Below are 127,632 nucleotides of genomic sequence, written 5' to 3' on the forward strand. Positions count from 1 at the left end.
AACTTTAATCATATATATTGTCAACAGCACACTTATCAGTTATGATTTGCTATACATATTACTTTAAGCATAGTTAATATTACGTATACATGATTGACAGGGCCATGAATAATATTCATGGGTAGACATAAAGATTTCACTATTATTGTTATTTTCTATGATAGTCATCTTCACATGTTGAATTCTGCTGCTATTTCAATTTCTCATTCTCAACACTTCAGCCATCCAGAAATGTATTTACAATTGAGACATACACCATCATGGCAGAAAATGTGGTGTTGGTATAGCCGCTCGTTATAAACCTACACCAAACAGTGTGCAGTGAAGCTTATTGATTTGCTGAATGAGATTATGTACAATAATTGAAAGTGTGATCTCCAATAGAGACTAAAACCAGTCTGGCAAGTTTTGTTGACAATAAGGGTTTATTTGACTCTACATGGAACATATTGCTGCAGGCAGTGCTGTAATAAAGGATCTCACACTTGACCTGTTGTCTCGTACACACTGCAGTCCAGGGTTGCACCTTGTTAAGGATGCAGCTTTTATAGCATTGATAGGATTGAATGAACAAAATATTTCATCTCCACGCTCATGTTGTGTGACGAGTCACACACTAGAGTGGGCAGGAATATCTGCTGAGAGACGGAGTGAATAGAATCTCCTGTGGCTGTTTGTAACATTGAGAGGTATATTTGTGTGAAAGTTGTAGTGCTTTTGAAATTCAGATGAGGAGTTGGGAAAATGTCTAGGTCAGCGTGCACCTGTAACTCAGTACGCAATGAATACATGTGTTGAGTGAACACCAAGTCGCCTCATATAATCGTAGGCTGCTCTTACTTTTCTAACCTGGAGTCCACAAGGGGAATAAACAAATGTTCATAATGATTTTTTTTAAAGCAATCCATGATTTAGGATGTTGTTTCATCAGACGATACTAAACCCAAAGTGAACTTTTACACAAATTATCCTTTGATATCAGTTGATCTCTTTTCTAATCTGTGTTCCAATGGATCTGGGACTAAAATAATTCAAGTTCTTATATCACCATGACAGTGTGTGTGTTAAGCATTGTGTACGGTTACAACTGTAGACGATTATGAGGATGACAATTGTTTTGCACAAACTTGAATGCATTTAGTCACATTTGAAATAGACATCAAGTTTTAGATGTGCCTATATGCAATCTTGCCAAACCCTGCAGTTTGTCCAGGGAACAGGCTCATGATTCTACCTCCCATCAAGGGGACAAGAATGTTGTACTGCTTTGGACAAAGTTAGTCTTGCCACAAAGTCATGCGATTATACCCACCCATGTGGTATTAAAAGATTACGGTTGCTTAAATTTATTGAAATGTTAAAAAGTCTGGTTCAGGTTGTCAGGGAAGTTTGAGGTATTTTAGAGACACTTCAAACACTTCCCTAAGACAAAGTAGTACAGAGGCGAGCTGACTTGTCTACTGGAATCGGTCTACAACACTGGGCCAGTAGGATAGTGATATAAGAACTGGCTTCATTCTTGTTCAGTGGTTAAATAATGTGTCAACCTGGAGATTTTTTTGAGTAAACAAGTTCCCTTGCATTCCATACTCACAGTACAAGTCTGATAGCAGACAGCAGAAGCAAGGCTAGGTCTAGGTGTGTTTGAGTTGTGCCTTGATGTAACCATATGTCGTCACGATTATATCATCTTTGTTCTGTTCCTGCTGCAGATGTTGTGTTATTTTCCCACAATAATACTCGTAATACGTACAACTAAGTGAGTCATTATTACTCATCCCTGTCATTGTTGATTTCAGCCTGCCAGTAATGCAAACATTTCCTTTTCGTATAAGTTGGACGATTGGAAGTTGAAGGCTTATATTGTTGATTGATGTTTCATACACAATCTGAATTTAGCATAATAGCATCGAACATGTTCAAATTGTTGTTTTGTATTGCAGGTGTCGTGTAGAGTGCGTGATGTGACGTTCAAGATGCTGCTGCGATGTCGTCGTCGACCATGTTGAGACAGCCAGCGACGTTGGTGGTGTTCTTCCTCTCCCTCGGCCTCCACCTCGCCACCAGCACCGCTTTCCTCTTCGACAGCAGAGGAAGTAAGCTTGTACCCTTGCGCATTCCTCACATTATCCATGAAATAACAATCATGTCTATAAGGGTTGGAAAGAATTAGCATGCATTTGACATTAATGGGGATACAACATTAGGATGTGCTGGCTTGGAGTCGGTATACTGTCTGTGTGGGGTGTCCATGTTCAACTGCAGCAGGGCACCTCAGTGGGCTAGCACTATAAAACAACATAAGTGGAGACTAGTACAAACGGACACACATGTTTGTCACTATGTGTGAAATTATAATACAATGTTAAACATCTTCAAGTCCAGACTGAAAACCTATCTCTGACCTCTTTACTTTTCACCGCCTCAACTAGACATTGTCCAGTCTTGTTGATTGGTGTATATATATTTTTGTAAGCAGTATGGGGATGAGTGAGAACCACAAGAACCAGTATTGTAAGTCATCAAGTATACCTTGGGTTTTCGGGCGCCTTAGAAACATTCATAGTTTTTTCTCTAATCACATGAATAACTGTAAAACATCTCATTCGCTTATAAAACACAACTTTCTCTTAAAAACAAGCCATCATTTACAATGTCTGTGTGATGCTACACTCCCCGTTAAAATGTGGGTAATCATGATAAACGGGGCCGTCCGAAAACCTATGACCCAACGATATAGCGATATTATTATTATTATTATTATTGTTGTTGTTGTTGTTGTTGTTGTTTCACCCCATTTCACCTCACCTAAATAATAGAGTAAGTAAATGCTTTAGGCCGCAGTCAGCAAAGTTCAAGTTCCGTTACAACTGTGTGTGAATGACCTTGACCCTAGACTGACCGGGCAGTCAGGACTCATGTCATCCACACCTGGCCAGCAATCAAACATGGGACAGTGTTACTCAAGATACCATTAAATGAGAGGATGTCCATTGACTGTTGCAACAATGTTAATTTTCCTTCCTTTTGTTATGTAACCAAGCAAGGATATTATAACATTAACTGAATCATTATTTTCATCAATTCTTCACACGTTTTTTCTCACTCTGCTGCAGTAAACACTTATATTTAGTGCTCTAATATTTTGTAAAGTTTACATACGTGATTGTTGTTCCCAGTTGTGCGACCGAAGAACCCGTATGGCTACATCGGCGACGTGCTGAACCTGATCTGCAACGTGACGGACCACAAGATCAACGGCAATGTGTCGGGGTTCATGTACTTCACAAAGCAGTTCTATGATGGGGAGCGAGCCCTGCCGCTGCGTCACATCCAGATACTCAGCACGCGCAGCATCCGGCTGCAGTATCACGTGACATCCGGGGAGCAGCAGGGGACATACGTCTGCCACCTCAACAACACCGCCGACGGAACCAGCATGGTGCTGGGCAGTCAGTACGTCACCGTGGACTGTAAGTAGCATCTATAAGCAGGTCACTATCTACACCTCTCTTGGGCAGTGGGGCAGCCGTCACATGGAAGACCCCTGTTAGATTCCCAACATTGGTACAATGCATGAAGCCCATTTTCTGGTGTCTCCTGCTGTGATATAGCCGGAATATTACTAAAGGCGCATAAAATCATACTCACTCCAGCTATAGGGGCATGTGGACCAACCGATCTTGCAATTCTCTGTGAAGAGTCATGTCCCTTAGGCATGCCAGAATCTGCTAATTGCAGGTTCAGATAACTGAAATACTGTTCACAGTAGCAATCCAGTTATTATATGTTGTAAGTTTGTAGGTTTTAAGTCCATGGTGTTGTTGTCCAAGCTGATCTTAGTGCTAAGATGATCGTAACTCCCATACTTAACATAGACTTACGACAGTCGTAGCACTAGGGTTGTTTTGTACAATGGCACCCAGATTTGCTCCTTGAATCAATTTTGTTTGTCGGCACCTTGTATGCATGCTACTGGGTTTCACTGAAGCTTTCAGACATTAAGCTGATGTACTTAAATACTGTTCAACATCAAACATGTCACTAACACAGACGAAATGTGTTTCGTGGACTCATTATGACTTCGTTTTTTGCAGACCGAGCCCACCCAGTGAGTGCCATCAACTGCTCGGTGTATAACTGGGAGAACATGACTTGCATGTGGGATCTGGAGAGGAAGTATGTGAACAACAACTTCAATGTTCAGCTTGTGTGGGCGATAATGTAAGTATATCCTTCGTGCTCTTATTCGTGCATGATGCATGGATTGTGTGGGGCATGGGTGTAGGGTCCAGCGTTTGAAATTATGTCTGCTTGTCTGAGACTAGTAAAAGTCAGGAAGGACTAGTACCATTTCCTTGCTGACCACCACCAGTTTTACTGTTAGGTTGATGGAAACCCTGCAGAAAATTATTTTTGTGAAAAATGAAGATACAGGCTAATTTCTAACCCTGTGGCACTGGGTGGGGACCGTGTGGTGGACATTTGGCAGGTGGTATAGGGTATAGGGTGGAACTGGGTGGTATTGGGTGGGAGTGTGACGGGTTGGTATAGCATGGGATGGGGTGGTATAGGGTGTGACAGGTTGGTATGGGGTGGTATAGGGTGAAACTGGGTGGTATAGGGTGTGACGGGTTGGTATAGCGTGGGATGGGGTTTTATAGGGTGTGATGGGTTGGTATAGCGTGGGATGGGGTTGTATAGGGTGTGACGGGTTGGTATAGCGTGGGATGGGGTGGTTAGGTTGGTATAGGATGGGATGGGGTGGTGTAGCATGTGACAGGTGGTTAGGTTGGTATAGGGTGTGACGGGTTGGTATAGCGTGGGATGGGGTGGTTAGGTTGGTATAGGATGGGATGGGGTGATGTAGCATGTGACAGGTGGTTAGGTTAGTATAGGGTGTGACGGGTTGGTATAGCGTGGGATGGGGTGGTTAGGTTGGTATAGGATGGGATGGGGTGGTGTAGCATGTGACAGGTGGTTAGGTTGGTATAGGGTGTGACGGGTTGGTAAAGCATGTGACAGGTGGTTAGGGTGGGATGGGGTGGTGTAGCCAGTCATATGTTTCATTCAATTAAAATGGATGGGTATATATATGCACAAATAATCATCCCAGCTGCAAAATTAACCAGGCAGACAGGCAGACTTTATTTAGCCATATGACAATGGTTGTCTTGATATCAGAGCCTAACTAATCAGACACTGTCGGGGGGTAAGTATCATGGTGAAGGGTCAGGTGAAGGTTGTTGCTGGGAAGCCATGGCATGGGTTATCACATGACCCTGTAACTTCAACAAGCTCGATGTCGTGTTGTTGGTTTAAGTGAAACTTTATTTGCCTGAAGTATATGGTGCTTTTATACTATTTAGTGGTTATGAGTAGCATAAAATATATAGTGTGGTGTAATTATTTTCTTTTACGTTAGATTTTCCTGTATTTTGTTTAAAGCATGAACAGTTTCTGTTCACAAATGTTCATCAGATGACAAGTACAGAGCTTGACAATGATCAGTGGTAGCAGATGTCCAGATAAGCTGCGTAATTGTGTAAAATGCACAAAGTAATTCACCGTTACCCATTTAAATTTACGTTATTGCCTTCAACTGCACATGGGGTTGGTCGGGTAGTCTAGTGGTTAAAGCGTTCGCTCGTCATACTGAAGCCCCGGGTTCGATTCCCGACATGGGTGCAATGTGTGAAGCCCATTTCTGGTGTCCCCTGCCGTGATATTGCTGGAATATTGCTAAAAGCGGCGTTAAACCATACTCACTCACCCACTTCTATACAGAAAATATCTTCTGGATGCATAAACACTACTGCTGTTATATTGCACAAATTGTCACCAAGACAACCTTTTAATCAGAACTAGTTTTGAAAGTTGGTTTAATTGGTTTAAGAGAATCCAGCAGACTTGGCCCAACTGTAAAATGTGTGTAATATGTTTACCCCCCCCCAAAATATCAATATCCAGTGTGAATGGTAATATATGAGTAGGTACTAATCAGTATCTAGGAAACTTATTAGAAGCCTTTTGTAGACTGTAACAGGATCTGCTGTAACAGGATCTGCTGACCCCAAATACTGGTGCAGGCTTCATGTGGTTCCTCCATTTTGCATGTCTAAGGGGTAGTTTAATACACTTTTACAGACTGTTTAAAGGCAGGTATGTATTTGGTACTGTTTAGCTGCTTGTAATTTGCGTCTTCAAAACGCTTGACCCTTGTGCCAGAGTTGAAAACTAACAAATGTACAGTCAGTACATCTTTCTTATTCCTGCTTTTCACAGCTTGTGTGTTGATTTTCTGAACAAACCCATTCCTACCTTGCTTGTGTAGAGACTGACAACAGGCAGTATAGAGTTCTGTTAAGTTTGGTGTCAAGCTGTAAGTAATGTGTTATATGGCTAGTTGGAGAACTGTACAGCCTTCACTTCCTCCACGTAGTACCCTTGTGTAGAGACTGACGACAGGAAGTATAGAGTTCTGTTAAGTTTGGTGTCAAGCTGTAAGTAATGTGTTATATGGCTAGTTGGAGAACTGTACTGCCTTCACTTCCTCCACACACAGTACCCTTGTGTAGAGACTGACATCAGGCAGTATAGAGTTCTGTTAAGTTTGGTGTCAAGCTGTAAGTAATGTGTCATATGGCTAGTTGGAGAACTGTACAGCCTTCACTTCCTCCACACACAGTACCCTGCGTGGCCCACAGGTTGGGGTGTTGTCATCAGGTTTGAATCTCCAGTACCATGTTGGAACCAGGTTGGCTAAGGCCACCTATGCATGTCATTAGAGGCAACTAAATGGATCGTTTGTTTGTTGTTTAACACCACACTCAGCAATATTCACGCTGTATGACGGCGGTCTGTAAATAATCGAATGTGGACTAGACAATCCAGTGATTGATATCCTAAACATCGATCTACACAATTGGGATACGATGACATCCGTCAACCAAGTCAGCAAGCCTGACCACCCAATTCTGTTAGTCGCCTCTTACGACAAGCATGGGTTGCTGAAGGCCAATTCTAACTCAGATCTTTACAGGTCACTCAATGGATCAAGTGGTCAGAATCGATCATGAACATATGAACATCAAAAATACTAAATATTTCCAAGTTATAGCTATCATATTGCTGAGAGATAAAATGGGTGGATGTCCATGATCATTATTGTAAGGGAGGAGTAGGTTGTTGCAGCAGAGAGGTAATACAGCACTGGACATTGGAACTCATCACCCAGCTAAGACTCTGAAGAACATGATCTTACAGCCAGTGAACTAAACATAACACTCAATGTATTTACAAGCTTAACACAGTTGCCCCTGATGTGTACTGTAACTTAATTGTCCGTGTTTTCTCTGATTAAGGTTCAGTGTGCTCCAACTTTTAAACCCAAATATAGTTGCTGAATCTGCATTAATTAGTGTAATAATGTTTTAAACTTTCAGTTGAGCAAATTTCGGCTCAGTAATATTATACTGTCCTCATTACCTACCGTATGTACATCTATGATTATTATTATCTTCTGTAATATTTTTGAATCAGAATTGTCTTGAGTCACTTGGTGCACTTTTCTTTCCAATATCCCCCTACACTTCTATTGGTGGAAGGTAGCTTGTGCCTGTCTGAGCCTTGAGACTTGCTCCAGACATCCGTGACGCACAGTTGATAGTTTTTATTGTTACCTTGTTTCTTGTGTTGCAGTTGGACAATTTGAACATGCTAATTCTTATACTTACTGGTCTGGACCTTCTGTTTAACGTAATCATGAGCATTATTTGTGTGTAATAATGTCATCATGTAGCTTGAATAAGTGAATAAGTAATCATGTCATGTATAACATTTAATTCACCATCTGCACATTGGCTGGCTATCATTCATTCTTTTGTCCACCCACACAGCCATCACCCACTCATAATCTATCCAACCACCCATAATTCACCAACATCTATCCATCCATCAATTCAACCACCTGCCCGCAGCCATCACCCACCCATCATCCATCCAACCACCCATCATTCACCATCATCCATCCATCAATTCAACCACATACCCGCAGCCATCACCCACCCATCATCCATCCAACCACCCATCATTCACCATCATCCATCCATCAATTCAACCACATACCCGCAGCCATCACCCACCCATCATCCATCCAACCACCCATCATTCACCATCATCCATCCATCAATTCAACCACATACCCGCAGCCATCACCCACCCATCATCCATCCAACCACCCATCATTCACCATCATCCATCCATCAATTATACCACCTGATCGCAGCCATCACCCACCCATTATCCATCCAACCACCCATCATTCACCATCACCCACCCATCATCCATCCAACCACCCATCATTCACCATCACCCACCCATCATCTATCCAACCACCAATCATTCACCATCACCCACCCATTATCCATCCAACCACCCATCATTCACCATCACCCACCCATCATCCATCCAACCACCAATCATTCACCATCATCCATCCATCCATCAATTCAACCACCTACCCGCAGCCATCACCCACCCATCCAACCACCAATCATTCACCATAATCCATCCATCCATCAATTTAACCACCTACCCACAGCCATCACCCACCCACCCACATATCCACCCACATATCCACCCACATACCCACCCACATACCCACCCATCATCCATCTAACCATCCATCTGCCACTCATCCATCCCCTCTGTGGTTTGGTTGTTGACCACCAGTTGTTTCTGTGTTACAGGGAGGGCCAGTTTGACTGCCCCCACCCCACAAAGACCTCCTGCATCTGGAGGCCAATGGACGGGCGTGACTCCTTCCAGGCCGGCAAGACATACTACATGACGGTGATCGTCACCACCAAGGACAAGGCCAACGTTACAATGAGTGAAGCCCAGTCTGATGTGTTCACGGTAGAGACCAAGATGCTTGGTAAGTGTTCCTCTGACCTTCTTGTGAGAATCTGGCACGATGTCAGCTTTGCGGTGTCAGCTTTGCGGTGTCAGCATTGCGGTGTCAGCTTCGCGTGGGAGGAAGTCACTTGTGATGATGGTTAGATGTTTACAACCCACAAACATTTGTTTGGTGTTGACAAACCTAGAAACAGCATCAGGTAAAAATGGGGTTCAAACCTAGGTACATGGGGACGCAGCTCAATAGCAAATTTCAGTGGCTTAATGACTGGGCCACCTGAGCCCCCGATGGCGTGAGAAGTTTCTTTCATGCGTGGAGAAAATCATGTGTGGCCAAAGTCAACACATTCTTTCTTTGGAGACTTAACATAAATATCCATTTGAAAAGAAGCCACAATACACAGGGAGAAGTAATGATATGATATCGTGAATCTGGAATTGAAACACACATTCACAGTTTTCTGACACACCTGCACACCTCACTGCAGCTTAGACCACCAGGCCACCGATGCCCCCCCCCAGAATCCCTGACTGCCTCCATGGTCTAGTGGTTGAGCGTCCGCCCGGAGAGTGGGAATCTGGGGTGCTATCCCTGACTGTGTCATACCAAAAGACATTTAAAGATGGCACTTGTTGTTACCCTGACTGGCGATCACCATTTACTATGTCTGACTGAGTAGGGTATCCATGATAAACTGTGGCATGTTATCTCAGTGGGCTAGCACTATAAATGTGAACTATAACAAGCAGCCACACACACACATGCATGTACCTCCTGCAATAATCTTGGACGCGATGTTAAACCCCATTTCACCTCCCCCATACAAGAATCCCCTGAAATTGTGTTGATCTTGAGTTGATCTTGGGTTGATGTTGGGTTGATCTTGAGTTGATCTTGGGTTGATCTTGAGTTGATGTTGGGTCCATGTTGGGTTCATGTTGGGTTCATGTTGAAGTGATGTTGGGTTCATGTTGAGTTGATGTTGCAGTGAAGCCGGCGGCGGTGTCCAGTCTGACGCTGCTGGACAAGAACAGCACGTGCCTGTCCCTGAAGTGGCACCACAGCAAGTCCTTCAGGAACATGATGTATCGGCTGCACGTGTGGCAGGGGGAGCAGGAACAGGTACTGCCCATCATGTCAGGGCTTACACAATGGTTCACCTTCAGCTTGGCTTGCTTGATAAGAAAACAATAAATTGTGTAGCTAATGTTTACCAGTTAGTGCAATTGGTTTTGTGGGACAGAAAACAAAACAAAGTGCTGGAGGTTTAGTATTTGCACAGCACCATCCATATGTGTTCTTCAGAGAAGACTTTGCTCTCTTTATAAGGGTTTGGCAGTGACAGGAGACTATAGTTACAAGTCATTTGATCAATATTATCTACAAAGTTAATAGTTACTTGAATGTTGTTTGATTTGGTAGTCGTGTCTTCAGTTTTCTCGTCCATCCAAGATAGGGTGGCCTCCATTCCAGGTTTATGTTATTTGGACTACACCGTTTCTGGAACATCTGTCAGAAGATTATCTACCTGTGATTTCAGACCTTCTACCAGACCCAGGAGAGGAGGAAGGTTATTTGTGACCTTCACCCGGCCAAGGACTACGTGCTGCAGGTGTCCTGCATCCCTATCCCTGAAGGCCTGCGGGAGCCTCACGGCACATACAGTGAATGGACCTCCATCGTAGAGAGGACGCTGGAGGATGGTGAGAGATATGCACATTGTATAACACACCTTGTCACACCATACATTAAAATACTAGCTTCTGATTGGCTAAGGAGCTAATTATTTTCCATGTAGCCTGCTCATACCCTGATGAGAAATCAATCGGAACACACTTTGTGTAATTTGCTTATCTCACATAAGTATCAATGAGCTGAAATGAACTGACGTTTATCCAAATGTAGTTTGGTTTGGGTTGTCTCTGGAAGCTGTAAAAATGGCTCAATCAAAGTGTTTTACTCGGTGAAACTTCGGACATATATTCTGGGTCTGTTTGAAAGAACTGATCCCTTGGGGCATAGGGTGTGATGCCTGATGGGTACATGGGATCACACAAAGGGTACATCACACCATATAGAAATCCTCGAAATCTGTTGACAACATGTAATATCACAGGGCTGTCAACACCAGTGACAGAAAGCATGAGGAACACTGATCCTTGCCACTGGTGCAGCAACTCCCAATTGGTTGTTCCTTCACCAAGCATGGGCTACCCGGGACCTGTTGTAACCTGGACTAGCCACAGGACTCTACAGACTGAGGAATCAATGGTGCAGTAACTCCCAATTGGTTGGTTCTTACACCAAGCATGGGCTACCCGGGACCTGTTGTAACCTGGACTAGCCACAGGACTCTACAGACTGAGGAATTATAGAGTATCCAATCTAAATAGCATGCCAGAGTATGGCAGAGCCTGACTAAAAGTCTACTTTATTCAACTCTTACTTGACAGACCTCCTCCATGGTCTTGTGGTAGAGCGTCCGCCCGGAGAGCGGAAGGTCATACCAAAAGACATAAAAAGATGGTACTTGTTGTTATTCTGTCTGGCGCTCAGCATGAAGCGGCTGAAACAAGGACTGGTCGGCTTGGAGTCAGTATACTGTGTCTGAGTGGGGTATTCATGTTAAACTGCGGCATGGTATCTGAGTGAGCTAGCACTATAAATCGGCATCAGTCCGGACTAGTACAAGCAGCCACACACACACTTGCATGCACGTCACTATATAAGTGCAATAATCTTGGACGCGGCGTCAGACCCCATTTCACCTCACCTCACCTCTTACTACACATAGGGGCAGCGTTATTCATAGACGCACAGTGACCAGGACGCAGTATGTCCAGTGTTTACTGTTCCTGTTCATGATATTGCCGAAGATGTCTTACCTGCTCAGTTTTTCATCTTTGCCTTGTAGAATCATATTCACTCACCATCGGTATTGTTATGGGCCAAATGCTAAGAGTTCTATTTGTCCTTCAGTGCCGAGTGGGGTTCCTGGTATTGAGATCAGCAGTTTCAGATATCACAAGTGCAGCTCTCAGACCTCGGACTGTGAGGTCACCATCTACTGGCAGGTATGTAGGATATGGTTTGTTTGCTTATTCAGTGCCACAATATTCCAGCCATATGATGTCAGTCTTCTTACAAGTTTGGACCCAACTCTTTTGAGGTCTGATGACAGTCAGTCAACCAAGTTACCGAACCTCAGACCACCTCATCTCAATACTGATTCAATTTTCATTTTACCCAACAGCCAGTTGCAGACGTGGAGTGTAATGGGGAGATAACTCAGTACCAGGTGACACAGATCGACACGGAGACAGGACAGATGCAGGAGTTTGAGGTGGAGGGATCGGACACATCGATCAACCTCGGGATCAAGAAGGTCAGACAGTACTTGATCAGATTAAAAGCCAGAACTCGGGTCGGATATTCGGAGCATTCCGCATCCATGGTGATACCAGCATATCAGTACAGTAAGTTTATGATTTATATGTGGGAAATATTTTTATTGGCTGCAAGAATATTATCAGCACAGTGGTATCTGTAAATAATTAAGGATAAAATACAATGGAAAAATAAAAAAATCATTAAACAAAATTAACTGAAAAGTGTTAGTAGTTGTCAGGATGTTTATTTATGATTTTAGAATTGTTATTCTCATTTGTACCACAAAGTTGTTCATGTTGTCCAATGACCTTTTGCAGAGTTGCCTCCCCCTTCTGACGTCTTGGTGGAGGCCGAGGGTTCTGTTCTGCACATCAGCTGGGGCCCCCCTAAACACTCCCAGGACTCCCCCGAGGGCCACACCCTAGGGTACACACTGTACTACTGTACTGGGTCCAAGTTCACTTTCAAATGCGTGGTAAGATTTCCATTATATATTTCGAGAGTGAAAACATTGTTATTATCTGGTAGAGAAATTTGAGTGATCTTGTTGTTCGAGACTTACCTTTTTTGGGTCATCAAGTTTTGCCTATGGAGACCCACAGACCAATGAGTGAGTTATTTAGGTTTAATCCCAAAGGAGGAAATCCCTAAGTGATGCAGGCTTAATAGATGCTGACATTCCAAAAGGATGTATAAGATCAGAACCAACAGTCCGTGGATCCTGGCTTTGACAAAGCAACATAGCTATGCACAGCCACTTGCAGCTGAACTTGAAGGGTTTTTAGGAGGGTTGTGTACAGATGATGGCAATGAATCACCATCTCAGTGAGAGTCTTGTTTGTTCCAGGATAACATTCAATGGCTGCCCTTCACCACTGACCAAATGGCATTTGACTGGGCAGTGCCTGATGGTAACCTTGACAACAAGATGATTGGCATCTCAGCAGAGAGGGAGGTAGCCAATGAGGATTTGAGCAGTGGCATTATGTGGAACACATGTGTATACCAGAAGCGAAGGAGTGAGTACAAGCCAGAAACTGGTAGGAATTAACGTGTAGATTTTAAGGGTGACAAGTAAGAATTCCAAATCTTTAACATAAAAGTAGGGAATTCCCCACAAGGTTGTCAGCTAAGAATAGATTTATAAAAAAATATTGCAAAAGTAATTTTGTTATAAGGCAATGAGGCAATGCTAAGAACCAGTCTGTTGCTCCTTGTGTGCAAAGAGAACATAACAATTCTGGTGTCAAGTTGAAATAAACCAAAAACAACATTAATGTCGAATAAAGTAGTTTCGGACGAAATGTCCACACAACCTGCGATTGTATTCATCTTGCCCTTGTTTTTCAGAACCCTCCACTCCCAAAAATGTGCAATTTTCACCCGACCAGCCTGACAACGGCCTCCGTGTTGTGTGGGAGCGGTCAGACTGTACCCAGGACCCAGCATACACCACACACTTCCTGCTGTCTTACTGCACCACCAATAGTCAGGGAGGATGTGCAGGTAACCATGGAAACAAGTTGATTATGTGATAGTGCCAGGCTTCAGTTGATACATAGTCAGTTAGTTTGAAAAGTCATGGTTACACGATTGTCTTGAAAAGGCCTGAGCAAAAGCCTGGAAAATGACAAATTGTAGTTTTAACATCGTGCTTCCTTCTTGTGGTGACTTTGTAATATAGTATTAAATATCAGTTTAGAGTTATCTCCCTTCCTCCCTGTCATAAGCAAAGAGGCAAGGTCTTTTTCCTGTTATCTGTTGTTGTGTCTAAAATATGCATGCAATGGCAGAAGATTGTTCTTTCGGTTTCTTTATCATTAAGAAACCACCATACATCCATCCATCTTCCCGAGGCAAGGGAGTTAACTGACTGTAAAAATCCAGTTTCCACCCTTGCCCAACTAGGCTAGATTTCCTTGGCTCGATCATAGCACCTCCACTGGATATTATTAGTTATGTCCCTTCTATGTCCCTCCTATTGACCAATCAGATTCCACCTCTCATATCCCTTGCATTTGTTTGAAACAAAATGGTGGCACCCAGTGAAGACGCTCTGCATCAAAACACATGATCACCTTGATCAAAATATTGAAAAGATTTGGAAAATATCTATTGATGCTAAGTTGACATTACACATGCTTTGCAAATCCTGCAATCGACCAAAACCTGTTTGGCAGTTTACTAACCGGATGTCAATTTCGTTACTCAATTTTGATTGGACTGCAGACTCGTTAGTCCAGCCAAAATATGACTTCATAATTCCAGGGTGGAAACTGGACTCTACAGACAGTTAACTCCCTTGCCTCGAGAAGATGGCATCCGTCAGAAACTGATAAACAGTCTCCTTATTCAGTGGTCTCATTACTCTGCCACTATTGGACATTTTCAAGACCCCAGATTTTGTTCAACCATCTGTATGTATGTTACAGGCCCCACAGTGAACCAGACTGTGTCAAACAGAGAAGTGAGTTATCTCCTCAAGGATCTGTCAGCAGGAGTGAAGTACAGGGTGACACTGCGAGCTGTGTCCAGGTCAGGAGAGGGGCCAGAGAGTGAACCCATCTTCCATACGGTGGTTAATAGTGGTAAGGAATAGCTTACAAGTCTGATATATTCAAGTTAGCTCTGCTGTTCTGTGTTATTGTCTCAAGGCTTTGAGAGTTCCATAGAGGGCAGTGTTTTGAGTTGAGGCAGGTTGGCCATGATATACAGCTGTGCGTGGCCTTTGTAGAACAAACTGCAGTTTAGCTAAGTTTGAAAAGATAGTGGCTGGATGGGTGACTTCACTTGGCGAACCTTCTTTCCAGGATTCTTGCTGACAAAATCAGCCTCTGCGTCATCTGGTCCAGATAAACAGTTGTGTCTGCTGTGATTAAGTCTCATTATTGTGCAATCTATACTCACTAGTTGCAGAGTCTCCTTTTATTGTTTATTTCTTCCTTGTGAATTAAATATGTTTTCCGTTTTCTAGACCTGAACCCTGGTGAGATGGTCGGGGTGCTGTTTGGCTGTCTGTTTGTCCTGCTGCTGATCATCATCATCTTCATCCTCTGCATCAAGTGAGTTGTAGACACCTGTCGACACCTGTAGGTCTGCGACGTAGACACCTGTAGACACCTGTAGGGCTGATTTAAACAACTGCTTCACTGGCAATAATAATGTGTGGTACTAGTTGGTCATAATTTCCATATTTAGCCTAAAAGCAAAAGAACTGTTGGGTTGTTTGTTTAACCAAATGTGTTTCTGCTTTCAGGAAAGTACACAAAATGAAGAAAGGTTTCTACATGCATGTCAACATTCCGAGTTTGGCGACATTACCTCCGCTCAGAGAAGGCGTAAGTGGCACTCCTTGTTTGTTGTTTGTTGTCAGACTCAGCAATATTCCAGCTATCAGACGGCAGACTATAAATATGTGCCAACTGATAATCATAAATTTAAAAATATAGAAATGTCTTACAGTGAGTTATGCTAGTTTGTAGGAGGTGATTCTAATGTTGATCAGGTGGTCACAATAGAGCTGTGGCTGTAAGGGGAGACAACTCTCCGCATGTATAAAACAGAGCATGCTACATTGATCATATTGTTAACATCATTGAAATTGTGAAAGGAAAGTTTTGAAAACAAATTTTATGAAGTAAATGATATACTGGAACCGTGGTTGGATGTAGAATGCAAATGTAAGTTGTGCCTGGTGTTGTGCAGGACCCCCTCCATGACGTGTCACACCACTACCCCGGGCGCCCCCTCCCGCAGGTGCCTCCCACCACCTCCCACACAGGCCCTGATGATGGATACTCAAGTGCTGATGTAAGTATATACTGTTATACTAATAATTAGGGTCCAAGAGGAATATTTTTATCTTTATGATAAGCATTCAATCAAATACGGCAAAATATTGTTGAAATCTACAGAGCCTACTTTTAATTCACGGAATTTGAGTAATCACTTGAACAATGATCCTTTGCAGTGGTGCAGATAAAGTTTGACAGTGTAATCATCTGTCATTTCTTTTTTACAACAAATCCATTTTGGAAGACTTAGCGTCTGTATTTTAATCTGGTCAGCATTTTAGCTTTTGTATTTGTAGTTATTAAATCATATTTCATGTCTTTTAACAGACTGATCCCAGTTTTGACCCACATCGATATGAGCCAATATCCAACCCAGGAAAAAACAACAACAACAACAACAACAACAACTCCACCAAGAGAAACGTGAGCGTCTCTTCTGAAACAGCGCTTCTGTCCAACATGGAACACAACAATGAGGATGAGGGCAAGTGTCAGCCGTACCAGGTCACACAGCTCAGTAAGATCAATGGGCCTGGTACCTCCTCCCCAGGGGGAAGGTCAGGTGTGAAACGGACCAGAAAACCCTATATTAAGAAAACAAGCTTGTCGGACCGGAGTGGAATTTCTGAAAGGGGAGATAACTCTGTGGAGAGTTACTTACAGGCGGACATGACTGGGGAGTCAACAGGTTCAAGATGTCCGCCGGACGCCAGGTGCAATCAGGGTCTTCCATTCAGTGAACAGAACAATGCCCCTCTTCATATTCCTCTACAGGAGGCTCGTGTTGGGTTTGTGTTGACCCCACCCCCTCAGACAGGGCCCCCTCCTCCCCCCGCCCCCCTCCCAGGGTTTGTAGGCCTTGTGGTGAATATCCCCTCACCACCCCCTAGTGACAATGCATCCTACATCACGGATGTGACTGCGTTAATGCGACCGTTTGACAATAGTTTAGAAAAAACTGCAGACACTGCCCTGTACAGTAAGATCGGGAGTGATGGTAGCTCATCCCCACCCCCCAATACAGGGTATGTGTCATATGATCAGGCTGAGGCGGTGGGCCGCACTCCCTTTCCAACGATGACCAGCACCCCCCAGGGGGATGCGCCCGTGGCGGTCAGGCCACTGAGTGAGTACATGAAGCATCTTCCCCTTAGCTACTACGAGGAGCCACAGCCAGATCAGGAGAATGGGCCGACTACAGAACTGTGATGCCAGATGGCATAGTGTTGGTTATATCAGTTGCTGGAGATGATCTGACCCCAGGACAAGGAGAGCCAATCAGAATCAAAAGTAGAGACATGTAGTAGCCAATCAGAGGATACAGAGTGAGAGAGCCAATCAAAAGAAGGCAAAGTGCTGGCAATTAGAAAGAAGTATTCTGAGACCAATGACAGAGCACTGATGATGAACAATGAGAAGAAATGAGAAGTGCTATGAGAATTATTATTATTATCATTATGATTATGATTATGAAAAGTTATTTATTTCCAGAAGGATGGATTCAGCATGTGGAGAGAATGTGGTTTGCTCCATGTTAGTAATAATCCTTCCACAGGATCAAAGCACAGGGTGATAGGATGTCATTCCTGCATTGGCTTATTGACCAACTCCATCATGTGTTTCTGTAAGAACCATTTTATGACACTGAATATGAGTAAAAAACAGAACAGCTGTCATTTCATTGAGAATTTTGTTTCTTTCTCTCACAAATATTAAAAATGAATGTAATTGTGATAATTTTGACATTCCATTATCACTATATCAAGCGTCATCATTGCATGCACTGTTGCTGCACAGTGAGGTGCATCTTGAAGGAGTAGTTCTTGTGTATGAAATCTTGATTTCTGCATTTATATGTGGAGGTGCATGCATATGCATGTGTGCACATTTGACAGTCTGTGATTTCATGGTGTAATGCTCCCAGTAGCAGACAGGGTAATGTATACCAGAAGTTGAATAAAATGGTATGTTCTTAAGAAGACACAATAGGGGCATTTCTGTTCCAACTCCTTGGGTATCTGAAGAGAACAGTTTAGGTGGCATGACTTCTGAGATCAGGTGAAAGGGAGGGGTATTTCAGGTTTGACTTCTGTACATCAACTTGAGTTGATCATTGGGAGGCACAGAAGGTCTTACACTCCACAGCAATATGGCACTCTGACACACGTCTTTGTTGAAATACGGGACGTCAATCGCAGCTCTGCAGTACCTGTAGTTTAAAGGACCAGGGCCCTGGTGGTGTGGGTGCTTCCTGCCTGGCTTGCCTGGTCTTGGGTTTGAAGCTTGGATTCACCCCCAAACTGTTGGGCTGTCTGCACCTGACCTAAAAAGTGTTTGCTAAAGTAGTAAAAGTCTGGGAAATGCAGACGTTCTGAGCCATCTCACAGCCCCCTTATAAGTACAGCATGTGGGGGTCTACTGCAGTAAACAGCAGGAAGTTTGTTTGGCGGTATTATTTATTTAGGGTGTTGAGTAATTACGGTTGTTGCTGTGCATGTCATCTGAGGGAAGAGGTTCTTGGTTATGTTTTAATAGTTGAGAACATTTCAAGAAATGATGTGTTCCATTTTTGCAAATACTTTCTCTTCCAAAACATTATACCTCAGTGAGCAGTTATTGAGATCAGTTTGTCTGTGCAAAAATAGTGTATTGTCAAGTTAGGAATTTTTTTGTCTCAAGGTAGGGATATTCTTTGGGCCATCAATTCCAAAAATTATATTATTCAATGTATAAGAGGAATATAAATATGTAATGTGGGGGTTAATCTACAGATAAGCTTTATTTAGGGGTTATAATTAAATTAATAATTAAAACAATGGGTTTAAAAAGAATTTGTGTCTTGTGCGGTACTTGTATAAGTGTATGATTATGAAGCTGTCAGATGAAGTGTTGAAGTATTCAACGTCTACATGACCAAATAATTCTACTTCCTCGTGTTATTGTTGTCCAAATGTCAGCAAGTATGTTTCATTCCTGTTTTAGATGTTTTTTAAGATATCTTGCCTCAAAGTATATATATTTTTTTTAATATATATTTTTTTGATATTTTATGTTTTAAGAATGGAAGATCTCCATACAGGTTGAGTATGCTTTCCACTTCATTCAGTCTGAGTTTCCTTGTCTTTGTAAAGATTTGTACATACATACCTGTACATAATGCATTGCTCTTGCTGATCAATGTTTCGGATCAAACAGATGACTCCACTCTTGTATATATGTAGCAATGTAATAGTGTACATTATGATAATTCATTTGTCAAAGAAGTGCTTTCGCTCAAGAATTTAATTCTTGAAGTTGGTATGTCTGTATATACAGTCCAAGGTGTATTTAATCTGTGTAAATGAAACTATATTGTAACACACTTCTTTTGTGTTATACACATGCAGTATTGCATTGACTTATGAAATGTAGAAATATTGTGTGGCTTTTAGGCTTAAAAAATAAAAGAATTGGTTCTTGGGCAGTGACTTTTGAAAAGATAGTGCGTGCAGGCAGTGGGGTTTTTTTTGTGGTTTTTTTTATTGTTCAAACTAGTATGTAGCCAAATAAACAGTTGTGTACCATCAACCTGGGAAAGGGCTCCCTACATAAATAAGCATACAAACTCCTATTGCTACCATTACCATCACACAAGATGTGCGTTAAAGCAGTGCGCATGTAAGGGAAGTACATTGCATGCTATGTTGGATAGCATTGTTTTTAAGTATTAGGATTTTTACTCTCTTTTTGTAAAATGGAAATAAAAATTTAACGTGCAGCAGACATTATGATGCGGGTGGTGCCTGAGAACCAAGACTATTATTCTTTTTAGCCTTAGTAGGGTCATTTTCCCTTTTACAATACCAGCAGACCAGTCGTCTAAGGCACTGGTGTCTGCTGTGCTGAGTTGCATCCCTTAGATGTGTCCTGGTTATGATCATGGGTTTGAATCCCACATTCACGATGAATTTTGGTGTGTCGGCACCATTCTGTGACTGTCAGTTTCACCTAAATGGTAAACATTTTCAGCCGGGATCGCTTCATGCTTTCATCCCATGTTAAACTGACACGACGTGATATAACTGCAATTCTGTTCAAGGATTGACACAACTCACTGTTAAGCCTGGACCAGGGGAAGATGGTCCCCTTGTTATAAGACTAGGTCTCCAAAGGGCATTGGCATGGTCTATGGAAGGTTCCTGGAACAGTGATGTCCGAGTGATTGATGGGGAAGTTAATCTCACAGCTGTCCCCTGAGTGAAGTGTGTCATTGTTTCGCATCCTATCATCCACTTTGTCTATAACAACTCTTAGTGACTGTGATATTCCTGTCCATGACATGAAACTGTACACTCACTTACATATTTCTAAGCTCACCTGCAAGTCGCAAGGCCTCTCATGTTACAAACGTCAACATGTCCAGGCATCGATCAGTCTAAGTTTAAGACTTGGAGCCTGGTCCTCCCTTCTTCCTTGAACTTCTATGAATAGTTGCCCAGTCCTTGGTGCGAAATTTGCAGTGCAGAGTTGCTTCCCTTGGCCGTATCAGAAACTTATCATGGATTGGATCACTAATTCTCTGTGATAATGTTTCTAGGTTTGTCAGCACCTGGCTAATGCTAGTGGGTTTTAACCAATGTGGTCAATGTTCAAGGTCTGTATTAGGGCGGAGGGGTAGCCTAGTGGTTAAAGCATTTGTCACGCCGAAGACCCAGGTTTGATTCCCCACCTGGGTACAATGTGTGAAGCCCATTTCTGGTGTCCCCCACCATAATATTGCAGGAATATTGCTAAAAGTGGCGTAAAACCGAAGTCACTCACTCATTTTCTTAAAGTCTGCATCACTTCAAGCTTTCGTCCCACAGTAAGCTGGCACGCCGTGCTATAACTGGAACACTGTTGAAGGCGGCATTAAACCCAACACAGTCAGTCCTGTAGTAGTTTTATCACCTCCATCTCCTGACCCCAAATATCTTGCCAGGCTTCATGCTGTCACTCTGTGCCAGGTGTTTCTGATCTGCTTCTGACATCCATGACCTGCAGAACATGACACAGCTCCATGTGATCATCATTCCAGTGCAATAGTTCTGAATGTGGGACATGCTGTCAGTACTAGGTATCTCCACGCGCAGATCATGCACTGTTTGTCATGTTGCAATGCCTGTTGATCCATCCCTTTATCAAGTGTTCAAATTGCTGCAGAATTCTTATAGTATTAAGTGTGAAATGCTTAGGCATGAAAATCAAATGTTGACAAAACATCATATATGGCAAAAGTGTTTCTTTGCAACGATACATATTTTTTAAAATGTCAATGCTAATGCTTGGAGTAGAGCGAAGGAATTGTTTTAAATCAATGAATGCTTTGGTGGCTTGATTGAAGGGGAGGTAACTTTCCCTGTAGAGTTGTCTCCCTTGACATGCTCTTGCCCAAGCTCCTCACAGTGATAGCTGATTCGGGGTGCTCTCTATACTATCGTTGCCACCAGTCAAAGGTCCCCACTGTGATAGGCGGCCACAACCATTCTTGGAGTTGTACTCACAACCGACTGACCGTTATGTTTACAAACAAGTAATGACTGCCATTATGCCGAATACTCTTACCCCAGCTCAATTATTTTCTTTGTCAGTTTGAATTTCTGTTTCATTGCAACTCTCATGTAACTGGTATTTCAATTTAAAGGAGAATTTCATTGATTTTCCATTTGTCTGCAAGCTCAAACCAATCTGATTAAACAAACAAAAAGGTAAATTCACCTTGCAAATCTGAACAGTCATAAACCTTTTCAAAATTCGCTATGATGTCAATCCCAGAGACATTAACAAAAATTGGGGTTAGAGGGCAAATTTCAAGATTCTTGTAATGGCCGTGCCCACACTGGTGGCGGCAATGTTTCCGAGAGTGTAACGAAGGTGTCACACGCTGGGAAGGAGCTTGGCTCATGCCATTCGTCCAGTGACACAACGGCCATGGTTGTCTAAACCAGAACTAAGCTTATGGTACTGAAGCAGTGACGACTTGTCCTCAGTTGCTTCAGATTATTCTACCATTGGCCGCTGGCAGGAATCCTTTTCAGATTTTGTTTACAACAATTTTAACTTTTTCTTTATTTAATTAAATTTTGACTATTCTTTTAAGCATGAAGAAGGATAGCAGGTTTAAGTTTACACATTATATGTATCCTGTGTTCTAATCCATGACAATTGGCTAGTGTAGACAATTACTGACTGGATTGTGTTAAATGGCAAAATAGTGCATGTTCATGTCAATCTGTGTTAGGGGCGCTGGGGTAGCCTAGTGGTTAAAGCATTTGCTCGTCACACCAAAGACCTGCGTTTGATTCCCCACATAGGTAGAATGTGTGAAGCTAATTTATGCTATCCACCGCCATCATATTGCTGAAATATTGCTAAAAGAGGCTTAAAACCATGCACACTCACTCCCTGAGTCTGTGCTAAAGCATGGACATTGAGATTGTTTACTTTTATGTTCATTTCAACATTCCCAGACCAATGCCCTACAATTCTGATTCTCAAGTTGAAATGAAGAAAATGTAGTCTTTTTATATTTTTCTTTTAGTTTGTTAACAAATCAAACTTTATGCTTGATGTTTGTCATCCCAAACTGCCAACTTACTACTTTATTCATGCTTTTGATAAGATTTCTTAACACAAGTTTCACATTTTCATATTTTTCTATGCTGATAATGAGGTTGAATCTAATTGAAGAAACTGGTTCCCGAAACTACTCATTTTCTCCTACATTTTCAGCGTTAATTTTTTCTTCAGCTGGTATTTCAGCCTTTTCTTGCTTTCCTCTGGTTGTGATCTGTACATAAAAAGGTTGTGAACATTAAACTCTGTTGCGATCATGACAATGAATTCCTGTTGTCTGTCTGTCTGTCTGTCTGTCTGCTGGTTGTGATGATGCTCATGTTTGTGTGGTCCCATCACTTTTATATATCATTGTTGAATAAACCTTCAAGACAATCTCCACTTGTGTTGTTTGTCTGATGACCTGTGCTGTATAAACACAAACACACATCATTGGTCCGACTGAAAGAGGCAACTTAGCAAGGTTATAACACACATGTACGTCAAGTGCAGGGTTGATTGAAAAGTTTAAGCCTCACTTAGAAGGAACTGTGTAATAGTGAAATCTTTCTGTTGTGGATGTTCCATAGAGGTTGCCCACACTGACTTGAGTCAGTTGAGCAAATTCTTGAGCAAGTCAGTAATCTAAGCCAGGGTCTGTGACCTTTGAAAAACTTCAGGAACATGCAGTGATCAAGTCAGGAACAAGCATTTCCTTCTATCTGGTTCTATGTGAGGTCAGAACTTACCAATAAACCCTCATATTCGGTTTTAACTCACCTGGTCCATAGTGTGGCATCCATCCGTCCGTCAACAATTTTTTCAAACGACTTCTTCTTTTGAACCACTAATTGGAAATTAACGAAATTTTACTACGCATCCTTAGGTGGTGGGGATTAAATTTTTTACAAATGGTGGCGCTGACCCCCCAGGGAACTGAGGGCTGGGGCCAAGTAGGGGTTAATTTGGCTATATTGCTTTAAACGACTCCTTCTCTGGAACTAAGAGATAACTATCAACCATATTTGGTTGGAAGAATTCTTCAGTGGTGAGGATTCAAAATTGTACAGGGGTCTGAGGGGCGGTCCTAGATGTGGTCCTACATGGGGTTTATCACAGGGGGTGCACACCAGGAGACTGCCAGTGTGTTGTTGATGACAGTTTGTGATGTGGTCCTAGATGGGGTTTATCTTAGGGGTTTCACAGCAGGAGACAGTGTGTTGTTGATGACAGTTTGTGATGTGGTCCTAGATGGGGTTTATCTTAGGGGTTTCACAGCAGGAGACAGTGTGTTGTTGATGACAGTTTGTGATGTGGTCCTAGATGGGGTTTATCATAGGGGTTTCACAGCAGGAGACATTGTGTTGTTGATGACAGTTTGTGACGTGGTCCTAGATGGGGTTTATCATAGGGGTTTCACAGCAGGGGGCAGTGTGTTGTTGATGACAGTTTGTGACGTGGTCCTAGATGGGGTTTATCATAGGGGATTCACAGCAGGAGACAATGTGTTGTTGATGACAGTTTGTGATGTGGTCCTAGATGGGGTTTATCATAGGGGTTTCACAGCAGGAGACAATGTGTTGTTGATGACAGTTTGTGATGTGGTCCTAGATGGGGTTTAACACAGTGGGAGGCTGCCAGTGTGTTGTTGATGACAGTTTGTGACGTGGTCTCAGATGGGGTTTATCACAGGGGTTTCACAGCAGGAGACAGTGTGTTGTTGATTACAGTTTGTGGCATGGTCCTAGATGGGATTTAACACAGTGGGAGACTGCCAGTGTGTTGTTGAGACAGTTTGTGGCGTGGTCTCAGATGGGGTTTAACACAGTGGGAGACTGCCAGTGTGTTGTTGATGACAGTTTGTGACGTGGTCTCAGATGGGGTTTATCACAGGGGTTTCACAGCAGGAGACAGTGTGTTATTGATGACAGTTTGTGATGTGGTCCTAGATGGGGTTTTTAACAGTGACCTGGTGGTGCTGTACCCCTGGACAATGTTCTCAAAGCGATTTTTAGTGCTAGGATTTCTGTAGCTTTTTTTAAGCTAAGGGAGTTAGTCATCTTAGCATCTGGTGCCAGTGCTGGGAATTTGTAAAACAATAATAATCTGTTCTTGCAAAAATCATTTGTCATCAGGTTGTACCCCGAAATAAATGAGTCACTGGACAAACTGGATGTTCTGCAAGTTAATGGGATGTGGGCACCAAAACACTGTCTCCTTTCAGAGATTAATATTGTATATTTTTAACCGACTGAAGAAATATTCTATCGCAAACAAACTCCCCAGACCCTCAGAGAATATTACACGGTTGGTCCCTTAGAGCTGAAATTTAAAAACGGACACAGTCATAAAAACAAGGAAATCATGTACAGTTTCAAATGTACAGGTGTGTAACAACAGAGCTGTCTGCACTGACCATAACGGTATGTTTGTATGTCAAAGGGGCACACAGCACTATACATAGGGATCTCACTGGGGAAGTACCGGCCCACGGCAACACCATGGAGCTATTGATCTGGACAGTGTCATTGTGCTTCTATGAAAGGAATGTTGAGACAGGAACACATAGAGTTATACAGCTCGTCATGACGTGACGTTACATGACAACTTTCCTGGAAGTTGATAATCATGTACTGACTACAAACAGAGGAGTATTGCATTCACCTCATGGTAAATGACATTTCTTGATAAATCACAGCATGTACTGATATTAACCAAATCATATTAACATAATCATTATTAAGTTGACAATTATTGTTTGTGTCATTCATATATACTTGAGAGGGATAGAACTAAAAGATCACATGCTTATATTAACCAAAGTTTGTCCTTGTCTCAATACATTTGAGTGTTAAAACTAAATTCAGCCAACATTCTGAACGGTAAGTTTATCAGTTGTTAGGTTTTATGATTTATTTATAAGGTAGCGACACTAACCTTCATTGGTTCGAACTCATTCAGTTCGATACACTGGTTGCCTTACAACAAATAATGAAATCTGTTTCTGTTATTCAATCTTTTATGTTATGTTATCTTTGAACAACTGCATGTTGTGAATGTGCTTTCTTTGTTGTGTTTTTCATCAATAGTATCCGCTGTGGACAGGAGACAAGAGAATTCAATATGGGAACAAGTTTGTGCGGACATTCAGCAGTTGTGTGTGTAGCGTGCAACACTGGAGGGTAGTTTCACAGACAAGGTATGTTGAAAGTAGCGTAGACTAACATGTAGTCTCAGAAAATATATAATTTTGATTGGAACAAGCTACGCCATTTAAATTGAACTGAACCTGTTCAAAATCCAGACTTGCTTCAATTAGAACTTTAATAGTGTTATATTAAGGGCAAGGCTGAAAGTAAAAGTATTTTTGAGTCAGAGTGAGTTTTGGTATGTTGGGGTCAGAGTGAGTCCTGGTATTTTGGGGTCAGAGTGAGTCCTGGTATTTTGGGGTCAGAGTGAGTCCTGGTATGTTGGGGTCAGAGTGAGTCCTGGTATGTTGGGGTCAGAGTGAGTCCTGGTATTTTGGGGTCAGAGTGAGTCCTGGTAATTGTTGGTGAGAGTGAGTCCTGGTATGTTGGGGTCAGAGTGATTCCTGGTATGTTGGGGTCAGAGTGAGTCCTGGTATTTTGGGGTCAGAGTGAGTCCTGGTATGTTGGGGTCAGAGTGAGTCCTGGTATGTTGGGGTCAGAGTGAGTTTGAAGGCCTGGTATGTTGGGGTCAGAGTGAGTTTGAGGGCCTGGTATGTTGGGGTCAGAGTGAGTTTGAGGGCCTGGTATGTTGGGGTCAGAGTGAGTTTGAGGGCCTGGTATATTGGGGTCAGATTGAGTTTGAGGGCCTGGTATGTTGGGGTCAGAGTGAGTCCTGGTACGTTGGGGTCAGAGTGAGTCCTGGTATTTTTGGGAAAGAGCGAGTCCTGGTATGTTGGGGTAAGAGTGAGTCCTGGTATGTTGGGGTAAAACTGAGTGTTGGTATGTTGGGGTCAGAGTGAGTCCTGGTATGTTGGGGTCAGAGTGAGTCCTGGTATTTTGGGGTCAGAGTGAGTCCTGGTATTTTGGGGTCAGAGTGAGTCCTTTGTATGTTGGATTTTTGGACTTTTCTTTGAGACCTTTTCTCAGTCAAAGCTTAAAAAAATATTTTTCAGAACATCGAGCATGCCAAGCATACAGTTCTATTTTATTACAACCTGATGACAAATTATTCATTTTGAAACTTTTAGGAAACATGCTATTATTATCACCCGCCGAACGAAGTTGGCGGGGGATATAGAAACAGGCTCCGTCCGTCCGTCCAATACTTCCGTCCGTCCGTCCCGTTTCGTTTCCGGAGCATAACTCATAAACCGTTCAATATTTTTTCATCAAACTTTGCAGGTCTGTCAGGTACATGCTGAACTGGTGCCTTTTGCTATTGAGCAATTTTAGAAATTTTTATTTTTTACGTTTCCATGGCAACAAGATGGACTTAGGTTCTGTGAGGGTAGCGTTCGTTTCCGGAGCATAACTCATAAACCGTTCAATATTTTTTCATCAAGCTTTGCAGGTCTGTCAGGTACATGCTGAACTGGTGCCTTTTGCTATTTAGAAATTTCAGAAATTTTTATTTTTTACGTTTCCATGGCAACAAGATGGACTTAGGTTCCAAACTCACCTTTTTTTTACAATTTCCATGACAAGTTCCACCTCGGTTAAAAAAGGTTAGGGTTTGTTTAGATTCAATTATGTCATAAATTCTGCAACAGGGGAGGGGGATATAGCCATGTTAGTGGCAAACTCTTGTTTTAATAATTCCAGGCCCCGCTGAATATCAAATGGTTGGGCCCAAAGCAATACCGCTAATTATTAATCAATACCATCCAGTGGTAGTTTTCAACGTCTTGGAAAAAGCAACACATGTAGAAGGGCTGCTTTGTAGGATGGAGTTTGCAATTTTAATCACTTGAAGAACATCATTAAGAGAGGGGAGACTATGCTTGTCTGTTGCCTAGTTTCAGTATTTGTCTGGATGCGGAAATGAACGCTTTGTGTAAAACTTTGTTTAATTAATTAGGGTAATCATCAAACTTTAGATTGGTATACCGCATAAAATGTCAGTTTGCAAATGAATGATTTTCGTCAGGAGTTGAGTTCCCTTTCAGTTAGTCAATGTTGTTTTATGTTAGAGCTAGATCGCAGCAGCCTGTGTCTGGGCCAGGAAAATCAGTGGTTGATTGAGCGATGATCCACATCATCAGGGCATGACAACAAACATTCTGCCAGGTCAAACATTGTCGCCATCCTTGATAGTCTGCCAGGTCAAACATTGTAGCCATCCTTGATAGTCTGCAAGGTCAAACATTGTATCCATCCTTCATAGTCTGCCAGGTCAAACATTGTAGCCATCCTTGAGAGTCTGCCAGGTCAAACATTGTCGCCATCCTTGATAGTCTGCCAGGTCAAACATTGTAGCCATCCTTGATAGTCTGCCAGGTCAAACATTGTAGCCATCCTTGAGAGTCTGCCAGGTCAAACATTGTATCCATCCTTGATAGTCTGCCAGGTCAAACATTGTAGACATCCTTGATAGTCTGAGTGGGGTATCCATGTTAAACTGCAGTATTGTATCTCATTGGACTTGCACAATTAGACACAGACACACATGCATGCACGTATCTATATAAGTGCAATAATCTTGAATGTAATGTAAAACTGCATTTCACCTCACCCTTGTCTATAGTGCTGCCTGTCTCTGCTGTTGTAGCCTCACCTGTATTGGGCTGGGACCCCTGTCTGCTGTTGTAGCCTCACCTGTATTGTGCGGAGACCCCTGTCTGCTGTTGTAGCCTCACCTGTATTGTGTGGAGACCCCTGTCTGCTGTTGTAGCCTCACCTGTATTGTGCGGAGACCCCTGTCTGCTGTTGTAGCCTCACCTGTATTGTGCTGGGACCACTGTCTGCTGTTTTAGCCTCACCTGTATTATCCAGAGACCCCTGTCTGCTGTTGTAGCCTCACCTGTATTGGGCTGGGACCCCTGTCTGCTGTTGTAGCCTCACCTGTATTGGGCTGGGACCCCTGTCTGCTGTTGTAGCCTCACCTGTATTGTGCGGAGACCCCTGTCTGCTGTTGTAGCCTCACCTGTATTGGGCTGGGACCACTGTCTGCTGTTTTAGTCTCACCTGTATTGTGCGGAGACCCCTGTCTGCTGTTGTAGCCTCACCTGTATTGTGCAGAGACCCCTGTCTGCTGTTGTAGCCTCACCTGTATTGTGCGGAGACCCCTGTCTGCTGTTGTAGCCTCACCTGAATTGTGCGGAGACCCCTGTCTGCTGTTGTAGCCTCACCTGAATTGTGAGGAGACCCCTGTCTGCTGTTGGAGCCTCACCTGTATTATGCAGAGACCCCTGTCTGCTGTTGTAGCCTCACCTGTATTGGGCTGGGACTACTGTCTGCTGTTGTAGCCTCACCTGTATTGGGCTGGGACCACTGTCTGCTGTTGTAGTCTCACCTGTAATGGGCTGGTACCCCTGTCTGCTGTTGTAGCCTCACCTGTATTGGGCTGGGACCGCTGTCTGCTGTTGTAGCCTCACCTGTATTGTGCAGAGACCCCTGTCTGCTGTTGTAGCCTCACCTGTATTGGGCTGGGACCACTGTCTGCTGTTGTAGCCTCACCTGTATTGGGCTGGGACCCCTGTCTGCTGTTGTAGCCTCACCTGTATTGTGCGGAGACCCCTGTCTGCTGTTGTAGCCTCACCTGAATTGTGCGGAGACCCCTGTCTGCTGTTGTAGCCTCACCTGAATTGTGCGGAGACCCCTGTCTGCTGTTGTAGCCTCACCTGTATTGTGCAGAGACCCCTGTCTGCTGTTGTAGCCTCACCTGTATTGGGCTGGGACCACTGTCTGCTGTTGTAGCCTCACCTGTATTGGGCTGGGACCACTGTCTTCTGTTGTAGCCTCACATGTATTGTGCAGAGACTCCTGCCTGCTGTTGTAGCCTCACCTGTATTGTGCTGGGACCACTGTCTGCTGTTGTAGACTCACCTGTATTGTGCTGGGACCACTGTCTGCTGTTGTAGCCTCACATGTATTGGGCTGGGACCCTGTCTGCTGTTGTAGCCTCACCTGTATTGTGCTGGGACCACTGTCTTCTGTTGTAGACTCACCTGTATTGGGCTGGGACCCCTGTCTGCTGTTGTAGCCTCACCTGTATTGTGCTGGGACCACTGTCTTCTGTTGTAGCCTCACCTATATTGTGCTGGGACCACTGTCTGCTGTTGTAGCCTCACCTGTACAGTTCTGGGTCCTGGATACACCATCTACAATGAGGGTTCTGGTGCTGCTGCTTCTCTGTGTCTGGTGCAGCTACAGTCAGCAGGGTACAGATGGGTCCACCTCCAGCCAAGGGGAGACTGGATCAGGTGAGTGTGGTGTCGTGTGACATGGCCCAGTACACAAGTATATATTATGATATTGTCATTGTGTGTACTTTTTAGATATAATGCATACAGTTGTTTATGTGTTGTTTAATGCCACACTCAAATTCTGACCCGCGATCTTTACAGAGCTAGAAGCTCAAGTACAACTACTTGGATCTACCTAATGTATGTACCCATGTCATTGGGTAATAATTGTGACAATGTCAGCCAGTTAAAATATACAGAGGTAAAAAGAATTACTCATAAATAAATTTTACAGCCTGAAGTTTAAAGCTGTGTTCAACAAAGACATGTACATGGGCATTTTGTGAGTATCTGGTGTGTCCTTAACTGCACAGCCAAATAATCCCTGGATTACTTCATAAAATATCTCATTTCACATGCAAACTTTCCCTTCTATCTGGGAGGCATGGGTCGTCATTGGTTATAATCCCAAATTTGCCCTGATGTTTCTAGGTTTGTCAGCACCATTCCCTTGCTCGTGGGTTTCACCAAAATGGTAACCGTGTAACACCTACATCCCTTTGGGCTTTAACCATTAAGCTAGAACACCATGATATGACTGGAATACTGTTCAGATAAAAGCAACAAAATAAATTCCGTAATCATAGAAAATCTCAGCTGAAAACAGAGCAATGATAGGTTGTACAGCGTTTGATTATTGCATAATTCGCATTCCCTGGTTGCCTGTGAAGATCCAGGTTAGAATAAATCTTCAGCAACCCATGCTTGTCCCAAGAGGTGACTTACTGGATCGATTGGTCCGGCTCGCTGACTTGGTCAATTCGTGTCATCGTATCCTAATTAAGTAGATTCATGCTCTTGTCAATCCCTTGATTGTCTGGTCCAGACTCGATTATTTTCACACCGCCATCATAGAGCTGGAACATTGCTGAGTGCGGCATTAAATAACAAAAATGATATCAAATCCTTCCCAGGAAAACCCAAGCTTGTGGATGCATTCAGCTGCTGTGTGGACAACTGGGAGAGCATGCTATGTACCTGGGAGCTTGGTCAGAACCTCATCTCCAATGATTCAGTCACAGTTCGGCTCAAGTGGGCAATAATGTAAGTACAGCTTCATTTCAGCTTTCTGTGACTGATCATAGGCAACAAAGGGCAAAAGGAAGGAACACACTAATTGTTTATTTACCCGATCTCCTGAACTTTAGACTCGGTCACCTCTCAGAGATCATGTATCTGGTTTCTGATCTCCTGAAGTGAAGACTTGGTTGCCTCTCAGTGATCATGTATCTGGTTTCTGATATCCTGAGCCCACTTGCACAAAGCGATCTTAGCGCTACGACTATTGTAAGCCTATGTTAAAGTATGTATATCATCTTAGCACTAAGATCGCTTTGTGCAAGTGGCCCCTGGAGTGAAGACTCAGTCACCTCTCAGAGATCATGTATCTGGTTTCTGATCTCTTGGTTACCTCTCAGAGATCATGTATGTCATTGGATTCTGATCTCTTGAAGTGAAGACTCGGTCACCTCTCAGAGATCATGTATGTCAGTGGATTCTGATCTCTTGAAGTGAAGACTCGGTCACCTCTAAGAGATCATGTATGGCTGTGGATTCTGATTTCCTGAAGTGAAGACTTGGTCACCTCTCAGAGGTCATGTATCTGGTTTCTGACTCCTGAAGTGAAGACTTGGTTGCCTCTCAGAGATCATGTATGTCTGTGGATTCTGATCTCTTGAAGTGAAGACTCGGTCACCTCTAAGAGATCATGTATGTCTGTGGATTCTGATTTCCTGAAGTGAAGACTTGGTCACCTCTCAGAGATCATGTATGGCTGTGGATTCTGATCTCCTGAAGTGAAGACTTGGTCACCTCTCAGAGATCATAAATGTCTCTGGGTTCTGATCTCCTAAAGTGAAGACTTGGTCACCCTTCAGAGATCATATATGTCTGTGGGTTCTGACCTCCTAAAGGGAAGACTTGGTCACCTCTCAGAGATCATGTATGGCCGTGGATTTTGATCTCCTGAAATGAAGACTTGGTTGCCTCTTAGAGATCATGTATGCATCTGGCTTCTTATCATACGAAGTGCATACTCAGACTTTTCTCAGAGATTATGCAATGCTGAAAATAGCACTCACTACAATCATCATTGATGCTATTCTATTTGTATAAAATTTCATAAAGTTTATAGTCATATTTATATTTCATGTTGTATTTTCCATAATACATGTACTGGTATTCTAATTCTCTTTTGTAACGATTTTGAATTCAAATTTCATATTCTAATTCTGTTTATAGGTACATGTACTACCAGATTTCACATCTAATCATCTTTTATAGGTTCTACTAGATTCCACATTTAATCATTCTAACTAGATTTGACATTTGATCATTCCAACTAGTTTCCACATTTGATCATTCTGTTTATAGGTTCCACAAGATTCCACTTTTGATTTATTCTGTTTTTAGGTTCTACTAGATTCCACATTTGATCATTCTAACTGTTTATAGGTTCTACTAGATTCTACATTTGATCATTCTAACTGTTTATATGTTCTACAAGATTCCACATTATTTTATATTTGATCATCCTTAACTGCAGGGATTTATCCAGGAGTTTCAGCAAGTTTCATGTGGTAGGCAAATTGGTAATAATATTATTGTGAACAAACATGTTTTACAAGTCATTAAATTCTTACGAATCCTGTACCTCTATTACATCATTGCCGAATTCCTGTATTTTGGCTGCAATCACACTAAACTAACAGAGAAGACAAGAGAAAGTTGGTGATATAATGTCTCAACCTGATATGTCATCTACACCACCGCATGATCAACCGACATTCTTATCAGTCTGTTGAGTGAGTGAGTTGGGTTTGACGCCGCTTTTAACAGTATTACAGTTATATCACAGCGTGTCAGCTTAATGTGGAAGAAAGCCTGAAGTTATGCAGGTCTGAGATGTTTACCACTTCGGTGAAACCCACGAGCATGGGTACGTTGCTGACAAACCTAGAAACAAAATTGGGACAAACCTTGATTCGAACCCACGATCATAGGTTTCTGGAGTGCTCAAGGGACGCAACTCTGCACAGTGAATTGCGGAGCCTTAGACGACTGGGCCCCGAGATGGCCTTATTCTAACCAGGCTCAGAAGAATCTTCTGGCCCAGAGGAGGCATGGTGGCATGTTCCTGTCAGAGCTACGTCCGTCTTCTTCTGCCAGCGCTACGGACACATGGCCACCAGACGGGGTTATATAACCCTAGCATCTGTCCAATTTACCCCACAGGATACTCGCCCATGACGGTCACCAGGGGTCTCCCATGTCTCTTGAAGATGGCTATTATCAGGTTGAAAATTTCCCACTGACGGAAAAAGAGTGGGGTGGGGCCATATGAACCTCAAAGGCTTCCTAGGGCAGAAATGATGCCATTTAGACCGGAAGTGACGTCAAAACCAGTAGTTAAAGTTCGAATTAAACATAATGATATCCAAGAGAGTACAAAGATAATCATTAATAGGTATATCAGCAATATAACGGTTGTTTTAGAGAGAGTATCACATATTGACTGATTATTCCACTTCACGATTGTCAAGTCCTCTCGAAGTGATTCAATGGATGTCAACTCTTGGGGATTTGAAGCAGATTTATATGATTGAAGCAGATTTATTTAAATGTCTTCCCTCTGGCATATTCTGGCAATGATGTAATAGAGGTAGAGGATTCGTAAGAATTATGAAACAATAGTTATCATTTTTAATAATTCAAAGAATACCTCTATTACATCAGAAGTACTCCCTCCCACCTCCGCAATCATCTGTCTCTAGTTGATTAATGTTTGGAAAGAGGACTTCTGTTGAAATTCTGGAAGTTTAGTTCAGCGTGATTGCAGCCAAAATACAGGAATTTGGTAATGATGTGATAACAGAGGTAGCAATCTTAGAATTATTAACAATGATAATCATTGTTTGATTTTCCCTAACTCCGGTGGTATTATCACATTGCACTTAATGATGTAAAACTAAATACGAAAGCCTTTTCCATGTTTGGTCCTTTTAAGTGAATTATATTTTACATTTATATATCATTTAAAACTATTCTAACCTCAAATGGTCAATGTATTCCCACTTTGAAATATTTCCTTTGACCTTGGTTCAATTATCAGCCTCTAACAATACCCTGAAATGTTGATAAGTTACACTAGAACTTACAGCAGTTGGTAGTTAACACATTAAGTTAAACCCACACAGTATTATCACTCATCACTAGTTTAGTCCTCAGTGTTCTATGATTAACTCCTGTGCTTGAGGTAGATATAACAGATGTCTGATGAGTAGTGTTGATGCTCTAGGCACAGGTCTGGGAAACCAAGGTATGTTCTACTTACCATGTACCTCTTCATCTGCTTACATCTGGTGTATGGCTTCATCTTTTGCTTGGTGGTGCACAAGAAATAAACATTCGCATATTTTCTTTCACATTTTACGCAATGCATCTCGGGGCATGAGTGGTCCAGTCATCTAAAGTGCCTCAATTCGCTGTGCAGATTTGCGCCCCTTGAGTGTGTCAGAAACACAGGACTGTGGGTTCGAATCCTGCTTCACACTCTTTATGCTTTTTGGTTTGTCAGCACCATACCCGTACTAAAGTATCAAATGTCTTAAGACCTTCATAAAATCCCACATCAAGCTGATACAATAAAAGCATTCAAAGCTGCATTAAACCCAACTCGCTCATGCATCTGGTTTTGATCAACTGGCAACACCTCTTAGTGTTTGGTGTTCATTTTCTAAAAGTCATCAGGAGGGATGAGGGTGAGAGAGAGGGAGAGAGGGAGAGGGAGAGGGAGAGGAGGCTATTGAAAGATGGTAGGGTTAAGAACTATTGAGGGGGAGGAGGCTATTGAAAGATGGTAGGGTTAAGAGCTATTGAGGGAGAGGAGGCTATTGAAAGATGGTAGGGTTAAGAGCTATTTGCGTCATTTTCACTATTGAAAACAGTTTAACACCAACATCGAAAACAGTTGCAATATCAACAAACCTTCTCTCCATCGAGCGGCCATTTCACAAACAGCTTCAGTGTAATATGCCTTGTGTAACAAAAACGCAGGTCACGATACAGTCTTGTCTTTCAGTATGACTCCATGACTACCTTGCATGATCCCAAGCACTACAAACTTTCACAGCATAAATTTCATTAAACACCTCCTCTTCAGCTTCGTCACAGCTTTTTCATCTTCATTCCAAAGACATCACTCATTTCTAGGAAGGTTGGATGCCTAGGTATGGTAGATGTTTGGTATCCGACATCCCATAATATGGCCATTACCTAAAATTCTTAACTCCTGGCAAGGATATATTTGGTATATTTTTACTGTGTGGGATCTTGTATTTGTTTAATCAGTTTTGCATCAATACCACCAAGGGATAACAATACATGGTCTCACAAGGTCTGTGAGAAATCAAAGATGGGGTACCTGCCAGGTTCTCTGCAGTGAAACCATTCCTGCTTTTAATATCATCGGTTAAACATTTCCAAAGCAAATCTAACAGCTCTAGGCTACTTCCTCATGTTGAATCCTTTAATTATTTTCGACTCCGTGGGGATTCCGGGTCATTCTGATCACTAATACCTCATGCTTGTCATCAGAGACATGTCATCAATCCCAAATGTGTGGATCAATGCTCATGATATTTATAACTGGATTGTCTGGTCCAGACTCAATTATTTACAGACCGCTGTCATATAGCTGGAATATTGCTGAGTGCGGCGTTAAACAACAAACCAACCAACCAACCAATCATCAGAGACAACAACAGTGAAGAGGAGTTGGTCGTGCTCTTTAAATAGAGTGTGTGTCATCATGCCCTAAAGCCATAGATTGTGGCTCTTGCTAAGCTTTCAGTCACTGGTTTACCATATCCTGCCTTGATCAGTTACAGGCCACTGTAATATAGTGGGAATATTAAAGAGGTATTAAACAACATTCGCCCACCCATGTATAAACAAAATATGTCCCTTCTGGATCCCTGGATAGATTGGTAGAACAAGCGTCCTGGTTGTGTGAGGCAACTGAATGGATCGGAGGGTCTTGGTTGTATGAGGCAACTGAATGGATCGGATGGTCAGACTCGGTGTCTTGGTTGTATGAGGCAACTGAATGGATCGGATGGTTAGACTCGTTGTCTTGGTTGTATGAGGCAAGTGAATGGATCGAATGGTCAGACTCGTTGTCTTGGTTGTATGAGGCAACTGAATGGATCGGATGGTCAGACTCAGTGTCCTGGTTGTATGAGGCAAATGACTGGATCAGATTGTCAGACTCAGTGTCCTGGTTGTATGAGGCAACTGACTAGATCGGATGGTCAGACTCAGTGTCCTGGTTGTATGAGGCAAATGACTGGATCAGATTGTCAGACTCAGTGTCCTGGTTGTATGAGGCAACTGACTAGATCGGATGGTCAGACTCAGTGTCCTGGTTGTATGAGGCAACTGACTGGATCGGATGGTCACACTCGGTGTCCTGGAAGATTGCATGTTATTCTATCATGAAGTCATGGAACATTGTTCATGATATCAATCAGTGGTGTACCTGGTACAGACTTGATTATGTATATGACGCTGTCATAGCTGTCATAACAAGTGTAACAAAAACAAACAACATATGTATTTTTGGTGTGTTTAATAATCAGCAGGCATCAGCTATGGGGGAAATATTGACGAGGGGGAGAGTTTTTCTCGGGGTATCACTGTTTGCCCTGTTTAGTTTCCTTGCAGCAAAAGATTAAACATGAAGCACTGGGTCATACTCAACTATAAGACGACACAGTTAATAACCAATCCACAAAATAGGAAAACTTTCCTGAATCACGACACTTGTGTTTCATATCGTGTTCCCCCCTGTGGATTATTTGGTTTCTTCTGTTCCATGCTGCTAACCCCACACCTTGAGGATGTCTGCTGGGCCGTGTTAAGATAATCAACTTGTTGCAGATTCAGTATTTCTGCAAAAGCTTAATTTTACTTTTTATATGAAAGATATTTTTGTCTATTGGCATTTTATTTGCTAGGTACACTTATTTACCAGTATGCAAATCACTCACCTTGACAACATTTATGCAACAATGTATCATCACTATATGTCAGTAATAGCATACATGTGAATACAACTACAGGAAAAATATATTTAACATGATAATGTGCTATACTTTGTGCAACTGAAAAACAATCTTCTGCTCAAGTTCCAGTGTGCTGAATCTGAAACCAATAAACAGCCTATCATTTAAAGAATTTACTTCTATTGACTTTAAACTCATTAGATTTGACTTTTAGCCCACAATTCCCAGCTTATTTCAGCCATAGACTTGCAGGCATCTTGGCTGTGTCAGCAACCTTCCTTATTTGTTCAAGTCTCACAAGGTTTTAAAGCAATGAAATCGTAATTGGCCATTTTGCTTGACTCTAAGATGAAAGCTTTACTAACACCTTTATTTCACTGCAAAGAGTTTTTTTAAAATATATGGTGTGCTTAATAATGAAATATCATGCATACAGTTCAATCATTCTACATTCATCTGCTTCAAATTAAGAATAATAATAAATGTGTCTGCCTAATTCAATATTCATTGTAGTGTTTGTCATCATAAACTGAATATCTAATAATATTTTCTTAAACTGTATTTTGCTTTATAGTTGAAAAAATAAATCATTTGTAACTATCCTCTGCATATTGTTATTAATCAATCCTTTCACAGATGGCCACAGTTCTTGCCATCGTTCATTCATTCACTCACAATTAGTTCTAACAACCATCTACAATCTTCAAATAAACTCACCTCTTTTCATTCATCCCTCCCCTTTCCCATCCATCACTCCATTCCCTCACTCCCCTTTCCTATCCCTCCCTCCCCTATCCCTCCCCTTTCCTATCCACCTTTCCTATCCCTCCCTCCCCTATCCCTCATCCATCGCTTTCCTATCCATCCATCTCCCTCGCTTTCCTATCCCTCCCTCTCCTCGCCCTCCCTCCCCTATCCCTCATCCATCGCTTTCCTATCCATCCATCTCCCTCCTTTCCTATCCCTCCCTCCCCTATCCCTCATCCATCGCTTTCCTATCCATCCATCTCCCTCCTTTCCTATCCCTCCCTCCCTCATCCCTCGCTTTCCTATCCCTCATCCCTCCCTCCCCTATCCCTCCCCTTTCCTATCCCTCCCTCCAGTATCCCTCATCCCTCGCTTTCCTATCCATCCATCTCCCTCCTTTCCTATCCCTCCCTCCCCTTTCCTATCCCTCCCTCCCCTATCCCTCATCCCTCGCTTTCCTATCCATCCATCTCCTTCCTTTCCTATACCTACCTCCCCTATCCCTCGCTTTCCTATCCATCTTTCCCTTTCCTTTCCTATCCCTCCCTCCCCTATCCCTCATCCCTCGCTTTCCTATCCATCCATCTCCCTCCTTTCCTATCCCTCCCTCCCCTATCCCTCCCCTTTCCTATCCCTCCCTCCAGTATCCCTCATCCCTCGCTTTCCTATCCATCCATCTCCCTCCTTTCCTATCCCTCCCTCCCCTTTCCTATCCCTCCCTCCCCTATCCCTCATCCCTCGCTTTCCTTTCCATCCATCTCCTTCCTTTCCTATCCTTCCCTCCCCAACTTTCCGGTCAATCCCTCTCTCCCCTTTCCTATCCCTCCCCCACCTTTCCTATCCCTCCATCCTCTCCATCCCTTGTTTCCCATCTATCCATCTATCCAGTCATCCAGCTGGTCACCTCCTGAGGTGTGTGTGTTTCAGGGATGCGTTGTCTAGCTGCAGTCACCAGACTAAGACTTCTTGTCGCTGGAAGTCCAACGATGGTAGGGACACCTACAAGTCTGGGATGATCTACTACATGGAGGTTGTCGTGGCAACTGTAGGCAAGGCCGATGAAGCTCTGCTGGAAACTCAGAACTTTACTATTGACACTAACATGCTTGGTATGAAGACAGTACTTACGTTTAGAATAAATGTGGCTTGGGGTAGTTGTTGCAGGGTTTTATGGGACGTAGAAATGTGCGAACAGTATGCACAGCTGCACAACTTGGATGCAGATAATGAATAAACAACATCACAAGGGCCTCACAAAGGAAATATCTAACATTTTACCATGAATTTGGAAATAATCGATTCTGATTGGTCTATCGGAGGTTGATTATAGATCTTAAAAAAAAACCTATGATTGAAACAGCCGGTTTGACGGCCGCATCACCGCGTATTTATCATAGAATACCAGTAGTCCTTATTTTAGTCATTGTTGGTAGGCATATTTAAATGATTATATCTACAATTATAGATTACAAAATACAAAGTTGCAATATTTCATAGATATCCCTGAATCCTTTCAGTCATAGTCTTAGCCAGAGTGAGTGAGTGAGTGAGTGAGAGAGAGAGAGAGAGAGAGAGAGAGAGAGTGAGTGAGTGAGTGAGTGAGTTAATATTTAACGTCACATCGGCAATATTTCAGCCATATCATGACGAGAAGTTATACCTTAAAATACATTTATTTCGAATAAATAAATAAAAACCTGATGGAAAGTAAAATAACTAGAATATCGCAGATTCATATTTTAAACTAGTATACAACCATAAAAAGATATCACTATATGTAACAATACATAATAAAAAAGGGCTACAGTTGCCAGCAGCTGAAGGTAGATCACCATGCCAGGGTCCAGTACCTTTGCTACCTCCATGGAGAGTCTTAGCCAGAGGCAGTGGGGTAGCCTAGTGGTTAAAGTGTTTGCTCACAAAGACCTGGGTTCAATTCCACACAGGGGTACGTGTGAAGCCCATTTCTAGTGTCTCCCGCTGTCATATTGCTTGAATATGGCTAACACTGGGTAACACCATACTCACTCACAGTCTTAGACTGGGAAACATTTTGCTAACTACAGTGCCAATAAATGGTTCCTAAAGCAAAACTTTTAAACATGTGCCAAGGCTCTGCAGCTCAGTTTAACACAAAATATTACATTCATCTCAACAGCTTGAAAAATTAGAATATCAAAAAAGTTCAAATAAGGAAAATCTTCATAGTCCAAGGTATTTACACGCAATTGTCAAGCTGTTTTGTGAATGTGTTTAATATGGTTACAAATTTATAAATTTACAAATTCTGGCAAAGACAACAGTTCCAAATAGATCAACCTGGTATCCATAAACTTCGGTCAAGTTTGTTTTCAACAAGTTTGATATTTTGTATATTTTGAAAATACATAATACATACATAATTTCAGTGGAGCCCTGATGTCATAACTTCACCTTGATTTTGCCCTCCAATATCTCCCAGTACACTGCCAGGAAACAAGGCATCACATTACATTGTGTCGTCCGACTGAGATTACGAAGTAGAACAGCATTCACAAATAAAGCCTAGGTTATTATGACAGTTAACCTGACACTCTGAATTAACTACTAATGTCGAAAATACTTCCCAAAAGTCAGGGGATTACCAAAAATGCAATTCCATTATGAATAGTGATAGTTTGCTGTTATTGACTATTAACATGAAATATGGATATTACCGGTACATCACTTAACCAATGTGCTGACGTTGCAGTGAGGCCGGCGCCAGTGGACAGCCTGACCGTGGTGGACCGGAACACAACCTGTCTGTCCCTCCAGTGGCAACACGGCAAGGGGGAAGACCGGACCATTCTGTACACGCTGCATGTGAGACAGGGTTCTCAGCTACAGGTGATGCATCCTGGATACATTCGGGGAAGAAGTTGTCAGTGATATTTTCAACCCCACCAAAACAAAATTAAAACCGTTCTGTACATCTTTCTGAAACTTTGCATACTCGCAAGGCATGTGTTGAAATAGTGCCTTTTGCCATTCAGGAATTAAAACAATATATTAAAACATATGTTTCTGAAGCAAGAAGTATGACATGATCAGATGAGTGTTCATTTTCAGGAGCTTGACTCATGAAGAATTCATTCATGATACTTTGTATTCCCTTCTAGCAAGGGCTGATTTTTTGTAAGCTTATTTTTTTCAAGGCAACAAGTTGGATATGTTCAAATGAGGATAGAGTTTCTGGTGACAGACTTATAAACCTTGCCTTTTTCTCAATAAACTGTTCCTATCTATCACGTCAGAGACACCTGGTGCCTTTTGTTTTCACTGAAACGTAAGCTTATTAATAGTTATAAGTTGGGAGGTGAGGCGAAATGGGGTTTAACATCGTGTCCAAGATTATTGCACTTATATAGCGATGTGCATGCACGTGTGTGTGTGTGGCTGCTTGTACTAGTCCGGACTGATGACGATTTTATAGTGCTAGCCCACTGAGATACCATGCTGCAGTTTAGCATGAATACCCCACTCAGACACAGTATACTCCAAGCCGACCTGTCCTTTTTTTGGCCCCTTAATGCCAAGCACCAGGCAGGGTAACAACAAATACCATCTTTTAACGTCTCTTGGTATGACGTGGCTGGGGATCGAACACCGGACCTTCCACTCTCCGGGCGGACGCTCTACCACTAGGCCAAAGAGGCGGCCAACAATCATAAGCAAGTAAGGCAGATGGGATATGGTTGACTGCTTGTTACTTTTGTTATAGCTTTTCCTGGACATTGAGATAGGAAGCCAATCTCATTAAAATCAGACCTTAGTTCTTGCTACCGCTAAACAAAGATCTGAAGACATCCCAATACGGGTCACGTCAGAACGACCTTTCGAGAATTTTGACCGACCAGTGAAATGATTGACAAGAAATCAACATTAGCCAATCCGAAGGCAGCTTTCTCAAGCTTTACGACACTAGTTTCAAACTGGCGACTACAATAAGACTGATAAAAAGCACATTCTGGAATGGCTTAAAGATGTCCTAGATTATATGGATATAATCATAAAACCCGTAACTGTCGTTCGGAATACCCCATGTTAAATATTTAGTGGTTGCATGATTGGAAAACACATTCCGACAGTCACTTTCATGATCTGGTAAGCGACGCTCTGATTGGTTGGATGAAAGGTCGTTCTGACGTGACCCTTAATGGGACGTCCTCAGATCTTTGTTTAGCGGTAGCGAGAACTAAGATCTGATTTTAATGAGATTGGATAGGAAGCCAAACTCAAGTGTCTCACTGGTTGAGCAAAGCATCATATATGATAATGTACATCAAGTAAACTTTTTAATTTTCAGATTTACAATTACACTGACATCACCACTGTTACTACATGTGGGCTGCACCCAGGCAGGACGTACACTCTGCTGGTGTCAGGTATCCCCATCCCTTATACCTACAGTCAGCCCCACGGCTTCTACAGTGAGTGGACCTCCCTTGTAGCCAGGACCATGGAAGATGGTGAGTAGATCAATCATATATTGTACTGTATTGCCTAGCCATCTCCCTGTGTGACACACCGTTTGTTGTGTAATGCCGCACTCAGCAATATTCCATCTATATGGCACTGGTCTGTAATTAATCGAGTCTGGACCAGACAATCTAGTGATTGATATCATGAGCATCGATCCACGTAATTGGGATACGATGACATGCATTAACCAAGTCAGCGAGTCTGACCACCCGATCCTGTTAGTCTTTCGACAAACCTAGTCACCTCTTACAGAAAGCATGGTTTGATGGGTACAATGTGTCAAGCCCATTTCTAGTGTCCCCGCCGTGATATTGCTTGAATATAATAGCAGCATAACATCATACTCACTCACTCACTCTGCCATACTAAGAGCCCACTGGTGGGCCCAAGACAGATCAATCACAAAACATATCTATTTTTATCTTGTGTTCTGTTCTCCCAGTCTCCTGAAATCCATTCTTGACAAACATGTTATTATATAAATGAACTATTGTAAATATGTTGAAAGTTAACAACTTGTACCAAATCCTTTTCATGTTATGTGAATAAAATATACAAAGCTCAAATCAAACCAAAATATTGTGTGTCATCATGCCCTAAATGTATAAGCGGTGAGGACCCAAGTAAGAATGGGTCGGATGGTCAGGTTCGGTGACTCGGTTGATGCATGTCATCGTACCTCAATGCTTATATTGATGCTTATGATGTCAATCACTAGTTTGTCTGGTCCAGACTCGATTATTTACAGAACGCTGTCACATAGCTGGAATATTCCTGTGTGCTGTGTTAAACAACAAACAAATAAAAACTGATGGTATGGATCCTCATGCATTCAGTCACTGGTTTGCTTGGTCCAGACTTAATTTAGTTTGCCCTTATAAAGATGACTGTGAACAACATTTAACATTGCCTGTAGTATTAGACTGCTGCATTTGTCCTTCAGTGCCGAGTGGGGTTCCTGGTATTGAGATCAGCAGCTTCAGATACCACAAGTGCAGCTCTCAGACCTCGGACTGTGAGGTCACCATCTACTGGCAGGTATGTACAAGGTGTATCAAAAGACCAAAAGGTAACAAACCTGTTAAATCTACATATGATATCAAAACCCTTTCACAAAGTCACTATACCTGGTTTCATCAAAGTGGGAAACGTCTTCCCCCTACATGAAACTGAAACACTGTGATATGACTGAAATACTCACTCACTCACTCACTCACTCACTCACTCACTCATAAATATCTACTTATCCGCTGTCTTACTGACCCAACAGCCAGTTGCAGACGTGGAGTGTAATGGGGAGATAACTCAGTACCAGGTGACGCAGATCGACACGGAGACAGGACAGATGCAGGAGTTTGAGGCGGAGGGATCGGACACATCGATCAACCTCGGGATCAAGAAGGTCAGACAGTACTTGATCAGATTAAAAGCCAGAACTCGGGTCGGATATTCGGAGCATTCCGCATCCATGGTGATACCAGCATATCAGTACAGTAAGTAAATGATTTTGCAAGATTTTCGGGAAATTTTGTTGCAAATTGTAGAGTCACATTTACTAAAATGCACAAGCAAGATCTTCAAAAACGCTTAATAATTTTCTGACAAAGACTTGTTTGATCAATACATGAAATAATTATGTTCCATCTATCATCGAGCCAAGGCATCTCTCTTCCCTCTATGCTGTAATATTGTTTGTTTGTTTGTTATTTAACACCACACTCAGCAATATTCAAGCTATATGATGGCCGTCTGTAAATTATCCAGTGATTGCATCTACATACATCAACCAAGTCAGTGAGCCTGACCACCCGATCTCGTTATTCGCCTATTACGACAAGCACAGTCGCCTATCACGGCAAGCATGGGTTGCTGAAGACCTATTCTTCACGGGTCTTTTGTAATATCATGAACAGGTAATCAGTAAATGTCAGAACATGTGTTACTTTATCATAACAGCTTGTATTTACACCATGTATAGCTTGGTGCCATTGGGTTCATGTTCCCTCATGACCTATTGCAGAGTTGCCTCCCCCTTCTGACATCCTGGTGGAGGCCGAGGGTTCTGTTCTGAACATCAGCTGGGGCCCCCCTGAACACTCCCAGGACTCCCCCGAGGGGCAGACCCTAGGGTACACACTGTACCACTGTACTGGATCCAAGTTCACTTTCAAATGCAGGGTAAGAACTGAATACAAAGCTACTCATCATATCTGTTGGTTAAGATTGTGGTTCGGTCACTGTGCCCAGTGATGGGACTGGTCATTTACAATAGAGAGAGAACATGACACAGCAAATGAGGTGGGTTGCCATAATGTATCACTAAAAATTTGAACAAAATTAAGGGTTTAGGGACTAGTCATTTATTATAGGGGGGGAGGGGGGGCATGACAAATGTTACAAAAAATGGTTGGGGGTGGAGGGAGAATAATACAGCCCTAAACCACGCTATGATAAATGATCTCAGTACCCATCCCACCCAAGTACCTAAGTTACCTGTCCCAGCCCTAAACATGATGTTGAGAGAGAAAGTATGTAACAATTATTTTATAAAGGAAAGACTTTTTTATTTCTTGGTTTAACTTTTTGAGGGCAAAAGATTTAATTTTGTTAGTTCAAGTTTATCTATTCATTTTGCATTCAGAACCAATATGATTCTTTATGACGAGACATCCTACATTTTCCTTTTCAATTATTACTCCATGATAATTTTATTACAAAAGATAACAGCCATATTTTTAACAATTCCCCTATATGCCCCTGTGGATTTAGGATGTAGGTCAACCCTCAGATCCCCTTCTCACTTTGCACCCTCCGGTCACAAAATCTCAAAATATATTTATAGGCTGTGATAATATGGTGATGATCATGTTATCTGAGAAACAAATGATGGGTAGCTGGAGGCATGATCTGATCTGTCTCATGGCTCCAGGTAACACTAAGGGATTCTTCTTGACATACACCATGATTAGGACTGGGATGAGTCCAGATTTACTATCCTGTACCCATCCCCCTATTACCCGACCCTACCCGGGTACCCGCTGTAGGTCTCAAGAGATAGGTACTAAATGACCAGTTAGGAATAATTTGACCGTACTCCTGTCAAAATGTATTTAGATACACGTATAAACCGATCTGATCATGCATACACTGAAGTTGAGTGAAGTTTTATCTTTATGCAAACATATCAAGTCAGAAGGAATATGTGCATAGTCAGAATGACACTTATTGTGTAAACATAGAGTTCTAGATAATTTTTGCGGTTAAAACAATAAAATCACGTGACTAACCACGGGTAGTCGTGTGGTACCCAGGTCCTACTCAGTACCCACCCGACCCAAGTACCTAAGTTACCTGTCCCAGCCCTAAACATGATGTCGAGAAAGAAAGTCTGTAACAATTATTTTATAAAGGACAGACTTTTTTATGTCTTGGTTTAACTTTTTGAGGGCAAAAGATTTAATTTTGTTAGTACAAGTTTATCTATCCATTTTGCACTCAGAACCAATATGATTCTTTATGACGGGACATCCTACATTTTCTTTTTCATTTATTACTCCATGATAATTTTATTACAAAAGATAACAGCCATATATATATACAAATTCCCCTATATGCCCCTGTGGCGTAACGTATTGTATACAGTATGAAAACAAAACGTACCTTGATAAGTTCCATGGATATTTGTGAACTTTATTTCCAGGACTCTATTCAGTGGCTCCACCTCCCAATCAATCAAACATCCTTCCAGTGGGAGGTGCCTGATGGTAACCCTGCCAACAAGATGATTGGCATATCTGCAGAGATGGAGATATCCACTCAGAATTACAGCAGTGGCTTGTCATGGAATGAGTGTGTGTACAACAGGAGGACGAGTGAGTGCTGGAAACCATGTCTTATACAGATGGAATGAAAATGTGCAAATATCTATATTCATATTATGCATTGAAGTATGTTTAGAAGTTCCTGATTCTGTGGATCCTGTTGATATCATGTACAAGTTAATGTTGTTTATGTCCCAATCTAGCTATATCATTTTCTGTGGCCTTTAAAGAATCCAGTCTGGACCAGCCACATTTCTCTGATCTGATTTGTGTGTTTGTTTGTTTGTTGTTTAATGTTGCCTCAGCAATATTCCATCTATATGACGGTGGTCTGTAAATAATCTGGACCAGACAATCCAGTGATTGACATCATAAACATTGATCCTTGCAACTGTGACATGATGACATGCATCAACCAAGTCAGTGAGCCTGACCACCCGATTCGTTAGTTGCCTCTTACTACAAGCATAGTTGCCACTGACGGCAAGCATTGGTTGCTGAAGACCTACTCTACCCCAGATTTTCACGGGTCTCTCTGATCTGAATGTTATTTCCTCTGAGCATTTCTGGATACGAGTGGTAGTTCCAAATAGATACTGTCAATAAATCGGACCTATCATGGAAATTATACTTGTACATTCCAAATCTGGTGATTAAAAATCAAAGTTGCCTTTATTGTATCATGCAAACCTATCTCTACCTTCCATTATTTTTCAGATCTTCATCCTCCACAAAACGTCCGCTTTTCACGCAAACAGCCTCACAATGGCCTTCGAGCTGCCTGGGACACGTTTGACCCCACAGACGGCCCTGTGTGTATCAGCCACTTTGTGTTGTCTTACTGTGTCTCCTACAGACAGGCTGAATGTGCAGGTAGGTGTAGGATGTTTTATTGGCACCCATATTATTTCATGATTTCAGAGGGGACAGTCGGGTAGCCCAGTGGTTAAAGCCTTTGCTCGTAACGCCAAAGACCCGGGTTCGATTCCCGACATTGGTACAATGTGTGAAGCCCACTTCTGGTGTCCCCCACCGTGATATTGCTGGAATATTGCTAAAAGCAGCATAAATGACAACAATTTCTTGACATAGACATGAATATGGTGTGATCTTTGCAGGCCCCACAGTGAACTAGACTTTGTCTAAAAAAATCACTGCCTCAACTGTGAACCAACTGTCTAACAATCAATATGAATTTTACTTTTCCCACAGTGAACTAGACTTAATTTGTCTAAAATTTCATTGGCCCAACTGAAAACGAACTGTCTAACAATCAATATGAATTTTACTGTTCTCACAGTGAACCAGACTTTATCTAAAATTTCACTGGCCCAACTGTTAACCAACTGTCTAATAATTAATATGAATTTTACTGTTCCCACAATGAACTAGACTTTGTCTAAACATTTCACTGGCCCAACTGAAAACGAACTGTCTAACAATCAATATGTATTTTACTGTTCCCACAATGAACTAGACTTTGTCTAAAATTTCCCTGGCCCAACTGTCTAATAATTGATATGAATTTTACTGATCCCACAATGAACTAGACTTTGTCTAAAAATTTCACTGCCTCAACTGTGAACCAATTGTCTAACAATCAATATGTATTTTACTGTTCCAACAGTGAACTATACTTTGTCTAAAAATTTCACTGGCCCAGGAGAGAACCCAACTGTCCAACAATCTTTATGTATGTTATATCCTTGTATTTTAGTTCCTTGGGTGATTGATGTTTGACGGTATTTTCAGGGCCATCAGTGCAGGTCAATGTGTCCAACAAAGACGTGACTCACGTCATCCAGGGTCTGTCAGCAGGAGTGAAGTACAGGGTGACACTCCGAGCTGTGTCCAGGGCAGGGGAGGGGCCAGAGAGTGAACCCATCATCAAAGAGGTGACAGAAGGTAGGGGGATGTCACCATGTTATCCAGTTACTAAAACTTTGTTTATCCTATGGTGGTTAAAACTTTCGCCCGTCACGCCGAAGACCCGGGTTCGATTCCCGACATGGGCACAATGTGTGAAGCCCATTTCTGGTGTCCCCCCGCCATGATATTGCTGGAATATTGCTAAAAGCGGCGTAAAACCATACTCACTCATTGTTTATCCTATGTAATAACAATGAATATCAACATCTTTATTTACACTGTTAAGATGTTTCTTTACTAATACTGTAGCTGGCACCTATAGCAAGTTAACACCTTTATCAGTAATTTCATATAGTTTGTCAGGTGTGCATTGTGTGTAGTGATAAGGAAATTAGTACAATAACATCAGTTATATAATATAGTCTGTTAGCTGTGTATTGGGAGAAGTGATGTGGAAAATAGTACAACTATATCGATATCAGTAATAAAGTTTGTCAGGTGTGCATTGTGTGTAGTGATAAGGAAATTAGTACAATAATATCAGTTATATAATAAAGTCTGTTAGCTGTGTATTGTGAGAAGTGATGTGGAAAATAGTACAACTATATCGATATCAGTAATAAAGTTTGTCAGGTGTGCATTGTGTGTAGTGATAAGGAAATTAGTACAATAATATCAGTTATATAATAAAGTCTGTTAGCTGTGTATTGTGAGAAGTGATGTGGAAAATAGTACAACTATATCGATATCAGTAATAAAGTTTGTCAGGTGTGCATTGCGTGTAGTGATAAGGAAATTAGTACAATAATATCAGTTATATAATAAAGTCTGTTAGCTGTGTATTGTGAGAAGTGTTGTGGAAAATAGTACAACTATATCGATATCAGTAATAAAGTTTGTCAGGTGTGCATTGTGTGTAGTGATAAGGAAATTAGTACAACAATATCAGTTATATAATAAAGTCTGTTAGCTGTGTATTGTGAGAAGTGATGTGGAAAATAGTACAACTATATCGATATCAGTAATAAAGTTTGTCAGGTGTGCATTGTGTGTAGTGATAAGGAAATTAGTACAATAATATCAGTTATATAATAAAGTCTGTTAGCTGTGTATTGTGAGAAGTGTTGTGGAAAATAGTACAACTATATCGATATCAGTAATAAAGTTTGTCAGGTGTGCATTGTGTGTAGTGATAAGGAAATTAGTACAACAATATCAGTTATCTAGGCCTTTAGAAAATTGACAAAGGGGGTGCTTGTAAAAAACATACATAAGCTCAACTTGCTGTCAAAGATTGAGCAGGAGGGAAGAAAATTAGTTGAGCATCGATGAAACTCAATGAGGTTTCTTATTATAGTTACCAAGCAGTTATATTCCTCTTCTATACTGCAGAGCTTTCTGAATAAATAGGTGTAATATACACAAGAAGATACGGACATACGCAAATTTTGGAACTTATTACGGGGCACTTATAGAACACTTACAGACTGGTGAAGAAGTTGCAAGGTCATAGGGTATAGATTGGAGCAGTTGTAATACTGCTGCAGTTTTCTAGCTGTACAGAAACCCATAATCTGACACTGGTAACTGTTTATATTTTCAGCTCCACAGTTTACGTGGGTGGTGGTGCTGGTTGTGGTGCTAGTCCTTGTCCTGTTGGTATTTGTCCTGTGTGTGTGCTGCTGGTGAGTAGGGGACTACCGGGGCCTGATCCCGGCTCCTTATATGAGCTCAGTGATGTGACATAGACACAGAGAAGGAGTAATAACAGATATATTTGTAGGGGTCGGTGAAGGGAGTAGGAGAGACATAGAGGTATAATAACAGATATATTTGTAGTGATCTGTGAAAGGAGTATGAGAGACATAGAGGTATAATAACAGATATATTTGTAGGGATCTGTGAAAGGAGTATGAGAGACATAGAGGTATAATAACAGATATATTTGTAGGGATCTGTGAAAGGAGTATGAGAGACATAGAGGTATAATAACAGATATATTTGTAGGGATCTGTGAAAGGAGTATGAGAGACACAGAGGTATAATAACAGATATATTTGTAGAGTTCGATGACCTTGTGTATGGAGATGTGACAAGGACAGAATGAGCGAGTCTATATTTGAAGGACTACACAAATTTGTTTGTATATATGTAGTTTATACAACACACTATTGTCGACCTTGACATGTTTAAAGCCAGTCTGTGTTTGTCTACAGGAAGGTGCGCAAGCTGACACAGAAAGAATTCTACTTGCCTGTCACGATGCCTAAGTTTCCCGCTTCACAGGTGTGTATGTTAATGTTCATGTGGCACTGACACAACCATCGAAAAAAGAGGACGGGGCAAGACAAGGTCTCGTTATTTCCTGGTGAATCAGACCGCCTTTGTGGTCTAGTGGTAGAGCGTCCGCCCGGAGAGCGGTAGGTCCGGGGTTTGATCCCTGACTGCGTCATACCAAAAGACGTTAAAAGATGGTACTTGTTGTTACCCTGTCTGGCGCTTGGCATTAAGGGGCTAAAACAAGGACTTGTCGGCTCGGAGTCAGTATACTGTGTCTGAGTAGGGTATTCGTGTTCAACTGCAGCATGGTATCTCAGTGAGCTAGCACTATAAATCGGCATCAGTCCGGACTAGTACAAGCAGCCACACAAACACACACACGTACATGCACGTCGCTATATAAGTGCAATAATCTTGGACGCGACATTAAACCCAATTTCACCTCACCTCCTGGAGAATCATGGAGGGTGATGATCTTTTACTGCAAAATGTCTCAAACAATATCCATTTATGTCAAAGTGTTTGTGATTCCAGTGCTCAGTACACACCAAGCAAAGTGTGTCACTAAACGAAGCTGCAGCCACGCGTCTCTCTTCATCTTTTACCTATGTCTTTGTTGTCTGAATCACCCATATATTTTGTGTCTGTTTTACAGATTACTCGAAGTAATGGCCAAAATAACAACAATAATTCCACCAAGAAAACTGTGAGTGTCTCTTCTGAATCGGCCCTTCTGTCCAACATAGAACATAAGCATGAAGCCAATTGCCAGCCTTACCAGGTCCCACAGTTAAGCAGTTCCTACAGTGAGAGTAGTTCTACATCTGGGCCAACATCTTCAGGGAAGGCCAACAGGAAGCTCCACAGGAGAGACCAGGGAAGTTCCTCAGATGCAAGTGAAACATTGTCCTCAAAGAGAAATGACTCTGTAGAAACCTACTTAATGGCAGATTTGCCAAGCATGTGTACAAATTCAGATAACCAATTGGTCAGTATGAGCGATCTGGATTTGACATTCTCTGGACAGAACAATGCTCAACTGTATGAGCCCAGACAGGAGGTTCAGCTCGGGTTTGTGTTTGCTTCATCCTCAGCTTCATGCCATGGCCCCCTCACTCACTCACACAGCCCTTTTGCCACACACCTGCCATCACTCACTTGCCTTCCCATTGCCCCACCCACACAATCACAAGCCCCTCCTACTGTTGCCACGCCCCAACTGTCAAACCCTGCCCTGCCTTTTGCCCCACCCACACAGTCTCAAGCCCCTCCTACTGTTGCCATGCCCCAACTGTCAAACCCTGGCCTGCCCTTTGCCCCACCCACACAGTCACAAGCCCCTCCTACTGTTGCCATGCCCCAACTGTCAAACCCTGCCCTGCCTTTTGCCCCACCCACACAGTCTCAAGCCCCTCCTACTGTTGCCATGCCACAACTGTCAAACCCCGCCCTGCCCTTTGCCCCACCCACACAGTCTCAAGCCCCTCCTACTGTTGCCATGCCACAGCTGCCAAACCCTGGCCTGCCCTTTGCCCCACCCACACAATCACAAGCCCCTCCTACTGTTGCCATGCCACAACTGTCAAACCCTGGCCTGCCCTTTGCCCCACCCACACAGTCACAAGCCCCTCCTACTGTTGCCATGCCACAACTGTCAAACCCTGGCCTGCCCTTTGCCCCACCCATACATTCACAAGCCCCTCCAACTATCGCCACACCTCTACTGGCCTATCTTCCCCCTGCCACACCCATACCATCATGTACCCCCGTCCCAACTCACAGTACAGGGTATGTGTCCTATGAAGAAGCTCTGAATCTGGGGCAAGCCAAGATATTGTCTTGAATCTTAATATTGACTGCCATTCCAGACATGTCACCCATCTTACTGGTTGCCGAAAGACGAAGACTGTTTGTGAAAATGAAACAATCATAATTTTATCTTCTGTGACTAAGAGAAACTACTCTTCCCAAGGATCACTTCCTTAAAGAGTAATATATCAAACTGTATGCATCTGTTGAAATAACCAAAGGAAATATCTGGTGAAGACATGTTTAATGAACAAAAATCCATTGTCATGTGCCACCTTCCCAACAAACAACATCCAACCAATATTCAGATCACCCATCAACTGAGATCTTTGACCAAAAACTGAAACATAAAAAAATTACGAAAACAAATTCATTGTCCAAAAGAAACATCTCTCAGTAGTGTATGTGATCCTTGTGATGCGATTACAGCCTGGCACTCAATAAGTGTCTGGATGGCTGCCAAGGGAAGATTGTTCCACTCTTCAGGAAGAAGTTCCTGTAGATTTGCCGGAGGGACTAGGTGTCCTGTGAAAGCTATCTGCAGCTTGTTCCACATGTGTTCAATTGGGTTGAGGTCTGGTGACTGGGCTGACCACTCCATAAGCCCATAACTTTGCTAGCACAATGATGTAGTGTCTTATCATCCATGAGGATGAAGTCTGGTCCCTTTGTACCCCCATACCCATTCAGAATGTCATCCCTGTAGCGCACACCCGTAATCGCGCCCTGCTGTAGGACATGGACATCGGTTCTTCCATCTCTACTGATCCCACCCCAAATCATCTTTGAGCCCCTCTCATATTCGGCTACATTGAAATCCTGGAATCCTGGAATCATACTGTGGTTGACACCAAAGACGTTTGCAACGTGACGTTGTGTTGACCCAGTTTCAAGCATGCCCTTGTATCCGGCTACTTCTTCGGTTGTCAGGGCTTAAGTGCATTCAGTTGTTATTATCGGGCACGACAAAGTATGGACAGTATCTCGATTCATCTGGATTCATCTGGATTCATCTGTGTTGCAATCCTCAGTAGGGAGTGTTGTTGTGCTCTCTGATAATGACGTGCAATGATTTTGTCACGATACATCCAAAAACAGGTTTTCAAGCACCTCGTGCACATCATGCCCATGACTGCACGCCTCTGTACGTTCATCATGAAACTGAGGCCCCAAAGGGGTTACCCTGCGATGATCAGTGTCTACTGTGATATTTCAATCTTCATTTGTTGGATATTTTGAGATCAACAAAACATGATCCTTAGCAAACTTTGAGTGCTATAGTTCAGACTGTCTGCAGTGTTAAACATTAAGATTAGTTCCAAGTCGAATATGCTCACTGTGATCGGAGACAGAATACGAATTGAGCCAACTGTCGATGAGTTTCATAGCCAAAGTCAATGTCATCAGCTATGTCATGCATCATTGATATATGGGCGAATAATTCTTGCAGTTTCTCTGAAAAATACTAATATCAGGGCATGGTCTATAAGCCACTTATGATATAAATTCATATTCTCCTTATTATAAACTACATCTATACAAACAAAATCATTTATGAAATTTTACCATCTGCCATGGACTGTTTTGTCTCATATGGTCGGGCAGGCAAGTGTTTTAAATGATGCCACCTGCCAAACTCCTTTCAGAGGCAAAACTCAATACTCGAAATTTGTTTGAAACACACTATGTTTTAAAAAATGTCAACAAGACTGATATGAAAGTTATGCTTGTGATGAGGACCCTACTAAAAGAACAGGAAGATAAAAATTGTATACATATAGAAATTATACATAGATAAAAGCTATTTGGAAGAATGTAATTTGAGTTTTGCCTACTAACATTATCACTGCCGTTATGCCATGATGTATCTCAACTCCAGATACCACTAGGGGGCACGGGTGGCCCAGTCGCCTAAGGCGCCGCGATTTGCTGTGCAGAGTTGCGTCCCTTGGGCACACCAGAAACCTATGATTGTGGGTTCGAATCCCGGTTCGCCCTGATTATGTTTCTAGGTTTATCAGCACCATACCCGTGCTCGTGGGTTTCACCAAAGTGGTAAACGTCTGAGATCTGCATCACTTCAGGCTTTCCTCCCACATTAAGCTGACATGCCGTGATATAACTGGAATACTGTTAAAAGCTAAACCTAACTCACTCACTCACTCACTCCCTCACCAGATACCATTCTTAGATTGATGGTGTTGGAGAATTTATGACTGCTTCCGGTGAATCTGTCTTTCACTTTACTATTTTATTGCTCATTAGGCATTTCCACTTTCGTTGGCAACTGATTGTTTGTTGTGGAAGTAACTTCACCCTTAGTATTTCTGAGCCTTGTAACGTCACAGTGTATAATTCACAAACTAGATAATATTTGATCTTGCTGTAATATGTACGACAATCACATGATACTTGTATAGCTAGCTCATCACTAGGGACATAATGCCTTGTAGTTGACATTATTATTTAAACTATTGAATGTGCAGTTTATCATTATTTATCTGACTTCCAAAACTGAGACATCTTTCTTGGATAGTAGGGCTGGGACGAGTCCAAATTTACTAACCGGGTATCTGTCCCCCTGTTACCTGGGTACCCGTCCCCCTATTACCCGGGTACCCGACCCCCTATTACCCGACCCTACCCGGGTACCCACTGTTGGTCTCAAGTTGGGTACAAATGTTGAATTGGGAACTGTTTTACTGTAGCCCTGACAAAAAGTATTTAGAAATGGTAAAAAATGATCTGATCGTGCATACACTGAAGTTGACTGAAGCTTTGACTTTACTCAAAGTAAAGTCAGAAGGAATGTGTGTGTTGTCAGAAAGTAATGCAAACACTAGTGACTTGTACTGGTGTAACCATGGAATTTTATTGATAGTCATTAAACAATATATCACATGCCTATACCTAACCTACTCGGGATCCACGCAACCCGAGTACCCAAGTTACCCGTCCCAGCCCTATTAGACAGCAATATATCTTAGATATTAATATATTGACAAAAGCTTTCTTAGGCAGTAATATACTGACTAAGGATACTGGCTAAAACTGTGAACTATGTATTTATTGATTGAGCAGTGTCAATGCATTACCTCCCTATCAGGGCTGATCAAGTGTGGTGGGCGGGCATTGACGAGAACAATCTCTCTACACCTACCATTGGGTTTTTGTCTATTATTTGCCAACCACCGGAAAAGTAAATCAGCTCAAACATCAAAACCATTTGAATAATATTCAAAAATAATTACCCAAATCCAAAGGACTGTGGATGGATTTTTTTCAATTTGTTGAAAATAATTTATGTTTTTTTGCTGATTCTAGAAACATAATTGATGACCTTTACTGATATACAAAAATTGTTTCTAGTATCTCTGATACCTTTCACACACTGCCGCAGAATGCAGTTTATTTCCCTAAAAACCTTTTCTACTCCAGGTCCCTGTGGGAAACTGACAATTTTGAACCAATGCTTGCCGATTTGAAATTCTTGAATATGAAACTCGGAAACTCCAACTTGAGAGTAATTATGAAACAGAAGGGAAGACAAATTGGTTTTGCATGTTTTCTTGAGTAAATAACCAACAACCACACATTGTTTACGTTGATTTCAGGTCAGTTCCCGAAATACCAACAGAAATGTTTATGAATATTGTTTTAAAAAAATAATGAATAGTTTTATTTTGTTAGATATGTATATCAACTAACATTTCATGAATATTTTTGTAATAACACTGGACCAGAACAAATTCGATAAATTACATGTACTTTTCTTACCATCTTTCTTTGCACTTAAATATAATATGACAACAATTATTTCTGTATCATGTAGTCATGATGTAGTCATGATGTCAATCACTGGATTGTCTGGACCAGATTCGATTATTTACAGACCACCATCATATAGCTGGAATACTGCTGAGTGCAACGTTAAATAACAAACAAACAGGAGTGATCACAAGCAGAGGATGTCCACCAGTCTGCATTGAAAAAATCTTAATCATTTAATCCCATTGTCCAAATGAAAAGTGAGTGAATGAGTGAGTCTGGTTTAACGCCGCTTTTAACAGTATTCCAGTTATATCACAGCGTGTCAGCTTAATGTTGGAGGAAAGCCCGAAGTAATGCAGGTTTCAGACGTTTGCCACTTCGGTGAAACCCACGAGCACGGGTATGGTGCTGACAAACCTAGAAACATAATCGGGGCGAATCAGGATTTAAACCCACAATCATAGATTTCTGACGTGTCCAAGGGACGCAACTCTGCACAGCGAATCGCGGTGCCTTAGATGACTGGGCCACCCGTGCCCTGTCCAAATGAAACACTAATGGAGATTGTGTGCATTAGTAGCAACCAAACCTATTTCATACTTTACTCCAGAGTGTGTTTGTTTGTTTGTTTGTTATTTAACGCCACACTCGGCAATATTGCCTTTTACGGCAAGCTTGGATTGCTGAAGACCTTTTCTAACCCGGATCTACACAGGTGGCATGTTGAAGATAATCCATCATCTTAAGAGTTCCACATAGTACCGGTAGTGTTTAAACTACATGTGGATGAAATGTTTATATATATATGTTATCCGGGATGGAATAGGTCTTCAGCAACCCATACTTGTCGTAAGAGGCGACTAACAGGATCGGGTGGTCAGGCTTGCTGACTTGGTTGGTGCATGTTATCGTATCCCAATTGCATGGATCAATGCTCATGATATCAATCACTGGATTGTCTGGTCCAGACTTGATTATTTACAGACCGCTGTCATATAGCTGGAATATTGCTGAGTGCAGCATTAAACAACAAACAAACAAACTAAAAAAAGCAATACAGGGACATCATTGAAGTTCAAGGAACATTGGGGCACTATTCCCTTGTGCCTTTGCCGTAAACAACACGCAACCTCACATAAAATAGGAATTTTTCCAATTCCCTTTTTGTTTGACGCATGACACCATATCTTTGATGAATCAACTTCAAGTCTTACTGTCAGCTTCACCACTTCATGTGTCAACAGAACACTTCAATACACAGACCCATGAATATCTGGGTTGGAATAGGTCTTCAGCAACCCATGCTTGCCATTAAAGGTGACTATGCTGGTAAGAGGCAACTAAGGGGATCGGTGGTCAGACTTGGATGATGCATGTCATCGTATCCCAAATAGGTGGATGGATGCTAATGGTGCCAATCACTGGATTGTCTGGTCCAGACTCGATTATTCACAAACCGATGTCATCCAATCGGAATATTGCTGATTGCGGCTTTAAACAACAAACAAACAAAAACAACAAACTTCCATGCAGAACAGATCGAGCTGTGCAGTGATACAACACATACCGGCAGCCGTCCTCAACAGGGGATATGACAGTTACACACTGAGTCATATCAGCATCACCAAGGGGATACGACAGTTACACACTGAGTCATAGCAGCATCACCAGTGAGTGAGTGAGTGAGTGAGTTAGTGAGTGAGATATGCCCTACTAGTAGTAAATTTACTAGGTTAAAATTGTCAAATGTATTGAACACAATATTGCCTGTGTGAACATATCAGTATTGCAGTCTTTTTGTCTACTGAGGTACCATAAATGAGTGAGTGAGTGAATATGGTTTTACGCTGCTTTAAGCAAAATTCCAGCAATATCACGGTAAGGGGACACCAGAAATGGGCTTCATACATCGTACCCATGTCGGGAATCGAACCCGGGTCTTCAGCGTGACGAGCAAACACTTTAACCACTAGGCTACCCGACCGCCTCCACCAGTCATGTAATTGTGACGCAGTATGTATGAATGCACACATTTCCACACAAACAAACTCGCAATATTTAGATACAATTTGTGAGAGATGAAAATACTTATTTTCATGACAGAATAATGACATTTTATGATAAAGAGGTTATCACACTTGTGAGTGAGTGAGTATGGTATTTCCCTGCTTTTAAGCAAAATTCCAGCAATATCACAGCGGGGGACACCAGAAATTGGCTTCACACATTGTACCCATGTCAGGAATCGACCCCGGATCTTCAGCGTGACGAGCGAACGCTTTAACCACTAGGCTACCCCACCGCCCCTCCACAGTTGAATATTGATCTGAGGAGGCAGAAGCTGCAGTGGTTGTGATAAATCCTTTTATTTCCTTGTTTACACACTTGTGTGTTTTGGTGTGGTAAATATTCTGTATGAAGTATAATAAACATTACATTTAGCAAACCTGGACCAGATATTTACCATTCCAAAACACATAAGAGTGATAACCTCAACTACCGTATTCGACGTAATAAGTGCCCCGCTCCAATAAGCGCCCACGGGGATATTTGCTAATATATTGGCTAGTGAACAATCCCAATTAGCACCCTTTCCGATTGGTCAATGTACAAAATACTTATTTATTCGCGTATGTGTTATGTGCACTCTTATTTATGGGCATTTAAATTCTGGAAAAATATATCTGTATGTAAACATTTCAGGCTGTCAGCATAAACCACGAAATTTATCTTTCAACTGTTTTTTCCCGCCAAAATAATAATCTAATCTAATTTTGAATGCGCCCTGGGCGCTTATTATGTTGAATACGGTAAACTATGGCTGGTTTCTCTGGGGGCATCACTATAAAATTAGCATAAGCAGCCACACACTCAGCGATAGAAATTGGCACAAGTCCTCTTGTCCTTGCCAAACTGCCCAGTAGTTAAGGTATCATAAGGAAAAGTAGAAATTTGGCATTTTTAGGGTTTTGCTATATGTTATCATTATAAAAACTAGCGGACTAAAAATGTAAGTTTCTATGGCTGCTGAAACATGCATGCACCTCGCCATACAAGTTAAAGAATCTTGAACATGCCATTAAACCTCATTTCTCCTCAGCTCAAACCACTACTAAAGGGTTTCCAAATAAACTCTACAACATACATGCATTTTCAAACTTATATTCTTATTTCCAGTGAGTGAGCTGGGTTTAACGCCACTTTTAACAGTATTCCAGTTATATCGCAGCGTGTCAGCTTAATGTGGGAGGAAAGCCCCAAGTGATGCAGGCCTCAGACGTTTACCACTTCGGTGAAACCCACAGGCACGGGGATGGTGCTGACAAACCTAGAAACATAATCAAGTCGAACAGGAATTCGAACCCACAATCATAGGTTTCCAGCGTACCCTTTTGACGCAACTCACACAGCGAATTGCGGTGTCAAAGAGGACTGGGCCACCCGTGCCCCTTTCTAATTTCCAGTGTCATCAATATCCATTTCTCTCTTGCTTTGTACCAGACCCTACATCCATCCCCAGTTTTGCTGCCTCCTACATGCCGGCTGTGGAATCCGGGCTGCACACACTGTGCCTCAGACATGCCACACCCTGACAACCGACACTTTAATTATCCATACTTTACAGAAACAAAACAGGGCAATTCATTGATATGGAATAAAATAATGTAAAACAAAATACTGGAAACTGTGACTGGTGGTCTAATTGTATGATACCATAAAAAAAAATAATAATAATAATAAAAATAATAATTATCATCATCATCATCATCACCATCATTATCATCACAATGACGACAACGACGATTATGATGATGATGATAATAATAAAAATTGTCTACATCTAATTATTTACCAACTTTTAATCAGTTGCAAGAATATATACTTATATATATATAAACTCAATATTTATGATGGTTTAACAAAATGATAAAAGCTTTAGCCTTCCCAAACTGAAAGTGAAATCACGGGATAAATACCACTGGTTGTTTTTAGAATAAGTAACGTGGGAGTTTAGCTGTGTGCCATGGGCTGCCATTCTTACACACCTCTGACCTGAAATCCCGACTATTTGACTTCTTGAGCAATGGCTATTATATCATCACAAAGAATAAGTTACAGCGAACACTTCCACGAACAGACAGCATAGCGTCAGAGCGGCAATAAACGTTCGCACACACGGCATATTTCATCATGACAACAGGGCAGAGGGGGATACCATTGATCAACACAAAACCCTAAATGGAAAAATCTGAATCACTGAATCTCAATGTTAAGAAAGGAACACCATACCAGTTTTAACTCTGACCCATATAACAGTCATAACAAGACAACCTGCATGGTTGTTGGATGTTACAGTGTATTTCGAGGGCATACCACATGGTAAACATATTTTTGCATATATCTTGATTTACATTCTAATCAAAGTAATATCTAAGTGTTTGTTTATTTAGTCTAATTTCCAAAAGCACTATAACTTTGTATGATACTTGCCCTTACAGTGCTTTGACTATACTATTTAAAAAGTTGTTGATCTGACCGATTCTAAAAGGGCTGGGAAAGGTAACTCGGGTACCCAGGTCGGATGGGTACTGAGTAGGACCCGGGTACCCAAAGGACTACCCAAACCCGTGGTTAGTCACGTGATATCTTGTTTAATGACCAAAAATATATAGAACTCTATGGTTACACAACAAGTCACTAATGTTCGCTTTTCTTTCTGACTAAGCACCATTCCTTCTGACCTTTATATGTTGGAATAAAAATAAAACTTCAGTCAACTTCAGCGTATGCATGACCAGATGGTTTTATATGTATATCAATACATTTCACCAGGGCTACAGTCAAACTATTCCCAATCGGACATGTTGTATCCAACTCTTGAGACATGTAGCGGGTACCCGGGTAGGGTCGGGTAATAGTGGGGCGGGTACCTGGGTAGTAAATTTAGACTCGTTCCAGCCCTAGATTCACATATATTATTGATTTGAGGGGTGCTGTGGTCCTGTGATCCAGTCCCAGACATGCCTGTTATGTCCATCACTTGATTGTGTGCAACATGCTCATGAGTTTCAGCAAATCACTTCCGGCTTTCCGCCAACTCAAACTGACACACAGTCATGCAAGGCCACATTTTTTCAATTTTAGGTTTCACAGATTTATTACATTCCACACAAGTTCGGTTGAAATACAAATAAGAATAAATGTCTATCTATCTATCTATCTATCTATCTATCTATCTATCTATCTATCTATCTATCTATCTATCTATCTATCTATCTATCTATCTATTTATTTATTTATTTATTTATTTATTTATTTATTTATTTATATGAAAGTCATTCCGCTGTGGAGTTAAAACTGCAGCTGGCCTCTTTGAGTCAATGATAGTAGACATGGAATTTATATATTGTATAAGAGGGTCTATATTGCTAGCCGGAAACTGGAACTAGTCCTATAGCCCTTGCCAAACTGCCCAATAATCATGGTATGCTAAGGACCATGACCAACATCAAAGTGGTATTCAAATGTTGAAGACACCACTTGTATATCTCCCAGGTAACCCTCCCTCCCCCCTCTCCCTCTCTCTCTCTCCTATTGTAGGGGTCTGGAATTGTTTTACCATGCAGTATTAGAAATTGGCACTGGTCCTTTAGTCCTTGCCACACTGACCAATAGTTAAGGTATCATATGGACGAGCGGAAATTTGCCCTTTTTTGCTATATGTTATCATTATAAGGACTAGTGGACTAAAACTGTTAGTTTCTATCACTGCATACTTTCCTCATACCCTATTTAGCTCAGATAATAATACCAATAATAAGGAAATAGGAAGTTTCTTTTCAGGAAACCTTCACAATGTACATTTGCCTCATGTCGAAACGAGTTCTGTTGGAACTTATCCATGGAATAAATTTAAAGATAACCTCTTTTTCTTATTTCAATAATTTATTCATGTGTTTCATTGTTATTATCAATAGTATCACTCCGTTGCTTTCAATCCAGATGGAGCATGGAAAATGCTAAAAAAGAAGACAGATAACGTACATCAGGATACACAACCCTTAGTGGCTTTAGTACCTGCTGAGATTGTCTAACGGTGTGTGGACTATACCAGTTAGCAGGTAGAAGGAACTATTTCTCCCAATCAGCATGTTACAATCACTATGTGGCTCCACAAAGGCTGTGGAGGCTGAGGATCTTCAGGCCCTGCTTGTCTATACTGATGGGACCACAGGTGTGCTGCTGTTGTAGCCTCACCTGTATTGGACTGGGACCCCTGTCTGCTGTTGTAGACTCACCTGTATTGTGCGGAGACCCCTGTCTGCTGTTGTAGCCTCACCTGTATTGTGCTGGGACCACTGTCTTCTGTTGTAGACTCACATGTATTGTGCAGAGACTCCTGCCTGCTGTTGTAGCCTCACCTGTATTGCCTGGGACCACTGTCTGCTGTTGTAGCCTCACCTGTATTGTGCAGAGACTCCTGCCTGCTGTTGTAGCCTCACATGTATTGTGCAGAGACTCCTGCCTGCTGTTGTAGCCTCACCTGTATTGTGCAGAGACCCCTGTCTGCTGTTGTAGCCTCACCTGTATTGGGCTGGGACCCCTGTCTGCTGTTGTAGCCTCACCTGTATTGGGCTGGGACCCCTGTCTGCTGTTGCAGCCTCACCTGTATTGGGCTGGGACCCCTGTCTGCTGTTGTAGCCTCACCTGTATCGGGCTGGGACCACTGTCTGCTGTTGCAGCCTCACCTGTATTGTGCAGAGACTCCTGCCTGCTGTTGTAGCCTCACCTGTATCGGGCTGAGACCCCTGTCTGCTGTTGTAGCCTCACCTGTATTGTGCAGAGACCCCTGTCTGCTGTTGTAGCCTCACATGTATTGTGCAGAGACTCCTGCCTGCTGTTGTAGCCTCACCTGTATTGGGCCGGGACCACTGTCTGCTGTTGTAGCCTCACCTGTATTGGGCTGGGACCCCTGTCTGCTGTTGTAACCTCACCTGTACAGTTCTGGGTCCTGGATACACCATCAACAATGAGGGTTCTGGTGCTGCTGCTTCTCTGTGTCTGGTGCAGCTACAGTCAGCAGGGGACAGATGGGTCCACCTCCAGCCCAGGGAAGACTGGATCAGGTGAGTAAGACAATAAAGACATGCCTTTGAAGGGATAAGTCAAGGTCTGTGAATGGGGTATTTTGTAGCAAATCATAACATCGGTTTCTTGTAGCAGGCAGTTGGGAATAATGTGATTGGACGTGGGGGCTGAATGATAGCTTGGAAAAGGTGAGGTGAGATGGGATTTTACATCACATTCAAGATTACTGCACTTTATATAGGAATGTGCATGCATGTGTGTGTGTGAGGCTGCTTGTGCTAGTCTGGACTAATGCCAAATTTACAGTGCTAGCCCACTGAGATACCATGCCACAGTTTAACATGAATACCCCACTCAGACACAGTATACCAACTCTGAGCCAACCAGTCCTTGTTTTAGCCCCTCAATGCCGGGGGCCAGGCAGGGTAACAACAAGTACCATCTTTTAACGTATTTTGGTACGACAATAAGAAAAGGAAATAGTAATGTAGGCTTTGGGGATTGAATATTAGTTTAACCATAGAGAATATGAGGTAGGATAAACATTGGTTTTCGTGCATACTTATCACTTGTTTCCTGTAAGCAGTGTATATTTGTCCTTGTAAACTGTATATATAAATATATATGGTATATGTTGACCTCTAGAAGTTTGGCCACTGTATGTATGATTCATTGTGTGGTTGACATTGACTAATGGAGAGTTTAAATCGGGAAATAGTTAACAGGAAACAATGACATGGAATGATGCAGCTGTGACTGTTTGTTAGCTGAACATTAACCTGGACTGACTCATAACAAATTATAAACAATATGTACACTGTATATCTGAATCCTGGCTTCCATTTCATGGACTACCGTATTCGACGTAATAAGCGCCCCGCTCTAATAAGCGCCCACGGCGATATTTGCTGATATATTGGCCGGTGAACAATCCCAATTAGCACCCCTTCCGATTGATCAATGTACACAAGACTTATTTATTCGCGTATAATAAGCACTCATGTGTTATATGCATCCTTAATTATGGGCAATTAAATTCTGGAAAATTATCTGTCATACATAAATATTTTAGGCTGTCAGCATAAACCATGAAATTTATCTTTCAACTCAGTTTTTTTTCACTAAAATAATAATCCAATAAGAGCGCTTATTACGTCTAATACGGTATGTTTCTTATTTGTTGTGAACGAGATGACAGTATGATGAAGGAGTAGTTTGGAAATGACATGAAGGCTTACTGAAGGCCCCACATCCGATATGCTTGACCAAAACATTCAAACACTCTATTGTTTAAGTTTATCAAGTTTTATTGAGCTGAACTGAAGTGAACTGAAAAATCTGGATGAAAACGGGTTAATGTACCGTAGTCGACGTAATAAGCGCCTAGGGCACTCTCAAAATTAAAAATAGGGGGCTCTTATTAGAATATAATTTTGGTGGATAAAAAACAGAGTTGAAAGATTGTAAATTTTGTGGTTTATGCTGACAGCCTGAAATTATATAAAAGAAGAATCTGTGCGTATTATATACGATAGATATATTTTCGAGAATTTAATTGTCATAATTACGAGTGCATATTATACACGAATAAATAAGTCTTGTGGACATTGATCAATTGGAAAGGGTGCTAATTGGGATTGTTCACTAGCCAATATATAAGCAAATATCGCCATGGGTGCTTATTAGAGCGGGGCGCTTATTACATCGAATACGGTAATAATTATATATCAAGTCCCTATGTTGTTTTCATGGTACCTGGGGGGGCAGTGGGGTACCCTAGTGGTAAAGTGTTCACTGTCACACTGAAGGCCCAGGTTCAATTCCTAACATGGGAAAATATGTGAAGCCCATTTCTTGTGTCCCCGTCGTGATATTGCTGGAATATTGCTAATAGCTGCGTAAAACAGTACTCACTCACTCATTTATGGTACCTCAGTAGACAAAAAGACTGCAATACTGATATGTTCACACAGGCAATATTGTGTTCAATACATTTGACAATTTTAACAAAGTAAATTTACTACTAGTAGGGCATATCTTATCATGAAGAATCCAGCAATTTCCATTCACATTGACCATCATCTAGGAGGATGAATCAGCAACATTGCTGCAACCTTTAAGCATCAGATCTGGGCCAGGAAAATCAGAGGTTGATACATGAGTAGAAGCCCTTGCCACTGATGTGATGACACACATTCAGCAAGGTCATACAGTATAACTACCACTTTAGTAGACTCGTCAAACAAGCAGGGTACGTTCTGGGGACCTCCAATCTCATTAAAATCAGATCTTAGTTCTCGCTACCGCTAAACAAAGATCTAAGGACATCCCATTACAGGTTACGTCAGAATGACCTTTCTCAAATTTTGACCGACCAATGGAATGACTGACAAGAAATCGACATTAGCCAATCAGAAGGCAGCTTTCTCGATCTTTACGACACTAGTTTCAAACTGGCAACTACGCTTCGAAACATATTTTGACGTATTCTCGTTTAAAAAAATTAAAACTGATAAGAAGAACACTCTGGAATGGCTTATAGATGGCCTAGATTGTATGGATATAATCATAAAACCCGTAACTGTCGTTCGGAATACCCCGTGTCAAATATTTCGTGGTTGCATGATTAGAAAACACGTTCCGACTGTCACTTCCATGATCTGGTAAGCGACGCTCTGATTGGTCGGATGAAAGGTCGTTCTGACGTGACCCCTAATGGGATGTCCTCAGATCTTTGTTTAGCGGTAGCGAGTACAAAGATTGGATTTTAATGAGATTGGGGGACAGCCTCCTCACCAGAATCATAACTGGAGACCCATTATCTCCCGTATATTGCTGTGTATAAGGCGAGTTTTTCGTACCTTAGAAATGTCAACTGAAGGCTTTTCTTTAATACCAACACACATGAGGCCTTGGTTCACTTCAAACTTAATAAACCCTGATAAGCCCTAAACCATAGTGGGTTTAAATGTTCTGGTGAGGTATGTTCTTCACATGGGCCTCTTCAAGTGCACAATATGCCATCATGCAACAACTTGTTCTAGAGCATACATCTGGGATTTTGGTTACTGTTTCAATCCATGTATTTCCTGATCAGTAGATGATGGAGAGATGCAAGGGTGCCCCACCATGTCACTGAGTCGGACCTGATCCATTTACTCACCCCATAGAACACGTCATGTTACTGGGGAGGTATCATACCCCAGAGTCTCCATGATGGGAGCAAAGATGTAGCCATGCATTGATGTTGAAGGAACAGTGGCAGTATCAGGGTTGGGAGATGTTGGGGTTCCCAACCATGTCCATGGGCCTGACCACCTGATCCATTTAGTCAACTCGTACTATAAGAATTGGTTACTGGGGACCCAATATAACCCAAATCCATGTATTTCCTGATGTTGAAGGAACAGTGGCAGTATCAGGGTTGGGAGATGTTGGAGTTCCCAAACATGTCCATGGGCCTGACCACCCGATCCATTTAGTCACCTCGTACAACAAGTAATGGTTACTGGGGACCCAATATAACCCAAATCCATGTATTTCCTGATGTTGAAGGAACAGTTGCAGTATCAGGGTTTGGAGATGTTGGAGTACCCAAACATGTCCATGGGCCTGACCTCCCGATCCATTTAGTCACCTCGTACAACAAGTAATGGTTACTGGGGACCCACTATAACCAAAATTCATGTATTTCCTGATGTTGAAGGAACAGTTGCAGTATCAGGGTCGGGAGATGTTGGGGTTCCCAACCAACAGCCTCTGATACTGGGGTGTAACTACACTGTGAGACCAGGGGAGAATGTGACAGAGTTCCGCTGGAGCAGGGTGGACGGCGGCACCACAGTGGACATCGTCAGGGGCACAGTGGATCCACCCACAGCTACATTTTTAGATTCCTGGCAGAACAAGGCATGGTTTACTGGTGACTACACATCCTCTCTGAACATCATGTTGGAAGTCTTTCAGGTGAGGCCCAGCTATGCTGGGTCATACAGGTGTGAAGTGCGTGGAGCATCCGGTTCTGCTGATGAAGTGGTCACTGCTTCCATCCTGAGTAAGTATTGCAACAGTCTGTTTGGTTTTAACTTCATTTTGAGAGCATGTTGCTAATGCCACTGTCAGCAATATTGTGTTATGGATAACAAGGTCTTTATTATACTGTGGTAACTATCAAAGTGTAGTAAAAAAGTTGTTATGCATAAAACAAACTTGTCTAAAACCATATACGACGAAATAAGCGCCCAGGGTGCTCTCAAAATAAGTAATAGGTGGCTCGAATTAGAATATTATTTTGGTAAAAAAATTGAAAGATCGTAAATTTCGTGGTTTATGCTGACAGCCTGAAATGTTTACATATGACACATATATTTTTTTCCAGAATTTAATTTCCCATGATTAAGGATGCATAGAACACATGTATTATACACAAATAATTAAGTCTTGTGTACATTGATCAATCGGAATGGGTTCTAATTGGGATTGTTCACTAGCCAATATATTAGCAACTATCGCCCTTGACACTTATTAGAGTGGGGCGCTTATTATGCTTATTACGTTGCATATGGTATATCAATAACAGCCAGTAAACAATACAGGCTGGACCGGCAAATCATTGACTGATGGGAGGAAATCACAAAGTGACCAAAGTTTTCATCTGGTGAAACCCCAGGTTGTTTAACTGCACCATGCATGATATAAATCTGGAAAGCTGACAACTAAGGGACATAACTCTGCACACACAGATGTTGGGCCTCAGATTACTCGGCCACAGAGCGTCTACTACTTTATTTGGCAACCAGTTGAGCACAACCCCAACGTGGGACTAAAGTTCACTTCTCCTGTCTCTGTCACAGGTCACATCACTGACACAGGTCATACATGTTTTCACCAATGGTGACAACTGGATGTCATTACAAATTTATGGCACTGATCAGTGACAAAGTTTTTGAACAGTTACCTGGGGCTTAGCAATTTGCAATCTAACACTCTTACAATGACTCGATCCCCATTCACTCTTATTATGATACATGGTTTAACAGTACCATACTCAAGCTCATCGTTTAACAGTACCATACTCAAGCTCATCGTTTAACAGTACCATACTCAAGCTCATGGTTTAACAGTTCCATACTCAAGCTCATGGTTTATAATGGAAGTCATGTACAGTATTTAAACAATTTACTCACAAGATAGTTTCGGGGCACACATGGTCCAGCTGTCTTTGGAATCCACAAGTCAATTTGTAGAATTGCGTTCCTTTGACATTACAGAATCGGATGATCATTGGTTCAAATCCTAGGTTTGTCAGCACTGACTCATGGGTATCCATGAAGTGGTAAACCTGCTTCCGACTCTCCACAGCTTTAAAAACCAATCACTTCATTCCACACTTTGCTTTTTTATTCGTAATCTAAATACCAGGTATAACTTGAATACTGTTAAAAGCAGCATTAAACCCAACTCACTCACTATTCGTAATGTTTATATATAAAATAATGGATGAGTTGAGCCTCTTAACTAAGCTTCAAAAGAATATATTAGTAAAAGATGAAATACCATGCAGAAGTTTACGTAAAACAATGTCATGGTCTGTACACTTGATTAAGATGTTTGCATTCCCATCAGCTGAATTATTTCATCTTTTCCAGTAATAAACCCGCATCAGGATGTGAACAGTCAGTTTAACATGAGGTCAACCATGAAGGATATGTAGCCACTACTAAATACAGGGTAGAATAGGTCTTCAGCAACCCATGCTTGCCGTAAAAGGTGACTTAGCTTGTCGTAAAAGGTGACTAATGGGATCGGGTGGTCAGGCTCGCTGACTTGGTTGATGCATGTCATTGATCCCAATTGCGTGGATCAATGCTCATGATATTAATCACTGGATTGTCTGGTCCAGACACGATTATTTACAGACCGCCGTTATATAGCTGGAATATTGCTGAGTGCAGCGTTTAACAACAAACCAACCAACAAACCAACTAAATACAGTATCTATTGGGACATTGACCTGCATACATTTGTTTAAGAATTCACTTCAAGATTTTTTGCACTTAATGAGGTAACAAATATGTGTGCAGACTTCGTACATCTTCCTAGCTGAAGGCAATGATACAAAGTCAGTGACATCTTTCAGTACAATAACACAAATGGTAGCCCTGCCTGCTTTATTATCAGCCCATCTTCCCGAGGCAAGAGCGTCCACTTGCCTTTTTATCAAAGTCTTGTTTCCACCCTTGCCACATCAAGCCCACTTTCCTGTGCTAAATATGATTGGACTATCACACATATCGATAGTCCAATCAGAGAACGTTTCACAAAATCAACATCCACGACTGGTACACCTTCGTATGAAAGTGATTTATTGCTGCCTGTCTTTGTTGACACAAACATTTTTCTTTTTCATCTTTTAAACCCCCCAATGATTGGCTATGTTTTTGTGTCACAGATGAAATTGCGAATGTTTTCGTTATCTGTTCAACGAGGTCAGAGCCTATGTAGTCGCCATTTTTGTGAAGCTATACGAGATAAGAACTGAGATCTGATTGGATATCATGTTTTCATTGCATCATTGCCAGGTGGCGCCAGAGTCGCTGGAAATGGCAAGGGTGGACACAAGGCTTTGATATAGGCTGGTGGACACGCTTGCCTCGGGCAGATGTTATCAGCCAGTCAGGAAACAGTTGTCGCTAGTGGCCTAATTGTTTCAGGTTTATGGAAACATAAAAACAAATAATTGCTTGGTTACCAAATCAAATACCATGAAATGACTTGATGTTTAATGCCACATTCAGCAATAATCCAATTATATGATGATGGCCTGTAAATGATCAAGTTTTGATCAGACAAACCAGTGACCAGCCCATGCTGCCAGGACACTATGCCACACAATCAAGCAGGTCAAGGATCCTGACCACTGGATCCATATACTCACCTCTTACAACCAGCATAGGTAGCTGGTGATCTACTCCAACTGGGATCCCAGCAGGGTGGTAATACACAGTTCATATAAGTTGTGATGGATAGTGGGGCTTATCAAGACATTACATGGTCAGGTGAGGTGAAATGAGGTTTAACCTCGCGTCCAAGATTATTGCACTTATATAGTGACGTGCATTGTTCGGACTGATGCCGATTTATAGTGCTAGCTCACTGAGATACCATGCCGTAGTTTAACATGAATACCCCACATAGTATACCGACTCCGAGCAGACCAGTCCTTGTTTTAGCCCCTTAATGCCGAGCGCCAGACAGGGTAACAACAAGTACCATCTTTTAACGTCTTTTGGTATGACACGGCCGGGGATCGAACCCCGGACCTTCCGCTCTCCGGGCGGACGCTCTACCATTAGACCACGGAGGCGGTCACATTACATGGGATTTTGAGATAAGGATATAATAATGCTGTGACTTCCATGATTCAGCAGTATTACATCTTCCTGACTCTTAAAGTCGTTTCCACCATTGCCGGACTAGGCTGGAATTTTGGGGCTCAATTGTAGCGTCACCAGTAGCTATTACGAGTTATGTCCCTTCTATGTCACTCCTATTGACCAATCAGATTCCACCTCTCATATCACTTGCATTTGCTTCAAACAATGGTAGTGCCCAGATGATCAGGGCATTGTTCCACAAAGCGATCTTAGCGCTATGACTATCGTAAGCCAGTGTTAAAGTATGGGATTACGATCACCTTAGCACTAAGATGGCTTTGTAGAACGGGGCCCTGATCGATGATAGAGAACCTTATTGTACTCCTATTATGATGATTACCTTGGGGAGTGTATCAAATCAGTAGATTAAAATAATGAAAAGATTTGAAAAATATCTGTCAACACCCATGTGATGGTACACATGCCTTTCAAATCCTGCATTCGACCGAAATCTGCACAGCAGTCGCCTTATTCTTTTCAAACCGGATGTCGGTTTTGTTCCGCTATTCTGATTGGACTATGCATAGACTTGTTAGGCCAGGTAACATATAACTCAGAAATTCCAGCCTATGTTGGCAACTGGACTTTTGGTCATGTAACTCCCTTGCTTCAGGAAGATGTAGTATAATCGCATGAAAATTACTGACATGTTAATATTCTTGATACTTAAGCTTGTAAACATAATTGCATACTTGAGTTGTGTTCAGCCTGTTGTATACTAATGGAGCCCCAAGTTTTATTCCACACATTAGTATAATTCTGCGATCTGCTTGGGGTATATCTTTGACATGAATAATAATTACAGCTAACGTACAGAATTGCTAAAAAATACTTGATTGACAGTGAGTCCAGAAAAAAAGGTAAAGCGAAGGTCAGTGTCATATTATTCAGTGGATCTCAGAAACTGTTTTTAGCACATAGTCTTATATTGTTGGTGTTCATAATTTTGTTTGAATTAGCATGGCGATGAAATATATTCTTCATTAAAATATGCAAAAAGACAAACACACACTTGAGAAAAACATTATTTAAAATTTCAAAACTCATCACACAGCTCAACGGTCCCCTCTGTGTTTTCTCTAAACGCTCAGGCAGTTCATCCCAACTTGACCATTAGCATGCAGCTGGTAATAGGAACATTTCACCGGAGTTCACCCTCAGTAGATGAAACAAGCTGCTACCAGACACAAATCGTGTACAACTAATAGACACATGAGACCAAGACATGCTGTTTACAATGTAAATACTGATTTTCGGAATGGAAATCTGATTCACAAGGATTTTAAAGTATTTCAAGCCTGTTAAAGTCATGATACAAGATACCCTTTGTGCACTTTGTGAAAGCTGTGTAATTAAGCATAATGTGGGTCAGTCCCTCACAGAGTAAAGTACAGGAACAGCATGACATGTCCACCTGCTCGTTATACGAGGTCCTTGTCCTTCAACAGCCTGCTCTCATTTTCTATTTTCATCATATCGGTCTTACAAAATACATTTTGCACCTATTCATGCGTGATTTTATCCTCTAATCGAAGACATCCTTCCGCTTGATTGTCGGTGAGGTATTTTTATGACCTATATAAGTGAAATACATACATATGTTAGAAGACAGCTGTCAGTCTGTCAGTATTCTGAAGGGGAAGGGTCATCTCTGTGTTGTCAGGGAGGGGCTGGACTGAAGTCGCTGGGTCACATCTCACCATGGGACACTGCAATGTAGCTGTTTCATCTACATCAATTAACATGACAACAGTTCCACTTAGATAGATGTGTTTCATATCTACACTTTTGAACGAGTGTAAACACTTTACTGCATTTATGAAAAATTCAAGGCCTTAATTAGAGGTACCTGTATTCATATTCAAACAAAAATGGAAACTACAAATAAATAACCTACAATCACTGTAAGCACTCTGACAATGACATCCAGTGAAATGTGTTCTAAATAAAGGACTCAACATGAGTGAGTGAGTGAGTGAGTGAGTGAGTATGGTTTTATGCGGCTTTTAGCAATATTTCAGCAATATCACAGCGGGGTTTACCGGAAAATGGGTTTCACACATTGTACCCATGTGGGGAATCGAACCCGGGTCTTTCGCTGGCATGACCAGCCAACGCTTAAACCACTAGGCTACCCCACCGCCCAAACTCAACATGAATGAAAAATCTAAATTTAAAACTTATATGAGAAATTTGAAGTCTTTTGGACAATTATCTTTGAAGCAGCTTCTCTGTGGAACGAGGTATGTAGGTATGTAGCTCTACCAGCCATCACCAGGGGAGGTGGAATTTGGCACATAAAAATACACTATTATCAGGTTTATTACCAATGTGCATTCATCAGAAAATCACCAATACATTTGTCATGCGTGCAACTGTGTATTAATTTTCTACAACTATTACCATTTGGATCTATCCTAGGTTTGAAAATGTTCCAATCAGCAGCTTTGATGATTATCACCCTTAGTCCCTCTCAGTTCAGTGTCCATCCGTTAATTAGAGAGACCTGGATGAATAGAACACTCTGGGTGATGAGTGAACTGACTCAGCAGTCTCAACTGGCTCAGGGACGCTCGGGAGGTGTGAGGATGTGTATTCAGTCAATCACACACAGAATCAATTAGCTAAAAATCCCATTCATTCTGAAGCTAGGAGCCAGTGAAACACCACGACTAAGCTGATTAATTTTGGGGTCATGAAGTTGCATCACCATCATCTTAATCCAAGTCATTTGAGTATTATGCTAAATGTCATAAACCTTACAGCACTCCTATGCAGCTTGGGCTGTATACTCCCCTGGGAGTTTAGAATGATAACTGGAATGCAAACAGATCCACTGTTCGGGGAACAAATAAAATCATATTTGAGCAGATATTAGTACCTGGATACCTGCAGGTCTAAATGATAATAATAACAATAACAACAACAACAACAACAACAACAATAATAATGCATACACCTCGCGTTCAAAATGTCACGCTTGCATCCCAAGTACCAAGTTGTCCGACTCCCCATTGTTCTCGGTGCCTTAGGTTTCGTACCTCCCAATCTGTTGAACTGACATTGGGAGAGTACCTGGGTTTGCTACCAGGAATATTACTGCCCTTCTGACAATCTGGGTAATGCAGAAGGCTGCAGTGTTGGGGAGTCTTCACATTCTCTGGAAGGTTCTGGGTGGGTTTGACTAGGCAGCGCTTCCTGGGTGAAGTCCCATTCGCTGTCTGGGCTTATAAATGTTATAAGTTGTAAATGGACTTTATTGCATAGTTCAAATCTTCATAATCATATATTATATTTTCTTTCTGCAGCTATTGTACCACAAGACCTATCCCTCCTCATTGGTGATGAGGTGACCTTGACCTGCACTGTGACCTCTGATATATTAAATGCATCCAACATGTACTTCACAAAGAGGCATAACTCCATACAACATACTTGGGACATGTGCAGGAACAAAACTAGGAAGAAGCGATACTTTCAGAAACCAATCAGCAGCAAGTATGTCACAGTCATCAACTCTACCACCATACAGCTGAAGTACAGGACCACGGTACGATGTGTTTTCTTACACATCTGAGGCTCGTAAACTGACATTAGGATATATAAACTCAAAAAGTATATTCTCAAAAAAGCAATAAAAATAAAGTAAATTAAATTTAGGAGGTAGACTAGACTCACTGACAAAATAAACATGAATACCATACGTTGGTTAATATATGAAGAATTACTCATATTCAAGAGATATTAGATTGGTTCGATGCAAAAACGAACATACTGTTATGTTGTGTGAACCAACACTCATGAACGCATCACATGTGACGTCATAGATCCATGACTCGAGATGCACCACTCATGCAGGGTTAGCGTGTAAAGTTTTGAAATCACATGCAGCATATCGAGATAAGAATGAAGACACTCTGTGGTAACACTTGACTGATTGTTAGTTTTGTTATTTACATCTCTTCCTAACATACACACTTCTGTTTGCACTTCTTTAGGAGGTGAGTATATATGCATCAGTATTGTATGTAGTTGCTGGGAAGTACTTTGTCAATGTTAGTTGTCAATAGTATATCTGCTATCTGGTTCGTCTCTACATTGTCAATTTTATTTGTTTGTGTGCCAATTTACTAGCAGTGTTTTAATGTTATCTCTACATTGTGACTGATATTTTTGCAGGAACCCAAAGTTGATGAAGGTCACTATCGTTGCTGCTTATGTGAAAATAATCGAGTACATGTAGCCTTTTCCAACATCAAACTGTACAGTACGTGAGATGTCTCATACCGATTCTCTTTAAAACATTGACTCCTCCATAGCACCAGGGGCGGCAACTTCCCGAGGCAAGGGAGTTAACTGACTATAAAAGTCCAGTTTCAACCCTTGCCAAACTATGCATAGTCCAATCAAAATGTCGTAATGAACTAGACATCCGGTTCGTAAACAACATGGATTTCAATGTGCAGATTTCGGTTGACTGCAGGATTTACAAAGCATGTGTACCATCAACTGGGCGTTGACAGATATTTTGCAAATCTTTTCATGTTTTTAAGCAAGGTGCTTAAGTGATTTGATGCACTTCGCTTGGTAAGACCAATTTAAAAAAATATAGATCTTGTTTATCGATCAGATCGTCTGGACTGGTGCCGCCATTTTGTTTGAAGCAAATGCAAGTGATATGAGAGACTGAGTCTGATTAGTCAATAGGAGGGACATAGAAGGGACATAACTCATAATAACCCACTGGTGGCACTACGATGGAGCCTTGAAATTCCAGACTAGTTCGGCAAGGGTGAAAACTGGACTTTTATAGTCAGTTAACGCTCTTGCCTCGGGAAGATGCAGTGGCGGTGAGTTAAATTAACCTGGTGGTGAATGTGTACTATGTGCAAAGCCCAGCTGGCCGCTACTATCACAATGCACAGTTAATATTTTGATAAAAGTGACATAAAACCATACTCACTCACTTAGTAACCATGGCAACAGAACAGTTGTGGCAAGAGATTATTAGTTGGTTCCAACTTGATTTATCTAACTTGTGTTTTCACAGACACAATACAGTGAGTACAGTTTCACTATATTTTATGTTCCCAGGGAGAATGGAGCCGGTGACAAATGTGTCGTGTGTGGTGGACAACTGGGCAACCATGACATGCAGCTGGCCATGGGACATCGGTCCACAATCAGACTCAAATAATATTCATCTAGCTAAACTTAATTGGGGCATAAAGTGAGTAAAGGATTATTTCATATTGTGCACATCTAATCTATGATAATCACAATATCAATCACTAGACTATCGGGTCCAGATTCATTTACATGCCTCTGTCACATAGCTGTAATTTGGCTAAGACTTGCATTAACAAACAAAGAAAGAAACACACCTTGTTCTTTGATTGTGCCTGACATATTCCAGTGGTGTTCCCAACAAGGATCCAAATGTCTGACCCAGATCCAAATGTCTGGTACTGAATCCATGCCCTGCTCATCACACGTTGACACCAAAGACATTTGCAACGTGATGTTGTGTTGACTCAGTTTCAAGCATGCCTTTGCATCTACCTAATTCCTCGGTCATCGAACGACATCTTTGACACTGAGGGTGCAAAAGTGCATTTAGTTGTTGCAATCCTCAAAAGCAGGTTTTCAAGCACCTCGAGCATCTCGTGCATCTCGTGCACCTAGTGCACATCGTGCCCATGACTGCACGCCTTTGTCCGTTCATCATGAAATAGAGTTCCTGGAGGGGTTACCCAATTATTGTGTACCAGGATATTTCAATCTTTATTTGTTGGAAGATTTTTTAATATCATCAAAACTTGATCCTTAGCAAACTTTGACTAGTATGTAATACAAAGTATTTCCTGTTTTCACAAAATGATAAAATCTACCATGTCCTTCATGGCTGACATATCATTGCAGTGGTGTTCCCAACCAGGATTGTGTTGACGACACTGTACCTGGATCCTGTCACTGGCCAGCAGATAGCTTCAGCATGGGAAGCCTCTACACAATAGTCGTGAACATAACAACATCTGACAATGGCAGCATCCTGGACATGAAAGTGTCAAATCCATCTGTGGTGAACACTAGTGAGATCGGTAATGATATAGTCTTAATAAATGTTCCCATTTTCCCTAAGTATTTGTTATTAGAATGAAAATTTAAATCCACAAAATCTTTCATAGAGATTCCAAGATAGAATAGGTTCCCAGAAACCTATGCTTGTCATAAGACACGAGCGAATGCATCGGGTGGCAAGCTTAGTGACTTGATTGATTGTATGTCATCATACCCTGATGGCATAGATCGGTGCTCATAATGTCAATCATTGGTTTGTCCAGGCCAGACTCGACTATTTACAGACTGCTGTCATATAGATGGAATATTGCAAAGTGTAATAAATAAACAAACAAATAATCTCTAAACAAACTATTCTATATATGCCCTCTGATTTAACTGCAACATTGTGACTATGAAATTTTGGTGAAATTTTGCATTGTCTTCCCTTTCTATTCTTTCAACAGTAAGGCCAGCTACACTGACGGACATCAATGCCACCAATTTCAACAATACCTGTGTACTGTTGTCATGGCAACAAGTTGATGCTCACAGACTAGCATGTCGAATACAGTATAATTGCTCTATTTGGCAAGAGTCTTGTCAGGTGGGTTGGATCATTCTCTTATCATGACACTGAACCAAAAACATACCTTGATCACAATGTAGCAGGGTGTGGAGTTACCCACAGATGACATCCTTACCTTGTCAGCTTGCTGACAGTATTAACCTCTTTGGTCATGTGGACAATGCGTCCAACCTTGGATCTGAAGGTCCGTGGTTCGAATCCCATCACAGGACTCGGAAATGTTATGGCCGCTACAACAACATGACATTGAATCACGACACAGGCCGCAAGAGCTATACAGAAATATATGCGAACACTGTGACTCAAGGTCACTTAAACCGTTTATGTAACAGACTTCCAACAGAACCAGAGAGAGCTAAAGTACACAATTTGAAACATCTGCTTAACAAACAACTATTGCAGTGACATCAAACGTGTCATGTCAGGGTGACCTGAAACGTTGGTTGAACATGTTATATCAATGATGATGTAAAGTAAATGTTCAGTGCTCAGTCTTTACATTGTTTCCTGTGGACTTTCAGCCCGTGGACAATGTGTCTGATGGGTCTGCCTCTGTGTGTGGCCTCCTGTCCGGGACCGTGTATCAGTGGAATGTGTCATGTCTGCCTGAAGGAGGGGGATTCTGGAGCAATGTCACCACAGTCCTCCACACCACACAGACTGATGGTAGGCGGCTTGTTACTGAGTTGTCATCAGACGCAGATATCACAACTATTGTCATTCTCTTTTATAAATATTCATTACTATATCAACACTCCACTCCAGATATGACCTGACATAAACATATTAAATGGACAAAATCAATTAATGAATTTTCCTTGCATCTTGAGATATTTGGTCTTGACACAATTCCATATTTTACTGGAATGGACTATTTTGTAGTTCCTGCATCTCAGCCAGAAGTGCATCCTGGGAGTTTTCTAGAAGTTGACTGTAACCAAGACAACTGCAGAGGGATCCTGCTGTTCTGGAAGGTATAATCACAGTCATTGGCTTCAAGAATTACATGAGCAGTGTGACAATCAAGTCATCATCATTCAGTGTGTGTTTTCCCATCATGCTAAAATCTGATCTCAAATCCTGATATTTAGAGAACTGGGAAGACAAATCTAGCTCGTCATATTTTGCTAAGTGAGGTAATAGAGCTCTTAACAAATGTGCAGTTATATCATGGCCCATTAGCCTAAGTTGGAGAACTAGTATGAATTACAGGACGCAAACGAGGTCGAGGTCGAGGTCTACCTTATCATTATAGAGGTATACATTTTCATTATCGATGTCTAACTTGTCATTATCGATGTCTAACTTGTCATTATTGAGGTCTACCTTGTCATTATCGAGGTATACATTGTCATTATCGAGGTCTAACTTGTCATTATCGAGGTCTACCTTGTCATTATAGAGGTCTAACTTGTCATTATTGAGGTCTACCTTGTCATTATTGAGGTTACCTTATCATTATTGGTTACCTTGTCATTATTGAGGTATACATTGTCATTATTGAGGTCAATCTTGTAATTATCGAGTTCTACCTTGTCATTATCAGGGTCTACCTTGTCATTATCGACGTCTATCTTGTCGGTATCGATGTCTAACTTGTAATTATCAAGTTCTACCTTGTCACTATCGAGGTCTACCTTGTCATTATCAGGGTTTACTTTGTCATTATTGAGGTCAATCTTGTAATTATCGAGTTCTACCTTGTCATTATCAGGGTCTACCTTGTCCTTATCGACGTCTCTCTTGTCGGTATCGATGTCTAACTTGTAATTATCGAGTTCTACCTTGTCATTATCGACGTCTACCTTGTCGGTATCGATGTCTAACTTGTAATTATCGAGTTCTACCTTGTCATTATTGACGTCTACCTTGTCATCTATTATCTTCCAGGCTGTTCCTGCCCACCTTCGTAATGGTCCCATCACAGCATATCACATCTTTGTGCAAGACACTGAAAATGAGACTGACATCACAGTGACAGACATGGCACAGATGTCACTAGAACTCCACCTGCAGCCCAACACTACCTACCAGATCCAGACCTCGGCTTGTACGGAGAGCGGCTGCTCCACCAGGTCCAAACCCATCACCATCGCACCACAGGGAAAAGGTACTACTGACAACAACCCATTCATCCATCTTACCTCACCAATCCATCCATCCATCTAACCTCACAATCCATCCATCCATCTTACCTCACCAATCCATCCATCCATCTAACCTCACAATCCATCCATCCATCTTACCTCACCAATCCATCCATCCATCTAACCTCACAATCCATCCATCCATCTTACCTCACAATCCATCCATCCATCTTACCTCACCAATTCATCCATCCATCTAACCTCACAATCCATCCATCCATCTTACCTCACAATCCATCCATCAATCCATCTTACCTCACCAATCCATCCATCCATCTTACCTCACAATCCATCCATCCATCTAACCTCACCAACCCATCCATCCATCTTACCTCACCAACCCATCCATCCATCTGACCTCACAATCCATCCATCCATCTAACCTCACAATCCATCTTACCTCACAATCCATCCATCCATCTTACCTCACCAACCCATCCATCCATCTTACCTCACCAACCCATCCATCCATCTAACCTCACAATCCATCCATCCATCTAACCTCACAATCCATCTTACCTCACAATCCATCCATCCATCTTACCTCACAATCCATCCATCCATCTTACCTCACCAACCCATCCATCCATCTGACCTCACAATCCATCCATCCATCTTACCTCACAATCCATCCATCCATCTTACCTCACCAATCCATCCATCCATCTTACCTCACCAACCCATCCATCCATCTGACCTCACAATCCATCCATCCATCTTACCTCACAATCCATCCATCCATCTTACCTCACCAATCCATCCATCCATCTAACCTCACAATCCATCCATCCATCTTACCTCACCAACCCATCCATCCATCTGACCTCACAATCCATCCATCCAACCTCACAATCCATCCATCCATCTTACCTCACAATCCATCCATCCATTTTACCTCACCAATCCATCCATCCATCTAACCTCACAATCCATCCATCCATCTTACCTCACCAATCCATCCATCCATCTAACCTCACAATCCATCTTACCTCACCAATCCATCCATCCATTTAACCTCACAATCCATCCATCCATCTTACCTTACCAAGCCATCCATCCATCTTACCTCACAATCCATCCATCCATCTTACTTCACAATCCATCCATCCATCCATCTTACCTCACCAATCCATCCATCCATCTTACCTCACCAATCCATCCATCCATCTTACCTCACAATCCATCCATCCATCTCACCTCACAATCCATCCATCCATCTTACCTCACCAATCCATAAAAAAAAAAAAATAAGTAACCTCTAAAATGCACTTGAATTGTTCTTTCCAAGCAAATAAATATTTACTTTTTCCTTAAGCAATGCAAAATTCAAGCTACTCTTCTACAATTGGACAGAATTAGGGTTTAGTCCAGTTGTGTGGAGAGTGACAAAAAAGGGACTGTAATTTGTTGTTAAAATTTAACAATATCTATTTCCTGAGGCCAAACACACACTTCAGCTGCGTAATTCCAGTTGTTATACAGAGGTGTTGCATATACCGTACAACAAAGAGTAATGACAGTTTTTTAAGCTCACAGCTGTTACATGTATTGTATGTTTCAGCACATGTCACATACTGACTGTTTCAATGTAAGATCATCACTGCCAAATTACTAACTTGACATGGAATTGGTTAGTGATATGCATTTGTTGAAATGGTACATCTGGTAAAAATATAGAGGGTTTCTACTGATGGTGGTACTTCTTGACAGTGTGTGTAGGATGTACCTATGTACACTAATCAATTATTGTGATGTGATTGGGAAATGATACTACCGCACAGAGATGTAACAACAGACTTCATGACAGTGTGGTAGTTAGGCCACCCTAGGGGCTTAACACACTTCCTGGTCAATATCAATTATTGTAATGCTTGCTCCAACCAGTCATGCATGCAACTGTGCTTGCTTCCTTTGTTAGAAGAATACATTCTGTAGTTCAGAAAACAAGGCATTATGTTTAATATTTTTCCTCATCAGAATCACCATTGTTGATTGAACTAAGTTGCAAGTCTGTTGCGTGAAGTTTATACTTTCTATGTGATCAATCCATGGTAGCACTAGGGAGTGAGTAAGTTGGGTTTAATGGGTTTAAAACAAAATATACTTTTATCACAGCCTATCAGCTTAATATGGGAGGAGAGCAGGTCGTAGACATTTACCACTTTGACAAAATGACCAGTGAAGATCCGGGTAGAATAGGTCTTCAGCAACCTTCCGCATGTCATTGTATCCCAATTGCGTTGATCGATGCTCATGATGTCAATCACTGGATTGTCTGGTCCAGACTCGATTATTTACAGCCTGCCGTCATATAGCTGGAATATTGCTGAGTGCAGCATTAAACAACATACGAACAAAACTTTGACAAAGCCAATGGTTATAATCAGGATGAATGTTGGATTTAAACTCATTATCAAGAGATCGATCCTAGCCGGCCCAAGGGACAACATGGGGCACAACAGGAAGATGTAGCTAGTGTTACAACATGGGGCACAACAGGAAGATGTAGCTAGTATAACAACATGGGGCACAACAGGAAGATGTAGCTAGTGTAACAACATGGGGCACAACAGGAAGATGTAGCTAGTGTTACAACATGGGGCACAACAGGAAGATGTAGCTAGTGTTACAACATGGGGCACAACAGGAAGATGTAGCTAGTGTAACAACATGGGGCACAACAGGAAGATGTAGCTAGTGTTACAACATGGGGCACAACAGGAAGATGTAGCTAGTGTAACAACATGGGGCACAACAGGAAGATGTAGCTAGTGTTACAACATGGGGCACAACAGGAAGATGTAGCTAGTGTTACAACATGGGGCACAACAGGAAGATGTAGCTAGTGTTACAACATGGGGCACAACAGGAAGATGTAGCTGGTATAACAACATGGGGCACAACAGGAAGATGTAGCTAGTATAACAACATGGGGCACAACAGGAAGATGTAGCTAGTGTTACAACATGGGGCACAACAGGAAGATGTAGCTAGTGTTACAACATGGGGCACAACAGGAAGATGTAGCTAGTGTAACAACATGGGGCACAACAGGAAGATGTAGCTAGTGTTACAACATGGGGCACAACAGGAAGATGTAGCTAGTGTTACAACATGGGGCACAACAGGAAGATGTAGCTAGTGTTACAACATGGGGCACAACAGGAAGATGTAGCTAGTGTTACAACATGGGGCACAACAGGAAGATGTAGCTAGTGTTACAACATGGGGCACAACAGGAAGATGTAGCTAGTGTTACAACATGGGGCACAACAGGAAGATGTAGCTAGTGTAACAACATGGGGCACAACAGGAAGATGTAGCTAGTATAACAACATGGGGCACAACAGGAAGATGTAGCTAGTGTTACAACATGGGGCACAACAGGAAGATGTAGCTAGTGTTACAACATGGGGCACAACAGGAAGATGTAGCTAGTGTTACAACATGGGGCACAACAGGAAGATGTAGCTAGTGTTACAACATGGGGCACAACAGGGAGATGTAGCTAGTGTTACAACATGGGGCACAACAGGAAGATGTAGCTAGTGTAACAACATGGGGCACAACAGGAAGATGTAGCTAGTGTAACAACATGGGGCACAACAGGAAGATGTAGCTAGTGTAACAACATGGGGCACAACAGGAAGATGTAGCTAGTATAACAACATGGGGCACAACAGGAAGATGTAGCTAGTGTAACAACATGGGGCACAACAGGAAGATGTAGCTAGTGTTACAACATGGGGCACAACAGGAAGATGTAGCTAGTGTAACAACATGGGGCACAACAGGAAGATGTAGCTAGTGTTACAACATGGGGCACAACAGGAAGATGTAGCTAGTGTAACAACATGGGGCACAACAGGAAGATGTAGCTAGTGTTACAACATGGGGCACAACAGGAAGATGTAGCTAGTGTAACAACATGGGGCACAACAGGAAGATGTAGCTAGTGTTACAACATGGGGCACAACAGGAAGATGTAGCTAGTGTTACAACATGGGGCACAACAGTAAGATGTAGCTGGTATAACAACATGGGGCACAACAGGAAGATGTAGCTAGTGTAACAACATGGGGCACAACAGTAAGATGTAGCTAGTGTTACAACATGGGGCACAACAGTAAGATGTAGCTGGTATAACAACATGGGGCACAACAGGAAGATGTAGCTAGTATAACAACATGGGGCACAACAGGAAGATGTAGCTAGTGTAACAACATGGGGCACAACAGGAAGATGTAGCTAGTGTAACAACTTGGGGCACAACAGGAAGATGTAGCTAGTGTTACAACATGGGGCACAACAGGAAGATGTAGCTAGTGTTACAACATGGGGCACAACAGGAAGATGTAGCTAGTGTAACAACTTGGGGCACAACAGGAAGATGTAGCTAGTGTTACAACATGGGGCACAACAGGAAGATGTAGCTAGTGTTACAACATGGGGCACAACAGGAAGATGTAGCTAGTGTTACAACATGGGGCACAACAGGAAGATGTAGCTAGTGTAACAACTTGGGGCACAACAGGAAGATGTAGCTAGTGTTACAACATGGGGCACAACAGGAAGATGTAGCTAGTGTAACAACATGGGGCACAACAGGAAGATGTAGCTAGTGTAACAACATGGGGCACAACAGGAAGATGTAGCTAGTATAACAACATGGGGCACAACAGGAAGATGTAGCTAGTGTAACAACATGGGGCACAACAGGAAGATGTAGCTAGTGTTACAACATGGGGCACAACAGGAAGATGTAGCTAGTGTAACAACATGGGCCACAACAGGAAGATGTAGCTAGTGTTACAACATGGGGCACAACAGAAAGATGTAGCTAGTGTTACAACATGGGGCACAACAGGAAGATGTAGCTAGTGTTATACAACATGGGGCACAACAGGAAGATGTAGCTAGTGTTACAACATGGGGCACAACAGGAAGATGTAGCTAGTGTAACAACATGGGCCACAACAGGAAGATGTAGCTAGTGTTACAACATGGGGCACAACAGGAAGATGTAGCTAGTGTTACAACATGGGGCACAACAGGAAGATGTAGCTAGTGTTACAACATGGGGTACAACAGGAAGATGTAGCTAGTGTTACAACATGGGGCACAACAGGAAGATGTAGCTAGTGTAACAACATGGGGCACAACAGGAAGATGTAGCTGGTGTTACAACATGGGGCACAACAGGAAGATGTAGCTAGTGTTACAACATAGGGCACAACAAGGAGATGTAGCTAGTGTTACAACATGGGGCACAACAGGAAGATGTAGCTAGTGTAACAACTTGGGGCACAACAGGAAGATGTAGCTAGTGTAACAACATGGGCCACAACAGGAAGATGTAGCTAGTGTAACAACTTGGGGCACAACAGGAAGATGTAGCTAGTGTTACAACATGGGGCACAACAGGAAGATGTAGCTAGTGTTACAACATAGGGCACAACAAGGAGATGTAGCTAGTGTTACAACATGGGGCACAACAGGAAGATGTAGCTAGTGTAACAACTTGGGGCACAACAGGAAGATGTAGCTAGTGTAACAACATGGGGCACAACAGGAAGATGTAGCTAGTGTTACAACATGGGGCACAACAGGAAGATGTAGCTAGTGTTACAACATGGGGCACAACAGGAAGATGTAGCTAGTGTTACAACATGGGGCACAACAGGAAGATGTAGCTAGTGTTACAACATGGGGCACAACAGGAAGATGTAGCTGGTGTTACAACATGGGGCACAACAGGAAGATGTAGCTAGTGTTACAACATGGGGCACAACAGGAAGATGTAGCTAGTGTTACAACATGGGGCACAACAGGAAGATGTAGCTGGTGTTACAACATGGGGCACAACAGGAAGATGTAGCTAGTGTAACAACATGGGGCACAACAGGAAGATGTAGCTAGTGTTACAACATGGGGCACAACAGGAAGATGTAGCTAGTGTAACAACATGGGGCACAACAGGAAGATGTAGCTAGTGTAACAACATGGGGCACAACAGGAAGATGTAGCTAGTGTAACAACTTGGGGCACAACAGGAAGATGTAGCTAGTGTAACAACTTGGGGCACAACAGGAAGATGTAGCTAGTGTTACAACATGGGGTACAACAGGAAGATGTAGCTAGTGTTACAACATGGGGCACAACAGGAAGATGTAGCTAGTGTAACAACATGGGGCACAACAGGAAGATGTAGCTAGTGTTACAACATGGGGTACAACAGGAAGATGTAGCTAGTGTAACAACATGGGGTACAACAGGAAGATGTAGCTAGTGTAACAACATGGGGCACAACAGGAAGATGTAGCTAGTGTTACAACATGGGGTACAACAGGAAGATGTAGCTAGTGTTACAACATGGGGCACAACAGGAAGATGTAGCTAGTGTAACAACATGGGGCACAACAGGAAGATGTAGCTAGTGTTACAACATGGGGCACAACAGGAAGATGTAGCTAGTGTTACAACATGGGGCACAACAGGAAGATGTAGCTAGTGTTACAACATGGGGCACAACAGGAAGATGTAGCTGGTATAACAACATGGGGCACAACAGGAAGATGTAGCTAGTGTAACAACATGGGGCACAACAGGAAGATGTAGCTAGTGTTACAACATGGGGCACAACAGGAAGATGTAGCTAGTGTTACAACATGGGGCACAACAGGAAGATGTAGCTAGTGTAACAACATGGGGCACAACAGGAAGATGTAGCTAGTGTTACAACATGGGGCACAACAGGAAGATGTAGCTAGTGTTACAACATGGGGCACAACAGGAAGATGTAGCTAGTGTTACAACATGGGGCACAACAGGAAGATGTAGCTAGTGTTACAACATGGGGCACAACAGGAAGATGTAGCTAGTGTAACAACATGGGGTACAACAGGAAGATGTAGCTAGTGTAACAACATGGGGCACAACAGGAAGATGTAGCTAGTGTAACAACATGGGGCACAACAGGAAGATGTAGCTAGTGTTACAACATGGGGCACAACAGGAAGATGTAGCTAGTGTTACAACATGGGGCACAACAGGAAGATGTAGCTAGTGTAACAACATGGGGCACAACAGGAAGATGTAGCTAGTGTTACAACATGGGGCACAACAAGAAGATGTAGCTAGTATAACAACATGGGGCACAACAGGAAGATGTAGCTAGTGTTACAACATGGGGCACAACATGAAGATGTAGCTAGTGTAACAACATGGGGCACAACAGGAAGATGTAGCTAGTGTAACAACATGGGGCACAACAGGAAGATGTAGCTAGTGTTACAACATGGGGCACAACAGGAAGATGTAGCTAGTGTTACAACATGGGGCACAACAGGAAGATGTAGCTAGTATAACAACATGGGGCACAACAGGAAGATGTAGCTAGTGTTACAACATGGGGCACAACAGGAAGATGTAGCTAGTGTTACAACATGGGGCACAACAGGAAGATGTAGCTAGTATAACAACATGGGGCACAACATGAAGATGTAGCTAGTGTTACAACATGGGGCACAACAGGAAGATGTAGCTAGTGTAACAACATGGGGCACAACAGGAAGATGTAGCTAGTGTTACAACATGGGGCACAACAGGAAGATGTAGCTAGTGTTACAACATGGGGCACAACAGGAAGATGTAGCTAGTGTTACAACATGGGGCACAACAGGAAGATGTAGCTAGTGTAACAACATGGGGCACAACAGGAAGATGTAGCTAGTGTTACAACATGGGGCACAACAGGAAGATGTAGCTAGTGTAACAACATGGGGCACAACAGGAAGATGTAGCTAGTGTTACAACATGGGGCACAACAGGAAGATGTAGCTAGTGTTACAACATGGGGCACAACAGGAAGATGTAGCTAGTGTTACAACATGGGGCACAACAGGAAGATGTAGCTAGTGTAACAACATGGGGCACAACAGGAAGATGTAGCTAGTGTTACAACATGGGGCACAACAGGAAGATGTAGCTAGTATAACAACATGGGGCACAACAGGAAGATGTAGCTAGTGTTACAACATGGGGCACAACATGAAGATGTAGCTAGTGTAACAACATGGGGCACAACAGGAAGATGTAGCTAGTGTAACAACATGGGGCACAACAGGAAGATGTAGCTAGTGTTACAACATGGGGCACAACAGGAAGATGTAGCTAGTGTTACAACATGGGGCACAACAGGAAGATGTAGCTAGTATAACAACATGGGGCACAACAGGAAGATGTAGCTAGTGTTACAACATGGGGCACAACAGGAAGATGTAGCTAGTGTTACAACATGGGGCACAACAGGAAGATGTAGCTAGTATAACAACATGGGGCACAACATGAAGATGTAGCTAGTGTTACAACATGGGGCACAACAGGAAGATGTAGCTAGTGTAACAACATGGGGCACAACAGGAAGATGTAGCTAGTGTTACAACATGGGGCACAACAGGAAGATGTAGCTAGTGTTACAACATGGGGCACAACAGGAAGATGTAGCTAGTGTTACAACATGGGGCACAACAGGAAGATGTAGCTAGTGTAACAACATGGGGCACAACAGGAAGATGTAGCTAGTGTTACAACATGGGGCACAACAGGAAGATGTAGCTAGTGTAACAACATGGGGCACAACAGGAAGATGTAGCTAGTGTTACAACATGGGGCACAACAGGAAGATGTAGCTAGTGTTAAAACATGGGGCACAACAGGAAGATGTAGCTAGTGTTACAACATGGGGCACAACAGGAAGATGTAGCTAGTGTAACAACATGGGGCACAACAGGAAGATGTAGCTAGTGTTACAACATGGGGCACAACAGGAAGATGTAGCTAGTGTTACAACATGGGGCACAACAGGAAGATGTAGCTAGTGTTACAACATGGGGCACAACAGGAAGATGTAGCTAGTATAACAACATGGGGCACAACAGGAAGATGTAGCTAGTGTTACAACATGGGGCACAACAGGAAGATGTAGCTGGTATAACAACATGGGGCACAACAGGAAGATGTAGCTAGTGTTACAACATGGGGCACAACAGGAAGATGTAGCTAGTGTTACAACATGGGGCACAACATGAAGATGTAGCTAGTGTTACAACATGGGGCACAACAGGAAGATGTAGCTAGTATAACAACATGGGGCACAACAGGAAGATGTAGCTAGTGTAACAACATGGGGCACAACAGGAAGATGTAGCTAGTGTTACAACATGGGGCACAACAGGAAGATGTAGCTAGTGTTACAACATGGGGCACAACAGGAAGATGTAGCTAGTGTTACAACATGGGGCACAACAGGAAGATGTAGCTAGTGTTACAACATGGGGCACAACAGGAAGATGTAGCTAGTGTTACAACATGGGGCACAACAGGAAGATGTAGCTAGTGTTACAACATGGGGCACAACAGGAAGATGTAGCTAGTGTTACAACATGGGGCACAACAGGAAGATGTAGCTAGTGTTACAACATAGGGCAAAACAGGAAGATGTAGCTAGTGTAACAACATGGGGCACAACAGGAAGATGTAGCTAGTGTAACAGCATGGGACACAACAGGAAGATGTAGCTAGTGTTACAACATAGGGCACAACAGGAAGATGTAGCTAGTGTTACAACATGGGGCACAACAGGAAGATGTAGCTAGTGTTACAACATGGGGCACAACAGGAAGATGTAGCTAGTGTAACAACATGGGGCACAACAGGAAGATGTAGCTAGTGTAACAACATGGGGCACAACAGGAAGATGTAGCTAGTGTAACAACATGGGGCACAACAGGAAGATGTAGCTAGTGTAACAACATGGGGCACAACAGGAAGATGTAGCTAGTGTAACAACATGGGGCACAACAGGAAGATGTAGCTAGTGTTACAACATGGGGCACAACAGGAAGATGTAGCTAGTGTTACAACATAGGGCACAACAGGAAGATGTAGCTAGTGTTACAACATGGGGCACAACATGAAGATGTAGCTAGTGTTACAACATGGGACACAACAGGAAGATGTAGCTAGTGTTACAACATGGGACACAACATGAAGATGTAGCTAGTGTTACAACATGGGGCACAACAGGAAGATATAGCTAGTGTTACAACATGGGGCACAACATGAAGATGTAGCTAGTGTTACAACATGGGGCACAACAGGAAGATGTAGCTAGTGTTACAACATGGGGCACAACAGGAAGATGTAGCTGGTGTTACAACATGGGGCACAACAGGAAGATGTAGCTGGTGTTACAACATGGGGCACAACAGGAAGATGTAGCTAGTGTTACAACATGGGACACAACAGGAAGATGTAGCTAGTGTTACAACATGGGGCACAACAGGAAGATGTAGCTAGTGTTACAACATGGGGCACAACAGGAAGATGTAGCTGGTGTTACAACATGGGGCACAACAGGAAGATGTAGCTAGTGTTACAACATGGGGCACAACAGGAAGATGTAGCTAGTGTAACAACATGGGGCACAACAGGAAGATGTAGCTAGTGTAACAACATGGGGCACAACAGGAAGATGTAGCTAGTGTTACAACATGGGGCACAACAGGAAGATGTAGCTAGTGTTACAACATAGGGTACAACAGGAAGATGTAGCTAGTGTTACAACATGGGGCACAACATGAAGATGTAGCTAGTGTTACAACATGGGACACAACAGGAAGATGTAGCTAGTGTTACAACATGGGGCACAACAGGGAGATGTAGCTAGTGTTACAACATGGGGCACAACAGGAAGATGTAGCTAGTGTTACAACATGGGGCACAACAGGAAGATGTAGCTAGTGTTACAACATGGGGCACAACAGGAAGATGTAGCTAGTGTTACAACATGGGGCACAACAGGAAGATGTAGCTAGTGTTACAACATGCGGCACAACAGGAAGATGTAGCTGGTATAACAACATGGGGCACAACAGGAAGATGTAGCTAGTGTAACAACATGGGGCACAACAGGGAGATGTAGCTAGTGTTACAACATAGGGCACAACAGGAAGATGTAGCTAGTGTTACAACATGGGGCACAACAGGAAGATGTAGCTAGTGTTACAACATGGGGCACAACAGGAAGATGTAGCTGGTGTTACAACATGGGGCACAACAGGAAGATGCAGCTAGTGTTACAACATGGGGCACAACAGGAAGATGTAGCTAGTGTTACAACATGGGGCACAACAGGAAGATGTAGCTAGTATAACAACATGGGGCACAACAGGAAGATGTAGCTAGTGTAACAACATGGGGCACAACAGGAAGATGTAGCTAGTGTAACAACATGGGGCACAACAGGAAGATGTAGCTAGTGTAACAACATGGGGCACAACAGGAAGATGTAGCTAGTGTAACAACATGGGGCACAACAGGAAGATGTAGCTAGTGTAACAACATGGGGCACAACAGGAAGATGTAGCTAGTGTTACAACATGGGGCACAACAGGAAGATGTAGCTAGTGTTACAACATAGGGCACAACAGGAAGATGTAGCTAGTGTTACAACATGGGGCACAACATGAAGATGTAGCTAGTGTTACAACATGGGACACAACAGGAAGATGTAGCTAGTGTTACAACATGGGACACAACATGAAGATGTAGCTAGTGTTACAACATGGGGCACAACAGGAAGATATAGCTAGTGTTACAACATGGGGCACAACATGAAGATGTAGCTAGTGTTACAACATGGGGCACAACAGGAAGATGTAGCTAGTGTTACAACATGGGGCACAACAGGAAGATGTAGCTGGTGTTACAACATGGGGCACAACAGGAAGATGTAGCTGGTGTTACAACATGGGGCACAACAGGAAGATGTAGCTAGTGTTACAACATGGGACACAACAGGAAGATGTAGCTAGTGTAACAACATGGGGCACAACAGGAAGATGTAGCTAGTGTTACAACATGGGGCACAACAGGAAGATGTAGCTGGTGTTACAACATGGGGCACAACAGGAAGATGTAGCTAGTGTTACAACATGGGGCACAACAGGAAGATGTAGCTAGTGTAACAACATGGGGCACAACAGGAAGATGTAGCTAGTGTAACAACATGGGGCACAACAGGAAGATGTAGCTAGTGTTACAACATGGGGCACAACAGGAAGATGTAGCTAGTGTTACAACATAGGGTACAACAGGAAGATGTAGCTAGTGTTACAACATGGGGCACAACATGAAGATGTAGCTAGTGTTACAACATGGGACACAACAGGAAGATGTAGCTAGTGTTACAACATGGGGCACAACAGGGAGATGTAGCTAGTGTTACAACATGGGGCACAACAGGAAGATGTAGCTAGTGTTACAACATGGGGCACAACAGGAAGATGTAGCTAGTGTTACAACATGGGGCACAACAGGAAGATGTAGCTGGTGTTACAACATGCGGCACAACAGGAAGATGTAGCTGGTATAACAACATGGGGCACAACAGGAAGATGTAGCTAGTGTAACAACATGGGGCACAACAGGGAGATGTAGCTAGTGTTACAACATAGGGCACAACAGGAAGATGTAGCTAGTGTTACAACATGGGGCACAACAGGAAGATGTAGCTAGTGTTACAACATGGGGCACAACAGGAAGATGTAGCTGGTGTTACAACATGGGGCACAACAGGAAGATGCAGCTAGTGTTACAACATGGGGCACAACAGGAAGATGTAGCTAGTGTTACAACATGGGGCACAACAGGAAGATGTAGCTAGTATAACAACATGGGGCACAACAGGAAGATGTAGCTAGTGTTACAACATGGGGCACAACAAGGAGATGTAGCTAGTGTTACAACATGGGGCACAACAGGAAGATGTGGCTAGTGTTACAACATGGGGCACAACAGGAAGATGTAGCTAGTGTAACAACATGGGGCACAACAGGAAGATGTAGCTAGTGTTACAACATGGGGCACAACAGGAAGATGTAGCTAGTGTAACAACATGGGGCACAACAGGAAGATGTAGCTAGTGTTACAACATGGGGCACAACAGGAAGATGTAGCTAGTGTAACAACATGGGGCACAACAGGAAGATGTAGCTAGTGTAACAACATGGGGCACAACAGGAAGATGTAGCTAGTGTAACAACATGGGGCACAACAGGAAGATGTAGCTAGTGTAACAACATGGGGCACAACAGGAAGATGTAGCTAGTGTAACAACATGGGGCACAACAGGAAGATGTAGCTAGTGTTACAACATGGGGCACAACAGGAAGATGTAGCTAGTGTAACAACATGGGGCACAACAGGAAGATGTAGCTAGTGTAACAACATGGGGCACAACAGGAAGATGTAGCTAGTGTTACAACATGGGGCACAACAGGAAGATGTAGCTAGTGTAACAACATGGGGCACAACAGGAAGATGTAGCTAGTGTTACAACATGGGACACAACAGGAAGATGTAGCTTGTGTAACAACATAGAGCACAACAGGAAAATGTAGCTAGTGTAACAACATGGGGCACAACAGGAAGATGTAGCTAGTGTAACAACATGGGGCACAACAGGAAGATGTAGCTAGTGTTACAACATGGGGCACACCAGAAAGATGTAGCTAGTGTTACAACATGGGGCACAACAGGAAGATGTAGCTAGTGTAACAACATGGGGCACAACAGGAAGATGTAGCTAGTGTAACAACATGGGGCACAACAGGGAGATGTAGCTAGTGTTACAACATGGGACACAACAGGAAGATGTAGCTAGTGTAACAACATGGGGCACAACAGTAAGATGTAGCTGGTATAACAACATGGGGCACAACAGGAAGATGTAGCTAGTGTTACAACATGGGGCACAACAGGAAGATGTAGCTAGTGTAACAACATGGGGCACAACAGGAAGATGTAGCTGCTATAACAACATGGGGCACAACAGGAAGATGTAGCTAGTATAACAACATGGGGCACAACAGGAAGATGTAGCTAGTGTAACAACATGGGGCACAACAGGAAGATGTAGCTAGTGTTACAACATGGGGCACAACAGGAAGATGTAGCTAGTGTAACAACATGGGGCACAACAGGAAGATGTAGCTGGTGTTACAACATGGGGCACAACAGGAAGATGTAGCTAGTGTTACAACATGGGGCACAACAGGAAGATGTAGCTAGTATAACAACATGGGGCACAACAGGAAGATGTAGCTAGTGTTACAACATGGGGCACAACAAGGAGATGTAGCTAGTGTTACAACATGGGACACAACAGGAAGATGTGGCTAGTGTTACAACATGGGGCACAACAGGAAGATGTAGCTAGTGTAACAACATGGGGCACAACAGGAAGATGTAGCTAGTGTTACAACATGGGGCACAACAGGAAGATGTAGCTAGTGTAACAACATGGGGCACAACAGGAAGATGTAGCTAGTGTAACAACATGGGGCACAACAGGAAGATGTAGCTAGTGTAACAACATGGGGCACAACAGGAAGATGTAGCTAGTGTTACAACATGGGGCACAACAGGAAGATGTAGCTAGTGTAACAACATGGGGCACAACAGGAAGATGTAGCTGCTATAACAACATGGGGCACAACAGGAAGATGTAGCTAGTATAACAACATGGGGCACAACAGGAAGATGTAGCTAGTGTAACAACATGGGGCACAACAGGAAGATGTAGCTAGTGTTACAACATGGGGCACAACAGGAAGATGTAGCTAGTGTAACAACATGGGGCACAACAGGAAGATGTAGCTGGTGTTACAACATGGGGCACAACAGGAAGATGTAGCTAGTGTTACAACATGGGGCACAACAGGAAGATGTAGCTAGTGTTACAACATGGGGCACAACAGGAAGATGTAGCTAGTGTTACAACATGGGGCACAACAGGAAGATGTAGCTAGTGTTACAACATGGGGCACAACAGGAAGATGTAGCTAGTGTTACAACATGGGGCACAACAGGAAGATGTAGCTGGTGTTACAACATGGGGCACAACAGGAAGATGTAGCTAGTGTTACAACATGGGGCACAACAGGAAGATGTAGCTAGTGTTACAACATGGGGCACAACAGGAAGATGTAGCTAGTGTTACAACATGGGGCACAACAGGAAGATGTAGCTGGTGTTACAACATGGGGCACAACAGGAAGATGTAGCTAGTGTTACAACATGGGGCACAACAGGAAGATGTAGCTAGTGTAACAACATGGGGCACAACAGGAAGATGTAGCTAGTGTAACAACATGGGGCACAACAGGAAGATGTAGCTAGTGTAACAACATGGGGCACAACAGGAAGATGTAGCTAGTGTTACAACATGGGGCACAACAGGAAGATGTAGCTAGTGTAACAACATGGGGCACAACAGGAAGATGTAGCTAGTGTTACAACATGGGGCACAACAGGAAGATGTAGCTAGTGTAACAACATGGGGCACAACAGGAAGATGTAGCTAGTGTTACAACATGGGGCACAACAGGAAGATGTAGCTAGTGTAACAACATGGGGCACAACAGGAAGATGTAGCTAGTGTAACAACATGGGGCACAACAGGAAGATGTAGCTAGTGTAACAACATGGGGCACAACAGGAAGATGTAGCTAGTGTAACAACATGGGGCACAACAGGAAGATGTAGCTAGTGTAACAACATGGGGCTTAACAGAAAGATGTAGCTAGTGTTACAACATGGGGCACAACAGGAAGATGTAGCTAGTGTTACAACATGGGGCACAACAGGAAGATGTAGCTAGTGTTACAACATGGGGCACAACAGGAAGATGTAGCTAGTGTAACAACATGGGGCACAACAGGAAGATGTAGCTAGTGTAACAACATGGGGCACAACAGAAAGATGTAGCTAGTGTTACAACATGGGGCACAACAGGAAGATGTAGCTAGTGTAACAACATGGGGCACAACAGGAAGATGTAGCTAGTGTAACAACATGGGGCACAACAGGAAGATGTAGCTGGTGTAACAACATGGGGCACAACAGGAAGATGTAGCTAGTGTAACAACATGGGGCACAACAGGAAGATGTAGCTAGTGTAACAACTTGGGGCACAACAGGAAGATGTAGCTAGTGTTACAACATGGGGCACAACAGGAAGATGTAGCTAGTGTAACAACATGGGGCACAACAGGAAGATGTAGCTAGTGTTACAACATGGGGCACAACAGGAAGATGTAGCTAGTGTAACAACATGGGGCACAACAGGAAGATGTAGCTAGTGTTACAACATGGGGCACAACAGAAAGATGTAGCTAGTGTTACAACATGGGGTACAACAGGAAGATGTAGCTAGTGTTACAACATGGGGCACAACAGGAAGATGTAGCTAGTGTAACAACATGGGGCACAACAGGAAGATGTACCTGGTGTTACAACATGGGGCACAACAGGAAGATGTAGCTAGTGTTACAACATGGGGTACAACAGGAAGATGTAGCTAGTGTAACAACATGGGGCACAACAGGAAGATGTAGCTGGTGTTACAACATGGGGCACAACAGGAAGATGTAGCTAGTGTTACAACATGGGGCACAACAGGAAGATGTAGCTAGTGTAACAACATGGGGCACAACAGGAAGATGTAGCTGGTGTTACAACATGGGGCACAACAGGAAGATGTAGCTAGTGTTACAACATGGGGCACAACAGGAAGATGTAGCTAGTGTAACAACATGGGGCACAACAGGAAGATGTAGCTGGTGTTACAACATGGGGCACAACAGGAAGATGTAGCTAGTGTAACAACATGGGGCACAACAGGAAGATGTAGCTGGTGTTACAACATGGGGCACAACAGGAAGATGTAGCTAGTGTAACAACATGGGGCACAACAGGAAGATGTAGCTAGTGTTACAACATGGGGCACAACAGGAAGATGTAGCTAGTATAACAACATGGGGCACAACAGGAAGATGTAGCTAGTGTTACAACATGGGGCACAACAGGAAGATGTAGCTAGTGTTACAACATAGGGTACAACAGGAAGATGTAGCTAGTGTTACAACATGGGGCACAACAGGAAGATGTAGCTAGTGTTACAACATGGGGCACAACAGGAAGATGTAGCTAGTATAACAAAATGGGGAACACAGCTGGGTTTGTACTTCTGGTTCACATGGTCAACTCTAGATCCCTCACGGTATTGATTCCCTGCAGGTGCGTCACCACCCCAGGACTTCACAGTGGAGTTCATGGCTGACGAGGACCCCGCGAACTTCAACATCAACTGGCAACCACTCCACACGCGAGTCGTGTCCTACACTATGTACTGGTGCATGAAGGACGAAAACTCAACCAACTGCACAGTAAGCCCCTGGTGCATAGTAGTAGTGGTAGAGGCAGTGGCATAGAGTGAATGAATGTTGTTTTATGTAAAACTCAACCAACTGCACAGTAAGCCCTTAGTGCATAGTAGTAGTAGTAGTGGCAGTGACATAGAGTGAATGAATGTTGTTTTATGTAAAACTCAACCAACTGCACAGTAAGCCCTTAGTGCATCGTAGTAGTAGCAGTGGCCGTGACATAGAGTGGATGAATGTTGTTTTATGTAAATCTCACTTTTGCCAGCTCTTACGACGTGAGATGCTGGGGATTTATTCTGACCCTGAATCAATGACCTGTAACCTCTAGTCCCACACAGGTAGAAAAACAGGCAGCAGAAATATACACATTGAAACAATTCCTCTGAAAATTTCCATTACAGGGTCAGAACTTAACACTAACCCAGTAGTACTAATTCCTGGGGGCTAGTAAATTTTTCCAAATTTCTCCGTTTTAACATTACACTGGCATCTTAGCTTTTGCCTTTAGTTCTTACCCTGCATTCTACCATGAATTTGGAAAATACTTGATTTTGATTGGTGAATCAGAGGTTTCAAATCACAAGTGTATAGTCGACGAAGTCATCTATATCACCCGCCCATTTTAACAGGTTTTGGTCCCAAGCCGGGTAATTTCTCTTAGCCCATGTCAAAATAGCTGCAATGGAAATTCTAAAATAAACATTTCTAAAACTCCTTACTTTTAATATCAAATGGTACCAGTTCAGTATGTGCTTTATATATAGACATGCAATGTTTGGCAAGGAAATATTTAACAGTTTATTTGTTTTACTCTATAAGTGAACCCACCCTATATTAAAAAATAAGTCCAACTTGTTGCCATAGAAACAAAAAAAATTAAAAATTTCTAAAATTCTTAAATAGCAAAAGGCACCAGATCAGCATGAGTCTGATAGACTTGCAAAGTTTCGTAGAGAAATATTAAATGGTTTCTAAGTTATGCTCTGGAAACGATTTTGGGACTCAAAAAGTTCAGTTTATATTTAAATTTGTGTTTGGTTCCAAATGCAATTTAGCGAAATTAAATCTACCGGTAACTTAGGTCTACACTGAAAACTCAGTATGTTTATCTCCTAATTCTTTCTGACCACAGACCCCCTTGGACTGGAAGAGAGTGTTCCCCAACACCACCGAGTACAATCTGACCCTCCCAGGACTTAGTGAGAACACCACACAAGACTACATGGTTGGGATCTCTGCCGAGGCCATCATGACCTCACGGAGGTCAGGGAGGTCACGGAGGGACACAGGTCTGGTGACCAGCAGTGGCATCTCATGGAGTCAATGCCTTCACATCAGTGGAAAAAGTAAGTAATATTTCACTCCTGTCATTCCATGTGAATTAAAGTGAGTGTGCAGCTTCTGGTGGTAAACCAGCACCATGGGCTCTATCAAAGTAGTACATCATTCAACTGTTGATTTTCAAATGTTGAAGACACCACTTGTATATCTCCCTCAAACTGGGTAATGGTCCCCTTATTTCTCTCCCTCTTGTTACCAGCCCTTGACCAGAAGGTGCAGGCTTAGACCAGTCCCATTACAGGGGTGTGGAATTGTTCTTACCATGCAGTGTTAAAAATTGGCACCAGTCCTGTAGCCCTTGCCAAAATACCAGTACAAAATAGTTAAGGTATGCTAAGGACCATGGGCAACATCAAAGTGGTATTCAAATGTTGAAGACACCACTTGTATATCTCCCTCAAACTGGGTAATGGTCCCCTTCTCTCTCTCTCTCTCCCGGTCGCTTGTTACCAGCCCTTGACCAGAAGGTGCAGGCTTGGACCAGTCCCATTACAGGGGTGTAGAATTGTTCTTACCATGCAGTGTTAGAAATTGGCAGTAGTCCTATATGCCCAATAGTTTAGGTATCATAAGGACTAGTTGAAATTTGGCCTTTTTAAAGGTTTTGCCATATGTTATCATTATAAGGGTGTGTGTGTTGGAAAACAGCTTTCTGATTGGTCAATATTTTTAGTTAGCATTGTTAATGTATTTGCAGGACATTAAGGAGTAATTAAATGTTTGATTCACAATTTTCAAATAATATGAAAACTTATTGTTTAAAATTTTCCCAGCTCCCACCGCAGCGCCTGAGGTCCTGCACATGTCCAGCCACCCCAAGACTGCCAGCATAGACTTGGAGTGGCAGAAGCTGAGCTGCTTGCAGACACCAAGTGTACTGACTGGTGTACTCGTGGTGTACTGTGTAGTGGATGGAGATACTTGTTCAGGTAACTATATAAAATGATTGAGAATGAAACAATCTGACCACTATCTGGTCGCAACTCCTTCCCATTTTCTGTGAAGACATTCACTGTAAGTAGCCCAGTGATCTAAGGTGATGCTTCTCACTGTCAAGAGATCCATCCCTTGACCATGCAGGAATCGCTTGTCATAGGTTAAAATCATGGATTGTCCAATTCTACTATGAATTCTATTTACAAGCAAAGAAAGTCAGAGACTTTTCCATCAAAAACAAACTTTGTATTCTAGTATTCTCATGAAGAGATATATTTCCAGGCACATTCATCGTGTTTGTTAGCTTTGCATTGTTTTCTTTGTTTATAGGTCTGTGTCTCTTTCTTGAAATGCAAATATGTTTCCCCAATTGGTTATAATGACTACAGAATGAATAGCAACTTTGTTCTGAAATTGACTATTCGTGTGTATGTCCACGTTTTTATCTTGACATCTGGCTGGAAAACAACCTTAGTTGTGGGGGTTGGTGGGTTGCCTTGTGGCGTGTGTGTTTCTTCCTCACGGAGAAGATCCAGAGTTTGAATTCTAGGAAATCACATTTGTAATGGATGATGATAAGGAAACAACGTTTGTTTCCAGGACCAGAACAGAGTCAGATGGCTGTAGGTCAAGGGGTCAGCTACACCTTGAAGAACTTGGACACTGGAAACACCTACCTCATCAAAGTGTGTGGTGTGTCAGCAGCAGGGAATGGACCATTCAGTACACCAGTCAAAGTAGAGCTGGCAGCAGGTCAGTGATGCATACACCTCAAGCTTGTGTCAGGATTTGAGTTTTATGATCTGATTTAACTGCTCTTAAGATGGAATATGAAACAGATGTCTTGATGGGTAGAGTCATACTCGAATAGTAACACATTACTGGAATGGATTAAACATCCTATCATTGGCAAGGACAGAAGGATAACAAAGAGTGAGTGAGTGAGTGAGTGAGTTTGGTTTTATGCCGCTTTCAACAGTAATCCAGTTACATCACAGCGTGTCAGCTTAATGTTGGAGGAAAGCCCTAAGTGATGCTGGTCTCAGACATTAACCACTTCGGTGAAACCCACGACCACGGGTATGGTGCTGACAAACCTAGAAACATAATTGGGGCGAACCAGGATTCGAACCCACAATCGTAGGTTTCTTGCATGCCCAAAGGATGCAACTCTGCACAGCAAATCGCGTCACCCCCGATAACAAACAAAATATATAGAACAATGGTTTCAGAGTTATACATATAATTTAAATGAGTGAGTGAGTGAGTTTGATTAACATGCTTTGAACAGTATTGTAGTTATATCACAGTGTGTCAGTTTGATTTGGAAGGAAAACTAAGATAATATCCAAGAAAAGAAAATCACACTTGAAGACAAAATCCAGGAAAAGTTTGCAAGTTGTATAAATATGCATCAGATTTTGAAATACACCAAAAATAATCAACAGCTGCCTATTTCATGTGGAAGTTGCTGCTTGAGTGATAGACCACCCTATCATTGCAAAAGTCATAGTTTTAGTTCTGTATTATTGATGGAGATTTAGGATACTCTACTTGGTTGGTTGGTTGGTTGGTTTGTTGTTTAACGCCGCACTCAGCACTATTCCAGCTATATGACGGCGGTCTGTAAATAATCGAGTCTGGACCAGACAATCCAGTGATTAATATCATGAGCATCGATCCACGCAAGTGGGATTGATGACATGCATCAACCAAGTCACCGAGCCTGATCACCCGATCTCGTTAGTCGCCTTTTACGACAAGCATAGTCACCTTTTACGGCAAGCATGGGTTGCTGAAGACCTATTCTACCACGGAATCTTCACGGGTCTACTCTACTGGTAAAAAGCTTCGTTTCTGTTACTATTTACTACTCCATGAAACATTCCATTCCAGGAAGGCTTTGGGTTTGTGAGGAAATGCCATTGATGCATGAATTTGTTTTCTCAACTCTGTAGACACAGATGGACAGACCCCTGAAGATCCGGGGAAGACTAGGTCTTTAGCAACCCATGCTTGCCATAAAAAACCCTGACTATGCTTGTCGTAAGAGGCGACTAACGGGATCGGGTGGTCGGGCTCACTGACTTGGTTGATGCATGTCATCGATCCCAAATGCGTGGATTGATTCTCATGATATCAATCACTGGATTGTCTGGTCCAGACTTGATTATTTACAAACCGCCGTCATATAGCTGGAATATTGCTGAGTGCGACGGTTAACAACAAACAAACAAACAAGATGGTGGACACAGACCAGAAGCATCTATCAAATATAATTGTATCATAAGTTGAACACCTTTACGACCAAAGTCTTCTAATTTTAGTAACTCTTAAATCTACTATTGTCATCTTGATATTATTGTCCAGGAAATATATAGAACTACCCCAAATCAAAGAGACTTGCTCCAGTATTTGTACCTGTGAGGACACAGATGATGATGACAAGAGTCAGTCCTCACTGAGATGTTACGGTGTGTTTCAGACCTTGCTCTCATCTACACAGCAGTCATTGTGGCCAGTGTGATGCTTCTCCTGTTGTTCATCTTCTTCTGTGTCATATGGGGATGTTGGTGAGTATCCTCAATCTGTTGTTGATGCTCCATGTCATAATTACGAATAACTGTTGACGTTCCATGTCATAATTACGAATAACTGTTGACGCTCCATGTCATAATTACGAATAACTGTTGACGTTTTATGTCATAATTACGAATAACTGTTGACGCTTCATGTCATAATTACTAATAACTGTTGACCTTCCATGTCATAATTATGAATAACTGTTGACGCTCCATGTCATAATTACGAATAACTGTTGACGCTTCATGTCATAATTACAAATAACTGTTGATGCTTCATGTCATAATATCGAATAACTGTTGACGCTCAATGTCATAATTCCTAATAACTGTTGACGTTCCATGTCATAATTACGAATAACTGTTGACGCTCCATGTCATAATTAAGAATAACTGTTGACGCTTCATGTCATAATTACGAATAACTGGTGACGTTCCATGTCATAATTACGAATAACTGTTGATGCTCCATGTCATAATAACGAATAACAGTGGATGTTCCATGTCATAATTACTAATAACTGTTGACATTCCATGTTATAATTACTAATAACTGTTGACATTCCATGTCATAATTAATAATAACTGTTGACGTTCCATGACACATGTCAAAATTACGAGTGACTGTTGATGCTCCATGTCATAATTAAGAATAACTGTTGATGCTCCATGTCATAATTACGAATAACTGTTGATGCTCCATGTCATAATTAAGAATAACTGTTGATGCTCCATGTCATAATTACGAATAACTGTTGATGCTCCATGTCATAATTACGAATAACTGTTGACGCTCCATGTCATAATTACGAATAACTGTTGATGCTTCATGTCATAATTACAAAATAACTGGTGATGTTCCATGTCATAATTACGAATAACTGTTGATGCTCCATGTCATAATTACGAATAAATGTTGACATTCCATGTCATATTTAAGAATAACTGTTGACGCTCCATGTCATAATTACGAGTGACTGTTGATGCTCCATGTCATAATTACGAGTGACTGTTGATGCTCCATGTCATAATTATTCTAGCAATGTCAATTTCTTGATATGACTACTATGGCAGAATTGGACTCACAGATGTCCTTGCTTTACAGGTTACACACAACCAAATGTTTTCCCATAGACTTCTATAGTAACGTTTTGATTTTTTTTAAAATAACTAAGCATTCAACAGCTATTACCTGTACGTGTGTGCACAGTTTGGCCTTAGAGCAGCAATAAAAAAAATAAAAATGACTAGCTTAGCCAGCTCCTTTTCCGAGTACCGGAAGCTAAACACACCACCCCCAGTTTCGCACCAAATGTCACCTACTTGAAAAAAGCTGTGGTCACATTCAGCATAAGTCATCATGTTGAAAAAGACAGTACTAAATATAGAAAAACATGGTCAGTTTTAATAACTGGATGGATGTACATTTGAAAGACATAAAAATCTTACAGAATATCCTCCAATCATAGCCTGCAGATATCTCTCGATCTGCACTGAAGGCTCCCTACGAAAACCGCACTGTCCAAACTGGTTCTGATTTGGTGTAGTAGAACCTGTAGCTGCAGTTTTTGTGTCATGTTCATTTTAACATGTAGATTGACCAAATATGTTGATAGGTAATTGCTCCAAAATTTTAGAAAATGAAAAGAAATTTTATGTTCCTTCAAACGTGTTTCTGATGATTTCAGCACAATACAACAAAACACCAAGATGGAGGTAGCTTACCCCCAAAACAAGTTACAGCTGCTGCAACATGATGATGTAAGTACAGTAGAACACGGATGTAACGAACTACAAGGACCAGGGAAATCAGTTCGTTATATCCGTTGTTCGTTTTTCACATCAATTGCATTTATAATTCTTAATTTAGTATCTAAACTGAAAGCTTTCCTTTTACTATTGCCTGCCATGATAGCATATGCAAGTTAGTGAGTGAGTATGGTTTAATGCCGCTTTTAGCAATATTCCAGCAATATTACACCAGAAATGGGCTTCACACTTTGTACCCATGTCGGGAATCGAACACAGGTCTTTGGCGTGACGAGCGAACGCTTTAACCACTAGGCTACCCGACCCCTCATATGCAAGTGAACTGACCCTTTGATGACTTTGTTGCTTCAAGTGTTTAAGAGGTCACCTTCTGTCTTCTACTGTATATTACACCGAGGAATCTAACTTCTTGATGCTAATGTTTCTCATATTCCAAGCTGGTCCCGGCTTTGTCAACTTCTCCAAAGTTCAATGGAGTCAACACTTAGAGAAACTCCTGTCTCAGTCATCTTTAGCAGCCAGCCATCAGTTCCTTACATATTTAAAAAAATATTCCTGGCTCAATCCTTAGTAAGTTGCTTGTCAGATCATAATATGGAGCTTCTGCTTTGATGTTTGAGGTCCTTGCAGAGCTCATTGTCTTAAGGCAAGGGTTTTACACAATTTGCCTAAGCACTGACCGATTCCCTTTCTGGACCCCACAAAGTATTTTTTCAATAAAAAAACCCCGACAGAATTATTTATTCAATTATGATCACCTATATTCCCCATGAAGCTAATTGAAGTTATTGTTTTTAAAGACTATTTTTGATGTCATCACATAAATATTTTCAGGATATTGACAAGACAGCAACACGTCCTGAAAACAATGCATCAGCCAAAAATCATACCTATTGGAAAAGTGGAACAGACAAAGATCGAGCGGTAGACAATGAACTGGAAGACACCAAACTTTTACCTTCAGAATCCTACAAAGAAAATGCAAGTATAAGATGGAGAGAATCATTCGGCCCCAAAAGAACTGACCCTTGTTACATGGCCTCATCAGCTAAGAAGAACTCCCTGGAACTTAAGCCTGAAAATAGAGAAAAAAATGGTTTGGCCCAACTCACAGACACAATGGATCCCTATGAAATAGTGGATTCTGATGGTGTAGACATTCCCCGGGAACGGCTGTCATCATTTAAAAGTCATCTCCCAGTGAGAGATTACTGCTATGTTGTGAAAGGGGATATTAACTATGAGAACAATGTGAAGGCTGAATCACAACAGGAATATTCATCTCATCCTCTCATTACAGATCCGAAAGAATTACAAGAAGTACACGATAAAGTTCATCCACATTTTCATTCTACCAATCTGGATATTGTTCCTCCTCATCCACAATTTATCCCATCTTCAACTAATGTAAGTGCTTTTGTAACTGTACAACATACTCATGATGACCAACTTTCCAAACTTGATCATCCTCCACCAACAAGCCTGCAGAATTACCCACCACCAACTAAGGCTTTCTTTGCCACACAGGCTAACCCTCTGCCTGATTACAGAGCTGTGGGAGATCCTCCATCAGATCAAAATCTGCTGAAGATGCCCCCTACTCCCAATGTACAATATTCTACAAATTCTGCACATTTACAAACTAACAAATCAACAACATATGTTATAGATCCTCCATCTCCTCAACTTCCACATCGACAAAGTCTTCCAAGGCCTGCTTGTGTTTCTAGCTCAGGGATGTTCCCCCATGTGCAAAGTCATACATTCATAGAAGAGCAAAATCATCCACCACCAGCAACAACGTGCAATTCACCAAATCACAACAACAAAATTCACATGCATGAACAAAATCCTTTTCAATATCTTCAAAATGAATACTCTTACCTCACCTCTGATAATTCAATAACTGTGTCAGAGCAAAATGATAATGAATCAACAAAAGAGCAATATACTCCAATAAATACTATACCTGTGCAAATCCCCAAGCCTCCAAATCGTAAAAATCTTCCTAGTCCTGCAAGTGTAAGTAATCCAGTACCTGCAGAACCTGTACAAAATAAAGAAACTATTGATCCAAAACATCCTCCTCCAAATCTTCAAAATGAACCCCTTCCTCGGGACAAAAATAGTCCAATAACTAGTGTCCCAATTCAGAATAACAAGGAACAGAAACAAGAGAAAGATATTCCACATCCGCTGACTGTTATTACACCTGTGCAAATCCCAAAGCCTCGCACCAGTCTGCAAAGTCCAAAACCTTTCAAACCCGTTCCTCCAGAACCAGTGGCTCAGAACACTGGAAGAGATACAACAGATGGCAGAATCAAGAATGAACCTAAACAGCAACAGGAGCCCAAGCCCATAAGAACAAATGTTACACCAGGAAGTAATGAACCTGATAATAAGTCTACCAATGACAAAAAGCCCTCGCAACTGTCAAGTGAAATTCCAAAAAACAGTGGCTCTGCAGACAAATCCTCACAGGAGAACCTTCCTCCCATGCTGAGTTATTCATCCAGACCTCCCTCTGCCAAATCTAGAACAAACAGTAAGACAGATGAAGACAATAATGTTCTTGATATTTCCTTTCTTGCCGGAGAGCTACTAGGGGAAGGTTTGACGACTAAAAAAGATGAAGATGGTCCAGAAGTTACCACGAGGCCTACGAAACCAAGAGGGCCAACATCTTTACGAGATGCCAAGGTGAAGCCCAAGCCTCCTGATGTTCCTCCAAAGCCAATGTTTGTGACTGCTAGACACAGCAGCCTTGGCCATGTTGAGGCGAGTCCCACAGCAGTGTCTGACCCTCCAGCAGTCTTCAACAGAAGGGAGTTCTAACAAGAATCATGACGAGCAGCATGAAGACATTTCAATCCATTTAGTGCCATTCAAAGCTCTAATGTTCAATTGTGTTTCAAAGGGACCAGGAACCTCATACAATGTGAGTGCTTGATAGTGCTGACTAAAGGATAATAAGTCTAATGTTTGGAGAGAATCTGACGTGAAAAACATTCATGGTGATGTCAATGGTCACCTTATTCAGCACAGATTTCAACCATCAATCTTAACAGTACTTATTCTTCTTACGGGAATCCAAATCTGTTACTGTTTTGGACAATTCATAATGTTCATGACCCTCAATTTTGTAGTTCACTTTGCAGCTTCATTTAACTGTTTTCATTAAAGGATGTCATGGGGTATGCACATTTATATGTAATGCATCCATAGTTTTACCTTGACCTTCAAAACTAGGGGTCCGAGGCACCCCTGGTAATATATTTTAATGATTCTTACAGGAAATATGAGGGTCCTGTAATGTAATGAATTTGTGTTGAAAGTGTGACAATTATTATAAATACAGGACCTTTACATTTCTTGTCAAGAAATTGGTACAATGAATATAAAGGATGCACATTTCCGTGTAAAGTCCAGGTATCGGCAGATCTCAGATGTTTACCACTTCATTGAAACCCATGAGCACGGGTATGGCACTTACTGGGCCAAAGAAAGGCCTGCTTGCACCCAAGTTTATAGTTTGTTGCATTCAAAGGCATAGGATCATAAAGAAAGTATGAGAGAAATATAAGTCTTTTGCAAAGAGACGCAAAATGTTACATACTAAGTCAAGATTAACATATCATGAGAATACGGATGAAGAGATGTTCGTCTCAGCTGTTTGAATTTTGATAATCATATGTTTATTGCTTGCCTCTAGATACAGGCACTTTTGTCTAATGGGTATTGTTGAGATTGTAGATGTAGGTTTTAGGCTGAGTAACCTTGAACCACTTCACGCTTTCTTGCCAGTTTTGTCTTTCTAAAGAAATGATTTTTGTCCGATTTTCATATAGTTATATATTGTCATTCATTGAAAGAGATCAATACATGTCCAAATCTTGAACCTAATAGTAACTAGAAGCAACAAAAAGAATTTCCGTAATCACAAGATATCGCTACCAAAAGCAGAGTCCATTGTACGATTCTGACTATACCACCAGTATGTGCCGATGAATTACTACCAAAAAGTGACGATACCAGGTGTAAGGTGAAAAGGTGAGCGTATCCTGCCCAAACCATCACAAACACAGCCCCTTCACACTATCCATGCATATTTAGTACCCCTCCTTGATTCATGAATGGTGGGGGCGGTCGGGTAGCCTTGAGGTGGAAGCGTTTGCTTGTCACCCTGAAAACCCGGTTCAATTCACAACATAGGTACAATGTGTGAAGCCCTTTTGTGGTGTCCCCTGCCATGACATTGCTGGGATATTGCTAAAAGCGGCGTAAAACCTCACTCACTCACTCACTCACTCATGAATGGTGATGTGACATTGAAAACTCAGTGGCAGTGGTAAACTCCCCAACTGTCAAACTGTACTGGTTTGACATCGGTAAGGGCATGGCTATACCTCCAACCTTAGCTTTAATGATATTCCAGCTGGATTCCGGCGGTCTGAAAATAAGCGAGCCTGGACCAGACAATCCAGTGACTGACGTCATGAGCATCAATCTATGCAATTAAGATACATAATATGCATCAACTAAGTCACCGAGTCTGACCACCTGATCCCTTTAGTTGCCTCTTATGACAAGCATGGGTTACTAAAGACCAATTTTGAACCGGATCTTCACGGGGCTATGCTTCTCAGTTAAGCTTTAATAGTGGTGCTTAATAGGTTATACCCAATGGCATCGGATACCAGCCGTAACTTAAAAACACATTGATGTGACATGATCACGCCAGGAATGGCCTATCACAATGGTAAGCCTCATTGATGTTAAGGTCCCCATGGCCTAATATAATCCAATAACTAAAACCTCCCTGCAGTGACATTACCCTCATATATCCCTAAGCCCTGACCCTAAACCTCAATTGTGCGACAATATCTCATGAGATATAGTATGTACTATCATGACTATAATAGGAGCATGTGTTTATGAATCCCGGTGAAATAGTGTTGTTATACCTTTATTTAGAATCTTGCAATTCCATTGGTTAATGCAACATGACGAAACAATACATTTCAATGTAGGCCCCGAAGTCATGTGACTGACACTGACCACAAATATTGATTTGTCACATGATCAGTATTGACCTATCACATGATGAATATTGTTTGTTTACACTGCACTCAGCAATATTCCAGCTATATGACGGTGGTCGAGTCTGGACCAGACAGTCCAGTGATTGACATCATGAGCATCGATCTGTGCATCAACCTAGTCAGCGAGCCTGACCACCCAATCCTGTTAGTCGCATTTTACGGTAAGCATGGGTTGCTGAAGACCTACTCTACTCCGGATCTTCATGGACACCAAAGATGTCCCTGATCTAAACCGCATGAGAGAGTGAGTTAGTGAGTGAGTATGGTTTAACGCCACTTTTAGCAATATTCCAGCAATATCACGATGGAGGACACCAGAAATGGGCTTCACACATTGTACCGATGTCGGGAATTGAACCCGGGTCTTCGGCGTGACGAGCGAACGCTTTGACCACTCGGTTACCCGACCGCCCCTCTAAACTTTAAACCTCATGGGTGACCCCAAAGAGCATGGCTTTTACCCATAACATATACCTTATTAGTGTGATATTATACCCATATCACAGATTTACACCCCAACCTCACTGGCATGGCATTATCCTTGACAGTATGTATATGCTGCTAGTTTTACTTAACCTTATTGCCATTGAGGTCAGCTAGGGTTTAAGCTCATAACCTAAGCCCTATGTGTGACAATATTCTCATGGGCAGGGAGGGTGCTGCTGACTTCTAAGTGGCATCTGTTCACTGAAATAGAGCAAATTGTCAGGGAGCTGAACTTATGTAAGTGATTTGGCCTGCCATTCCTAAATGACATCACAATAACATATCAATTGGTTATTGCCTAATCTGGTGAGTGAGTGAGTGAGTATGGTTTTACGCCGCTTTTAGCAATATTCCAGCAATATCACGGCAGGGGACACCACAAATGGGCTTCACACATTGTATCCATGTCGGGAATCGAACCCAGCTCTTCGGCATGACGAGCGAACGCTTTAACCACTTGGCTACCCGACCGCCCCTGCCTAATCTGGTGACACAATGCAACATGACATACTGCGAGCACTGGGATATCTGACAGCACAGAGGTAAGTTACAGTCACTAAGCTTCTTTTTTATGTCAGCAATCTGCCACTAGCTGTTGTTAGTATTAAACACGCAGAGTGACCCCTCGCTAAACAAAATTTGTTTGTCGTTTAATGCCACACTCAGCAATATTCCAGCCATATGACGGCGGTCTGTAAATAATCAAGTCTGGGCAAGACAATCCAGTGATTGACATCACGAGCATTGATCTACGCAATTGGGAGTCGATGACATGCATCAACCAAGTCAGTGAGCCTCACCACCCGATCCGTTAGTCGCCTCTTACAACAAGCTTAGTCGCTTTTTACATCACTCAACAAAAGGAGTGAGGCATAGTGGGTTTCAATACCTCCTTGTGTCTTCAGTGATAGCACCTACAGCTTAGCACTCAGGATACACTTCACCAGAAAGAATTTGATATGTTTATTATTTCCATTAGTAATCTGATCTGGATTCAACACAATCATGGGGTGAGGTGAGGTGAGGTGGGGATTACCTAATGTGACGTTCACGATTATTTCACTTCTACAGTGTTGTGCAAGCCCTTCAGTATTGCTGTTGGTACAAGTCCATACTGCTATCCCAATGAAAAGCCATGCAACAGGTTAACATGAATATTCACTCAGACACATCATACTGACCCAGCCAGTCCTTGTTTATGATAGGGGATCCCTAGCACCAAATATGATTTTTTAATGTCTTTTGTTATTACTCAACCAGCGGATCGAACCTCCCACCTTCCGTTCTCTGGGCAGAATCTTCTACACCACACCATGAAGGCAATCCACATAATCATGATAAAAATAATAATAAACAAAGGCGACAAAGCCCTTACCATATTCAAAAGAAATCTGTGCCAAACTCAGAGTCGATTGAATGACTCAGACTATATCATGAGCATGTGTTTATGAAGTCACATAACACAACAGCTTATTGTGAGGTGTGCCATATCTTTGCAGTTAATTGACAGCATTTAACAAAAGATCAACTGTGATCAGCTTCATTCAACCATGGAAGCGGAGTGACAATCATTGTGAATACCCTGGCGCTGGATAGGATGTCCCTACAGTGTACTGTAGCACAGATTTCTGGATGTAACTGCTTACTTGTGACACTTTTAAGAAAACAATCTATGTTGGCACATCAGTTAGAGATGATTTAAACACTGCTAATGATTATTTGCATATTCAACAGAAGGCAACATTGAGACAAGAGCTTGCAGGATACAAACGTACAGTTTATTTACTATATACAGATAGGAATATAGAAGAAGCACATAATAGTTAGGGCTGGGACGAGTCCAAATTTACTACCCGGGTACCCAGCCCCATACTACCCGGGTACTCGCTGTAGGTCTCAAGAGAAAGGAACAAAATGTCGGTTGGATTTTTTTTTACCATATTCCTGGCAAAAGGTATTTAGATACATGTATTGAACAATCTGATCATGCATACACTGAAGTTGACTTTAGTTATATCTTTATTCAACCATATGAAAAGTCAGAAAGAATGGGTGCACAGTCAGAAATCATTAGCTACCTGTGGCGTAACCACTGAGCTGTACTGTATAGAGTATTTGTCATTAAACAATATATCACGTGACTAACCCGGGTCCTACTCAGTACCCACCCGACCCGGGTACCCGAGTTACCCGTCCCAGCCCTAGTACTAGTGGTGAAACGATACAGCAAGGTCACAATGTGATACATATCACGATACATTGGTCACAATATGATACAAATCATGATACGATACATATCACGATACACATATTTACGTCAAATCTTGTTGAAACTTCTTGACCATAAATATTTCAGAGCAGGTTCAAAGGAAAATGATGGACACATGATGGTAGAGGCCATATATTGTAGTCAACTTGAAACGCTAATTCCAACACATTTTGTGATGTTTATTGACAAAAATGTTTGGGAGCCATTAAACAAGTTGTAACTAAAATATCTTTTTCAAGTGTATTGTCTTGTATCGATAAAGCAAAAGATGTGTCATATATCATATCGTCGCATGCGAACTCACGATACACCAGTGTATTGTTTCACCCCTTGTGGAGACGGTACCCCGGACGCACCCCCTGAGCCAACATTAAATAAAAGGACAAAACCCTTTCCATATTCATAAGAAATCCCTGCTGAAAGCAGAGTCGATCATAAAATTCTGGCTATACCATGAGCAGGTGTTTTACGAATCACTTTCAAATAGCGATGACACCAGGTGTTCACGACAAGGTGAGCCTGAGTGAGTGAATGTTGAGTAATGCCGGTCAGCAACATTTCAGCAATAAAATGGTGGCCTGTTAATAATCAAAATTTGATCCGGGGCTAACTAGCGACTGAAAGCAAGAGCAGTGCACTTCAAGGTATGACGGCACTTGATCAGTCGAGCAACCGAGGCTGATGATTCCAGCATTAGTGGGACGTACGCAGGGCCTTTTCTGACCCCCCACAAGGCTACAGGGGTACCATAAGTAGCACATATTTATGATACTTATGAAAATACATTTATTAAGGTTTGAAACATATGAAATCAGTTTTGATGATGAGGTAGGCTCCCCTCAACTATAGTTGTGCTGAATATGTGCATCCATCAAACTGGTCCATGTTTGGGTTGCATGATTGCATTGATTTTACCTCCACATTACTAGCATATTGCAAGAACAGTCAGACTATTCACTTTTTAATACAGGCCCTGGTTCATTGGTTTGTTGAAGCATATCGTGTAATGGTTGTATAATCAATACTAGGAATAAATAGCACATATATATTGTAACAGCCTATGACAGTGCCAGTGGGACGCTGCAGAATATCATCTCGAAGTCGACAATACCCTTTCCATATCCATAAGAAATAACTATATGACTATAATAGGAGCATGTGTTTATGAATCACTGTGAAATAGTGTTGTTATACCTTTATTTAGAATCTTGCAATTCCATTGGTTACCGTATTCGACGTAATAAGCGCCCTGCTCTAATAAGCGCCCACGGCGATATTTGTTAATATATTGGCTAGTGAACAATCTCAATTAGCATCCCTTCCATTTGATTAATGTACACAAGACTATTTGTGTATAATACGCACTCGTATGTTATATGCACCCTTAATTATGGGCCATTAAATTCTGGAAAAATATATCTGTCGTATATAAACATTTCAGGCTGTCGGCATAAACCACGAAATTTACGATCTTTCAACTCAAAATAATATTCCAATAAGAGCCCCCTATTTCTAATTTTGAGAGCGCCCTGGGCGCTTAATACGTCGGATACGGTATATGTAACATGACGAAACAATACATTTCAATGTAGTCCCCGAAATCATGTGACTGACACTGACCACAAATATTGATTTGTCACATGATCAGTATTGAACTATCATGCATTGAATATTGTTTGTTTGTTGTTTAACGCCTCACTCAGCAATATTGCAGCTATATGATGCAGGTTTGTAAATACACGAGTCTGGACCAGAGAATCCAATGATTGACATCATGAGAATTGATCCACGCAATTGGGATACGATGACATGCATCAACCAAGTCAGCGAGCCTGATCTACCGATCCCTTTAGTCGCCTCTTACAACAAGCTAAGCTGCCTTTTACGACAAGCATGGGATCTCAGGGGTCGGGTCCTTCGGTCTTTGTCAAGAGTAATTATTTGTATAATGATACCAGATGTTAAAAAAAAGTTTATTTATCTTGGTCCACCGGGGGCACCCATCACAAACGCATGCAAAGGCAAGTCAGCTGTTCACCTGAAAAAACACGAGACGTGCATGAACACTGAAAGCAGAGTCCTTGCATCTTTGTTCAACGCACAGCCATTACACACTCAGTCTTCCCATTACTCAGGACATCATGTCTGTTGAAAGTGTGACTTCACCCTCCACCCCTTTAAGCATCTGCCTGTCTTCAATAAGACTTATACTCATGGAGTTTTTAATGTGGTTGGAAAGTACTTAAAGAGTGACTGAATAATATTTGAAAGAAAACATGTCAGTGTTTATCTCCTAATTTTACTTCACTGGTGTGACAAGAGTGGTAATATGGATTCAGGGCCAACTTGGACCAAAGAAGTGAATGAGTTGGTTTGGTTTAATGCCGCATTGAAGGTATTCACAGCATATCAGTTTAATATGGGAGCAAGGCCTGAAGTGATGCAGTTCTCAGACGTTTACCACTTCAGTGAAACCCATGAGTATGGGTATGGTGCTGACTGGGCCAAAGGAAGGCCTGTTTGCACCCAAAGCCTTATAGGAATGGTAAAGTCTTAAGCCTAACTTGAGCCAAAGGAAGGCCTGTTTGCACCCAAGACACAATAGCAATTGTAAAGTCTCAGGCCTAACTTGAGCCAAAGGAAGGCCTGTTTGCACCCAAGACATAATAGCAATGTAAACGTTTCAGGCCTAACTTGGGCCAAAGGAAGGCCTGTTTGCACCCAAAATATTATAGCAATGGTAAAGTCTCAGGCCCAACTTGAGCCAAAGGAAGGCCTGTTTGCACCCAAAATATTATAGCAATGGTAAAGTTTCAGGCCTAACTTGAGCCAAAGGAAGGACTGTTTGCACCCAAAATATTATAGCAATGGTAAAGTCTCAGGCCCAACTTGAGCCAAAGGAAGGCCTGTTTGCACCCAAAATATTATAGCAATGGTAAAGTTTCAGGCCTAACTTGAGCCAAAGGAAGGCTCATTTACACCCAAAGCATTATAGGAATGGTGAAGTCTAAAGGCCCAACTTGAGCCAAAGGAAGGCCTGTTTGCACCAAAAGCATTACAGCAATGTTAAAGTTTCAGGCTTAACTTGAGCCAAAGGAAGGCCTGTTTGCACCCAAAGCATTATAGCAATTTTAAAGTTTCAGGCCTAACTTGGGCCAAAGGAAGGCCTGTTTGCACCAAAAGCATTACAGCAATGTTAAAGTTTCAGGCCTAACTTGGGCCAAAGGAAGGCCTGTTTGCACCCAAAGCATTATAGCAATGTTAAAGTTTCAGGCCTAACTTGAGCCAAAGGAAGGCCTGTTTGCACCAAAAGCATTACAGCAATGTTAAAGTTTCAGGCTTAACTTGAGCCTAAGGAAGGCTCATTTACACCCAAAGCATTATAGGAATGGTGACGTCTCAGGCCTAACTTGAGCCTAAGGAAGGCTCATTTACACCCAAAGCATTATAGGAATGGTGAAGTCTCAGGCCTAACTTGAGCCTAAGGAAGGCTCATTTACACCCAAAGCATTATAGGAATGGTGAAGTCTCAGGCCTAACTTGAGCCTAAGGAAGACATGACAGCTGGGGGTGTGAGTCAATGTCGGCAACTTCCAGCCACATTGATGTGACATTATCCCTGAAGGCAGGGGTTGATGCCCTTCACTGTTATCCTGAGTGGTGTGTCACAACACCTGAGGGCAGGAGTTGACGCCTCATTGATACGACTTTACACCCCAGGCACAACTCCGTCACTTTTGTCCACAGTACATAAAGGTTGAAGTGGGTCTACAGCACAGACCTCCATTCACACACTGTGGAGTCATGGATGTCTCTATAGGTCTCTAATTCTTTACCTCTCCTGATAGACTCTGGCTTCTAACTATTGCATATAACAAAGGAATAATACAATATATAGAAAACTAGAAGCAAGACTGTGTGTATCATATGTGTGTCTCAATAACAGAAACTCATAACATCTTCATATACTTTGATAGACATAATTACCTACACTTTATGTACTAAACGAACAAAGGAAAGGTAACACATTGTTTGGTGGGAACAATATCTTGATGCATTGATACTAATTAGTACATAGAGTCACTGACACATTCCCATAAGAATGACTGAATACAAGTTGTTGCTTCTTGAAACATACAAGAACAACAAGCACATGATTAGGTTGAAAGCATCCAGAATCTTGAAACACAGGTAGGTTTGGTCTGACACCAGTGGTCAAACTTGTAGAAAACTTGTAAAAGCTTGTCATGAATTTTGGCCCATCACTGGAGAATCCATCAATGTCTGGGAATGTATGTGTTTGGTCTCTTCAGCAACTTTTCAGTTGTGTGAGGTAAATTAGTCTTACATTGTTTGATAGGCATTTCTCAGAAGTTGAAAAATATGTGTTATGGATAACAAGGTCTTTATCAAAGTGTAGTCAAGAAGTTGTTATGCATATAACAAACTTGTCTGATACCGTATTCGACGTAATAAGCGCCCAGGGCGCTCGCAAAATTAGAAATAGGGGGCTCTTATTAGAATATAATTTTGGTGAGATTAAAAACGAGGTTGAAAGATTGTAAATTTTGGGGTTTTTGCTGACAGCCTGAAATGATATAAAAGAAGAATCTGCCACCAGTGCCTGGCGACACACAATCAGCCACCAGTGTCTGGCGACACACAATCAGCCACCAGTGTCTGGCGACACACATTCAGCCACCAGTGTCTGGCGAAACACAGCCACCAGTGTCTGGCGACCAACAATCAGCCACCAGTGCCTGGCGACACACAATCAGCCACCAGTGTCTGGCGACACACATTCAGCCACCAGTGTCTGGCGACACACGATCAGCCACCAGTGTCTGGCGAAACACAATCAGCCACCAGTGTCTGGCGAAACACGATCAGCCACCAGTGCCTGGCGACACACAATCAGCCACCAGTGCCTGGCGACACACAATCAGCCACCAGTGCCTGGCGACACACACTATGGGAGCAACCAAAAGGGGAGGGGGGGCATTTTATCTAAAAAAGTAATCAAGCTATGTCATACTGAAAAACATAATACGCATGCATTGCACTGTTAGAAAACACTGTTCCCTAATTGAGTACCGGCTTATGTTAGATCTAAGAATTCTGGTCATCTACTCTTTCTATGGTCATTCCCACATGCTCCTCAAGGGTCAAGTACATTATCTCACACTGTCTTAATCTGCAATGCTAAAAATGTCTCTCAGGTGATGAATCGAGTCATGCTATCAAATGAAAGAGTTGACATAATGTGGAAGGAAGGCCCTTCCTTGTTACTGCACCAAGCCCACCATTCAAGTGTCTATCTGCCCCATAAAGTACTTCCAAGCCTGAACAAGCCCAGACCTGGTAACTCCTCAAATAGCTGGCCCCTCATAGCACTGGGCTATGAAAAAGGGCCTTTTTCTTTTAAATGTCTGTTATTGTGTACCCAAGCCTAGCACTCTCCAGCAATACATTTCTTACCTAGGCAGCCTTGGTTACCACCACTGAGTTGTCCAGAACAAGGTAAATATCCACATCAGTAAAGATGTTAGATTTCAGATTCTTCTAACAAATTATCTGGAGTTTCATATTATGTTTCTAAGCATGTACCATATCATAATATTAAGACAATCAAAGGGGGTCAGATACAACAAAATGTGTAATGTCAGATAAGGCATACATTAATGTAGCAGTCAGAAAGTTAGCGCATCTCCATGATGGGATTTTAACCATGGACCTTCTGTTCTGAGGTTGGATGCCTTGTCCACATGATTAAAGAGTATAATGCTGTGAGCATGCTAACAAGGGGAGGATATCAACTGATGACTCTATGCCCTTCTACACTAATATACATCTCGATCCATATATTTGTGAATCATTGCTTAAGTAAATGGGGAGACAATGTTGTGTTTAACGCTGTGAGCATGCTGACAAGGGGAGGATATCATCTGATGACTCTTAGCCTTCTACACTAAGATGCATCTCAATCCAGATATTTGTGAATCATTGCTTAAGTAAATGGGGAGACAATGTTGTGTTTAACGCTGTGAGCATGCTGACAAGGGGAGGATATCATCTGATGACTCTTAGCCTTCTACACTAAGGTGCATCTCGATCCATATATTTGTGAATCATTGCTTAAGTAAATGGGGAGACAATGTCGTGTTTAACGCTGTGAGTATGCTAACAAGGGGAGGATATCATCTGATGACTCTTAGCCTTCTACACTAAGATGCATCTCGATCCAGATATTTGTGAATCATTGCTTAAGTAAATGGGGAGACACTGTTGTGTTCCACGGCAGCCTGTAATATTCCAGCTGTACCTCAACAGTCTGTAAGTAAGTCCAGACCAGTTAAACAAGAGAATGGAAACATGAACATCCTCACATCGGGCTCTCTGACATACGATCAGCCAAATCTCATCACCTGATCCACATTATTCGTCTCTCCAGATAATCCTGGAAGACATCTGCAATCCGATTGGTACTATCCTCGCTACTATCCTCAACTGTTAGTGAAGATGTATGACCAAAGTTGATTTGTGAACATATTATTAAAAGTTTCATTCTTTGGGATATGTGATCATGCACGTTTATCAATTTCCTAGCCTTTTGTCCTTACAAAGACTTTTATTAGCATAATTGGTTACGAACATTTAAGTGAAAGTTGGCCTAAGCTAAGCAAACATTTTCGAGTTGAAATAATTACATCTCTATTGATATATTAAATATTATGTGTATTGATAGAGTAGCTGGAGACACATTGTATTGATATATCAATTGTTCAGTTTTCCAGAACAGCACCAACTGCCAGACTAACCAAAGGTTAACATAATTCTAGTGTTATACCACTGCCGAGGGATAATGTATCCTGTGACAATATAGCATGTGCTGCAAACAGGAGTCCCTGTGGCTCAAGCTTATTCAGAATTATACTGGTACTAATATAGCAAGTATAATAGCATGCTCCTTTTAAACGTGGCAGATGGGACGTTTCTCATGTTAGAAATAGTAAATGTCTACATATGTATGTGTATTTCCTGGTTATATTATAGGTAAATTAGATATGATTACAGAGATTATGCCATAACTGAATGCAGGAAATACAATTATAATTTTAAATAGTCATGTTGAGTAATTTTTTATTGTGAACTTTACATTAATAGTTTGTACAGTGTACTCTATAATAAACAAGAGAGTATTATTTCTGGCTATATATTTTACTCGAACAAATATGGTAGCTTGACCTAAATATCTTGTCTTAAATTATACCATAAACTTAAAAGTCTTTGACAGGCATTGTATCATAGCATCTAACTTGTGTATACCGTATTCGACGTAATAAGCGCCCCGCTCTAATAAGCGCCCACGGTGATATTTGCTAACATATTGGCTAGTGAACAATCCCAATTAGCACCCCTTCCGATTGATCAATGTACACAAGACTTATTTATTCGCGTATGATACGCATTCATTTGTTATATGCAACCTTTATCATGGGCAATTAAATTTGGAAAGTATATCTGTCGTACATGAACATTCAGGCTGTCAGCATAAACCAGGAAATTTATCTTTAAACTCTGTTTTTTTTCACCAAAATAATATTCTAATAAGTGGCCCCTATTTCTAATTTTGAGAGCACCCTGGGTGCTTATCACGTCGAATACGGTAATTGTGATAACAAAATTATGTAGATCATAGAGGTTTTACAGTAATACACAACACTTGTCTGTTATAGTCTTTAAAGTGGCTTAACAGAACACTATCACTGATAGAGATACCGCTGACAGGATTATATGTGGTATCTGCACATTTTTTTCACTATCAAACACACCTCTCTATCCATATTGCACCCCATTGAGAGGGTGTTTGATTGTAAACAAGATACTATATTTTTGTTACTAGACTGGGACTGGTCATTTATTTTATGTGTGCGTGTGTGCATGTATGCATGTTCGTGTCGGTGTCGACACACCAACTGTGTGATCTAATACGAATCACGATACACCACCTGTGCTATCCGATATGTATCCTGATACTTGCATGTGCTCTTATCTGTGTTGTGTAAGCCATCTTTTTTATAGACAGGACCCGTGCTCGTGGGTTTCACCGAAGTGATAAACATCTGAGACCTGCATCACTTCGGGCTTTCCTCCCACATTAAGCTGACACGCTGCGATATAACTGGAATACTGTTAAAAGCGGCGTTAAACCCAACTCACTCACTTTTATAGACAGGATGGACAAATGCCTGGCACACTGACAATTTACAGCGTCAATTATGGCACAATGTATGAAAATATTTTCACTATACTGTTCCACCGATATCATCCCACTACTAGTTACTAGGGCTTCCTGTGACTGCGACATCAGAGTGTCCTGCCAGGTGGCTGTTTACAGACATGGCATGTTGCACTTCAAAGGATTATTGATCACAGGTCAAACTCTAATGAAATAAACAGTAACAGTACAAGCATTGAGGTCACCTAGAAATCAACAATTTATCGTGTGCGCTGAACTATTCTCATGCGGTTATTGTATGTCAGAAAATCACACAAAACCTCCTCCAGTTTAATGTAATTTTATTTAGATTAGAATAAATAAAGAATATAGTTTGTATCAAATGTTACCATGGTGACATATTTTACGTGTTGAATTGCGAAAAAATATATCCAATGAAGCATCCTCACAGCCATAACAATTTTTTCATCCTGAATCCTTTCAATTCTTTTCTTGTTTATGTAACCTATCGTAATGTATCGAGGTGATTTTCCATGCTACAGTGAGGCATGGTATCTCAATGAACTAGCACCATAAAACTGGCATAACTCCAGACTACAGCCACACACACGTCGCTATATACATGAAATAATCTTGAACGTGACATCAAACCCCTATTTCACCTCACCTCATTAAAAAGAAAGAAAGAAAATAAACTGTATTTCAGTCCCAGTTGTCCTGATGATGTCATGAAATCTGTTTCTGGAAACAAACTAACTATCCTCCTGCCAATCCTAAAACAACGTTTTGTATCATCTTGACATATACTGGCCACAAAAATCCATACAACATATGAGATTGTTTGGACCTTGTCCAAAATATTTACTTGAGACCAATTGTGACTCTTTGTGAGTGACGCCTTCACCAGCAGGTAATCTGCTGGAGGAGTGTCTATACTGGAGGTGGCTGTAGTCACAGTGCTATGTGTATGCGGTTAGAGATCACACGTTACCTGGGAACACCACACACCCTTATTTAACAGCACTTGTTCCCGGAAACTTACAGTATTTTACTCGAGATGGTTCAACTGAGGACTGCCGATGGGCGGTACGATCTGATGTGAACCAGATTTTCTTATTTATCTTTCCATGTCAGTCAACTCATAATAAATTACACTAAAGTAGCTGATTGAGCATTCCTGAATATTTACTTTCTCTCTAATCTCAGTTGGAGCATGGGATCTAAGGCACAGAAATATGTTAACCAGAGTTATGTCCCTTAACCATGCCAGGATCTGACACTATTGGTTCTGAATCATAGACTTGATTAATTTGTAACCCTAGCTATGGCAATATGCCCGTGCTCTTTAGTTTCAACAAAGTGGCAAATATCTATGAAATGTGTAAATGTTTTACATCAAGCAGTGATAGAACTGTAAATACTGATCAAAGGTTCATGCACCCTTCCAAATGTCAGTCATTTACAAATGTTGAAAGACTATAACTCTACATGTAAAATAATAACTTCTTGTCGACTGGATTGTTCTAATGCTATTAGTGAGTGAGTGAGTTGGGTTTAACGCCGCTTTCAACAATATTCCAGTTATATCACGGCGTGTCAGCTTAATGTGGGAGGAAAGTCTGAAGTGACGCAGGTCTCAGACTTTTACCACTTCGGTGAAACCCACGAGCACACATATGGTGCTGACAAACCTAGAAACATAATCGAGGCGAACCAGGATTCGAACACACAATCATAGGTTTCTGGCGTGTCCAGGGACGCAACTCTGCACAGAGAATTGCAGCGCCTTAGACGACTTGGCTACCCGTGCCCCCTCAGATGCTATTAAACCCAATAGATTTACATGTTTTTTTGGTGTAACAAAAGTGTGTTAACTGTGAGTTTGGCTTTACTCCACGTTGAGCAATATCACAACGGGGGGCATAGATCTGGCCTACACATGTGGAACACTGAGCATGGCTCCTTGGCTTGTCGAGTGAATGCTTTAATTACTGGGCTCCCACTGCCCTTTGTTATGAAATGTCGTACTTATATCATATTCCTGTTATAAACGTAAACATCCAGACAAATGTGCATATTTCCAACATTTACAAGATAATAGGAGTGTGTTTTGTATGTAACACAATCAATGCCTACCACTGTCCTCCACTTTCAGTAATATCACAACAGGGACACTTTAACAATGCTAAACACAGGCATGCATTTATCCCACTGTACAAAGCATGTAGCCTCTCTTGTAGAGACAGTGCATCAAAATATGCAGAAATAAAAACTGCATTTGCTTTCAATATAGAAAGCTGGTGATGGTCAGCTAAGTACCGGTCAAATATTTGTCTAGTGACAAAAACGATCCAAACACAATGCTCATGTATTTTTGCGTGCCCAAGTGTCCGTTAACCTAGAATAAGATTTGCTAGGTGTTGGAGAGAAATTATGTAAAGTAGGACACAGTCTTAATCTTGTGTTTTACAGTGACCAAATAAATCAAGGACGCAAAAAGTGTGCACAGCGTTCTGCTGTTACACGCAAGTATAATGTGTACATTGTAGTTTGTATATCTGTAATGGGACCCACCTGTCCACTTACATTAGGCTATGTACACAGACAATCTCTAAAGCTGTGGAGAGGGAAAACATCTCACTGGGACTTTTGTGTGCTGATATATAGTGGAATATGTGTGGGAGGATGTCTGAGTGAGTATGCAATTTTCTCCCCTTTTTCATAAATGACACAGGTCATGTATTCCTTGATTCTTGGCCAGGGATAATTATGTTTGAATAACACATGGTGCTTTCAGGTCATTTTTACTACAATTTTGACATAATCAGTACAAGTGTTTTAAACCTGTAAAATTCATTGTTTATTTAGACCAAATGAATGTTTCATTGTTGTTTTACAGATTCTACTGTCAGTGGATAGGACAGCTTTATGGTCATTGATGAAATGTGTAAATCATGTAAAATGGATAAGCATGATAACATAGAGGGGTGAGAATGTTCTTTTTCGAAAGAAACGCTGAAAGTTACCAGGGAATCTGGGGGACTAGGGCTGGGACAAGTCCCCTATAACTTGACCCTACTTGGGTATCCAACCCCCCACTACCCAACCCTTCCTGGGTACCCAACCCCCCTATCACCTGACCCTACCTGGGTACCCAACCCCCTATTACCTGACCCTACCTGGGTACCCAACCCCCTATTACCTGACCCTACCTGAGTACCCAACCCCCCACTACCCAACCCTTCCTGGGTACCCAACCCCCCTATCACCTGACCCTACCTGGGTACCCAACCCCCTATTACCTGACCCTACCTGGGTACACAACCCCCTATTACCTGACCCTACCTGGGTACCCAACCCCTTATTACCTGACCCTACCTGAGTACCCAACCCCCTATTACCTGACCCTACCTGGGTACACAACCCCCTATTACCTGACCCTACCTGGGTACCCAACCCCCTATTACCTGACCCTACCTGGGTACCCAACCCCCTATTACCTGACCCTACCTGGGTACACAACCCCCTATCACCCGACCCTACCCGAGTACCCAACCCCCTATTACCCGACCCTACTTGGGTACCCCAACCCCTTATTACCTAACCCTACCTGGGTACCCAACCCCCTATTACCTGACCCTACCTGGGTACCCAATCCCCTATTACCTGACCCTACCTGGGTACCCAACCCCCTATAACCTGACCCTACCTGGGTACCCAACCCCCTATTACCTGACCCTAACTGGGTACCCAACCCCCTATTACCCAACCCTAACTGGGTACCCACCCCCTCGTACCCAACCCTACCCAGGTGCCCGCTACAGTCTCAAACGTTAGGTGCAAAATGTCTGATTGGGAATTGTTTTACAGGAGCCTGGAAAAAACTACTTAGATACACATATAAACCAATCTGATCATGCATACGCTTATGATTGACTGAAGCTTATCTTTATTCAAACATATTTAAGTCAGAAAGAAAGCGTGCATAGTCAGAAAGAAATGTGAACATTAGTGAATTTTAATGTAGCCATGGAGGTATAGTGTATTTTTGTCATTATACAATACCAGTATATCACGTGAGCAACCACGGGTCTGAGTCCTACTCAGGACCCACCCAACCTGAGAACCCGAGCTGCTCGTCCCATCTCTGTGGGGGACTACCTGATTTATGTGTACATTACAATGACATGTATCACAAAAGTTACCCTTGATGTAACGAAATCCACAGAAAACTCTCCCCCTACAAAATAAGAATACAGGATACTAATTTCAAAATGAATGTTGATTGGAATAAGCCATAGTCTTGACTTAACAGTTACAACAAGCTTTCTAAGAAGTGTGCGTGTGTGTGTGTGCATGCGTGCATCTGTGTGTGGTTTACGCGGTACTCAGGAATATTTCAGACAAACCAGCTATTGATATTATGAGCAATGTCCAAATGTAGTCAACCCAGTCACAAATTCTGACCACATGATCCATTTTACAAAAGGGTCTCTTTGCAGATATAACAGCACATGTATGTGTCAAGCATATTAAAAATATGCCCCTATATGTCAACCGTACAGATGCTTCTTATTACAGTCATCAAACATGGGAGAGGTGATACAATCATGTGTCAACCGTACAGATGCTTCTTATTACAGTCATCAAACATGGGAGAGGTGATACAATCATGTGTCAACCGTACAGATGCTTCTTATTACAGTCATCAAACATGGGAGAGGTGATACAATCATGTGTCAACCGTACAGATGCTTCTTATTACAGTCATCCAACATGGGAGAGGTGATACAATCATGTGTCAACCGTACAGATGCTTCTTATTACAGTCATCAAACATGGGAGAGGTGATACAATCATGTGTCAACCGTACAGATGCTTCTTACTACAGTCATCCAACATGGGAGAGGTGATACAATCATGTGTCAACCGTACAGATGCTTCTTACTACAGTCATCCAACATGGGAGAGGTGATACAATCATGTGTCAACCGTACAGATGCTTCTTACTACAGTCATCAAACATGGGAGACATACTACAATCATGTGTCAACCGTACAGATGCTTCTTACTACAGTCATCCAACATGGGAGAGGTGATACAATCATGTGTCAACCGTACAGATGCTTCTTACTACAGTCATCAAACATGGGAGACATACTACAATCATGTGTCAACCGTACAGATGCTTCTTATTACAGTCATCCAACATGGGAGAGGTGATACAATCATGTGTCAACCGTACAGATGCTTCTTACTACAGTCATCCAACATGGGAGAGGTGATACAATCATGTGTCAACCGTACAGATGCTTCTTACTACAGTCATCCAACATGGGAGACATACTACAATCATGTGTCAACCATACAGTTGCTTCTTACTACAGTCATCCAACATGGGAGAGGTGATACAATCATGTGTCAACCGTACAGATGCTTCTTACTACAGTCATCCAACATGGGAGACATACTACAATCATGTGTCAACCATACAGTTGCTTCTTATTACAGTCATCAAACATGGGAGAGGTGATACAATCATGTGTCAACCGTACAGATGCTTCTTATTACAGTCATCAAACATGGGAGAGGTGATACAATCATGTGTCAACCGTACAGATGCTTCTTATTACAGTCATCCAACATGGGAGAGGTGATACAATCATGTGTCAACCGTACAGATGCTTCTTATTACAGTCATCAAACATGGGAGAGGTGATACAATCATGTGTCAACCGTACAGATGCTTCTTACTACAGTCATCCAACATGGGAGAGGTGATACAATCATGTGTCAACCGTACAGATGCTTCTTACTACAGTCATCCAACATGGGAGAGGTGATACAATCATGTGTCAACCGTACAGATGCTTCTTACTACAGTCATCAAACATGGGAGACATACTACAATCATGTGTCAACCGTACAGATGCTTCTTACTACAGTCATCCAACATGGGAGAGGTGATACAATCATGTGTCAACCGTACAGATGCTTCTTACTACAGTCATCAAACATGGGAGACATACTACAATCATGTGTCAACCGTACAGATGCTTCTTATTACAGTCATCCAACATGGGAGAGGTGATACAATCATGTGTCAACCGTACAGATGCTTCTTACTACAGTCATCCAACATGGGAGAGGTGATACAATCATGTGTCAACCGTACAGATGCTTCTTACTACAGTCATCCAACATGGGAGACATACTACAATCATGTGTCAACCATACAGTTGCTTCTTACTACAGTCATCCAACATGGGAGAGGTGATACAATCATGTGTCAACCGTACAGATGCTTCTTACTACAGTCATCCAACATGGGAGACATACTACAATCATGTGTCAACCATACAGTTGCTTCTTACTACAGTCATCCAACATGGGAGAGGTGATACAATCATGTGTCAACCGTACAGATGCTTCTTATTACAGTCATCCAACATGGGAGAGGTGATACAATCATGTGTCAACCGTACAGATGCTTCTTACTACAGTCATCCAACATGGGAGACATACTACAATCATGTGTCAACCGTACAGTTGCTTCTTACTACAGTCATCCAACATGGGAGAGGTGATACAATCATGTGTCAACCGTACAGATGCTTCTTACTACAGTCATCCAACATGGGAGACATACTACAATCATGTGTCAACCATACAGTTGCTTCTTACTACAGTCATCCAACATGGGAGAGGTGATACAATCATGTGTCAACCGTACAGATGCTTCTTATTACAGTCATCCAACATGGGAGAGGTGATACAATCATGTGTCAACCGTACAGTTGCTTCTTACTACAGTCATCCAACATGGGAGACATACTACAATCATGTGTCAACTGTACAGATGCTTCTTACTACAGTCATCCAACATGGGAGAGGTGATACAATCATGTGTCAACCATACAGTTGCTTCTTACTACAGTCATCCAACATGGGAGAGGTGATACAATCATGTGTCAACCGTACAGATGCTTCTTACTACAGTCATCAAACATGGGAGACATACTACAATCATGTGTCAACCGTACAGATGCTTCTTACTACAGTCATCCAACATGGGAGAGGTGATACAATCATGTGTCAACCGTACAGATGCTTCTTACTACAGTCATCAAACATGGGAGACATACTACAATCATGTGTCAACCGTACAGATGCTTCTTATTACAGTCATCCAACATGGGAGAGGTGATACAATCATGTGTCAACCGTACAGATGCTTCTTACTACAGTCATCCAACATGGGAGAGGTGATACAATCATGTGTCAACCGTACAGATGCTTCTTACTACAGTCATCAAACATGGGAGACATACTACAAGCATGTGTCAACCGTACAGATGCTTCTTATTACAGTCATCCAACATGGGAGAGGTGATACAATCATGTGTCAACCGTACAGATGCTTCTTACTACAGTCATCCAACATGGGAGACATACTACAATCATGTGTCAACCATACAGTTGCTTCTTACTACAGTCATCCAACATGGGAGAGGTGATACAATCATGTGTCAACCGTACAGATGCTTCTTATTACAGTCATCCAACATGGGAGAGGTGATACAATCATGTGTCAACCGTACAGTTGCTTCTTACTACAGTCATCCAACATGGGAGACATACTACAATCATGTGTCAACTGTACAGATGCTTCTTACTACAGTCATCCAACATGGGAGAGGTGATACAATCATGTGTCAACCATACAGTTGCTTCTTACTACAGTCATCCAACATGGGAGAGGTGATACAATCATGTGTCAACCGTACAGATGCTTCTTATTACAGTCATCCAACATGGGAGAGGTGATACAATCATGTGTCAACCGTACAGTTGCTTCTTACTACAGTCATCAAACATGGGAGACATACTACAATCATGTGTCAACCGTACAGATGCTTCTTATTACAGTCATCCAACATGGGAGACATACTACAATCATGTGTCAACCGTACAGATGCTTCTTACTACAGTCATCCAACATGGGAGAGGTGATACAATCATGTGTCAACCGTACAGATGCTTCTTACTACAGTCATCCAACATGGGAGAGGTGATACAATCATGTGTCAACCGTACAGATGCTTCTTACTACAGTCATCAAACATGGGAGAGGTGATACAATCATGTGTCAACCGTACAGATGCTTCTTATTACAGTCATCAAACATGGGAGAGGTGATACAATCATGTGTCAACCATACAGATGCTTCTTACTACAGTCATCCAACATGGGAGAGGTGATACAATCATGTGTCAACCATACAGATGCTTCTTACTACAGTCATCAAACATGGGAGAGGTG

General features: G+C 42.0%; 3 protein-coding genes across 12 annotated transcripts in view; all 3 read left to right on the forward strand.

Moving 5' to 3' along the window:
* LOC139479772 (roundabout homolog 1-like) overlaps positions 1-20,763 on the forward strand; it is a 108,622-nt gene extending 87,859 nt beyond the window's left edge. For 8 of the 10 annotated variants that reach the window (XM_071262631.1, XM_071262630.1, XM_071262633.1 and 5 more), the window contains 17 exons: positions 1,944-2,096; positions 3,180-3,473; positions 4,098-4,224; positions 6,148-6,162; positions 8,751-8,938; positions 9,909-10,042; positions 10,461-10,623; positions 11,900-11,994; positions 12,174-12,396; positions 12,628-12,785; positions 13,158-13,329; positions 13,661-13,816; positions 14,743-14,898; positions 15,285-15,372; positions 15,567-15,648; positions 16,016-16,120; positions 16,432-20,763. In XM_071262631.1, coding sequence (XP_071118732.1) covers positions 1,988-2,096; positions 3,180-3,473; positions 4,098-4,224; positions 6,148-6,162; positions 8,751-8,938; positions 9,909-10,042; positions 10,461-10,623; positions 11,900-11,994; positions 12,174-12,396; positions 12,628-12,785; positions 13,158-13,329; positions 13,661-13,816; positions 14,743-14,898; positions 15,285-15,372; positions 15,567-15,648; positions 16,016-16,120; positions 16,432-17,313 — 3,147 coding nt within the window. In that variant the 5' untranslated portion in view covers positions 1,944-1,987 and the 3' untranslated portion in view covers positions 17,314-20,763. Of the gene's footprint in view, positions 1-669; positions 690-1,943; positions 2,097-3,179; positions 3,474-4,097; positions 4,225-6,147; positions 6,163-8,750; positions 8,939-9,908; positions 10,043-10,460; positions 10,624-11,899; positions 11,995-12,173; positions 12,397-12,627; positions 12,786-13,157; positions 13,330-13,660; positions 13,817-14,742; positions 14,899-15,284; positions 15,373-15,566; positions 15,649-16,015; positions 16,121-16,431 lie in introns of those variants that run through there. The other 2 variants (XM_071262639.1, XM_071262640.1) reach the window with 2 other exon arrangements.
* A 9,192-nt stretch (positions 20,764-29,955) lies between these two features.
* Positions 29,956-55,936, forward strand: LOC139479773 (interleukin-6 receptor subunit beta-like). Its single transcript, XM_071262641.1, has 15 exons — positions 29,956-30,067; positions 31,024-31,153; positions 34,407-34,427; positions 38,848-39,029; positions 40,652-40,788; positions 42,248-42,410; positions 43,367-43,461; positions 43,694-43,916; positions 44,444-44,601; positions 46,124-46,295; positions 46,962-47,117; positions 47,997-48,149; positions 49,717-49,798; positions 50,330-50,399; positions 51,049-55,936. Exons 1-15 carry the CDS (start codon positions 29,971-29,973, stop codon positions 52,234-52,236), a joined length of 3,027 nt encoding a protein of 1,008 aa, XP_071118742.1. The 5' UTR covers positions 29,956-29,970; the 3' UTR covers positions 52,237-55,936.
* A 7,009-nt stretch (positions 55,937-62,945) lies between these two features.
* LOC139479771 (uncharacterized) lies at positions 62,946-106,360 on the forward strand. Its single transcript, XM_071262629.1, has 17 exons — positions 62,946-63,100; positions 66,769-67,116; positions 73,807-74,048; positions 74,678-74,765; positions 75,593-75,728; positions 76,421-76,599; positions 77,026-77,165; positions 77,669-77,813; positions 78,030-78,121; positions 79,038-79,257; positions 96,437-96,585; positions 97,715-97,928; positions 98,697-98,852; positions 99,460-99,612; positions 101,345-101,432; positions 103,130-103,202; positions 104,046-106,360. Exons 1-17 carry the CDS (start codon positions 63,004-63,006, stop codon positions 106,047-106,049), a joined length of 4,524 nt encoding a protein of 1,507 aa, XP_071118730.1. The 5' UTR covers positions 62,946-63,003; the 3' UTR covers positions 106,050-106,360.
* Positions 106,361-127,632: the final 21,272 nt, after the last annotated feature.

Source organism: Haliotis cracherodii, unplaced genomic scaffold (assembly GCF_022045235.1).
Source record: "Haliotis cracherodii isolate W230 unplaced genomic scaffold, xgHalCrac1.p SCAF_4, whole genome shotgun sequence".
Lineage (NCBI taxonomy): Eukaryota > Metazoa > Mollusca > Gastropoda > Lepetellida > Haliotidae > Haliotis > Haliotis cracherodii.

Bases quoted from the DNA above. Each gene is read 5' to 3' on its own strand.
- LOC139479771 (XM_071262629.1), top strand. From the start codon at position 63,004: ATGAGGGTTCTGGTGCTGCTGCTTCTCTGTGTCTGGTGCAGCTACAGT. The intron at 74,049-74,677 runs GTACGATGTGTT...ATATTTTTGCAG, and splicing joins AGCTGAAGTACAGGACCACG to GAACCCAAAGTTGATGAAGG. The intron at 79,258-96,436 runs GTACTACTGACA...GATTCCCTGCAG, and splicing joins CATCGCACCACAGGGAAAAG to GTGCGTCACCACCCCAGGAC.
- LOC139479773 (XM_071262641.1), top strand. From the start codon at position 29,971: ATGAGGGTTCTGGTGCTGCTGCTTCTCTGTGTCTGGTGCAGCTACAGT. The intron at 30,068-31,023 runs GTGAGTGTGGTG...AATCCTTCCCAG, and splicing joins CCAAGGGGAGACTGGATCAG to GAAAACCCAAGCTTGTGGAT. The intron at 47,118-47,996 runs GTAGGTGTAGGA...CGGTATTTTCAG, and splicing joins CAGACAGGCTGAATGTGCAG to GGCCATCAGTGCAGGTCAAT.